A 144,179-nucleotide genomic window follows, 5' to 3' on the forward strand; every position below is an offset into this window, starting at 1 on the left:
TGTTCCCTGCATTGACAGGCAGATTCCTATCCAGTGTACCACCAGGAAAGTCCGGTGGCTTTTACAAAACATGCATTTATTTATTTGGCTGTTCGGGTCTTAGTTGCAGCATGGAGGATCTTTGGTTGTGGCATTCAAACTCTTAACTGTGGCATGTGGGATCTAGTTCCCCAAGCAGGGGTCAAACCCGAGCCTTCTGCATTGGGAGCATGGAGTCCTAGCCACTGGACCGCTAAGTAAGTCCCCTTGATGGCTTCAAATCCACTTTTTAATGGTCTATCTGTAGTTAATCGGGTACTAAAAATTGCAAGGTCAACATGAGACCATCTAAAGAAATGTAGAAAGTGAGATTAATACTTGTTTCCCAATTACCTCCTGCTAATAAAGCTACATATACCCAACTCTCTGCAGAGTATCCTCTTTTTGACTAACGCTGTGTACGGTGTTCATCCCTGAGCCATGAAGCTGTAAAATATAATAAATAGGCTTGTGATTGGAAAATAGTCTGGGACTGGATTTGCAACAATCAATGAAAACACAGGAGTAAAACAGAGAAAGGGTCAGCTACTTGGGCTTCTCAGAGAAATTGTCCCACATAAAGACTGATTTCAATCTCACTCTACTGTACTCCAAAAATCCCACTTTCTAAAATGGTGGTTTCCCACTGCAAGATTGGCTCAGAGCCCAGGCTCTGTGTCTCTAGAGCTTTCCACCGAGTTCCAAGTAATGCACTCTTTGCTTGACTGGAAGTGGAAGGCTGGAAATAAATTGTCCCATTAAGTGTTCAATGGAAAAGAGTCTGTTGTATTGCAATAATAACAATTTAGCTGTTTGTTATGGCTCACTGTCACATGAAATGCTGACTACATAAAGAGATGTGCAGGTGCCGTATTTAGAAACTGACTTACCTGCCATAGATCCTGAGCAAATTTGACACCTGTTCTATGTCTCAGAGGTGCAGTATGTAGTTGCCGAAAAAGACAAGAACCAGAATGGAATTTTCTTTCTGATTATGGCAAATAACTCTTGAAAGTTTTGGCTTTTATTACATATTATTTTTTAAAATGAAGTTTCTGTTTTTGAGTGAAACACATATATTCTGCGGAGTAGAAGTGAATTCCCCCTGACCCTCCATCGCCCAGCATAGAAGATCTTACTTCTTCGATTAGAGACTGAACCCACATCCCCTGTATTGGAAGGTGGAGTTGTATCCACTGGACCAGGGAAGTCACTAGAGGTGAATGTTTTTTAAAAAATATTCCTTTTCCTTTTGATTAATTCCTCTCCCAAATAGTTTCTCCTTTTCAGTAGCATGATTTTATCTTCTGTAAAGAAAATTGCTTTTATTTTGGGGCCATGAATACAGGGACAAAGATCAGTATAACGATATTAATTGTTTTGCATTATTATCGCTCAGTTTGGGGTGTCACTGCCCCTTCACTTTATTGCACAAGCTGTTTTTTTTTTTTTTTTAAAGGGCGAACTCTCTCTCCTCAATTTAGGTTGAGGTTTCCAGGAATGTTTTCCAAATTATCCCACTCCCCTGTGACTTTCCCTACCCTTCGAGGGGCCCATAGTTAAGCCTGGAGGAAAAGGTTAGTTCACAGCACACTAGAGGCTGTTTAAATGGAAAGGAGCTGTTTCGAAACCCTCATTTCTCAACTGTCAGCATTTACAATATATGAGGCAGTCACAAATGGACATAAATGGATATAATCTTTTGGAAAGTAACGTGATAATCAGCTTTAATAGCCAGAGAGTTTATTGTGCAACGTTACAACACTCACTCCAGTGGTGGCAAACTGTAAAGAATTTATATGACCCACAACAAGGAAATGTTAAACGTCGCACATCCATACAATGGACCATTCTATTGCCATTAAAAACGGGTTTTTAAGGAATATTTAGTCAATGGGCAAATGTTCATCTTTATGGCATAATCATCTCTGTGGCTGGTGAGACAGGAAGGGTTTGGTTTTCTCTTGTGTGTGTACTTGAGTTTCTCTATTTTACATGTGTCTAGAATGGCGTGCATTGTTTTCGAAATAAGAAAAAATAAATTCCAAGAATTCAGGAAGGCTGAGTTTGGACCCTCACCCTGAGCATGAAGTCTGGCTGTCAGTGGGTCAGTGGATCAGGCAGCAGTATTTATCCAGCACCTACTTTGTGCCAGGCACAGGGACGAACACTGGGGACACAAAAATGACAAAAATAAAACAATGCCAATCAGCAGGGGTGGCTGGGCTGAGGCACTTAGAGTTCACGGGTTTTTTTTTTTAAGATTTTTTTAAAATTTATTTTTTAAATTTACATAATCTTTAAAATTGATTTATATCTCTTTTTTTGGCCTCTCCATGCAGTATGTGGGAACTTAGTTCCCTGACCAGGGACTGAACCCATGCCCACCGCATTGGGAGTGTGAAATCTTAACCACTGGACCGCCAGGGAAGTCCTCACAAGTCTTGACTGTGTGAACAAATGTGGATACTGGGTGTCCTGTTGCTGCTGCTGCTGCTGCTAAGTCGCTTCAGTCGTGTCCGACTCTTTGCGACCCTATAGACGGCAGCCCACCAGGCTCCACCGTCCCTAGGATTCTCTAGGCAAGAACACTGGAGTGGGTTGCCATTTCCTTCTCCAGTGCATGAAAGGGAAAAGTAAAAGTGAAGTCGCTCAGTCGTGTCTGACTCTTAGCGACCCCATGGACTGTAGCCTACCAGGCTCCTCCATCCATGGGATTTTCCAGGCAAGAGTACTGGAGTGGGGTGCCATTGCCTTCTCCGTGTGTCCTGTTAGTCAGTTCTAATTGCTGGTACCCTAAGGAAAAGAACCTGGTGTAATAGCAGCTATATTAGTAGCTTTTTAAAATCCAAAATCCAATCAACAGGAAGTCCACTTTATCAAAAATTTCTTTCTCCTATGTGCTATTTTTAGGAGAAAAAAATAAATGGTTAAGAAAACAAGGTACCATAGAAGGTGATTAGCTCATCTCCCACTGTTCAATGAGAGTCGCTTTTCATACTTATGTAAGATAGTGTCTGATTTTTTTCCAGCCAAATCTCATTCTCTTTTTATTTATAGCGACTTGACTAATCTTGCACATCTAAGGAATGGCCTAAAATGTTTATTCGATTTTAAAGAAAACTTTTCCTTCCTCTTTGTATTTGGATTCTTTGAAGATTGGGGGTCCTGCTACATATAGAAAAGTTTAATTAACTAGAACCTCTTAACCATTCTGGATAAATAGAATTCTGTATTTAGAATGCCAGGTCACCCTGAAGAATTTAGCTTGAGATAAAAATAACTTTTGTAAATTATATCTGCAAGAAACTTCTGTTTAAATAACTACTATTGTTGTTGCTTGTGAAAAGAAGACTGGATTATTATGGATGAAAATGTACATAATAATTAGCCAAAAGAGGGACTTCCCAGGTAGTCCAGTGGCTAAGACCCTACCAATGCAGGGGGCCCCTGGTTCTAGTCAGCAAACTATTCATAGATCCAGCATGTGGCAAGAAGATCGAGAGTACTGCTTAAGACCCAACACAACCAAATAAATCAATAAATAGTTAATACATTTAAGAAAACACCTGTGGGTTTCACTTTTCTCATCTGTAGAATGGAAGTGGCAATGGCTACTTTCTGATTACAGTGATGACTTAAGGATAAATCATATATTAAAAAGTGCCCGTAATTCCTTGGCAGAACAAACTATAATTGGCTGAAACTCAGAAAAGCGGCAGTCAATGCAGGTATGAAGATGCCTCACCAACTCCAAGCCTTTGTCTGTGCACCTCCACCTTTAATAATCCTCACGTGTTTGGATTACAGGAACAACAGAATGCGCAGAGGATAAACATTCTCTTGCTTTTTTTTTTTTTAAGGATAATCTAGGGCTGTATAGGTAAGGAAAATCTATAAAAACTGTCCGAGATAAGTCACACCTAACATTCATAGTAAGAGTAATGAACACAGAAAATCACCATCTGGAAAAAAAACCACAAACATTGCTTAAGGGATGAATCATAACTGAAAGCTAAAATTAGTTAGTGAAAGTATGATAAGAAACAAGATTTCTGTTTAATACATAGTCTCAAAGTAGAGCCCTACACTACTTACTAACGAAAAAGCAATAACTTTAGAGTGGAGGAACCTAACAGATACCACCTTAACCATGTTGATTACATTTATCATCTCTTATAATGAGATGGATCAACGTAACATGCCATGCCTCCACACATAGATGCTCTGAGAAGGACCCAACCTCATTCTGGTGGTACAAAAACTTCATGAGGAAATACAAGATGACCCAAGTTGAGGGTCCCTCTATTAAATAATTGGTCAGTACTTTTCAAACATGTCAAAAGTTGTGGAAAACAAAGGACTGAGAAAGTGTTCTAGATTAAAGGAGACAAGGGAAATGTAGGCACCTACTGCAACCTCTGATTCCTCATTGGATCTGGGACCAGAAATCAATGGTGATATTTGAATCAGGTCTGGGGTTTGATAAGAGTGACGCGTCGGAGATGTTTCAGTTTTGATCATAGCGCTATGTAAAATGTTAACTTTGGGTGAATCTGGGTGAAAAGTATATAGGAATTCTTGTTTCTAACTGTGCATTTTTTCTTTGTTTTTTTTTTGGTACATATGAGAAAAAAAAAACTGTCCAAGATAGGCAACTAGATTTTTGTTGTTGTTCAGTCACCAAGTCATGTTCAACTCTTTGTGACCTCATGGACTGCAGCATGCTGGGCTTCCTTGTTCCAGATAGAAATTTCTTAAAATCATTTTTGTGAAAGTGATCCTCAGAGGAAATAAACAGAAATATGACTTGATGTACCATGTCAAGGTGTCTCAAAAGGCTTCTCTTCAGAATTTGAGACAGAGCATTTGAGAAGTGGTTTTCTTTTCCTTTTGGCCAAACATAGAATCATGGGATCTCAGTACTGAAGGGAAACTTGGGGGAGAATATTGATAAGGAAGAAACTAGCCACAACTTCAATAACCAGCAATAGGGAAATCATTCATTATGCTTCACACACTCCCTGGACTTACATAGCCAGTAAAAATTGTTCTTATGAGAAATCATACAGCAAAATGGGAACATGTCTGCAGTATAATTTTATTCCTTTAAAAGTCAGCATGCAAATTACATATACACTTTCTAAATCCGAGTACCTAAACTATACATCCATGAAGAAAGGCGAAAGAAATATGTGGTGAATTTGGATAAGATGATGGGATTGTGGGGACATTTTTTCTTTCCCTATTTTGCAAATTTCCTATGATATTTTAAATGTCAAAATATTTTTAGAAAGAAAAAAATGAAAAATCTCTTAACTTTGAGCCAAAATTTATCCTCCTCTATGACAAACTCTAAACCTTCTTTCACATGACTGCCTTGCCCACAGTCCCTCAGCCATAGGTACTAGAGACTTTCATATACACACCAACCTGATCCAGACCCTGGGCCACTCCCGGAGGAGGCAACTTACAAAGAATTTCCTAGGCTCTTCCTGACCTGAATTTGATGTCGGCTTTTTTGTGTTTGGGAGAAGAGACCTGAGAAAGCCCGGGAGTGTAGTTTTAACTTCCCTGATTACGCCCCCAAATTCACTGGCTTTGTCTCAGTTCCCTTTTCACTTTCATTCCTCCATGGGGCTGAAGTTTCACTCCCTCACTTGGTTGGTCCTTGCTGGTCCCCTGCCCCCCTGCTCTGGGAGCCGAGCTCTGTTCCCGTATATTTGTTATATTTGTTCGCTAGCACTGCTGTAACAAAGCACCACAGGCTGAGTGGCTTAAACCACAGAAACCCGTGTGAGGACAGAGGTCCAAGATCAAGGTGTCTGCAGGGCTGGTTCTTCCTGAGGGCCGAGAGGGAGAGCTCTGGTCCAGGCCTCTCTCCTTGGCACCAAATGTCCACCTTTTCGTCTTGTCCTTCACATTGTCTTCCCTCTACATGTTTCTCTATGTCCAAATTCCCCTCTCCTTAAAAAGGCACGGAAGAGTCAGACATGACTGAGCAACTAAGCACAACACAGTCATTGGATTAGGGCCCACCCTAATCCAGTATGACCTCCATGTAACTTGATTACATCAGCAAAGACCTTATTTCCAAATAAGGTCACATCCGGAGGTTCAGGAGTAGTAGGCTTTTCTACATATGAACTAACTTGAGGAAGGGTGGGGGCAGGACAGGATTTAACCCATAATATCCCGAGGCACTGGTGGATGGTGACTCCAAATGAGATGAGAAGGCCTGAGAGTATCAACAAGCCTCTGGCCTGACACTTTCTAGAGCTCTCAGAGAGTGATTTTATTTACTTATTTATTTATTTTTCTCTTTTTACCTCACAGCTGAGAGGTTTGTGGGATCTTAGTTTCCCTACCAGGGGCCAAACCTGCACCCTTGGCAGTGAAAGCGCAGAGTCCTAACCACTGGACTGCCAGAGAATTCCCCACTGATAATGGATTTTTTATCAGACTCCCTTTTAACAGACTCGTGCTGCTTGGCTACAGGGGGTTATTCACCTGCCTGCTGGGGGGTTATCCCCATTGGATGAGTGACAAGTGTATCTGCCCATCATAAAGAATCTGCTTGCCTTGTCACACGAATTTCAGCATCTTATTTATCAATGAAAAAAAAAAAGGAATTACTCTTTGATATTCTATAGTCTCAATTGTACATTTTTTTAATCTTTATGAAAATATTTTAATTGTTTTCACCCACATAGACGAAGAAATTTTTTTCTCTTGATGGAGATGATTAGAATTTCAAGAGGACATTTTTAAAAAGTCTTTTTATGGAACTGTATGTACCTATTTCAAACATAGACATGGGCATAGGAAAAGTTATGTTCGCAAAATCAGGGTGAGATTTTCCATTAACGTTTTTGAAACAATTTTATCAGAATATTTAATTCAAATTTGGTATTTAATATTTTCCCACTCACCTTCTAGGCAAATGGTGTGTAGTAACTGCTTTTATGTTCTAATCCTCTCCTCCTAAATATTCATCATTATGCTCTTCCACTTAGTTCCTCTGCAACATCCAGGTAAATACACCCGAATAAATATGCTTCTCTGCCTCATAAATATGGGCATAGATTTCATTTCATCACTGTATGTCAGTCTTTTTTGAAAAAAATAGTACTAGTTCTTTATTCTACTAAAATTGGATCTTATACTATGTACATCTATTTGTAACTTACTTTGTTTATTGAAAATGTTTTCACATTTTTCTGTGTAAATGTATAAGAAGTTGCCTCATTTCTCTATTTTTCTAACTTTTTAAAAATTTATTTGTTTATGGAAGTATGCTTGACTTACAATGTTGTGTTAATTTCAGCTATACCCCAAAGTGTGTCTATCGGTCTTGAGCCCTGTCTACAAGGTTTCAATTAGGTCATCTTGTCTATGCCTGGTATTAAAATCTCAAGTTTGCTTTTCTTGTTACCTGTGCCCTGTGTTTGTACTTAGACATCTGAGGCCTTAAGTATTGTTTCTGGCTTCCTTCCCAACTGGTTTCTCACATGAATCACCAGGCACCTCTCACTCCCTTATTCTTTCTATATTGTACTTATTAGTCTTCAGAGTAACTAGATTCACAGGTTTACCTGGCTGCTTTCCTCCCTTCCCTCACTTATTCTCTTTTCAACCTCCAAGGATAAATTACTATGTATCTAGTAAACTCCTGGGTTAATTATTATTCCTAATCTTGGGAGATGTCCTCCATCTCAAATCAAAAGTGCATCACTTCCATCACATAACTACCCAGGATCAAGATCTATAAATCCAAATACAGTAAAATGAGACCCTCTTCAGGGCCTGCCACTCAAGTCTTCGACCTTCAAACTCACAAATGTCACTGTACGCTCAGTTGATCAGTCATGTCTGACTCTTTACGACCCCATGGACTGTAGGCCACCAGGCTCCTCTGTCCATGGGATTTTCCAAGCAAGAATATTGGAGTGGGTTGCCATTTCCTTCTCCAAGGGGTCTTCCCAACCTAGGGATTGAACCCAAGTCTTCTGGATTGGCAGGTGGGTTTTTTACCACTGAACAACCAGGGAAGTCCACTAAACAACCAATTGGGCTACCAACTCCTAACCTTTATAGTCTCTTTAAAATGCTTCCTTTCTTTGCTGATGAAGTCATTCATTCCCACAGGAGGTAGAGTGATCATTTTTCAGAGTCCTAGGTATTATCTTCAAGCAACCAATCTCCTCCACTCACTTCAACCAATCCATTGTCCTGTTAATTCTTCCTCATAAATGCTTCTTGGGTCTGTGATATTTCTATCTCTACTCTATTGCCTTAATTGAAGCCCTCATTGCATCCTGTTTCGTACATTCCTCTGTTCTCTTTTGGGGCTTCCCAGGTGGCAGCAGTGGTAAAGAATCCACCTGCCAATGCAGGAGACACAGGAGTCAATCCCTGGGTCAGGAAGATCCCCTGGAGAAAGAAATGGCAGCCCACTCCAGTATTCTTGCCTGGAGAATCCATGGACAGAGGAGTCTGACAGGCTACAGTCCATGGGGTCGCATGGAGGCAGACACGGCTGAGCATGCACGCAGCACAATGCTCTCTGCTCTCTCTTACAGTGTAGTCTCCACACTGCCATCAGTTTTTGCTCGATGCTTCTCAAAAACTGTTAGTAGCTCACATTACTAACCAGTGAAATTCATCACCTTTGATAATATGGCCCCAACTCTCTGTTCTGGCCTCAATCTACATTTGGTGCCAATAATCTTGTAAAAAGTGAGCAATCTTCAATTCACAGAATGTATCACATGCTTCCATGCTTTGGGGCCTTCCCTCTTGTTCCTTAATTATTGTTCCATCTTTCAAAGATCATGCAAGGAAGCTACTCTGAGTCTCCTTCCCCACACCTTGCCAGAGCTCATCTCTTCTTCCTCTAGTTCCTCTTTTAGCGCCCCACTGTATTTCTGTCGTCTGGCAGAGGAGGATTGCATCATAATCTTCTCTCCATCTCTCCCCAGCACTTGACTCGAGCTTGGCACATAACAATTGCTTGAATTGTTACATTTCCAAGAATTTGTGAGCTAGTTGCCTTGACTTTGGTTGCTTGAAATTAGCCATGAAAGTGAAAATGTTAGTTGCTCACTCATGTCCGACTCTTTGCGACTCCACAGACTGTAGCTGGCCGGGCTCATCTGGCCATGGAATTCTCCAGGCAGGAATACTGGAGTGGATTGCCATTTCCTTCTCCAGAGGATCTTCCTAACCCAGGGATCGAACCCAGATTTTCTGCATTGCAAGCAGATTCTTTACCGTTTGAGCCACTTGGGAAGCCTTAGTGGAAGTATTTACACCATGGAAAACACTGCGATAAAACAACACCACAGTATAACCTTTTTTTTTTTTTTTGGAGAAAATTGCTTCTTAAACGTTTTTTTAAAAATCACAGTATAGTTGCTTCACAATGTTGTGTTAGTTTCTGCTGTACAAGGAGGCGAATCAGCCGTATGCAAACATATTATCTCCTCCCTCCTTCTTGGGCCTCCCTCCCACCCCCACCCTCAACCCCACGCCCCTAGATCATCACAGAGCAACAAGCTGAGCTCCCTGCACTGTGTAGCAGGTTTCCGATAGCCATCTATCTTAGACTTGGTAGTGTATATCTGTCATTCCCAATCTCCCAGTTCAGCCTCACCCTCCATGTCCACATGTCTATTCTCTGGGTCTGCATCTCTTTTCCTGCCCTTCAAACAGGTTCATCTGTACCGTTTTTCTAGATTCCACATGTATGTGTTAACACAGCGCACTACTGAGTATACAAGTACTACTAGTCATTTTTTATTGGATGCAATCAGAATCTACTGTCCCCTTTAATACCTCCCATACTCAACCCAATAAACAGTTTGGTGTGTTTCTTCCAGACCCTTTTTCATACATTTATATATTGTGACATTTGCTGAGTTTAAATCTACTGGCTTACTGCCTCTCAGCTGGGAAGCTTTCTCAGACTGCTCCTTCTGTCACTATTATGTCCCTCTGATCTCCTTCTACACCCACTACACCTTTTCTAATTTCTGTGTGCTTTGTTTTTTCTTAAGATTTCAAGTTGTTTGGAGAAAGGTATCCTTAAATGCCTGTATTTTCTACTGAACGGGCAACCCTCATTAAAATGAGTAAGTTCTAAGGATCCAATGTACAGCATGGTGACCACAGTTAACAATACTCTATTGTACACTTGAAAGTGGCTAAGAGAGCAGATCTTAAGCGTTCTCACCACAAAAAAAAAAAAAAAAAGGCAGTTATATGAGATGATGGTGTTAACTAACCTTATCACAGTAATCATTTTGCAATGCATATATTTCTCACGTTGAACACCTTAAACTTATACACTGTTAGACATCAAATTATATCTCAATAAAGCTGGGGAAAAAATTAAAGTGGAATAAAAAGAACAGACCCTCCAAAATGTCAGTTGTTTAATTCTTTGATCTAAAACCAGCTAGGAATCATCCAGTGCTGGCTGAATATAGCATTAGATAGAAAGTATCCAAGCAATAAGCCCTTTCGAGGTGTTTTCTTTATTTTTTTCTCTCTTTCTTCCTTTGGCTGCCTGAGTCTTAGTTGCATCATGCAGAATCTATCATTGTGATGCACAAATTCTCTAGTTGCATCATGTGGGCTCAGTAGTTGCATGCAGGCTTAGCTGCTCCACAGCATGCAGGATTTAGTTCCCCAACCAGGGATTGAACTCAAGTCCCCTGCATTGCAAGGCAGATTCTTAATCACTGGACCACCAGGTAAGTTCCTCTTTAATTTCTCATATAAAGGGCAGACTGTTTCCTCCGGGTACTGCAGTGCCTCCGTCATGAAGTAAAAGACAAGAGAACGGTACCGTGTTTTGATCTGTTATCATATCCTCAGTTAGGCAAGGCTTCTATCTCTTCCCAGGTCACCCTGTGGACCTGGAGCCACACAGAGTAAGAGCGAACCTTCCGGCTCTCAGCAGAGATTCTCACAGTAAGTAGACCTTCCCTGTGGGTGTGGAGTTGCCATCTGCCCAGTAAATCTATCCTTCTGTGCCCAGGAAAACACTGTGATGCAGCCTGAGGGCTGAAGTGGGATCCCACTTGGATGGCAGACGCCAATTTCAGATGCAGAGAAGAGGTCTTTTTGTCTTACACTTGCTCTTGCCCCATGAGGACTTTGAACTCAGGCAGCAGAGCTCATTAATATTTGTTTATTCAAAGGCTTCCAGAGTGCCAGGCATATAGTTGGATGCTCAATAAGTGTCAACAGAATGAACCCATGAGTTTATGCGAAGGATATCATGATGTTCCTTGTACTGTTCTTTCAACTTTTATGTAGGCTTGAAAGTTTTCAAGCAAAAAGGGTGAGGAAAAAAATCCTCCCAACCCAGGGATCAAACCCTGGTCTCCAGCATTGCAGACAGATTCTTTACTATCTGAGCCACCAGGGAAGCCCAAATTGAAAGGTGGGAGGGTCACTAAATTTCTGAGTGATGGTGCCTAGGATGTTAGGTTTGATAAATTCAGTTCTTCCTAAACAGCAGCAGTCCTTACAGGATCTAAAAGCCTCTGAAATGTTTAAAGGTGGTTCTGTCTGGTGGTGAGTGTGCCCTGGAGGGGGTGGGAGAGGGAGGGGCAGGAGCTGCCAGGCAGAGGCATGATTATGGAGTAAAATATCCCAGCTTCCGCCAGGGGAGGGGGTCCCTCCCCAGCCTGGGGTCTGTCCAAGGAAGGCTTGAATAAGGACATTGTAAGTGGAGTGAAAATCTGAGATGTGGAACTCCACCCACTCCATCCCAAGGAGCAACCGCTCTACACACTGCCGCAGGTGCAGCAAGACCTGCCCCTGGGAAGTGGCCACCTTACCCAACTCCACGGGTCTCCACCTCAGGGCTCACCTTCTCAAGTTCAGAGCCCTCTGCTTAGCAGGCTGCACTTGCTAATCTCAGTAAGTCAAGATCACCTACAGCTTTGATTTGGCTGTCCCTCTACCATTCTAAACCTTCATTTCAGATTGCAGGAGCACTTGAATTGTTTGCCTCTTGAGAAATTAAAAACTCACCATTTATCTTTGCTCACATTGTAGAAATCTCCAGCTCCAGGACTCAACCTCCTCTTCTCTTTTTCTTAATGTCAAATGGTGATGTTGTCCGGGTGACCTGGTCTTCAGCATATCCCCAAGCCCTCCCTAATATAGTTCCCTCTTCTAAATTGTAAGCTGTGGTTCATTAATATCAGTAGTAGCCACGGAAGAACACATGAGAAATCAAGACACTTTTCACTGAGAACTATTACTTAGTGATACAATTAGTCATCATCTGTTGAACTCTAATGGGGCTTCCCTGGTGGCTCAGTGGTAAAGAATCCACTTGCCAGTGCTGGAGACACAGGTTCAGTCCCTGAGTCAGGAAGGTCTCCTGGAAAAGGAAATGGCGACCCACTCCAATATTCCTGCCTGGGAAATCCCATGGACAGAGGAGCCTGGTGAGCCACAGTCCATGAAGTTGTAGAGTCAGATATGACCGAGCACAAGAGCACACACGTGCGCACACACACACACACACATGCACACATTGAACTCTAAAACCTCACATCTGCTAAACACTAATAATAACAGTGTTAGACATGTATTGAGCATTTACTATGTGCCAAGGACTGTGGTTAGTGTTACCTTAATTTTCTCATTGAATTCTAACATAGGTCCTTTCCAGTGAGTGTTATTTCTATACTACACATAAGAAAACTGAGACATAGAGAAGTCAAGGAGCGGTAGAACCACAGTTTGAACCTGGTCACTGTTTCTAAAATCTGTGCTCTTCATGCATTATGCTAAAGTGTCTTTTCCCAAGTAACTTATTTCGAAGTGAAATGAGTAACTTTAGTTCTAAAAGTGTTGAGGAAATTCTCTGGCAGTCCAGTGGTTAGGACTTGGCACTTTCTCACTTTCACTGCTGGGGCCTGGGTTTAATCCCTGGCTGGGGAACTAAGATCCCCATCAAAACAGTATGGTACTCACATAAAACAAATGGAACAGAATTAGGAGCCCAGAAACAAACCCAAGCGTACACAGTTAACTAACATTTGACAAGGGAGTCAAGAATATTCAATGGAGAAAACGCAGTTTTTTTTTTCAATACATTGTGTTGAGATAATTGGATAGTCACATGAAAAATAATAAAACTGAACCCAAATCTTACACCATTCATAAAAATTAACTCATTTAAACATAAGACTTAAATATAAGACTTTAAATCATGAAGTTCTTAGAAGAAAACCAAGGAATAAAGCTCCTTTACATGGGGGTTGATAATCGGTTTTTAATATGACAGCTAAAGCACAATTAGCAAAACAAACAGCAAACAAGTGGTCCTCCATCAAACTAAAAATCTACTGCACAGAAAAAAATAAGTTATCAACAAAGTGAAAAGAAAACCTGTGGAAGGGGAAAAAAAACAAATGTGCAAACCATATATATATTGAGAAGCTAACATCCAAAATCTCATACAACTCAGTGGCAAAAAAAAGACAAATGACCCAGTTTAAAAATTGGACAAAGGACCTAAATAGACATTTCTCCAAAGAAGATATACAAAAGGCCACTAGGTACATGAGAAGATGCTCAACATCACTAGTCATTAGGAAAATGCAAGTTAAACCACAATGAGAGGTTAAATCACCTCTCACCTGTTAGAATGGCCATCATCAAAAGCACAAAAAATAATAAATCCTCCTGTGAATGTAGAGAAAAGTAAATCCTTGTGCACTGTTGTGAGATTATAAATTAGTGTAGTCACTATGGAAAAGAATGTGGAGGACCCTCAAAAAATTAAAAATAGGCCAACCATATCATTCAGCAGTTCCACATCTGGGAATATACCAAGAGGAAACAAAAATATCAACTTAAAAATGTATCTTTACCCCCATGTTCTTTGTAGCGTTATTTACAATAGTCAAGATGTGGAAGCAACCTCTGTGCTCATCAGTGGATGAATGGATAAAGAAGTTGAATACATAATAGGAGATCCAATCATTTACAAAGAACTGTGCCAAATGACACTCTCAGGAGACTTATATTAGAGTTCTACATCCTCAGCAACACTTGATATTATCAGTCACTTTAACTTTTATCATTCTTTTAGGTGTGTAGCAGTATGTTATTGTGATTTTAATTTGTGTAACCCTTGCGATTAAAATGCGGAGAAGGCAATGGCACCCCACTCCAGTACTCTTGCCTGGAAAATCCCATGGATGGAGGAGCCTGGTAGGCTGCAGTCCATGGGGTTGCTAAGAGTCAGACACGACTGAGCGACTTCACTTTCACTTTCATGCATTGGAGAAGGAAATGGCAACTCACTCCAGTGTTCTTGCCTGGAGAATTTCAGGGACGGTGGAGCCTGCTGGGCTGCCATCTATGGGGTCGCACAGAGTCGGACATGACTGAGGTGACTTAGCAGTAGCAGTTAGCAGTATGATTAAAATGAAGTTGGGTACTTTTTCACGTGTTCACTGACCATTTAATATCTTTTTTAAGACATGGACCCATTCAAGTCTTTTGCCCATTTTTTGGTTGTCTTTTTCTTATTAATCCCTAGGAACTTTTTAATATTCTAGATATGAATCCTTTCTCAGACATTTCTATTGCAAATATCTTTTGCCAAGAATGTTTCTCTTTTACCTTCTTACTCTCTATATAGTTTGCCTATGTTGAATTTTTAGAAAATCATTATGTGAAAAAAAAAAAAACTGCACAAATAACCTCAAAATATCACTTTAGATCCTTTGATTGGTGGAAATACATGTGACATTTTCCTTTATTTTCACTTAATATTTTCCTAACTTTTATTTCTCATTACAAATAATAAAATTTCTATTTTAAAACTAATTACATGAAACTCTGACGATGAAACCATGAAATGCTAATGATGAAATCATGAAATGCTAATGATAAAGTAGAAAGAAAAAAAATCCAGGAAACAAATTTGATTTTATCATTTGAAGTGAAGAAGGAGTTTCTATTCTTATTATTAGAAAACAAAAGCTTAAATAGAGGATTCCTAAAGTTCCCCTGGATAACACTATGAATGGAAGAGAGTGTCCCCAAAGTGATACTTGTCTAAGGCGGATTTTTGCTTTGCTTTCCTTGGATCATCACTCACCTGCCATAACATCTAGCTGCTTCAGAAAGCCCAGGAGTCACTGTTTCCTTTGTGGGACCAGAAGGACTAAAGCAAGTAGCAGATAGAGGGGCAGGCTAGTGGGTGGGAGCCCTCCTGGTCAAACTTGAAACATCCAGTCAGGACAATATATGAACTTGTTACTTATCTCGACATTTTGGAGCTTTTGGTTGAACATAAGACCATGAGTTTAAAACAATTTTAAACACAATGTCTAACTTAAAATTTTCTTTCCTAAAATGAATTAGAAGATACAATTTTTGAGGAGGAAACCAGTGGAAATGAGAACTATTTGGATGTATGGTGACACACTGTTCCATTAGAAATGGTTTTTAATCATGCAAATCTCACCCATTTGTGCTCAGACACAAGACACAAGGCATAGCTTCCTTCCTTTGCCATTTTAGAAAAGGTATTTTTCTTTCTTCTTTTGAATGGAGTTGTTTTATGGGGACACAGTTACTTTCCTACATTATTACATGACGATGGAAATATCCTTGACCTGGAAAGTCTTTTCTTTTATTTTAATATGACTTGGAAGAATTTTAGAAATTGCTACTGTCTGCTAAGAAACATAGTAATTCTATTTTGTTCTAGTCCCTGTCCACCTCTGTGCCTTAAATGCTCAAAGAAGCTTATGGATTTCTTGATTTAATATTTTCCAACCATCTAAATCTACAGTTTCCAACTGTAAAATAGGGATCAAGAGACAACATGAGACGATGAATGAGATTCTTAAGCCCTACCTTCCTTGTGCATCTGTGATCATGGTGATAGCTTTCTTTTATTATTATTATTAGTAGTAGTAGTAGTATGGCTGTGCTGGGTATTTGGCTGTGAGGGTTTTCTCTAGTTGTGGCTAGCAGGGGCTACTCTCTAGCAGTGTATGGAGTTTTCAATACAGTGGCTTCTCTTGTTACAGAGCTTGGGCTCTAGGGTGCACAGGCTCAGTAGTTGCGGCCCCCCTGGGCTCTTAGAGCATGGATGGACTCCGTAGCTGTGGTGCACGGGCTTAGTTGCCTGGTGGGCATGTGAAATCTTCCCAGACCAGGGATTGAACTCATGTCCCTGACATTTTCAGGTAGATTCTTAACCACTGGACAACAAATAAAGTCCAGTGATACCCTTCTTTCAAATTTCATGTTCAAAAGCTTAAAGCAAAGTTTGATTTTTGTCCCTCAGATGTGTGTGAACTCTCTTTGAAAATATTCATTTTTGAATCTGGAAAGTGTTGGGGAAAGAGGCAGGATCCTGGGCAGTTTGAAGGGGCCCCATACACCCCCAAGCATCCTGCCTGGGTCAGTTAACAGGATGAACCTCCTCCCCGGAATGCCATACAGGTGCTTCCACAGCCTGCACCTGGACCTTGTCTCAAGTCTTCTAGCCCAACCTAGGAGGTGCTAGACCTGTCCATTCTCACAGTTCCCAGAGCACCAAGCAGTTCCCCCACCCCTTTCCTCTGCTGTCCCCTCCAGCCTGACCAAACCCTTCCTTCCTACATGAATATTCACAAAGCACCAGCACAGACCTCAAAGCTGCAAAGTCACATGACCACCACGCCTTGGCCATCCTTTTATATTCCTTACTCAAGTCCATGCTGAAGTTTAGTTTTTTGTTTGTTTGTTTTGAATTAGTTTGGTTTTTGCACTATCTCTAACTGTGACTATATCAAATCTTGTCAATGATCCAGCTCAGCCAGGGTGTGTAACCTTCTTGGTTGTGACTTCAACTAGATTTTCCTAAATGTCCTACACTTTCAAAGAGATGTGAATGCTATCAGCAATCAAACTAAGCAGTCTGTTTCTCAAGGCTTTCCTTTACAACATCACCATGAAGACATTCATCAAATGACAGTTACCTAGAGGAACAACAACAGTGTGTTTTGGAATGATAAAAACCACGTTGGATTCCCAAAGCCACCTGAAAGAGTGTTTCCCCATACAGTCCATCTGCTCTACCTTCCCAGGCTTTGGCTAAAGCTCCATTCAAACTAGGATGGTCGAAAGGCAGTGGCATCAGGGTTTATATTCCCCTTATAACTCTCTTCTGTTATGGACTAACTGTAGCATCAATGGGCTTCCCTGGTGGCTCAGATGGTAAAAAATCTGCCTGCAATGCAGGAGAACTGGGTTCAATCACTTGGTGGGGAAGATTCCCTGGAGAAGAGAATAGTTACCCACTCCATTATTCTTGCCTGGAGAATTCCAAGGACAGAGGAGCCTGGTGGGCTACAGTCCATGGTGTCACAGAGAGTCTGACATTACTGAGCGATTAACACTTTCACTTTTCATTGTACCATCAACAACAACAAAATTCCTTGAGTCTCTAGTTCTCTCGAGACCTAGTTTTCCCTCCCCTTCTTTTTTACTTATGTTTTATTCTGCAGAAACGAAAGTCAGAGCACACTTTAAAATCAATTGTCAAGAAGAACAAGTAAGCCCGCAGCTCTCCCTACTTCTGATTCTCCAGCCATCCGTCCCCTGGAGATTCCTTCCCAGCTAAGATGTGGTGTGACCATCACCTCTGAGCGAAAGTTAATCCTCTTCTCTGGAACACACCAGGGCTCTTTTCTCTTTTGTGGCAAAACACAGAGTGACATTTAGACAATCCCACTTCTGTCCCTGAGTTGGCTTGTGCAAGAGAAAGGGCTGTTTTCTTGTTCTTGACCTTCCTCCCCATTGAAGTGACTACAAGCAGGTGTACAGATCAGGAGAACACTGGGTTAGAAATGCCAGCACTTCAGACCCTGCAGGAGGAATCTCCAGCTGAGGGAAGAGCCACTTCTGATTGGTGAGAGCATCTCACATTGACTTGTGTGTCATCAGGCAGGCATGTGCCTAGTTCTGTTTCCTAACACTGCCAGTGGGTGGCAGGTAGGGGAGGTGAATGAGATGAGATAGGCTTTTATTTGGGTCAACTCCAGGACAATTATTTAAGGACAAGTGAGGCACTGGAGGGTGGTTTCAGAAAGAAAAAGCCTGCTAGGATCACCATTTTCTCTGATTTCAATTTATCAAAGGAGCCAAAAAATCCTTAAGATTTTGAGCTCTCCAGATGATTCTATTAGGCAGCCAGAGTTGAGAACCACTGGTCAACATATACCATTGTATTTATTAATAAGGCTTTTAAAGATAGAGCAGAAAGCAAGTCCATATGTTTTTGAATGTATTCAAATAGGTAATTTCTGGAAGCTCACTCCCAGTTCTGAAACCAGTGTGCTAGAGAAGCAGCCATCCCTGGCCAGGTGCAGGGCACCTACCACCTCTCCCCTTCCCGTGAATATGTTCTTACAGATGACTTTGCTGCAAGTGAACTCAGAGCCCAGGGGGAGGAAAGATGCCTCAGAACAACAACACCAAGCCAGAGGGGTGTGGAGGAGTGCAAGGCATTTGCCTCCTGGACTGGGATGCCGATTATTATGGGATAGTTCTGACCTACAAGGGCTTCCCTGGTGGCTCAAACAGTGAAAAATCCACCTGCAATGCAGGAGACCTGGGTTCAATCCCTAGATTGGGAAGATCCCCTGGAGAAGGGAACAGCAACTCACTCCAGTATTCTGACCTGGAGAATACCATGGACTGTATAGTCCATAGAGTCGCAAAGAGTCAGATACAACTGAGCTACTTTCACTTCACTTCTGACCTACAACCTATATACACAGCAACCATCCCATAATAATCAGATGCCCCATCATTTATTAAATAAAATATTGGAGCCCTGTAATTTTTCCTATGTGAAAGCCTTTGACTGTGTGGATCATGACAAACTGTGGAAAATTCTTAAAGAGATGGAGATACCAGACCACCTTACCTGTCTCCTGAGAAACCTGTTTGTGGGTCAAGAAGCAACAGTTAGAACCAGACATGGAACAATGGACTGGTTCCAAATTGAGAAAGAAATACATCAAGGCTGTATATTGTCACCCTGATTATTTAACTTATATGCAGAGCATATCATGCGAAATGCCAGTCTGGATGAAGCACAAGCTGGAATCAAGATTGCTGGGAGAAATATCAACATCCTCAGATATGCAGATGATATCTAATGGCAGAAAGTAAAGAGGAACTAAACAGCTTCTTGGTGAGGGTGAAAGAGGAGAGTGGGAAAAACTGGCTTAAATTTCAACATTCAAAAAGCTAAGATCATGGCATCCAGTTCCATCACTTCATGACAGATGGGGGAAAAGTGGGAACTGTGGCATATTTTATTTTCTTGGGCTCCAAAATCACTGTAGATGGTGACTGCAGCCATGAAATTAAAAGACACTTGCTCCTTGGAAAGAAGGCTATGACAAACTTATACAGAAAATTAAAAAGCAGAGATATCACTTGCTGACAAAGGTCCATATAGCCAAAGCTGTTTGTCCAGTAGTCATGTATGGATGTGAGAGTTAAGCCATAAAGAAAGCTGAGTGCCAAAGAATTTATGCTTTCAAACTGCAGTGCAGGAGAAAACTCTTGAGAGTCCCTTGGACAGCAAGATCAAACCAGTCAATCCTAAAGGAAATCAACTCTGAATATACATTGGAAGGAATGATGCTGAAGCTCAAGTTCCAATAATTTGACCACCTAGTGCGATGAACTGACTCATTGGAAAAGACTCTCATGCTGGGAAAGATGGAGGGCAGGAGGAGAAGGGAATGACAGAGGAAAAGATGATGGCCTTGCCCATTCAATGGACATGAGTTTGAGCAAACTCCAGGAGATAGTGAAGGTCAGGGAATTCTGGCTGTGCTGCAGTCCATGGGGTCGCAAAGATTCGGACATTTTCCATTTTCAAAGACTGCGTTCTTGCTGGTTTGCACTTTCTTGCAGTGACCTGTGAGGGAGGCCACCGTGTACAGTAGACTAGGCACTTCCTGGGAATATGGCCCTCCCCAAAAGTTACATGGGTGGGCTTGTTCATTCTTTGGGGCCCCCCACCTCCAAACTCCAACCTAGACCTTCGTGAAGCTCCAAATGGACTGAGCAACTGAACAACAACAAAGGAGAAGGCAGCAACCAAGGCTGGTACTCACCAATGGGCCAAAATCAGTTGGACAGCCCAGTGGTCAGTCATCCCAGGGACGGAGCAGAAACCTCCACTGATCCAGAGTCAATGGCTAGAAGAAGCCTTTAGAACTTTACGATGGTCTGGGGTGGGGTTTGGAGGTGGGGGGCCCCAAAGGAGGAGCAAGCCCACCCATTTAACCTTCGGGGGTGGGGGTGAGGTGGCCATGTTCCCAGGAAGTGCCTAGTTTACTGTACACAGTGGCCTCCCTCACAGGTCACTGAAAGAAGGTGCAAACCAGCAAGAACTCAGTCTTTGAAAATGGAAAGTGTCCGATTCTGTGACCCCACGGACTGTAGCCGGCCAGGCTCCTCTGTCCATGGGATTCTCCAGGCTAGAACTCTGGAGTGGATTGCCATGCCATCTCCAGGGGATCTTCCCTACTCAGAGATGGAACCCAAGTCTTCTGTGTCTCCTGCATTGCAGGCAGATTCTTTACCGTTGGAGCCATTGGGGAAGCCCTTGAAAGTGGAAGGAAAGCTAAAAGCCTGGCATGGCAAGCCAGGACTGAGCCAGCCTGGTCCAGGGTGACGAAGTTGTTTACCCAGGGACCAGCCCCAGCAGCACCATCTGTTGGTGAGCTCCCTTCCTTAAGGACATTTCACATGGGATCAATCAGGTGTTGTTTAAAAAACAAAGAAGAAAAAAAGCTGTTCAAGGACATTTTCTGTGCAGGCGTGGTCACGTGAGGCAGCCGCAGGGGACTGATGGGGGCGGGAGCCCGGGGCCCTGCCTGAGGCTACAGGGCCGGGAACACAGGGAGGACTCAGCCAGGACTCTGTTGGGGCAGGAATTGGGCAGGTCAAGTCAAGGGAAGCCTTTGGAAACTTTGGGCTCGGTGAAAGTTTCTGGATTATCTTTCTACCATACCCTACAATATTCTTCTCCTATTTGTTTTTAAAATATACAAATACCTACGCACAGAATACACACCATTCGTAGCATGTGTCTGAAGATTTCACTTGGTTTCGGGTGAGTGGGGCTGGACTGGAATGGTTGGTCCCTTCAAAGATCTTTCTGAAATACAGCATATTTCCTCTCAATTTTATCCAAAGACTCAATTTTGTCCAAAGAAGCAATAAGCCTTGGCATGGAAGAAGCTTAATTTTGCTAACATCCAGGGATAATAATCATAACTCATTTATATTTATATTAGAATCACTTTCAGTGTTGATATAACTTTAGAGTTCAGGCCATCTTCATGATCTCCTCCTGCTCCCAGACCTCCAAAGTGATCATCAGAAAACACCAGGGTAATTCACACACACACACAAAACCCTCCATGGCTCCCCATTGCCTACAGGAAAAAAGATCACACCCTTTGGCTTGACACATAGTTCTGCCCCTGTTTCACCTCCTCTTTCCACCGCAACTAAAATAGATGCCTTCTTTCCTCCATGACCTTGAACTCGCCGTTCCTTATTCCTAGAATTGCCTATTCTCCTTGGTCTGACCTTTAAACTCTCCAGGATTGTCTTCAAATATTGCCTGGTTCTAGATAATTTCTCGTTCCCCAAAATGATCATTATTCTCCTGTCTGTGCTCCCACTTTGTAACTTAGTAAATTCATTTAATGGTCTGTTTGCCTGTCTCTGCTGCTATGTTTCGACCTTAACAAACAGGAACTGGGTGTTCACTAATGGATGCCACTAGAACCTAGCACAGGCTCACAAGTGCTGACTAAGCATCACTGTGATGCTACTTCTCAAGATTTCCATGAGATTGATATCATATGAGTAAGAGATCTAGCTGCCTAGAATACAGATCTAGCTACTAGTATTATGCTGCTGCTAAGTCGCTTCAGTCGTGTCCGACTCTGTGCGACCCCGTAGACGGTAGCCCACCAGGCTCCCCCGTCCCTGGGATTCTCCAGGCAAGAACACTGGAGTGGGTTGCCATTTCCTTCTCCAATGCATGAAAGTGAAAAGTGAAAGTGAAGTCGCTCAGTCGTGTCTGACTCTTCGCGCATTTGTTAAATGAATGCTCAAATCTCACTTTATCAAATCTTACTCACGTGGTCATGCAGAAAGTTCACGTTTAAATTCGTGCAAAGTGGACTCGATCAGAGCGGGCAGAGCCTTCAATGAGCCTGGAATGCTCACTCACTTGGCCCCTCTACGGCTCAGCTTTCTCACTCTACAGATTCACCAAAAGTATTAGTCACACCCGCCCCACAAGACAAGCAGGTCCAGGAGTGCCTGCCGATAACATTCCTGGAGTTCTATCACCAGCACTGAAGACTTACTGTGAGACAAGGACCATGTTGCACACAAAAAGAAATGGGCATATTCCTGTCTCTCAAAGAGAGCAGGCAGCAAAGACAGACATGAGGACAATAATAACAAGCTAGAATTTGGTGACCGTTGTCAGACAGGTACAAGCAAAGTCCATTTACAGCATGAGGGAGGGAGAAGGTGGGAGATGGGAGCGGCATGGGGAGCGATGCTCAGGTGTATTCTTTGCTTGTCCTGGCCTGTGGGGGTCACGTGTTGCCTTATTTAGTCCTCATAATATGGTGAGGTGAAGAGTGTTAGCCCATCTTAGAGATGACCGTGGAGACTCTGAGAGGCTAAGTCACTTGACGAAACCATGCTGATGATACAGGAGGCTTCCAGTTGTGATGCCAGCCTGGTCCCCAAGTGGGATGGGAAGGCCTCCTGAAGGTAGTGGGACCACACAGGAAGAAGGGGTGTCTCGGGTAGAAGGGACCAAGAGGACAAAGATTCAGAGGATAAATATAGTTTGACAAAAGGGATAGCCTGTGTGTATGTGTGATGTGGGAGTGGGAACAGGGAGTCGTGGCTGAAAAAAAGGCTGTGGACTAGTAGACTAGGGCCAGATTGTGGAATGCTTTGAGTTTCAGGCCTAGGATAAATTTTTTCACTAACGATAATGATAAGGAGACATATATGTATATATACATATATATACATACATGTGTATACAGGTTACACCACATGGCTTGTGGGATCTTTCCCAGCCAGGGAATGAACCCATCTCCCCTGCATCTATGCACTGGGAGCTCATAGTCTTAACCACCTGAACTACCAGGCAAGTTCAATAATGATCATTTTTAAATTAATAGTAATAATACTTTGTGATTATCGAGGTGCCTTTCTTATGACCAACTTAAAGTTCTTTCCAATCTGTGAAGTCAAATTCCCACTATCGTTCACTCCATTTTATTAATCTGGAAACTGAGACAAAGAACATTTCAGGAACCTGTACAAAGTCATGACTCAGTCTTGACCAGTCATGACTAGTCTTGAACACCTAGTCCCTGGCAATCTGGAATACTCTATGCAAAACTTAACAACATCTGAGCCCTGAGCCTCACTTTTCTCATCTGTAAAATGGACATAATAACATCTACGAAGTGGCCTTAAAGAGCTTTTCCAGCTTTGTAAGATAGCACACGCAGAGGTAGGATGTACAGATAGGGAGATAAGCAAAGTATTTCCTGTCACCCTGGAAATGTCATTAGGGCCCTTTGGAATAAGGGTCTAATGTTCAGAGAGATTTATCTGGAAGACAGAAATCTGCAGCTCAAGGAGGCTGTGCTGGTGGGCCCTGGGGGAGGAAACCACCACCTTTGCACATTGAACCACTAACAATTGCTGAGTGTGCTACTTTGCTCCCGCTAGTAAAATCTTGTCAAACAGGAAACAGGTTTTTAAGGCAATGGGGTCCCCGTGAGTTCAAACTTCTGCTTTCAAATGTTCTTCCAAGATGCACAATTGGCACAGACTTACAGGAAATATTTAATTGGAATCGGAAGGCGCTGGCTCCACGGGCCTTGTTTTATATTGTCTGCGGGCTTCTGCTGAAATGACTTCGGTGTGGAAGCAGTGGTCACTCGTTTTTATATTTGCCGATGGGGAGTGAACCCAAAGCAGACTCTGCGGGGGCGGCTGGGGCCCCAGTGCCGTCTCCCCGGCGGTCAGGAAAAGAAAGGAGGAGGAAAACTGTCGCAGGAGAATTACGCTCGGAGAAGAGACGGGCTGAGACGATCTCCAAGTGACATATTTATGAGCTCAGTATCAGTTGCTTGCGCTGATAAGCGTTGGTCATTCGAGGAAGGAAAAGTCACCTTTGTGTATATAAAATATACAAGATTCATAGCCTGAAAGGACTGAACAGGAAAGCATTAGGTAAATAGAGGATTTCCCTTCAACTATAATGTGAAAATTAAATGACTTCAAGAAGGAAGAAGGGAGGTGTTTCTGAGTCAAATGTTGAGAAAACCAGTGATTCCTTAATTTGAAATCAAGCTTAACTGGCTTTCAACCTTTTTTGGCCCACTTCCGAGAACACAGAGAAAAGACATTCCTTCTTCCCAAAAGCCCTTTGGTCTAGTCTCCCTTTTGCATGTCGCCTGCTTAGCCTCAAAATGAATACACAGGTTTTAGAGTCTAATGGATGAAGTTTAGACTCCCAGATCTGCCTTTAACTGCCTCAAAGGGATTGGCAAATATTCATTGGAAGGATTGATGCTGAAGCTGAACCTCCAGTACTTTGGTCACCTGATGGGAAGAGTCAACTCATTGAAAAAGACCCTGATGCTGGGAAAGATTGAAAGCAAAAGGAGAAGGGGGTGGCAGAGGATAAGATGGTTAGATAGCATCACTGACTCAATGGACATAAATTTGAGCAAACTTTGGGAAACAATGGAGAACAGAAGAGCCTGGCATGCTATACTCCATGGGGTTACAAAGAGTCTGACACAACTTAGTGACTGAAAAACAACAACAGCCACCAAGTATCCCTCCTGTATTTGCAAATGATGGTTCATCATTCAGATTTTTGTGAGGATTAGATGAGAAAATGCACTTTCCTTGCCTTCTGAGTGCCTGGCATCTAGGAAGTGTTCTGTCAAGGTAACCTACAATTCTCCTGGTACCACAGACTACTGATTTTTCCCAAAGTTTCCAATTGTGGGACACTCCAGAGTTTGGCAGTTATTCCCTCTGAGTGTTAAGAACTTCTCCCAGGGTCCTCCAAAACTAGACTTCATTTAAAAATCTATGTTGGATGGGACTCCCATGGCGATCCAACTGCTAAGACTTCACCTTCCATGCATGGGGTGTAGGCTGGATCCCCTGGAACTCACATGCCTCGAAACCAAAAAACCGAAACATTAAACAGAAGTAATATTGTAGCAAGTTCAATAAAGACTTTAAAAATAGTCCACATTAAATAAATAAATAAATAAAAATCCATGCTGGAGTCTAGAGCACTTTGATAGAGGAGGATGGTGGGGGAGGGGATAGAGGAAGAGCTTTTCCTGGAAATTCTCTTCTGATTTAGTTCCCAATCCCCAAACTATCTTGATCCCTGGAAATGACCTCCTTACCCTGGCTTTTAGAGTGTTCAATGACTCCTGGATTAACCCTCCCAAGGTAGATAAAAGTCTTTCTGCCCCATTCCAGCGACCCCCTAAACCTTCCCCTTTCCTTGTTCCCAACTTCCTCCTGGAACCGGTGAGATTCTGGTCTGATAAGCCTATCTCCATTCGAGGTCAGGCTTTGCATATCTCAGAACCCACCTTACTGGCAGAATATTTTCCTCTGTGAGCCACTAGCTGTAGGTTAGTGGCACCCCTGTAGGTTCCTTCCTGATGAGGGTTTGTGACAAATGTTCTTCCCTCAGGCTGGGTTAGACAAGATAGTCCGTCCAAGAAAAAAAGACAAGAAAAGACCTTATCTTTACAGAATCTTCTATCTCAGGCGATAACCTCCTGTCCATTTGCACCCACCAAGTATATTCTCAGAAGCCCCTTTTCAGTGACTCCTGGGTGTCAATGAGCTGACTGCATGGAGTAAACATTACTCACAGAAACCCTTTTTATTTTATTTTTTGACTGTGCCACACAGCTTTCAGGATCTTAGTTCCCCTACTAGGGATTGAACCCAGGCTCAAGGCAGTGGAAGTCCACAGTCCTGATCACTGGACCCCCAGGGAATTCCCTGAAGCCCATGTTTTGTTTCTTTTCTAGTTTATTCAAATTTTATTTATGATTCAGTGTTTGTAGGTTGTACATTTCAAGGAATTAATCCGTTTTCTTTAATTTGTTCGATTTGTTGGCATGTGATTGTCTCTTAGATTCTTTCCATATCTGTGGTATCAGTGGTAACATCTTTTTTGTTTCTTATTTATTCAAGTCCTATCTCTTTTCTCTTTTTAAATTTTTTATTAATTTATTTTTTATTGAAGCATAGTTGATTTGCAATATCATGCTAGTTTCAAGTAGACAATATGGTGATTCAGATACTCTTTCCTTATAGGTTACTATAAAATATTGAGTATAATTCTCTGTGCTATAGAGTAGGTCCTTATTAGTTATCTGGGGCTTCCCTGGTGGCTCAGATGGTAAAGAGTCTGCCTGCAATGAGGGAGACCCGAGTTTGATCCATGGGTTGGGAAGATTCCCCTGGCAACCAGGGGTGGCAACCCACTCCAGTATTCTTGCCTGGGAAATCCCATGGATAGAGGAGCCTGGCGGGCTACAGTCCATGGGGTCGCAAAGAATCGGACACAACTGAGCACCTAACACTTTCACTTTGTTGGTTACCTATTTTTTTAATTGGAGAATAATTAATTTGCAATATTGTGCTGATCTCTGCCATACATGAATATGACTCAGCCATAGGTATACATATGCCCCTTCCTTCTTGAACCTCCAACCCGTCTCCTACCCCATCCCACCCCCTCTAGGTTGTCACAGAGCACTGGATTTATAAATCGCCTTTTCCCTCCTCAAGCCTCTCCATGACCTCTGCCACAATAAAATATATCTCTAGCTTTTAATTTTAAGTCACTGTCTCAGAACTCCTTACATGGGACTTGTCCCAAATGAACGCCTCCAGGGCATCCTAATGTTTATTTTTATTTCATACCCCACAGTCCATCAGCAAATTCCAATTCATCTCTATTTATGTTTAGAACACTGCTCATGCTCTCCTTTGTTCCTAACCTGGGACAAGACACCATCATCTTTTATCCAGTTTACTGCCAAAGTCTCCTAGCTGGACTCCCCACCTCTACCCTGCCCATCTCGAGTCCATCTCATGCAGCAGCCAGAGGGGCCCTTTTAAATGTTAAGTCATCACTTCTCTGCTCAAAACACTCCTGAGTCCCCATCACATTCTGAGTAAATGATGAAGTCCCCTCTGAGGCCCCCTCATCCGCCACTTCATTTTCCATGGCTTCAGTTACCCTTTAGTCAGAAAATATTAAACATTAAATTCCAGAAATAAGCAATTCATAAGTGGGTATGTTTGTTTTGTGTTTTGTTTTTGCTACAGTGGTTGGCGGGAAGTTAAATGTTAGCTCCTGACCAGGGACTGAAGCCAGGCCCTCGCAGTGAAAGCACTGAGTCCTAACGACTGGACGGCCAGGGAATTCCCTTATCAGTTTTAAGTTGCCCGCTGTTTTGAGTCATGTGATGAAATCCACTCTGCCTCACCCAGACATGAATCATCCAGGGTGTCCTACCTATGAGTCACTTAGTTATCAGATGACTATCTTGGTTGGGGTTTCCCTGATTGCTCAGACAGTAAAGAATCTACCTGCCAATGCAGAAGACTCCAGTTCAGTCCCTGGGTGGGGAAGATCCCCTGGAGAAGGAAATGGCAACCCACTTCAGTATTCTTGCCTGGGAAATCCTATGGACAGAGGAGCCTGGCACAAAAAAGAGTCAGACACAATTTATCAACTAAACAACAACAACAACTATCATGGTAGCATAGGGCTTGTGTTCAAGTGACTTACTTTACTTAATAATGGCCCCAAAGCACAAAAGCAGTGATGCTGGCAGTTTAGATGCTCTCTTATAGTGGTTAGGTTATAAATTAAACTTTATCACAGGTGTGTGTGTGAAGAAAAAACATAACATATATAGGGTTCAGTACTATCTGATGCTTCAGATATCCGCTGAGGGTCTTGGAATATACCCCTCGAAGATAAGGAAGTACAACTGTATGGCCCACTCAGTCCAACACCACCCAGGCTCCATGTACTCCTCTCATCTCATCTACCATCCTCCCCCTCAATCAGCTACTTTTGCAGTCACACTAGCCTTTTTTGGGTTCTGTGAATGTGCCAAGCACAGCCCTACCTCAGGGTCTTTGCACATTCCATCTGCCTAGATAGTCCTTCTCCAGACAGCCACATGGCTCACTTCCTCACCTCCTTCAGCTCTTTCTTAAAATCTCACCATATCAACTAAGCTTTTCCTGACTATTCCATTTAAAACTGCAACCCCTGCTCTCATATCCTGTATATTCGTGTCCTGACTTATTTTTCTCCATATCATAGGTCACCACTTAACTAGTATGTAGCCAATCATTTATTTTGTTGATTTTACATCTCATATCACTGACCTCACTAGAATATAAGCTCCAGAAAGGCAGGGGTTTCTGTCTGCACTGTTCCCATATCTCCAGTGTCTGAGACAAAGTCTGGTACCCAGGAAAAGCTTTAATCATATTCAATAATTGGATGAATAGGGTGAATGCCCTTCCTTCAATGCCTCAGTTCTATGGGAGGCAGACATAATCTTTCAAGTCAGAACAGGAGTTAGAACTGGTCTTAAACTCCTTTGATTGCCCTTTACTACCTGTTTGACCTTGAGCAAGACACCTAACCTCAAAACTTTAGGTTCTCAACAGTAAAATGGGAAAAATAGCATTACCCATCTCACAGGACTGTGTGGCTAAATAATTTCTAGAGAGTTCTTTGTCCAGAACTTGAATAATTGATAGATACAGTTATTGTCATTGCTATTATTATTCTGAGGGGCCATAAACACCCAGAGTAAAACTCTCCAGCCACGGGATGGAAGAAAAAGAACACGGAACACTTTTTAAATGCATTACCAAATATAACAAGTGTGACTCAGGAATGTGTTGGATTTCTCACTGGAAATTGCTGCATTTTCATTATTGTAAAGCATACCACTAATAACTTCCTTAGAGAAGCAAAAAAGGGCATAGCAGGAAGTAGAAAAATATTTTCCAACCGCTGCAGACTCCCCGCATCAATCAAGTGTTTTCTTCTTGCAGCGGGGTAATCTCAAGTACATGACACAAGATAAACACAGAGCCATGCTCCACTGAATTTATGAAAGGATGTTGTTTATTTTTATCACATTTATTAGACTTGAAAGATATCCTTTAGCTCTCAGATCAACATCAGCGTCCATGTTTATTTCTGGATTGCTGAGTGCTTTCACAAATAATAGGAGGCTGATCTTTCACCTTGCGCAGCCTAGTCAAGTGCTCGAGCGCCAGGGTTGAAGATGGCTCTGGGGGGTGATGCACTGATATGTTGGGAGTTTCTTTTTTTATGTTTTGGCTGTGCTGCACAGTTCGTGGGATTTTAGTTCCTCAGCCAAGGATTGAACCCAGGCCCTCAGCAGTTAGAGTGCAGAGTCCTAACCACTAGACTACCAGGAAATTCCCTGTTGTTATTGTTTTTTACATTTATATATTATGTATTTATGTATTTGGCAGCACCGGGTCTTAGTTGCGGCACATGGAATCTAGTTCCCTGATCAGGGATGGAACCCGGGCCCTTGCATTGGAAGCTTGGAGTCTTAGCCACCGGACCACCAGGAAAGTGTCCCTGGTGGGATTTTAAAACAACATTTTTTTTCTGGTAATTTAAGGCAACCTGGAATTCTGTGAGATTCAAAAAAATAGGAATGGTTCTACTTGCCGGGAGAATCATTCAACTCTGTTAGGCTGTTGGAGCCTACTGGGCATTTTACGAATGGTGAACATGCTGTTCAAGACAGAGCAGTTTGGCAGTCTGCCACTGCCTATGGGGCCAAGAAATGGTTCTCAGAATCCTTCCCCAGCTACCCCCTGCTCTCCTTTGCCCTCTCAGCACTACTGTCTTCCCTTCTGGAGAAGTCCAACGATGCAGAGGTCATGGCTAGGGCGGTGGAAATGGGATCACACACGCGTCCTCTCCAGCCCCACAATTCTTTCCGGCGGGGCTACTACACTCTCATTGGTTCCTTTATCTTGGGGTCCCTCTGCTCTTCTTCTGCACTAAAAAAAGGGGATGAGGGAGTTGTTAGGGAGTGAAGATTTCTCCATCTTTTATCCTTTACTATATCCTCTTAATATGTGTGCTCAGTTGCTTCTGTTGTGTCTGACTCTTTCTGACCCCATGGACCTTAGCCCGCTGGGCTCTTCTGTCCATGGAATTCTCCAGGCCAGAATACTGGAGTGGGTAGCCATTCCCTTTTCAGGGGATCTTCCTGATCTAGAGATCGAACCCAGGTCTCCCGCATAGCAGGCAGATTCTTTACCATCTCTGGAGACAGAGGACACTGAATATGGATATTCTTCTTTCATGTCTGAAAAGGCTCTTGTCCTCCCTGAGAGACGCTTTATGATTAAAATAACTTTTAAGGCTGATTATAAAAGGAGACTTGAAATTTCCTGACTGTGCTGAGGATGCAGTGACTTGGGGAACTGAGTTAAGCGAGGTCTCCAATCTTCCCTGTTGCTGTCTAACAGCTCCTGCCTCCTGCAACTTTTGGCCACAGCCCGGTGGGCTGCAAAGCACCCAGGACTCAGTCAGCACCCTGTAGTTACAGCTTGGGAAAGCCACTCAGTCAGCCCAGTTCTCAGTGTCTCCATTATAAAACCGAGACCCTGGGCTCAGGTGCTTTGCAAAGTTCTTCAAAGTTCTCAAAGTCCCTCCACTCTTCAAAGTTCTGGGGTTCTGTGCAAGCAATGACAACCCCTGTGATGCTTTCGGTCCTGGAGTGACATCATCGGTGGTCATCAGTAGTAAAGTGGCCCCTGAATCTAAAACATTTCTCCTCCAGGTTGTGTGTCCTTGAAGAGTCAGTTCTGCAGAGCCTACCAGGAAGCACCTGGCCTGACTCCCATCAAAAAGGAGTCTCTCTGAGGGCTCAGATCACTGTGGTGTCAGCTCTGGGTTAGAGATCAGAGTCCCTGAGATGGATCCTGTCTCATCTAACAGCTCCGTCATTTAATCACACTTTTTTCTTTCCCCCGAAACCAAAGGTGGGGAGTAGCTGTGGGTCAGAGGCACAAGAACAAAGGACGCCCTCCCCCACAGAGGAAATACAGTGAGGATTATCTGTTTTCAAAGGTACAATAATGAAATACTTTCCTTCTCCTGGACAGGCAATTTTATCAGGGTTCACTGCAGGGGAAACAAGATGCTATTGTCTCGATTTAATTGGCATAATGTCTCCCCCTCCTCCAAATGATCGTTCAGACGGCTGCTAAAGGCTTTCTGCTGGAAGATGAAATCTCTTTCAACTTGGCACCTTTCATCCTGGCCAGGTCCCTCACACTGCCTTCTCCTCCCAGTGACTGCCTCCTCTGGGTGCCAGGATCTGGAACATTCTCCAGGTTATCTTTACCCCTCACCTCCACACAGCCTGGGTATTAAACCAGCCAACAAGGGAGCCGCTCCACAGTCCCCACAAAAGTCACAGAATTCTTAAAATCTTTTCTGGATCTGTTCTGAGACTCGGTAGCTGCGGTGAGGGGAGTCCAGAGTGAGGACTTCTAGAGAATTCAATCATGAAGACCTGAACTTTTTTTCTTTTTCTTTTTAATTTAAAAGACTTTTTTTTTAAACTTTTTATTTTGCGTTGGAGTATGTGTGTGTGTGTGCTCAGCTGCTCAGTCATGTCCAACTCTTTGGGACCCCGTGAACTGTAGCCTGCCAGGCTCCTCTGTCCATGGAATTCTCCAGGCAAGAATACTGGAGTGGGTTGCCATTTCCTTGTTAATCAGAGTATAGCCAATTAACAATGTTGTGATAGTTCAGATGGACAGTGAAGGGACTCAGCCATATGTATACATGTATCCATTCTCCCCCAAACTCCTCTCCCGTCCAGGCTGCCATAACATGGAGCAGAGTTCCCTGTGCTCCACAGTAAGGACCTGACCTTTTGGTCCCTTGGAATGGAAGAAAGGGAAACGTTGAGTAATCAGCAAAGTATCCTGCTGGCCAGAGCTTTACCCAACCCAGGCAATCCATCTCTGTGGCCCCTCTGTCCTATGGCTGGACATCTCAGCCAACAAAGTCAGGTGGGCCCCACCTGGGCAGGGCTGAGCGGCCACTTCTGGCATCCCACCACTTTCTGGCTAAGAAAACACAGAAGCCAGCTGTCTGGGCATGGCAGCTGCCTGCCTGCCACCTCCAGGTCCTTCTTTCCAGAGGGATTTGAGAATAGAAACTCAAAAGGGGATCAGGTGGTGGGTTGGAAGGTGTAATCTCCAAGGAGAACAATGTGAAGTCCCAATATCAAGCAGACAGATAGCGGAACACTCGCATACAGAGCTCCCACTGCCCAGATGCTGAGCTCCCTTGATAAGCAAACCCATGACTATGGACCTCCCACCCCGCCCACTGCTACATCATGCATATTACTGAAGAAGACTCAGATCTCCCGTTAGAACTTCAACCCAACAGCAGGTTAATAAATTCTTACAACTTAAATTAGACTTACTCATTAGACTGCCGTTCAATCCCCCCACCATTTTCCTCTTCCCCACCCACCCCACCCACCCTATTCTGCAACTAGTTACAGAGGATTGAAATTTCTAGGATTTTTTTTTTTTTAATCAGGACTTTCTGCTCAAGATAACTTGTCTCTAACTCAACTTGTCCTGACAGCACTTTGGCACAAGTATCTCAAGAACCCTGTTTCTGGTGAGTTGTGGGATCTCTGAGAAGACCTGGTCCCTGAATCAGACTTTTAAACCCAACGTGAATTACCCCAGAAAGACAACAGATTTAAAGTCAAGAAACAAGAGTTTGTAGGTGATTTTCATCTTGTGGTGTTTCATTTTGGGGGGAAGCCTTGAAAGCTCAGAAAGACTTGGCTGAAGTGGGGGAATTTCTAACATTATCTTCCACCAGGATTACATTTCACACAAGACACTTCTGACCTCCAGACCAAAAAGGGTGGGGGGAGGAAAGGATACAAGAAAATAAAAACTAACTCATGAAATGAAGCCTGTTTCTTCCATTTGGTTGGAAGAACATATAATGAACTTTCATTTTTAAATTTTATTTCTGGAACATAAGATTACATCATCAGTTGCTCAGGATAAAATCAGTGGCATCTACCCATGTACCAGACCACCGTGATGCAGGTGTTTGGTCTAAAGGGGCTTCTTCAAAACTCTGTGAGTTAAAGAAAGGTTGTAGAGGTGCATGTCTACCAAAGCTCTCAGACTTATGATTGGAAAGGATTCTTTCCTTTGAAGTCTCCCCAGCTTGTGTGAGCAGCTGAGAAAGCAGAGTGACGGTCACCTCATTACACGAAGACCCCTGAGCCAAGAATGACTCAAGCCTGAAGAGGCTTCCATCTTCGGTCACAGTGATGGCTATCCCATGTTCACATTCCAACACACACACACACACAGAGGCAACAACATCAGTCATTAGTTGCTCTAAGAAGGGATATTGGACTAGAATGGAAAGAGTAGTAAAATAAGAACTTGGACTTCCAGTATAAGATGATAAGTCCTGGGGATGTAACATACAGCACGGTGACTGTAGTTAACAATATAGCCATTAGATCTGAGATCCAAATCTTATCATAGAGTGGCAATTATAATGTTACCTGAAAATAAAATGGTAAACAATGAAGTCCCCATGACCACATAACTGCTGCTTCCCCCTTGGCACAATGTCATCCGTTTTCTCCAAGGGTGGATGCTAGGCAAATGGACAACCCCACCATTCTAGACAATGGCTTGTCCATTATCTACCAGAGATGTGGATGTCCCCTGGCTTTTTCCCCAAATCCTGGGTCACTCATGTGTGTGTATTTTTCTATTGCCTCTTGCATTCATACATCAATAGTAGTATCACTTACAAACTTCATTTTAGGGAAAAAAAAAAAAACTCAGGCATCAAATTCTCGTTCTTTCCTTCTCCCAGGCCCCCCGTGCACTTTTCCACGGTGACTAGTCGATCGTGTTTACTTTTCTATTTTATGAGCCTTGGCCTTTCTGCCGCCCTCCAGAGCGTGGCCACAGTGTGGTTCTCCTTCTGCATTTCCTTGTGACAAGGATGTATTAGTTCCCCTTTTGTAGACACCTGGAACCACCAATGACCTCTTTCATCATGAGGGCTAACACTTTTATTTCCTCAAACTATCTTCTTGGGTTTGTTTTTTAATACTTTTTAAATCACAGCAAATTGAGTCACTAATCCTAGACATACTGTTCCTGGTGTCTATGTGTCATTTACCAAAAAAAGTACAGGAAAAGTGGAGAGGGAGAAGATAGTAAGAGAAGTTTAATACCTAAGCACGAATTGGGTGTCAGCTCTTCTCATGAAGGGTTTAACATCTTGTTTCCAAAAATGCATTCTCAAAAAAAAAAAAAAAATGTGTTCTCAAGGGAGGTTAGCGGTAAATTGTCAAATACTTTTGATGCTCCTCTTTGTTAGCAAGTTCCATAATTAACCAGTCGTATAAGGAGGGTTTATAGCCCACATTTGTTGTTTTAACTGTAATTTGGTTATTTCACACAAGTCAATGGCTCCAGTCTGCAAAGCCAACGGAGAAGAAGCAGGCAGCCATCAGTATCCCCGGCACCATCTCAATTTGCTATGTCACTCTGAGTAATTCACTTAGCTCGCTGAGTCTCCATTTCTTCGTGCAAAATGGGCTTTCTTCCTGCCTACCCACAACTTAGGGCCATTTCAGGATTAACCAAAGAGTGCTGACAAAGGAGTGCTGCTTGAAGAGAGAAAAGGGAATCACTCATTCACTCGTTCAACCAGTGTTTCATGTGGATGTAAGCTGTGTGTAGACACGTTGCCTGGCATAGGAATAAGGAGTTGTGTTGGGTCCTGGAGCCCTAGACAGTCTTGCTGAGTCTCAAATGGGCCTCACACGTGCAGGGGGACAGCCACGGGAGGAGCAAGGTCACCATCTGGCGTGAGCCCAGTGATGAAGACTTATGAACAACAGTCCTGGGTTTAAACCCTCTGACTTTGTCCCTATGAGCATGCTTGTCTTGTCAAATGATTATCAAATAAAAATCCTCATTATCAATCTTAGATTGGGAAAACTCAGGCCTGACAGCCTGAGAGGCGACTGTCGTGATTGTGGGGCCAGTCACCTTTGTAAGCCAAACGGAATTGATGACAGTCCATGTGGGATCAGGAGAAGGCAACGGCAACCCACTCCAGTACTCTTGCCTGGGAAATCCCATGGACGGAGGAGCCTGATAGGCTGCAGTCCATGGGGCTGCGAAGAGTCGGATACGACTGAGCGACTTCACTTTCACTTTTCACTTTCATGCAGTGGAGAAGGAAATGGCAACCCACTCCAGTGTTCTTGCCTGGAGAATCCCAGGGATGGAGGAGCCTGGTGGGCTGCCGTCTATGGGGTCGCACAGAGTCGGACACAACTGATGCGACTTAGCAGCAGCATGTGGGATCACCTGTCAGTTCCTTCTTACAGTCCCAACCTGTTCTGTGATGTGAAATAGCACACTTCTTGCTCCAGAGAAGAATTTGACTTGGAGAAGAAGCTGTAAAAGACCCTCTAAAGTTATGATAGAGACTCATGGAAAATGCTTTTTTCATAATCCAGTGGAATTCTTTGCTATTTTTTTAAGTGATAAACTCTTTAATCATCTCAACTGGTGCATTTAATAATAAATCTAATCCATTACCAGTTATGGCCTAGATTTTTAGTTATGTCTACAAAGACACTTTAAGATGCATTTAGACAAAACTTGGAAAAATTCCTTGGTGGTCCAGTTGTTAGGACTCAGTGATTTCACTACCATGGTCCTGGGTTCAATCTCTGGTTGGGGAAATAAGATTCCACATTTTAAAAAAAAATTAATTAATTAAAAAAAATAGATTTGGGACTTGCCTGGTGATATACGGAGAAGGCGATGGCACCGCACTCCAGTGCTCTTGCCTGGAGAATCCCATGGATGGAGAAGCCTGGTGGGCTGCCGTCCATGGGGTCGCTAAGAGTCAGACACGACTGAGCGACTTCACTTTCACTTTTCCCTTTCATGCACTGGAGAAGGAAATGGCAACCCACTCCAGTGTTCTTGCCTGGAGAATCCCAGGGATGGCGGAGCCTGGTGGGCTGCCGTCTATGGGGTCGCACAGAGTTGGACACGACTGAAGCGACTTAGCAGCAGGTGATATACAGTGGATAAGATTCTGTGCCCCCAGGGCAGGCAGCCCAGGTTCAATCCCTGGTCAGGGAACTAGATTCCACATGCTGCAACTAAGACCTGGTGCAGCCAAATAAATATATGTTTAGAAAAAAAAACTTAAAACATGGATACTAGGGATGTGCATGGGGGAACCCTTCTGTCTGCTCATGAGAGGATTACTCCTAGATGGTGTTGGGGCACGTGCACCATCTCTGACCTGTCACATTCAGATTGAACACACAGGCGTGTGGGGAGCCAGGGGGAAGTTTCTTTTGGTCAGATCAGGCGGTCTCAGTACCCCAAGACCAAGGCAAAGTTAGGAGGACTTTTAAAACATCAGGGGATTCCCTGGTGGCTCAGACAATAAAGAATCTGCCTGGAATGGAGGAGACTGGCGTTCAATCTCTGGGTCCGGAAGATCCCCTGAAGAAGGGAATGGTTACCCAAATCCAGTATTCTTGCCTGGAGCATCCTATGGACAGAGGAGCCTGGTGGGCTACAGTCCATGGGGTTGCAAAGAGTTGGACACGACTGAGTGACTAGCACTTAAAACATTCTAGCGTATTTATTCTGATATTATCTATCTACATATGCCTCCCCCCACCAGACTATCTCCTCGAGATAGTCCCCTCCTTCCTTCCTTCCTTCCTTCCTCCCCTCCTTCCTTTCTGCCTTCTTTTGCATTTACCTCTAATGTCTAGCTCCATTCCCAGGCATCCAGTAGCTGCTCAAAAACCACTGAGATGGACTGAGCCCAAATGGTCCCAGTAGATCTCCACGTCTGTCTCCCCTTTTGCCCCCTCACTGATGTTGTAAGGAAGGGGCTGTCACCTCCCTACAGAAATTTAACTCCAGGCCATCCTGTATCCCTCCCCCCACCTCCACCCCCAGCCTCTCTAATCACAAGGGTTAGGCTGAGCTCCTGGAGAAAGGACTCCTGGTTCTGTGAAGCCTACCTCCCCGGCTCTGTGCCCCTACTCGTCACTCTGAACGCATGAGAGCTGTGGCCTCTGAAAGTTCTCTCCTCCTTTTTCTTCTGAAACAGAGTCCAGTGGGCACAATGAGACGCCCCATAACCTAGGTGCCCCTGGCAGGGCCGGCTTCAGAGCTGACAAGGACCCCAGGCCTGGTTCAGGGCTCTGCTCTCACTCTCTTGAAACTTTTTTTTTTTAATTGTTTTTTAAGATTTCTTTTTTTTTTTTTTTTAATGTGGACCATTTTTAAAGTCTTTTCTGAATTTGTTACAATTTTGCTCCTGTTTTGGTTTTTTGGCCTCTCTGCATTTTCATTTGGCACTGGGTCCTGTGAATTAGGTAGCTGTCCTGTCTCTCAGGCACAGGGCACTTACAAGCAGAAAATGGAAGAGCAAATCAAACTGTGTTTATCAAATGTCTCCTGGTGGGGCGGGGGCGGGAAAAAAGGATCCTTGTTAACTTTCATCATTGGCCAGCTTGTAAACAGGAAGTACCTGTAAATGTAAATTTGGGGCAAATGAGTCTTCTTGTTGGAGGAAAGGTGTCGAGCACAGAAGTCACATTCTTTGCTTCCTGTGACCCTTTCTGGGTTTGACTCAAAGGTTGGTTGGCAGGAAGCATGAAGAAATTTAAGTCATGATGTTTGGGAAATGGGGTCAAGGGAAAAACCATTTTACCTTAATTTTTTTTTAATTTACCCTAAAATTTTTTAAACCCTGAATTTAACGGTAAACAGACATTTTGGTGGAAGAATCCTAGGCTTCACAGAGGTAGGGAATACCTTACATAAATGGACGTTATCATACAGTGAACCTGAGCCTACAGATTCTTCCTGTCATATTTTATCCTCTTCCAAGAAGAAAAATAAAAGATGGTTATAGAAATGAGGGTCTAGGAAACTTGGTTAGTTATATCTTTGCATATGTGAATGCTAACTCACTTCAGTTGTGTCCAACTCTTTGCAACTCCATGGACTGTAGCCCACCAGGCTCCTCTGTCCATTGGATTTCCCAGGCAAGAATACTGGAGTGGGTTGTCATATCCTCCTCCAAGGAATCTTCCCAACCCACATCTCCTGCGGCTCCTCCTTTGTAGGCAGATTCTTTACTGCTGAGCCACCAGGGAAGCCCAGTTTTATCTTTAACCATTATCAAAGGTATTTTAAAGTGTTACAAGGAAAAATCACTTGAAATTTCTAAATGGATTTTGTTAAGATGTTGTTGTGTCTATGTGTTTTTATTTTTTTGTTTTGTTTTTTTCTTTTCCAGATTAAATTTCTAGGCTACAGGAAAAAAACATAACTTTCAATATCAAATAAAGGGAGATGGCAGCCAAATTATTGGGTGTTCAGTGTAGGAATTCTTTCTAGTCAGCCTCTTACTTATAACTGTTCTTATGGAGTGCCTTCTGTCCAAGTCGCCATAGAAATTTTCATCACCTTCAATGGTGAATTTTGCAGCATGTACTCATGTTTTTAAAGTGAAAGTGGCTTAGTCGTGCCTGACTCTTTGCGATTATATAGTCTATGGTATTCTCCAGGCCAGAATACTAGAGTGGGTAGTCTTTCCCTTCTCTAGGGGATCTTCCCAACCCAGGGGTCGAACCCAGGTCTCCCGCATTGCAGGCGGATTCTTTACCAGCTGAGCCACCAGGGAAGCCCAGGAATACTGGAGTGGGTGGCCTACCCCGTCTCCAGTGGATCTTCCTGACCCAGGAATCAAACCGGGGTCTCCTGCATTGCAGGCAGATTCTTTAACATCTGAGCCACAAGGGAAGTCATCTTTTTAAACTTTTTTTGTAAAATAAACTTTTTAACATTAACATTTAAAAAAAGTTTTTAATCTGTATTTTTAAAAATTTAATTAATTAATTTCTCTGAGCTGGCTCTTCATTGCTGCACATGGGCTTTCTGTAGTTGTGGTGAGCAGGGGCTACTCTCTAGTTGTGCATCAGCTCCTCATTGCAGTAGCTTCTTCTGTTGCACAGCACAGGCTCTAAGGCACTAGGGCTTCAGTAGTTGCTATGCACAGGCTCCGTTGCCTCTCTACATGTAGAATCCTTTCAGACTAGGGATGGAACCTGTGTTCCCTGCTTTGGCAAGTAGATTCACTGGACCACCAGGGAAGATCCTAAAATGGTTTTAGACTTACAAAATAGTTGCCGAGGTAGTACAGAATGTTCCCATGTACTTGGCACCCAGTTCCCCTATTGTTAACATCCTCTGTCACCAAGTACTTTTGTCATAACTAAGAAACCAACTTGTTTTCCCCCACATTTTGTATGATTCTATTTATATGAAATGTCCAGAATAGACAAATCCTTAGAAAGCAGATTAATGGTTGCTGGGAGCTGAGGGCAGGAGGGAATGGGCAGCAACTGCTTAATGGGTACTAAATTTCTTTGGGGGCACAAGGAAAAGGCTCAGAACTTATAATGTGAATGTACTGGAATCTCCTGGTTTGTGTGTTTTAACATGGTTCACTATATACTGTGTAAATTTTATCTCAATTTTAAAAGAATGTCCAGACAGCAGCCTAGAAATTCTGATTTCACAGTTCTAGGATAAGGCTTTTTGAAAGCTTTCCAGATGTTTCCAAAGTGTAGCCAGGATTGACTGAAAACCACTGACTAACTGGGAATTCAAATAACAGTAACAGATAGGTATTCCTGAACACTCCAGGTTTGGTTCACACAAAGGGGATGGAACTTTGGAAGATGAAGGACCAACCCCAAACTCTGTCACTTTGCTGCTCAGCATTTGTGTTTCAGCAGCATCAGCTTCACCTGGAAGCCTGTCAGAGACATGGACTTTTCAGCCCCACCCCAGAGCTCCTGAATTATAAAGCTGCCTTTTAACAAGATCCCCATGGCTAAGGGGGCTTCTCAGGTGGCAATAGTGGTAAAGAACCCACCTGCCAATGCAGGAGACATAAGAGACGCTGGTTCGATCCCTGGGTCTGGAAGATCCCTTGATGGAGGAAATGGCAACCCACTCCAGTATTCTTGCCTAGAAAATTCCATGGACAGAGGAGCCTGGTGGGCTCCATGGGGTCGCAAAGAGTCAGACAAGACTGAGTGACAGAGCACACGCACATGGCTAAGAAACCAACGTTGGTGAATTTCTGTCAACTAAACTTCAAGCTTTTATTCTGATTCCTTTAGCTCTGTAACAGGGTACCACGTTGCATTTCACTGTCACATCTCTTTAGTCTCTTCTGGTCTGTGACAGGTTATCAGACTTTTCTAGTTTGCCAATGACCTGGACAGTTTTGAGGAGTACTGGTCAGGTATTTTGCTCAAAGTCCCTCCATTTGGGTCTATCTGATAATTGTCTTATGGTTATATGGGTTGTGGGTAAGACCACCATGGAAGTCAAACATCCTTCTCACCACATCACATCAAAGGTACAAGCTATCAGCATGACTTATCGCTACTGATATTGACCTTGATCACCCAGCCAAGGTTGTGTTTGCCAGATTCCTCCATGGTGAAGTTACTCTCCTCCCTTCTACCCTTTGGAAGTCAGAGACAAGCCACTCTGCACAGCCTGCACTGTAGGTGGAGTGTGGAAAGGAGCTTAGCTCCATCTCCCAGTGGAAGCATCTATATAAATTATTTGGAATTCTTCTACAAAGATTTGCCCCTTCTCTCCTCATTTATTTATATCAGTATGGATTCAGGGATATTTATTTTATGCTTTGGGTTATAATCCCATTTGTGGTTTGTTGTTTTTCAGTTGCTCAGTCGTATCCGACTCTTTGCAACCCCATGGACTACAGCACTCCAGGCTTCCCTGTCCTTTACTATCTCCCAGAGTTTTCTCAAACTCGTATCCGTTGAGTCAATGATGCCATCCAACCATTTCATCCTCTGCCGCCTTCTTCTCCTTTTGCTTTCAATCTTTCCCAGCATTAAGGTCTTTTCCAATGTGTCAGCTCTTTGGATCAGGTGGCCAAAGTATTGGAGCTTCAGCTTCAGCACCAGTCCTCCCAATGAATGGTGGTGATTTAGTCACTAAGTCGTGTTGACCCTTGCAATTCCATGGACTGTAGCCTGCCAGGCTCCTCTGTCCATGGGATTCTCCAGGCGAGAATACTGGAGTAGGTTGCCATTTCCTTCTCCAGAGTATCTTCCTGACCCAGGAATCGAATCCGGGTGTCCTGCATTGCAGGCAGATTCTTTACTGACTGAGCTATGAGGGAATCCCCTTCCAATGAATATTTCAATCCAATACTACATTGTTTTATTGCTCAAATTGTTCCAGCTTTGGCCACTGGGAGCTCTCTCAGATTGGGTCTTGTGTTCCTTTGAGGTGCCTCATCGTTTTGTTTCATTTTGTTTTACTTCCTTATTTTCTGGCACTGCAAAATACTTCAGGCTTCTCCTGTATTTCTCTGCTCCAGCTTTCAGTTCAGTTCAGTTCAGTCACTCAGTCATATCAAACTCTGTGACTCCATGGACTGCAGCATGCCTGGCTTCCCTGTCCATCACCACTCCCAGAGCTTGCTCAAACTCATGTCCATTGAGTTGGTGATGCTATCCAACCATCTTATCTTCTGTTATCCCCTTCTCCTCCTGCTTTCAATCTTTCCCAGCATCAGGGTCATTTCCAATGAGTCAGTTCTTTGCAACAGGTGGCCAAATATTGGAGCTTCAGCTTCAGCATCAGTTCCTCCAGTGAATATTCAGGGTTGATTTCCTTTATATTTGACTAGTTTGATCTTCTTGCAGTCCAATGGACTCTCAAGAGTCTTCTCCAGCACCACAGTTCGAAAGCATAAATTGTGTGAGGGTGGCAAAGTTATTAGGAAGCATCTATAACTCCATTTGCCAAAGAGAGAGGACCGAGGTCCAGAGCAGCAGACCATCTTTCCCAAGGTGGCCCAGCAATATAAACTCTGCAACCCTGCCTTTCCAAACAGTTGCTTAGCCACCATGCCCACCCCCTCTACCCACCACGTCTCAATAACTCTATTCTCACACATCACACGCAGGATGCATCTAGATAAGCAGGCAGTTCCTATAGGGCTGCATAGGAGTGACCACATAAAAGATGGGGACTAGACTGCAGATTCCCAGAATCAAAGGTGTCCTCATGTCCCAAATGTCACCACAACCCAGAGTTTACCATAAGAAGCCAAACAGCCATGCTTCTCAGTTATCAAAGCATGCACAAGTCACATTTCTCAGTGACCCCCTGGGGGAATTCATAACCTGCTAATCCCAGCCAGAACATTCTTGGAAATGTCACCTGCCAAAGCCTCTGTTGTGAGAACAGAGGGGTGGGTCGCAGTCCTCGGTGAGGGAACTGGAGAAGTTATTTAGGGAAGAGTGTTTCTGCAAGAACACTGGTGCCTGCTGAGCAACACCCTCCCCACCACCACCACGGGAGTGTTGCTCTGTCTGCACTTAGCACAGGCTTGGCAGGATCTTGTATCCTGCTCTTTCCAGGACCTTGGCCTTCTCCCCTTGTCCTGTGGCTCTCTGGTTTTCCGAGAAGGAGGAAGTCCCAAAGCAGGCTTCTGACCCCTGGGAACCAGAGTGCCTTCGCTGTCTCCCTTGCTCTGCTCTGACTCTTCGGGGTGTGGACAGTGGTTGGCCCTGCTGGCTGTGGTTCCCAGGATCTGAGTCAACTGGCTCCTGTCAGACAAAACTGGGTCATTGGTAGTGAGGTGGATGTACCTAGAGTGTGTCGTACAGAGTGAAGTAAGTCAGGAAGAGAAAACAAATATTGCATATTAGCACATACGTGTGGAATCTAGAAAAATGGTACAGATGGACTTATTTGCAGGCCAGGAATAGAGACGCAGACATAGAGAATGGACATGTGGGCCCAGGGGAAGGGGAGGGTGGGATGAACTGGGAAAGTAGCACTGAGATATATACACCACCAGCTGTGAAATAGTAGGCTAGTGGGAAGCTGCTGGATAGCACAGGGAGCTCAACCCGATGTTCTGTGATGACCTAGAGGGGTGGGATGGGGGTGAGTGGTTGGGAGGGAGGCCCCAGAGGAGGGGATATGGGTATACTTACAGCTGATTCACATGGTTGTACAGCAGAAACTCACACGACATTGTAAAGCAATTAGATTCCAAAAATAAATACATAAATAAAAATTAAAAATAAAACATTGGCTTCTGTCTGGGTTCAGCGAGGGCCCATGAGAGCTTCCAGTTGGAAATGGGAAGGAGGACGAGCGTTTCTCCCCACTTCCCTCTTTGCCAGTAAAGGAGGCAACTCCTCCTACTCCACCTCCTATAAGATGGACTCACTGTGGTCCCAGCTTCTGCCAGATGACCCAGCCCTGCACTCAAGTAATGCCAGCTCCTTCTTTGGTCCCTCCAGCCTGGGTAGTGGGGGCTTCCTGCTCCAGCTAAACCCTTGGCTGCCTCACTGTCCCGTTAGGCGTCTCAGCCATTCCTTCACCCACACAACCGATTCCTGGCACTGAAGTCTATCAGCTGCAAATGCTCAGGGTGGCTCCTGTTCTCACTCGCTGGACATTCTCCTGACAGGAATGGCAGATACCATCTCAGTGTCCTGTTTTCTTTGCAAAGGTCCGAAAGTGGGAAGAAATTGGTCTGAACTGAAAGAAACCATGTTGTGGACAAGGAGACCTTCCAGTGAAAATCTTCCTCATAGCTTCTGGCCACGGCTTCCCCAGGACAGGGGCACTGAGAACCATCCCGGGCTTGTGAGCACCTCTATTGTGCTCACCGCACACATGGTGTCGTTTTATAATCTACCTGTAAGAACACGTGGCAAAACATGTTCCATAAATTCTGTCCAGAAAGTCTAGGAAACCTGGGCATGATCAGTCCTGGGGATGATTTTCTAAACAGTGTTAGTGTTAGTCACTCAGTCGTGTCCGACTCTTTGTGACTCCGCAGACCATAGCCCACCAGGCTCCTCTGTCCATGGGATTCTCCAGGCAGGAATACTGGAGTGGGCTGCCATTTCCTTCTCCAAGTCTAGGGAGACTTTCCCCCAAATTTAGTTCCTTCAGTATCCACCCCTGAGGAATTTCCCACTGGGGAATCATCTTCCCAAGGGATGGGTCAGACAGGGTTTGGCAAATGTTCAGGGTGACCTCATGGAAGAGGAAGGGAGAGAGAGGACTCAGGGAGTCATTCACGACAGCAAGAACACTCCAGAGCCTCTGGAGGAGGGAGTAGGGCCACCACGGCGTCTGCACTTTGCAGCCTTGAGAGCTGGACCCGAAGGAGGCAAGTGGCCCCGAGGCCACACTGGCTCCAGGCGGCATTCAGGGAGACGGGCAGAGGCCTACCCGGTGGCCGGTGGCCGAGGATCCCCTGGCCTGGGAGGAACAGGATCAAATGAGTTCACCTCCTCCAAAGTGCTCTGCTGACTGAAGATGTTTGAAGCCAAGGCCCCAAGGGCACATTTGTCAAGCTCTCAAAAAATGGAAACTAGGATCAAAGCAGAAGCACTTTCCAAATATAAACATTTGTCACCTACATTCACTTTTGATGTGCTCCATTTTGAATACGTTTCTCCTTTATAAGAAGGACAGCTTAATCTTTCCGTACACACACTTGGGTCCTTCAAACGAAGCCCAGGGACAATTTGAGGTGAGTGGGGGGAGGTGAGAAAGGAAGTTGCAGCCAGGCAAAATAAAAGACAGGAGGAAGGAGAGCCCACCAGAAGAGGGAAACAGGAAGGAGAACAGGAAACCATGATTTATGGAGCCCCCGACATTCTGCGTGTTACTTCATATTTTCCTGCAGTTTAACTCTGGGAAGAGGACATCATTACGCCCACTTTATAAAGGACTTCTCTGGTAGCTCAGATGGTAAAGAAGCTGCCGACAATGCAGGAGACCTGGGTTCAATCCCTCGGTTGGGAAGATCTCCTGGAGAAGGAAATGGCAACCCACTCCAGTATTCTTGCCTGGAGAATTCCATGGACAGAGGAGCCTGGCAGGCTACAGTTCATGGGGTTGCAAAGAGTCAGACACAACTGAGCAACTACCACATAGAGTGTAAGTCATGCATCCAAGCTCATAAGCGTGGGCTTAGAATCTCTTCCCAGCCGTGTCTGACCTCGCGGGCCTTGCTGTCACCTGTAATGAGTGACCTCAGCTAAAGAAAGGTAAGTGACCTCAGGTTGCTGTACCGTCCATTGGACATTCAGGGCCCACTCACAGCTAGCTGTGCATCTGGAAGGGATCACGTTTTAGAGTTGAAAAGCACCCTCGTATTTCTCCAATCCAGCTCTCACCCAAGATCTGCTTACTGCCCAATTTCAAAAGCACACCTTTTCTCTTTTTATTTTTTTGTTCTTCCCGCACAGCATTGAGATCTTGGGTCTGCCCTGGTATCTCAGTGGCACCAGGTAAAGAACCCATCTGCCAAGCAGGAGACTTAGGTTTGATCCCTGGGTCAGCAAGAATACTGGAGTGGATTGCCATTTCCTCCTCTAGGGGATCTTCCTGATCCAGGGATTAAAGCTGCATTTCCCGTGTCTCCTGCATTGCGGGTGGATTCTTTACCTGCTGAGCCACCAGAGAAGCCCCTACATCTTACATTTGTTCTCTAATAATTCTCATGGGTTAGCCCTTATTATCTAATGGGATTGTACATGCTGTAAAGCAAGTGCAGCAAAAGGAACACTATTCAGCAAGGCACATGGGCCATTTTCTTCTCAGCATCAGGCTGTATGATTAGAAGCCGCTGGAGTCGCCACTAAAGGGACAGAACAATCAAGAGGATGAGTGGGACCTCCCTGGTCGTCCAGTGGTTAAGATTCCACATTCCCAATGCAGAGGCACAGGTTCAATCCCTAGTCAGGGAATGAGGTCCCACACACCGCACAACTGGCTGAAAATAAATAAATATTTTTAAAAACAGTGACTGGTGAGGAGTCTGGCCTTCCTGTGAGTTCAACGGCATCACAGCCAGTGACTGGCTTCTCCTAGTGGCCTAGGCAAAGGAAAAAGAGAAACTAGTGGTCTCTATCATAAACCACGGACTTGGAAAGCCTCACTTTCCAAAAGCCACAGAGACAAGGAATTAGGATCCAGAAGGAGAAAGGTAGGGCAGAGGTCGGGAGGAAGATTCTTCCAACCTTCTTAACTGACCCGGCAGTAGTTTGGGTTTCCATCTTCCCAAACAAAAAACCTTCCCCGAAACTAGGAATCGGCCTGTAGGCTCATTTTAAAGCAAACCTAGAGAGAGATTTACACTCCCTGAGTTGATCTAGTCCTTGAGATGAAACTGTGAGATATATAATGATATTAATAGTAAGAGATCAAGTTCAATTTAGAAAATTTGGTCATTGTTGAGCATGGTAAATCATCTTTCAAGCAAACACACTTACAGTCTCAAAGATAAAGTTCATTCCCCTGTGATGAGGTCGCTTGATGGAATGTTAGTAGGTCCCGGGCAGGGTTTCAAAGCCGTTAAGTGAGCCTAGGTGAGATAGAGCTGCTGGGATTTATGGGAATGTTGGCACCCAGGGGACACGCTGGATAATCTTTAACAGAGGAAGTCTGGCTGGTGCCTGCTCTTTGTTCCAGCTCCGCTTTCATATTTGAGAACCCTTGTGATATACTTGCTATTCACGGCACATTTCGGTCAGTCACGAGCGTGGTCTGGCGTTGGATGCTGAGCAAATAAAGCCCTTCCCCTCCCCTGGCCTGAGTCTCCCTCCCAAAAGCCAGAGGGCAAGGGCAGAATTTGCTCTCCACTCAGTAATATTTTGCAGGGGGTTGTGGGGTGCATTTTCCAAAACATATTTTGTATCCACTGCTTATTTTCTTAGATAAAATAAGCATTTGGGGCTCTGAACGCATTTTGTGGGTTTGGCTGCTGGTGTAACGTGACATACCTATGGTACAGAGTAGTTTTTCCAGGGGCTTCCCTGGAGGTCCAGTGGTTAAGATTCCACACTTCAACTCCAAGGGACATGGGTTCGATCCCTGGTCTAGGAACTAAGATTCCACATGTCGCACAGCCAAAAATAAATAAATTATATTAAATATATATATACATATATATACATTTAATTGACAGCCAAGTGCTGTCAGCAGCCTAGGGGCTTCTCTGGTGGCTCAGACAGTAAAGAATCCACTTATAATGCAGGAGACCCGAGTTTGATCCCTGAGTGGGGAAAATCTCCTGGAGAAAGGAATGACTACCCACTCTAGTATTCTTGCCTGGAGAATCCCATGGACAGAGGAGCCTGGTGGGCTACAATCCATGGGGTCACAAAGAGACAGACATGACTGAGCAACTAACACACATCACTCACTCTCTCTACACACACACACACACACACACACACACATATTTTAACTCTTTAATTAGTTTATTTTCTATTTTTTAACTTTACAATATTATATCTGTTTTGCCATATATTTTTTAAGAGTAGTTTCTCTTGGAGAATGTAAGCTTTTGTCCAGACAATCTTTTGAAGATTGTTAATAGAGAAGGAAGCAGGAAATGAGTCAGTGTTTTCATAATCAATAAAAGACTTTGGAAAAGAGTGTCTAAGAAATCAAGAGATTTGACTAGAAAGTGTTGAGTCTTTCTCTCCCCTGCAAGGAGAAGCTCTTTGAGATACACAGAGAGTACACACAGGAGAGGGTGGTTAAACCAAGAATGACTAAACCAACCATTGCGTTTCACCTATGCATTACCTAATGCCAGCTGGACATTACCAACTGCAACAACAATATCCAAGATGACTCTGAGGTCATTGACCTTCTCCTAACGCCTGCTGGAGAAGAGGAGTGTCTAGTCTCCATCATGGGGCCACTGGCAAGCACATTGGGGTTGAGTGACTCCCTTCCGTTTGTCATATTATTAATAATTAACTGGAAGCTGCGATTCCAGCACTCCTTGGCATTGGAGTAGGACAGGTTCATTTCCATTTACTAATAAGTGATCAAAACGAAAGGCATGGTTTGGCTTGGTTTTATTTTCCAGACTCAAATGACCAGTTAACATCACTTCTTGCAACAAACATCTATTAAGTACTCACCCGGGGTTAAACACCAGGATTCAGAGATAAATGAGACACAGTAACTGTCATCCAAGAGCTCCATGGGGGCAGGCAGATTGGGAAGCAGCTCTGAAAGAATTGCTAATCGGAAATCCAGGTAAGGAGTTTGGAGGATGGCTGGACCCCTCTGCCCACTGGGAGAACATGGAGAAACTCACCACTGTGTTCCGGGGCTGAGGGGGGCTCACCCGTCTCACAGAGGAGCCTCCGAGCCCCCATCCCTCGACAGACAGCGTTAACAGAGACTGAGGTTGGCTGCAGGCGCCAGTGAACAGGGCCAAGTGCTGTCAGCAGCCCCAGAGCCAACTGGAGCAGAAGTCTACCCATCACACTGAGTGTGCGAGCCCACAGCCTCGTGCCCTGAGCCCCTGGAAGCCAGCAGCATCAGTAGCACCCCCATGAGGCTCACCAAACGCTCTGTCATGGGGTGAGACTCCGGGCAATGAGGGGGCAGGGACAAAACCTAAGAATAGAATACCTCCAATGGATTAACTGGACTTCCCAGCTGGCTCTGCGCTTGCCAATGCAGGAGACGTGGGTTCAATTCCTGGGCTGGGAAGATCCCCTGGAGGAGGAAATGGCAACCCTCTTTAGTATTCTTGCCTGGGAAATCCCATGGACAGAGAAGGCTGGAAGGCTGCAGTCCATGGGGTCGCAAAAGAGTCAGACACAACTGAGCATGCACGCACGAGGGATTAACCACACTGTGAGACTCAGCATAGCCCAAGTTCACTAGATGTTAAACTGGACGCCTGGGGGGGGATAACAACCTTCCCCTAACGAGGAACTTTCCATCAGTGACTGACTTTGCTACCAAAGGCAATGCAGACAGTAAAGGTCATTACAGAGGTGACTGAAGGATTTCTTTCCTAAGGGCATTTTCATTACAGCACCACGTTGCTGAAAAAATAAGTGTATTCCTTAATGTCTCCTGACACAGGTGAATCCTGAAATGGCATGAGATGAGGCTTTAGCCTCAGTGCCTTATGTGCAAAATGAAGGATTGAACTGGGTGATCTCTGAGGTCTCACATTTAATCTATTAGCTTCTCTGCCCGAACAAATCATTTCCCCAAACTCTCGATCAGCAAAGCCCGACACTGACTTTTCATTCAACCACTATTTGTCTTCATCACGAAAGGCCTTTCTCAAAGACAAAGAAAACTTATAGGAAAGAAAAAGGAAGGAAAAAGGGGAAAAGATGTAATAATCTCACCCAGGTATTTATCCATCACGGTGCTTTATGTAGAGAGTGATTTTCCTGTTATATTTAGATTACAATCAAACTGTAAAAGAACTCTTATCTCCCTGGGCCTGCTTTTTACTTTAAACTCCAAGACCTTTGTCCCCCGACATTAGAGAAGCTGTAAATACTACAAGAGAATGTTTACATTTTAAAAATCCATTTTCCTTGATCATTTGTAGAAGGAAGAAAAAAATCTTTGTACTAACATGCCAATTCATCTTGACTCTGTAAAAACTGTTGCTCACAGAAATTAGGTTTTGTACAAACTCACCTGAAGGCCACCCTTCCACACAGCAACCTTCATTCCTCCCAGCTTTTGTCATAGTTTTGCTATGTGCTTCTCTCTTTCTTCTCTTGTCCTTGACAAGTCCCTGAGAGCTGAAAGCACTCTCTGAATTGGGAAGGAGAAAGGCAAAACCTGACCTTGTAAACTTGGGCCAGACCTTGTAAGGGACGTGGGGCTTGGGTTTGTTGTATTCTAAATCTCCAGTTAATGTGAAAAGTGTTAGTTGCTCAGTTGTGTCCAACTCTTTGCAACCCCATGGGCTGCAGCCTGCCAGGTTCCTCTGTCAATGGAATTCTCCAGGCAAGAATACTGGAGTGGGTTGCCATTTCCTCCTCCAGGGCATCTTCCCAATCCAGGGATCGAACCTGGGTCTCCTGCACTGTAGGCAGATTCTTTACCCACTGAGCTATCAAGGAAGTCTAAAAATAAATATATAAGATAAAAAATTAAAATCACTTCCTAACCTTCCATAGATGTTGTGGCTTACAGAGCCTTGATCGATCAAAATAGATTAATCTAGATTTTTATCCAGAAGAAAATTCATGCTCAGTTCACATTATTGGGAATGTTAACAAGATCCAGTTCGGTCAACTGGAATCTTATTGCACATGACCTTATGAAGAGTCCTCTTCTTAGAATGAACAATAGAGGAGAGAGGAAAAGGAACAAGATTCAGCTGTTTTCCTCAAGAAGAGAAAACAAAAATATAATATAGAATAAGATAAGTGAGCTGGCACATATTTGGTGTTTAATAAATATTTACAGAATGAATGAGTGATTAAATAGTAAGAAAGTATTTTAGAAGCACAGATGAGAAGGAGATTATTTCTGGTGGGGAACCTCCAGGAGCTGACATTTGAATTTGACATTCGTTGGTAGATAGGATCATCTCACTGAGCTTGAAATCCATTCCAGGTTAGGGAAGAGTGTGAGGAAAGAGTCAGCACTAAAAGATGTGCATGAAGGACTTCCCTAGTGGACCAGTGGTTAGCATTTGGCACTTTCACTGCTAGAGCCGGGATTGGATCCCGGGTCAGGGAACTAAGATCCCGAAAGCCACATGGCACAGTCAAAATAGAAAAAAGTGCTTGGTCATAGCAAAGTGGCTAGAAGTCTGTTGAGATGGGATATTTAAAGTGGAAAATGGTGAGGGTTATGACAGCTGGTTCTCTGTTTGAACAAGGAAGCTTCAGATGCCAAAGCAACTGGGACTCCAGGAAACCTTTTTTTAAGGATAAAGTCTATGAGGTTCATCAGTTGATTGATCTTTTTGCCAGAAGTGTTCATTTCACCACTTTAGCATCTTTGTATTTGTTGGCCTGGACCATTTCAAGTGCATTCTAAGACCCTCAGAACAATCCTACAATTCATGTTTGTGTCCAACTGGACTTCCTGCAGTCAGTGTGGATGAGGAAAGGAGTCTAACTCTCTGATAACCCATCAGAATCTGAAAGCAGCTGAGGTTTCCAATGCATTCAGTCTAATTAATAGTAATTAAACTCCCACAGTACTCTGGCATTCTGATCCATGCTACCAAGGTAGTCTAGAAGCTGATGGCCTGGAGAAGACATTCACCCCAAATAACCATAATGAGCTGTCATGAGAGTGGTCCAAATGGAGCATCACCCAGGATCACACGAAAGGACCATTTGGATTTGGGTCCCTCAGGAGAGAAGTTATGAAGTAAGTGGCACCTTTTAGGGTGGAGCTTGGATCCAGCAGAGAGGACTTTCTGTCAGGAGGAGCAGCAGAGGACTCAGTGATAGTTCTCTACAGTGGCTGTGCATTAGAAGTAGCTGGGACACTCTGAAAATTACTCAAACCCAAACCCAATACATGTACAGATGTGAGAGTTGGACCATGAAGAAGACTGAATGCCAAAGAATGGATGCTTTCGAATTGTAGTGCTGAAGAAGACTCTTCAGAGTCCCTCGGACAGCAAGAAGATCAAATCAGTCAATCCTAGAAGAAATCGACCCTGAATATTCATTGGAAGGACTGATGCTGAAGCTGAAGCTCCAATACTATGGCCACCTGATGCAAAGAGCCAACTCACTGGAAAAGACCCTGATGTTGGGAAAGATTGAGGGCAAAAGGAGAAGAAGACGGCAGAGGATGAGATGGTTGGATGGCATCACTGACTCAACGGACATGAGTTTAACCAAACTCTGGGAGATAGTGAAGGACAGGGAAGCCTGGCATGCTGCAGTTCATAGGGTCACAAAGAGTAGAACATGACTTAGGGACTGAACAACAACAAGCCCAGCCCAGAAATTCTTGTCCAAATGACACCCAGGGCACCTGTATTTCTTAACCTCCTGGTGATTCTACATCACAGTCTGGGAGGAGAATGACTTCTATAGAGCAGGGGCATGCTGATGACTTTGAGGGAGGCTAAACTGAAGCTGAGTTTAGGAGGCGAGTTGGGCAGGGCAAAACCTGCAGAGTTCAGGTCACATTGGCACCAAGGCCCTGTGATCCAGTCCCCAAGTGTTGAAAGTGTTCTTCTCCTTGGATATGTCTCTTCCCTGTTGTCTAGGACAGAAAACAACAGCAGCTGTTTTATACATCTTCCACCCAGGACTCACAGTTAGGAGAGCAGTGAGAGAATGCAGAGGATATTTCATTTTATCTTAGCAAAAAGAGAAATAGCGTGCATTGAAAGGAGAGCTAGAGATGGAACTTCTCTGGTGATACAGAGGCTCAGGCTCCCTGCTTTCAATGCAGGGGCCACAGTTCTGATTCCTGGTCAGGGAACTAAGATCCCACATCCTCTGTGGCATGTCCAAATAAAAAATAAAATAAAATGATAGAGGAGAGAGACGAGCATCCTGAAAAGTACTTTCCTCTCTCACTCACCCCCCGCCCCCAACACCAACACCACCAAATAATGTATAATAGAGCACGTGTCCTCTCTTTCAAGTGGCTTGCGAACCACAGACCATAGAAGTCACGGATGTCTTCACTCAGCAAACATTACTGAGCATCTGCTGTGTGTGCCAGGCTGTGTTTTAGAGGCTTGAGGACACTGTGCTTGAGCAAGTCCTGGCCCTGCCTGCAAGAAGCTTGCCACTCAGCAGAGGAGACAGACGTGTCCCAGACACTGAGCTTCTCCTAGGGCTGGGGAGCACAGGACTTCCCTCGGGCACGCAGGTGACAAACCCCAGCCAGGCGAAGGTGACGAAGAATTCGGACAAATGGGTGAGTGAGTGGGTGGGGATGTCTTCATTCTCAGCAGCGAGAGCTAAAACATGTGAAACTGGCCAGAGGGGAGAAGCAGTTACAGGCACTAGGAGTTCAGTTAAAGGCAACAGAACTTAGAATTCCAAGGATGCACTTATTTTTAAAAACTGCGCCTGGAGAGAGAAGCACAGTGGACTCTCAACTTTATCTGGGGCAGTAGGAGGCCAGGGGAGGTTTTTTTAAGTAGGGAGATGATACGATCGAGGTTTGTGTTGGGAAAGATAAGTCTGAGGTTTGGAGGATGGATGGAGACATGAGTGAGAGAGGGAGCAGTCAGTCAGCTGGGGAAGGGAAGGAGGCACAGAGCTGAGAGGCAGGGCTTGAACCGAGTGAGCACTTACAGGTACCGGGCATAGCGGGGATGCACCGGACCCATGGGGACTACTTTCAATGAGTCTACACTTTGGGGGGAATTATTTGAAAATGTTAAATAAATGATTACACAAGTAATTACTACAGTTATGATAAATGCTAGGAAGGAGAGGTACAGGGTGTGGAGAAAAACAACCAGGTGGACCCAGCCTGGTGTGGGGTATCAGAAAAGGCTTCCTGAGTGGGACTTCCCTGGTGGTCCAGTGGCTAAGACTCCTCACTCTCAATGCAGGGCAGCCTGGGTTCAATCCCTGGTCAGGGAAGTAGATCCTACATGCTGCAACTAAAGATCCTACAAGCTGCAACTAAGATACATGCCTGTGTGCTAAGACCCTTCAGTCGTGTCCGACTCTTTGCGATCCCATGGGCTGTAGCCCACCAGGCTCCTCTGTCCATGGGATTCTCCAGGCAAGAATACTGGAGTGGGTTGCCATGCCTTTCTCCAGGGGATCTTCCCAATCCAGGGATTGAACCCACGTCTCTTTACATCTCCTCCATTGACAGGCAGGTTCTTTACCACTAGCGCCATCTGGGAAGCCCAACTAAGACCCAGCATAGCCAAATAAATAAATACGTACAAGAAGAAAAAAAAAGAGAAAGAGATCTTTTAACTAAGTTTGGAAATTGATTTGGGGCAAGATGAGGCATGCAAAGCAGTTAAGAGCCTGGTGGCAGAACCTGGTTGCCAGGTTGAGTGAAGACTGTGGTCTGTATTCTAAGAGCCAAAGATCTGTTTAATGGAGGGATGGCCCAGTCAGATCTGGAGGTGACTCCTGCTGCTGGGTGAAGAGAGATCGGTGGGTCCTGGAGCTAGTTACTAAGGAACTTGGAGTTATCAGGGTAGGATCTGGGACAGACCCAAGAAACAATCATACGGAAGGGACAGTGGGGAAGAGAAGTGCATGAAGGAGACAGAGAGGCAGGAAGAAAACCAGGCCAGAGGGAGAAAGTGTTAGTTGCTCAGTCATGTCCGACTCTTTGTGACCCCATGGACTGTAGCCCACCAGGTTCCTCTGTCCATGGAATTCTCCAGGCAAGAATACTGGAGTGGGTTGCCATGTCCTCCTCCAGGGGACCTTCCAGACCCAGGGACTGAACCTGAGTCTCCAGCATCGCAGGCAGATTCTTTTCCATCTGAGCCACCAGGGAATAGCCAGAGGGAGAGCCAGCCCCTAAAGGAAGAATGTCACTGTGGAGTCAGGTATGACAGGGACAGAAAAGCATCTATTTGATGTTGCCCCAAGCGGGTCTTAGGTGATCTTGACCAGGGCAGTTCAATACCAAGCTGTGGGTCCAAACCAGATTCCAGAGGCCTGAGGTGTAAATGGCAGTGAGGAAGAAAAGATTTGAGTGTAAACAACTCTTGCCTGAAGCAGGGAGATTAAAGGGAGGAGGAGGTAGCATCCTGGCTCCTTGAGAAGGTCGAATGAAATACACTGCCTGTGAAAGGGCCCAGAGAGCTCTGCTCCTCATTACAGGCTAGCTTGTTAGCCTTGGAGCAGGAAGCAGGCTCCAGATCCACATGGCCAATCACTGACTTCCTACGAGTTGGGTAGAACTGAGTGCCCTGAGTAGGCCAGCCCCATGAGATAGGGGCTGTTGTTCCACTTTACCAATGACTACACTGAGGCTCAGAGAGGCATGGGCCCACATGTTATCAGTTCAGTTCAGTCACTCAGTCGTATCCGACTCTTTGTGACCCCATGGACTGCAGCACACCAGGCTTCCCTGTCCATCACCAACTCCCAGAGTTTACTCAAACTCATGTCCGTCAAGTCGGTGATGCCATCGAACCATCTCATCCTCTGTTGTCCCCTTCTCCTCCTGCCTTCAATCTTTCCCAGCATCAGGGTCTTTTCAAATGAGTCAGTTCTTTGCATCAGGTGGCCAAAGTATTGGAGTTTGAGCTTGAGCATCAGTCCTTCCAGTGAACATTCAGGACTGATTACCTTCAGGATTGAGTGGTTAGATCTCCTTGCTGTCCAAGGGACCCTCAAGAGTCTTCTCCAACACTACAGTTCAAAAGCATCAATTCTTTGGCGCTCAGCTTTCTTTATAGTCCAACTCTCACACCCATACATGACTACTGGAAAAACCATAGCCATGACTAGATGGACCTTTGTTGACAAAGTAATGTCTCTGCTTTTTATTTATTTATTTATTTTTTTGTCTCTGCTTTTTAGTATGGTATCTAGGTTGGTCATAACTTTCCTTCCAAGGAGTAAGCGTCTTTTAATTTCATGGCTGCAATCACCATCTGCAGTAATTTTGGAGCCCAAAAACATAAAGTCAGCCACTGTTTCCACTGTTTCTCTATCTCTTTGCTGTGAAGGGATGGGACAGATGCCATGATCTTAGTTTTCTGAATGTTGAGCTTTAAGTCAACTTTTTCACTCCCCTCTTTCACTTTCATCAAGAGGCTCTTTAGTTCTTCTTCACTTTCTGCCGTAAGGGTAGTGTCATCTGCATATCTGAGGTTATTGATATTTCTCCCAGCAATCTTGATTCCAGCTTGTGCTTCTTCCAACCAGCATTTCTCATGATGTACTCTGCATATAAGTTAAATAAGCAGGGTGAAAATATACAGCCTTGACGTACTCCTTTTCCTATTTGGAACCAGTCTGTTGTTCCATGTCCAGTTCTAACTGTTGCTTCCTGACCTGCATACAGGTTTCTCAAGAGACAGGTCAGGTGGTCTGGTATTCCCGTCTCTTTCAGAATTTTCCACAGTTTATTGTGATCCACACAGTCAAAGGCTTTCGCATAGTCAATAAAGCAGAAATAGATGTTTTTCTGGAACTCTCTTGCTTTTTCGATGATCCAGCGGATGTTGGCAATTTGATCTCTGGTTCCTCTGCCTTTTCTAAAACCAGCTTGAACATCTGGAATTTCAAGGTTCATGTATTGCTGAAGCCTGGCTTGGAGAATTTTGAGCATTACTTTGCTAGCATGTGAGATGAGTGCAATTGTGCGGTAGTTTGAGCATTCTTTGGCATTGCCTTTTTTGGGGTTGGAATGAAAACTGATCTTTTCCAGTCCTGTAGCCACTGCTGAGTTTTCCAAATTTGCTGACATATTGAGTGCAGCACTTTCACAGCATCATCTTTTAGAATTTGAAATATCTCAACTGGAATTCCATCACCTCCACTAGCTTTGTTCATAGTGATGCTTCCTAAGGCCCACTTGACTTCACATTCCGGGATGTCTGGCTCTAGGTGAGTGATCACACCATCGTGATTATCTGGGTCATGAAGATCTTTTTTATACAGTTCTTCTGTGTATTCTTGCCACCTCTTCTTAATATCTTCTGCTTCTGTTATCAAGTCAGAGGCAAGATTCAAACCAGGTCTGTCAGCCCATGAGGCCTCTGCTCTTTCCATCACACTGCACTGCCTCTGTGTGTTATAGCATCTTCACACCGACATTTCCCCTAAACCCCTAAATTCCCATGCGATTGTGGCTACAGTGACTAGCTCTGTTCTTTTGCGGTCTACCCTCCACGATTTGTGAACTTAGGCCATGGAGTGGTTAGTGTTCAGTTGCTAAGTCATGTCCAACTCTTTGCAACCCCCATGGACTACAGCAAGCCAGGCTTCCCTCTCCCTCAGTATTCCTGGAGTTTGCTCAGACTCGTGTCTATTGAGTCGGTGATGCCATCCATGGAGTGGTAATACACATGAAGTTTGGATACAAACAGACCTGCTTTGGGGCTTCCCTGGCGGCTCAGCAGTAATGAATCCTCCTGCCAAGGCAGGAGATATAGTTTGGTCCTTGGGTTGGGAAGATCCCCTGGAGGAGGAAATGGCAACCCACTCAAGTATTCTTCCCTAGGAAATCTCATGAACAGAGGAGCCTGGGAGAGTACAGTCCAGGGAGTCAGGAAGAGTTGGACATGACGTAGCAACTGAACAACAACAGCAACAGGTCTGCTTAATTTTTGTGTCATGGGGAAGGAAAAGAGAGATTTTATTTTAATCTATAGTCTTCATGGATGAGAATTAATCTTGGCTTAGATGGGGGCATGTATAGAGAGTGCCCTGTCTAAGGCAGACACGTGAGCGCTTGTGAATGGCAGTGATTGGTATCTCTGTTTCTTCCTCCAGCATATACCTGCACATGAGCTCTTTCTCCCCAATAGCGCGACTGCCGAGAACAATGTGCTGTTATAGACCCTGACACTCCTCAAACACGAGCCGCTGAGCCTCAGACCCACACCAGCCATCTCAAGGTCACATCAGGGAAGACCCTGACCACGGGGGTCTCCTTCGCCAACACCTTATCCACTGCTGGGCTGTGACTTTGCTTCTTAGAAAACCTTCCCCATCTTCCAGAATCCCATATTTAAACACAATATAGGACCTCTCTGGTGGTCCAGTGGTTAAGAATCTGCCTGCCACGTGCAGGGGACATGAGTTCGATCCCTGGTTCAGGAGGATTCCACATGCCACGGAACAACTAAGCCAGGTGCAACTAAGCCAGGAGCTCTGCAAACAGAGAAGCCACTGTGACGAGAATCCCCGCACCGAAACTAGAGAGAAGGCCTCGCTCACTGTGACTAGAGAAAGCCCATGTGCTGCAATGAAGATCCAGGGCAGCCATAAGTAAATACATAAATTAATTAAAAAAGCAAACACGATACAGGCAGGATGGTGACCTCAGACAGCCAAGGCAGAGAAGAGGCAGAGAAAAATCAATCATGTCAGTACTAATAATGTTAGAGCTTTAAGGTCACTAACCCTATAGCGCCCTCAGTGGGCAGGGGTAATTCAGCACTCAAACCTCTCCAAAACACAGCAAGTAAAAATGACAATTCCTTCCACTCTTTTCTGTATCCCATTCCCAAGAATGAACCTGGTCTTCCATTTGATGTGTATCTTTCCAGATCTCTTCTTATAGACGTTAAAAAACTACATGCAAATTTTTGAGAATTATCTCGTTCAGACTTTTCTCCAAATCACTTTTTTCTCATCCAATACCATGGACATCCCACCATTGTAGATATACAAATCTAAAGGCTTCTTATAAATAGTTACATCGTTTTCTGTGCTGTCAATTTCCCTGGATCTTTTGACCATGCATCTGCTCCAATACATTGTTTCCCAGAACTGCACTTTAGAATCCTAGAGTAGAATTCTTCACTCAAACTCCTTTAAAGCTGTTAATACAAGAATGCCCTCTGAAAATCTTTTCTTTTCCAGGTCTGGAATACAAGGACTTCAGGCCCCATGCCTTCTCCACAACACCCTTTTTAGAAAAATAATTGAGCAGTTCAAAGATAGTACATGTTGTGAAAACACCTTGTTTAAGAAGGTACATCTAATGCATACTGAAAGATTTCTATTTAAAATAATTGAGAAGACAATTATTGAGCACCTATATTTTGCCACCTTTGGAAGGTGCTGGAATATAAAGACACATAAAATAATAATTTTTTTTTTTTTTTAAAAAAGAAACATAAGACAGCATGCCTGTCTTCATTCACTCAAACTGGAAGAAAAGGAAGATCTGGTCTCGGTAGAACAGCCATTCCGAGCTGTAGGATTGCGTAAGACAGCCAGAAACATGGAGCAGAGATGACCTGAAGAAACTGGACACGCAAGTGGCACGGGATAAGGAAAGGAGAGGGGGCTGCCAGATCCTCAAAGACTCTGAATGTCATGTGACGGCTTTTTTCAAAAACTACAGGAAATTATCGAATCCTTCTCAGCTAGAGAATGACGTGCACCTTTTCATTTCAGAAACTCACTCTGGCTGTGGGGTGGAGCCTGGCTGAAGGGACCCCTGACCAGAGATGAGGTGGTAGGCTGAGACCCCAGAGCTCTGCATAGAGGGACCCAGTGAGGGACCCCCGGCCAAACTGGAGAGCTTGCAATGTCTAAGCAGGGTGCTGAGCCTTGCTGGGCTGGGAGGTAGGCGCTGAGGGAGAAAGATGTGAATGTTTGAAAGGATACTTTTTAGGTCACTGAGGAAGACGCTGACTTCGCCAATGCTGTGCATCACCGTTGATGAAGAGGATCAGGAAAGAGCTGTATCAGACTCCTGGGTTTGCTGAAAGAAAGTCCTGTAAGAATGTAGCAGTGAGCGCCTCTTAGGACAGAGCCTCAGGGTGAGCCCAGTTCCTGGAAGAAAGTGGGAGGTGATTTAAGAGTGACTCAGCTACTGAGCCCTTCGAGGGCACTGGCCTGGGGTCCTCTCTGACCTGTGGCTCTACCTCTGATCTAGCTTCTCTTTACTCAGTTTATAAGCCCTTTAGCCAGGTCAAAGGGCCTGAAATGCCCACAGCGTTTCTGGAGGGGGAAAACTAAAACTTCAGCAAAACAACTGCTGGAGTTTTCCAGCATGAGACAACATTGCTATGATTAAAGTGACTTTGGAGAAAGGTGGGTTTCAGACTCATAGATCTCGCTCTCAGAGACATTTTGAAGGAACTCCTGAACCGCCCACCCCTCCCCATTTCCCAGGGACTTGGCTCTGAGAAACTCTGCTCATCACAACTCATCACAAGAAAACCATAGGCTTCTCAATGAATCTGATGACTGAAGTTTTCCCTCTGCCCCCCAGACCTAGTCAGAAACTTGTTTCCAGAGGCCCAGGAATGAGCTCATCCACCAGGGATGTAAGTCGGTATCACCCCAACCAAGGAGATTCACAGAACACCCTCAAGCCTCTCGGCTCGGCACTCCTCACACACCCCAGAGACTAACAGAGGCCAGCATTGTCACACCCTCCCCCAGGAGGATCAGCGGGAGCCAGTGGCGTAAACAGAACCTCCTCTGCTCCACTCGAGCCACACAGGAGCATCTAAAGGAACGTGAACAAGGATGCTTTGTGAGCCTGCTGGCCGGGCGCCACCCAGCTTCTCACTCCCCAGAGGCGGTGCTCAGTGTGACTGCAGATCCGAGCGAGAACCTCACCACCCCTTGGGGAGGAGGTGTTCACGAGTTATTTGAGCCGTTAGTTTGGGGCAGCAGGTTCACCCCAGGCCAAGGCCAGAGCCCCATACTGTAGCCTGAGTGTCCTCTCTCCCCCTTACAGGGTCTCCCTTTTTTTTGTTTTCTATTTTCATACGCTGTCCTTTAGTAATACTGTGCTTCTTGAGTGCGTGCGTGCTCAGTCGTGTCTGACTCTTTGCAACCCTTTGGACTGTAGCCCACCAGGCTCCTCAGTCCATGGGATTTCCCAGGCAAGAATACTGGAGTGGGTTGCCATTTCCTCCTCCAAGGGTCTACTTTTTAATGCCAGTGAACTTGTGTCTGATCTGATGTGAATTGAAAGGAAGCAAAAATGTTAGAGTGCAGGCAGGAAGCCTAAGGGGGCGGCCTCCCGTGTCCCTTTCCACCCTACCAGCCTTGAGCCTGACACAAAGCCCCTCCTGTAGGCAGCCGGTCTGTGCCAAGTGGGCTCTATTTTCACACCTCTCTCTAGAGATAAGAGGTAGTGCTTGGGAATCACATAACCAAGTTGCGAAATGAAGCTGATCAGCTAAAACTGACCATTTTAGGTGCCAAAGCGGGAGCTGGCTTGGTAGGTCCTCAATGGGGCCACTGTTTTCTCTCCTCCTCACCCTCAAGGAAGCCTCCGGTTGGCCGGCCCCGCTGGCTGTGGCTGAGAGCAGACAGGGACTTGCTCTCGGTCAAGTGCACTGATGCTCACGCACTGCCCTGCAGGAAGTGCTGGGGGCAGCTGACACACCAGGAAGCCCGCTCTCAGCCTCCCAGCAGCACAGGCAAGTGCTCTGTTGGCAGGCGACACCTGTCAGAAGCTTGATCGCCTAGACTTGGGGGATTTTAGGGGACAAAGGCAGATGGTGAAGGTCCCTGGGATCTCTAGCCTCTGGAGTGCTGTCCACTAGGATGCCCACAATACAGAAAAGCATTATGTGTAAGAATTTTGTGCTCAAGACCCACTCCCAAACCCTTACTTGGTCCACTTCTTGAAATAGGATGGGTGGGAGCCCAAATCCGGGTATATAAGCAGAAGCTGTGGGGAGCTACACCTCTGGGAGAGACCACTGTCTCAGGCTGACTCTGCCCATGACTCTTTAAACCTAATGATCTAGCCATCCCTCAGCAGCATAGTTGTCTGCCCGCCCCAGTCAGGCCCCTCTCCTCTCAGCCAGTCAGGGTTAGGAAGCTCTCGGTGGCTCAGATGGTAAAGCATCTGCCTACAATGTGGGAGATCTGGGTTTGATCTCTGGGTTGGGAGGATCCCCTGGAGAAGGAAATGGCAACCCACTCCAGTACCCTTGCCTGGAAAATCCCATGGATGGAGGAGCCTGGTAGGCTACAGTCCATGGGGTCACAGAGTCGGACACGACTGAGGGACTTCACTTTTTCACTTTCAACCACCGGGACAAACACTGGTTAATTGCAGTTTGTCACTGCGGTTGCTCTGGTACCAAGTTTCCTCATCCTGTCACTGCCACTGAGCTGGTAGTGCAATGCTTAGGGCATCTTCCACGTCACAGACCTTGGGCTCAGAGATGGAGGGCCCCAGGCTGCACAATACCTTCACAAAGACATTTGTCGAATGACTGGATAAAATGGGTGGATGAAGTCTTATCATCAAAATTCAAAACTGAATGAGAGAGACTTCCCTGGTGGTCCAGTGGTTAAGAATCCGCCTTCCAATGCAGGGGGCGTGAGTTGATCCCTGGTCAGAGAACTAAGATCCCATGTGCCTTGGGGTAACTAAGACCACGCACCACAACTAGAAAAGACTGGGCGCTGCAACAAAGAACCAATACAGCCAAAAAAGAAGAGAGTAACTATCAAATCTTGAACAGAGATAACCTGAACGTAGCTGCTCTGGTCTGAGAGTGCTGTGGGAGCGGGATGGGGAGGGGGGTTCCAGGCTGAGGAGTTTGTACTTGCAAACATGTACATTGAGTGGGCAGGTTCCAACTGACACCAAATATAGAAGTGGAAGCCTGATGGAGACTCAGCACTCTTCCTAAGGTTGGTTACACATGGTGACCACCACTCAAAGACAATCAGAAGTGTGGCGGGACACCTCTGCCTTGCCTTCTTCTCTCCCAGATGCAGCGGTCTTGACTGTGACTCTTCCTTGGAGAGAAGGCGCTCTGCCCGGCTTCTGCCTCTCTCCAGTGTCTTTACCTGCCATTGCTTAGCAGGACTGCACTCTCTTTCAATTAGTCAACAAACTTTTTATTTTTTAATATGTATGTCTTACTAATGGCCAAAGGATGGATCCCTTTAAATTGGAGAAACAAATTGTGAATCTAGAGCATTCTCATTATAAACAGCTTTTTTTTTTAATTTTTTAATTTTATTTTTTGTCTGCAGTGTGTGGGATCTTAACTCTCTAGGGATTGAACCCATGCTCCCTGCACTAGAATCACAGAGTCTTTACCACTGAACCACCAGAGAATTCCCTCAACAAACTTTTTAAAATAAGAGATCCCAATCTTTGTTCAGCCACTACATTTTACTATTATTATTATTCCATGGACTCCATGTACTGAAGATCCTGCCTACCAAACAAACTGCGTTTACTAAGAAATACTTCTTTGCAATCAGCATAGATGGCCAGTGCCACGACACTGGGTAGATACATTCCCTTCTCCAGGGTATCTTCCCAACCCAGGGATCGAACCTAGGTCTCCATCTAGCCCAAAGCAAGAAAGACTTGAGCTTCTTTATAATAAGCATCTTATCCCGCCTCAGAGCGTTCATTTTTATGCAAATTTTGTTGCAACAAAATTTTGAGAACTTTCTATTTTTATATTCTGCCATTTGTAATATTGAAATGATTTGGGGAATCCCCTCTCACCCCATACCCACCCACCCAGGATGGTAAGTTAAAACTGAAGACACTCCTTCTCTTTAAGGAGCGAAGGTTGTAGAGCTTACAAAATGGGAAGAATTCTTTTCTTCCAGTTTTCTGGAATCAGAAAAGCTAGTGGGCTGAGACAGATCTTGTCTCAACAAGCTTCTCAAGTCCCCAGCCTCGGGGTTGACCAAACCAAATTCTTTCATCTATCTGACTCCCTCCTGCCCATCCAACAAGGGCTGAGAGCTGAAAGGGGTCCCTCAAAGGTAGGCTCCTTCCACTCCCGTGTGCCCTTAAAGGGCCCTCTTTGCCCACTTCCTGTAGAAATAATCTGTGCCTGGGGTGGGGGTTGTTACAGTAGCAGAGATGTTAGCAACATCTAAGGCCCTCTTATCTGGCCCTAACCTATCTTCCTGGGGAGCTTATCTCTCCCCCACCAACACTACTTATTTTGCAATCAATGGTCTAGGGTTAGACAGTGGTAGGGAGGGAGGGATTCCGAATTTCCGGGGAAGGGTGGGTGAAACTTGAAAAGCATAGTTTGTATGATAATTTTATGTAGGGGTGGGGTCAGGAGGAATGAAAACAAATGCCTCCACCCTTGTCCCAATAATAATTACGGAAAGAAAAACCGATAACGTTTGGGTGAATGGAGAGCCACAGAAGATAGCTAGGAGCCAGCCCCAATTCAGAGAGGTAAATGAACGTCTTCAGGACTGGTGTGTGGGGGTGGGGAGGCTATGAAAGTCTTCTGTTTATCCAAAGGGGGCAGGGTTGAACAAGATCACTTTCTCTAGCCTTGGGGTCTCCTCTCAGTCCCTGGTCAGATCTTATGTTCTCATCCCTCCAATGTTTATTCTGTTTATTTAATCCATACTTCCCTCCAGCCCTCCAACCCTCCTACCAGCCTCAGTTCAGTTCAGTTCAGTTAATTCGCTCAGTCATCTCTGACTCTTTGCAACATCATGGACTGCAGCACGCCAGGCTTCCCTGTCCATCACTAACTCCCAGAGCTTGCTCAAACTCATGTCCATCGAGTCAATGATCCTACCAGCCTACAGGCTACTTTCTGAGGCCCCTACCCTCCTCTGACCCCTGTATTGGTGCTCCGGCTGGACCTCAACATTCACTAGCCTACTGGTGTCATTACTTCCACAAGCCATGAGAAGATTGGACACTGTTACCTAGGTGTTCATGGCTGTTCTCCTCAATTTGCCATCTGAGTTTTTCAATATCTTCATCATCTCCGAAGTCCTATCAGTGAGACACCATGATAAGTCCTGAATATTTCAAACGATCTGGTAGCACTTTTGATACCTTTGTTGCACTAATTTTGATAATTCAACTTTTTGGTACACTGATGTATCTAAAGTTATCTCTTCCATCAGACTGCAGGGACTTTGTTTCAATCACCAATATAGCAGAGTTAAGAGTTACTGTTTACTATTAGTTAGCGTCAGTCACTCAGTCATGTCCAACTCTTTGTAACTCCATGGACTATAGCCCGCCAGGCTCCTCTGTCCACGGGATTCTTCGGTCAAGAATACTAGAGTGGGTAGACATTCCCTTCTCCAGGACATCTTCCCCATCTGGAGATCAAACCCAGGTCTCCTGTATTGCAGGCAGATTCTTCACCATCTAAGCCACCAGGGAAGCCCCACTGTTTAACCATGGGCTTTCTATATAGGCTCTGGATCAAGAAATGCATGCGAGGAGCTTTGCATACATTCTTCACACACAATTCTATTAAATTAATTAAATGTCATTTCCAATTTGTAAATTAGGAAATTTAGTCCTTAGAGGGTTAACCAAGGCCCCCCCAGCAAATCATTGTGGAAGCAGGACCAGTCTCCTGGCACCAAAGTCTTTGCACTCCCCGCCCTACCCCACCCCCGCCACTGTCTCTCATCCCCTTGGCTGTGTATAGTAGGTTAGGTGACTGAGTGAATGAATGAAAGAATAAGTGCTATGACATTTAACAACTTACCATCCACATTCCCAGTGTGGACCATGTCACTTTCAAATAGTTTCTCTTCTCTTTTTATTATTATTATTGTTTTAAGAATCTGGTTCCAAATCCTTTCCTCTTCTTAAACCTCTGAGGATATATGTCTTCGAAAAATACATTGTGGTGTTTTGTATACATATTTTCTTCCTAATTGTTTTTATTTTTTTGGCTGCACCATTGGCTTGTGAGATCTTGGTTATCCGACCAGGGATCAAACCCATGCCCCCACCAGTGGAAGCACATGCTTAACCACTGGGCCCCCAGGGAAATCCCCATATTTTTCATCTATTTTAATTAATGATGGAGGTCTTAGAGACTTTGTTCTACATCTTACTGTTTCAATTGACAGTATGCCTTTTAAATACATGTTGGTGTATCTATATCAAATTTCTCACTTCCGAAAGCCAGACAGAATTCCATAGTTTATATCCACCAGAGTTGACTTACCTTGGGCTTCCCTGGTGGCTCAGATGGTAAAGAATCCACCTTCTATGCAGGGAACCCAGGTTCGATTCCTGGGTGGGGAAGATCCCCTGGAGAAGGGAATGACAACCTACTCCAGTATTCTTGCTTGGAGAATCCCATGGATAGAGGAGCCTGCCAGGCTATAGTCCATGAGGTCACAAAGTGTCAGACATGACTGAGCAACTAACACTCTCTAACTTACCTTGTCCCCTAGCGTTTGACACCTTGGTTGCCTCCGCTCCCCACCACCACACATAATACACCAGCACACTTTCAACCCCATAGGAGACAGGCTCTGTTTTTCTGTGAGTGTGTCTAGTGGGTTGCATAAGGGGTGTGAGGCTGGGGACCAGGCTGCCCTCTGCCCTCTGACATCTTGGACTGTGACAGGCAACATAAGAAGTGGCCTATCAGGGAGGGAGGTGGGAGGGGGGTTCAGGATGGGGAACACATGTACACCCATGGCTGATTTATGTCAATGTACGGCAAAAACCACTACAATATTGTAAAGTTATTAGCCTCCAATTAAAATTAATTAATTAATTAAAAAGAAAAGAGAAGTGGCCTATCAATTCCTTTTGGCTTTGAACTCAGAATCCGAGTCTCCAAGGACACCTTCATGAAGAATTTTCCATTACATGGTTTGATTTTTTTTTACCTGTCTTATGAATACAAACCTGGCCTATATACTACTAAAAAGCACTATAACTTAGTAGTTATGTCAGCAGATTCTGGAAACACATGACCTGGGTTCAAATTCCAATTTTACTACTTACCAACTGTACTCCATTTCTTTCTTTCTTTCTTTATTTTCCTTTTGGCCACGCTGCCCAGGAGATGGGATCTTATTTCTCTGAATAGGGGTCAAACTCTCGCCCCCTACATTGGCGGCGAGGAGTCTTAACCACAGGACGGGTGTGGAACTCAACTGTACCCAACTCCTGTGTCTCATTTTTCTCATCTATAAAATGGACACAGCAATAATAATGGTACCCACCACCCAGGTTATTGCATTTAGAATAGTCTTGGCAGGAGTAATTGCTTAATAAATATTGGCCCTCACTATTTAAAATACACACAGGATCTGAACCTATAAATCTGTCTATATAATTTCTTATGGTATCAGCATAGAAAATCTGGGATTTTAAAAAAACAAAGAAAATAAAGAGAAACAGAGGATGTATCTGGCTACACCAAAGTGATTCTCCTTGTAATCTCTAAGAGCCAGAGCTTTACAGGCTCATTTTGGTCTTTTAAGACCAAACAGCCGTAAACAACAGAATCCATCCCCCACCCCACCCCCAGAAATCTGTTTCTTTCTCTCGGTCTAGCTCTGAAGGGTTTACAACCAACAAGTTCTGGCTCCAGGGGGACCCTGTTCCCCCCAGTGTATAAGACCTTCTTGGTCATCATCAATTTTCTACTTCTCTGTCACTTTCCAATGCTGGAACCCTTAAGCATCGAAGCTAGAGATGGAAGAGACAGGCTCAGCCGCCGGGAGCTTGAGAGCTGACACTGGCTGTAGAGAAGAGCTTCCCTTTCATGTCGTTTGACTGCAGAGTGACTCAGTCCTGACAGCCTTGATTTGGGCCATATTTAGCAGCCAGCTCTGGTGGGGCTCAAGCCTGAAATTTATGGCTTGTTTGTCCTGGACCCATGCAATATTTTTTCCTGCCTTGAAGATGAAAGGGTTACTATTCTCCACACTTCCCCATCTCCTGCCTTTTGTGGGACGTGGGCTTCTATAGTGTCTCTCTTATTTATCTGCAGAATTAACTTCTAAAGGATATGCTCATCTCCCTCACCAGCCAGAGCTGAGGGCCTTGATGTATACGACCCTAAATAGACCATTAGGCTTCCCAGGTGGCTCAGTGGTAAAGAATCCACAGATAATGCAGGAGCCGTAGGAGACAAGGGTTCGATCCCTGGGTCTAGAAGATCCCCTGGAGGAGGAAATGGCACCCGCTCCAGTATTCTTGCCTGAAGAATTCTGTGGACGGAGGAGCCTAGCGGGCTGTAGTTCTTGGGGTAACAAAGAGTTGGACATGACTGAGCAGCTGAGCATGCACACAAATAAGTTATTTAGAAAAGAAGTGTGCTCACAGGACCTATCTTGGAGAAGTGAAACCAGGATGGTCATGCCTGTGAGGGTGCTCCGACACTTGAAGAGCTACACAAATATCTGCACTATTTTAAATCAGTTAACTTCCTATCTTCTCCAAAAGCCAAAAGCAAAAAACTGGACATCATCCCCTTCAAAGTGCCTTATTTTTGTACAGGGCAATGTGATCCAGAGTTTGGCTAAATGTCAGGGCAAATGTTAGTCACTCAGTCATTTTCTACTCTTCGCGACTCTATGGACGGTAGTCTGCCAGGCTCCTCTGTCCATGGAATTCTCCAGACAAGAATACTGGAGTGGGTAGCCAGGGAGGTGATTTTGACGAGATGGACATCGGATACATCAACAGCAGCCCTGGTTCATATATTTAGTCTCCATAGTCTATGATGACAAAAGTCATGTGAATCATAATGGAAGGGATGAGCATCTTAAAAGTAGGTCAGATACTAGCCAGCCAGGAATAGAGAAAATTAAATACAGGCGCAGAAGTCAGTGAATTGTTTGTGCTCTCCACCCTATTCAGTTAAAAAATAGTAAAGGAGGAAAGGAAGTGGAATCAAATGGACTTGCTAACATGCCCCCCGTCTTCTCCATTTCCTAATCCTTTTATAAATTCCACTGAGATGGGATTTGCTTTTAGACTGATTATGTGGCTTAAAAATCAGCATAATTACAAGATATTTGTTGAAAGGAAATTCCTCATCTTGGCTGTTTGGTTTCCTTTCCACGTCTGAGAAGTGGATGACCTGGTTAGGACTAGTTTCATCTGGGACTTCCTCAAGCATCTCGGAGGTAGAGAGGACCTTCATGATAACCTCGCAGCTTTTAAATGAGGAAACCAGGGCTCAAAAGAAGGCAGATGGTTTTCCCAGCCACTCAGTGGCAAAGCCAAGAATGGGGCTTTTTTTCATTTGGTGGCTTAGTCACTCAGCGGCATCTGACTCTTCTGAGACCCCATTGACTGTAGCCCGCCAGGCTCCTCTGTCCATGGGATTCTCCAGGCAAGAATACTGGAGTGGATTGCCATTTCTTTCTCCAGGGGTCTTGCCAACCCAGGGATAGAACCCGGATCTCCTGCATTGCAGGCAGATTCTTTACTGTCTGAGTCACTCGGGAAGCCCTTAACATTAATTACTGTTCATGTAAAGGTAGAAAATAACATCTTGAAGAAACTAGGTTTAAATATAACATCACAGAGCCCATATTTCAACAGTAACATGAGTCAGGTAATAAATCAACCCTTTTGATCAAGAATGGGGCTGTTGACCAAAGAATTGTTTTGGAAATGAAAAGCGCACAGGCTTCCTTCGTATCTCCACTTTCCTTTTGGCCTCAGAATGAATCTTCTGGGATGTTTCAGGCCAGAATTTTTTTGTTCTGCCTTTGGCCCTCCAAAAAAGTTCCAGAATTTCTGGTATCAATCATCATTATATTATCAACAACCACCACTTGCTGATTATCATAAGTGACCCTTGTAGGAATGAGATAAAGTAAGCACTTTCATAGAGCTTGAGTCTGGAAAGAATGATCTGAGATTAGGGGAAACATTTATAATAACTATAATAATAGATTTTATTAAGCCGACTATTAAAACACTTACTTGTTTGTTTCTTCTAATGTTTTCATTAAACATTCATCCATTTTACAGATGAGCAAACTGAGGCCAGTTCAAAAGTTAACAGAGTGTGAGTGACACACGTATATCTCACTCCAAAGCTCTCATCCACTTACAGGTTAATGATTAGGACTTCCCTGGGAGTCCAGGGGCTGGGACTCTTAGCTTCTCCTGCAGGGGATGTGGGTTCAACCCCTGGTGGGAGAACTAAGAATCCCACATGCTGTACCATGTGGCCAAAAAAAGAAAGAAAAAACAAAAACAAAAAACAAAACATTAATGATCATCCACAGGAGAGTGGAATGCCTAAGGAAATGGAATAATATATCCTTTTTCCTCAAGGAGAGTCTTAAAGTATTATATATTATACATACTATTTTATAGTCATTATAATAATTATACCATCTCGCCAGAAAACAATTTTTCTCAGCAAGGACACTTACTAGAAGCAAAGCCTCTCTTCACAACACCCCTTCAGGTTGACCAGGTATTTTAATGTATTCATGTTCCCTTTGGATGCATAGATACACCAAAGAGATGTTTAAAATTTCCTCTCATTCTGAACTAATTTATTGAATACATATAACATTTCTGAGTACCAGGCAAGCTTCTAATCACATCATCCTCACAATCACAATCAGGGAGGTACTATTCTTACTGCCATTGTACAGATGAAGAAACTGAGACGCGGAGAGGTGGGACAACTTATCCAAAGTTACCCAGCTTCGCCGTGATCCCAGATTCAAAGCCAGGCAGTCAGGCTCCGCAGTCCAGATTTGAACTATGACACCCTGTCGCCTCATCCATATGGTACAACTGCCTGAGAAAGATTAAGAAGCTAATTCAAGTTGATGGGGAATAAGTCTCAGGTTTTACAGAGCTGTGTAGAGTTGTGAGAGATGCTTGTAGTAGTGCACAAGGGGTGGACTTCCCTGGTGGTCCAGTGGCGGTAGTTGTCGTTCAGTTGCTGAGTCTTGTCCGACTCTTTGCAACCCCACCGCCTGGAGCACATCAGGCTTCCATGTCCTTCACTGTTTCCTGTGGCTCGCTCAAATGTATGTCCATTGAGTCGGTGATGTCATCCAACCATCTTGTCCTCTGTTGTCCCCTTCTCTTACTGTCCACAGTCTTTCTCAGAATCAGGGTCTTTTCCAGTGAGCTGGCTCTTCACATCAGGTGGCCAAAGTATTGGAGTTTCAACTTCAGCATCGGTCCCTCCAATGAATATTCGGGTTGATTTCCTTTAGGATTGACTGGTTTGATTCCCCTTGCTGTCCAGGGGACTCTCAGAGTCTTCTCCAGCACCACAATTCAAAAGCATCAGTTCTTCAGTGCTCAGCCTTCTTTATGGCCCAACACTCACATCCATACATGACTATTGGAAAAACCACAGATTTGACTGTCCAGACCTTTGTCGGCAAGGTGATGTCTCTGCTTTTAATATGCTGTCTAGGTTTGTCATAAGCTTTTCTTCCAAGGATGAAGTCATCATCCACAGTGATTTTGGAACCCAAGAAAACTGTCACTGTTCCCACTTTTTCCCCAACTATTTGCCATGAAGTGATGGAACTAGATGCCATGATCTTATTTTTTTGAATGCTGAGCTTCAAGTCAGCTTTTTCACTCTCTTCTTTCACACTCATCAAGAGGCTGTTTAGATCCTCTTTGCTTTTTGCAATGAGAGTGGTCCAGTAATGAAGACCCTGCTTCCACTCCACAGGGCATGTGTTCATCTGAGGTCCCTCATGCCACACAGTGAGGCCAAAAAAATTTTTTTTGTAATTTTTTAATAAAATATAGTTTTTAAAGTGCACAAGGGCTATTATTCTCACTCCCGTGGCCTCCCCCAAACCCCTTTAGAGTTTGGGTGTCTGGTTGGTTCTTAAGTAGCTGAGCTGAATGAGCCAAAATGTTGTGAAGGTCAATGTTGAAAGAGGCGTCCTTGAGTGTTTCCTTTTACATGTTTCTTCTGGAAGTAAACAGATATTTGGGTCACAAGAATCAGCTGGGAATGTGGACCAAGGACAGTCAGGGTGCAGAGAAAAACTCAGCATTGTTGAGGCTGTTTTGGGTGGAAAGCCTTTGGGGGTTTTCTTCCTTTTTTTGAAGGAAAATTGCAAAATAACTTAATATACAAATGGGCCTTTTTCATTTTTCCCTTGTAATGCTCCACATTTCCCACTTGATTTCTGGTCACTTCTAAAGGTTTGAAATCATTTCATCTTTATGGAAGAGGACTTTCTTATATATATATTTAATACATTTAAGGTGTATTTTTACATCTGAAGAAAACAACTTCACAGCTTCTAACAATTGGTAGACTGAAAAACTTTAAGATGACCAGAATATCCATGAACTGTTGAAGCAACATTTGAATACAATATTTTATGCATATTCTAACTCAAGTAGGAAAGGCCATGGGGACTTGGGAATGGCTAGTTTTCTTTCCATCTAAGCCAGAGACTGGGCAGAATGTGAGAGATAGTCATTTTCACCTAGCCCCCCAACTTAATTTTCAGGACTCTGGAAGTGACTAAGACATCAGAAAGTAAAATATAATACCTGGGAAGTTAAACAGTGACTTGTGTGTGTGGACTCTTATGAAAAATAGATAGGAGCACCCAAGAGGGAATTTGCTACAGCCCGGCCTCACCTTTTTATTGGCTTTTCATGAGAAAGGTGTGGAATAGGGAGCGACGCAGAGGAGTTCCAGCTTTAAGTGGATGCCTGACCATTTTCTCCCAGGGGAGAGTTGAATGGTGGAAGCAGCTCAGGACATGATGCACAGGTTAACAAATACAGGGAGGAATTATTTTTTTTACATGATATATAGAATCGGGAGGGGAAAGAGAAACATTATGTCGAAGATTAAGGTTGGGATAGGTTTTGGCAAAAATGGCTGAGATAATTCCTCCATCACCATTTTATACCCCTTTGCTTGGTTTGTATTTTTGTTGTTTGTTTTGACTGCACTGGGTATTCATTACAGCTCGAAGTCTTCTCTAGTTGTGACTCTCCGGCTTAGTTGCCCCAGGCATATGGGGTCTTGGTTCCCTGACCAGGGATCAAACCCATGTCCCCTGCATTGGAAGGCGGATTCTTAGCCACTGGACCATCAGGGAAGTCCCAAGAAGTGTTTTCTCTGGAGGAGGGATGTACTTGACTATGGCCAGAGTTGGACTTTGGTATATAAATCATAGGCCAAAAGTGGCCACAATAATTTCTCCCCCTCCTGCATGCACATCCCTTCTCAGAGGGGCTTGGCTGTGTTTCACCATCAAGAGTTAAAGCCTGTTTACCTAGAGTCTGAATCTGATTCAGCTGGTTGTGGCAGAAGGGCAATGTTCCCGTCTAGGCTTCAAAACTTCTTGCAGCTTCTGCTACTGCCTTCTGATAATGCTGCCTCCTTGGGGAGAGCCCAGGCTTGCCTTCTGGAGGATGACAGACCGCAAGAAGAGACCCCTCACCCCACTGACCCACCAGCAGACCCAGACAAGACCAAGAGAACTGTCCCGCTGAGCCCAACCCAAATTACTGACCCACAGAGTCACGCGTAAATAAAAATGGTTATTGTTTGAGGCCATTTGGAGTTGACTTGTTACACAGTAATAGATTACTGACAAAAGAGGAAACATCTATCTCAACACTAAAAGAAAACATTTTTTGGTAATCGAATTTTTAAAACTAATTCTCTATTTTTTAGCTATACCACCCATCATGCAGGACCTCACCACACCAACCAGGAATTGAGCCCATACCCCCTGGAGTGGACGTGTGAAGTTTTAACCACTGGACCACCAGGGAAGTCCCAAAAGACTCTTTTTTTTTAAGTCTTCCCTCAACATAGTTTTTGGCTCACTATGAAGAGGGCAAAACCAGCCTGGGCTCCAGCCTGGGGTGGAGCTTGGATTCCTCTGACTCTCCCTGAAGGAGGGAGGAAGAGTAAGTCCTCTTGAGACCCAGGACTTCCTCAATAGTGGGTAATAATAATGATTACAATCTGAGCACCTATTATGGTCAGACACAGCACCCAGCATTTTCCTCAGATCATCTACTTAAACAACAAGCCCTATTGTACCTATTTGTGGTCGAGGTAAGTGAGCCTTGGAGAGGTTATCTTGCTGGAATTCAGACCTAGTCTCACCCTTGAGCCCTGACTACTGTGCTGAAGCCCAGACTTTGCTGGCAGGAACATGAATGTAGAGACAAATAGGAAATAGCGACTGGGGGTTCGGAGTTGCTGAACACTGAAAATGGAAAATGCTTTCAGACAGTCCTTAGCTTAGGTCATCTCTGTTCTCCAGACTCCCATACCCCCAGCCTGATTATTTTACCAGTTTTATGGAACTGTGACATCTTACTTTGCACAAATTACTTTTAAAGCTTCCCTTCACATTCATAAAACTCTGGGGATCCCCACTGTAACCATCAGGTAAAGAGAATGCAAATCAGCCTGAACTGGCTCCAACACAACTTTCTCACCAAATCCTTATCACCCACTTGGCACTTCTGCTCCTGTCCAGCTCACCACCTGCTAGAAAGATTGGCCATCATGCAAGCCTGCTAAGTCGCTTCAGTCGTATCCGACTCTGTGCAACCCCATTGACTGTAGCCCACAAGGCTCCTCTGTCCACAGGATTCTCCAGGTAAGAATACTGAGGCAGGTTGCCACTCTACTCCAGGGGATCTTCCTGACCCAAGAATCAAACCCACCTCTCTACCTCTCCTGCATTGGCCAGCAAGCTCTTTACCACTAGCGCCACCTGGGAAGCCCAGATAGAAAGATAGAAAAAGATAGCCACCTCCATTTAATGAGCAGCTCTTAAAATCACGAGGTCAGTTCAGAATTGAGAACAAAAGTGGAGCCTGGGCACAGGTACTACAATAAACTCCACCAATCTCTCGTGCCGACAGTCTTTATTTCAAAGAGACATGATATCAGTATAACTGATGCTTCCGGCTCTGCTCTAGGTAAAGTTCAAGTTCTTCAACTTCCAGCTCCCAGGGAGAGTAGCAAGAGAGAAAAAAATAAGAGGGAGCGAGAAAGTGTAGTAGTAGGATGAGGAGAAATAGGGGGGAAATAAAAAAGTAAAAAATAGAGAAAAAGGAGATGATGATAAGAAAATTACAGAAGATGGAAGCAGAAAGGAGCCATTTAAAGAAAGTAGTGAAATGAAGACATGAGAGAAAACGTGGCACACTGGAAGGTGCGGGAAGGGAGCAGAAAGAAAACTTGTGTTTAGGTAATATGATAACTTTAAAATAAAAATTGTAAAGAGTCATGGAGATGTAATGTACACTATGGTTGTTATAATCAATAATACTCAGTAGTATATTTGACAGATGCTATAAAGGCAGTTCTTAAAAGTTCTCATAACAAGCAAAAAAGATTTGTAGCTATGTGTGGCGATGGACATAGTGATCATTTCCCAATACACACAAATATCAAATCATTATGTTGTACACCTCAAACTAATATAATGTTATATGTCAATTATATCTCAATAAAAATATTTTTATTCTATTTATTTATTTTTTGGCCACACCATGCAGCATACAGGATCTTAGTTTCCCAACCTGGGATTGAACCTGTGCCTCCTGCATTAGGAGGGCAGAGTCTTAACCACTGGATTGCCAGGGAAGTTTCCAAATAATATTTTTTAAAATTCTGTTGTCCACATTTCTCCCGTCCCACCACAGGGCACAAGGCTCAATGAAAATATCAATCTCTACAGAATCAGCATCTTCCACTATCAACGCCCACACACACTACAAACACTCTCCACCACCCACCCACCCACACACACAGTGGTGCAGCGAAAGGAAGGGGTCAGGGAGCCAGATTCTACAGGCATGTTTTGTGGTCTGTCCTTCCCTGAGTCCTCTCCAAGAGACCTGTCGCCTTCCAGATCTGCTTAGCAAAGGGCAGACACACTGGCCTCTGCTGAGTCTCTTTCCCAAACATCTTTATAAGATAGCAAGTGAGGGACTAGTGTGTTCAAAGGGAGGGTTTAGTTTATTTACAGATTCGTATCAATGGGTGGCCAACTGAGTTTGAATCTTGTAAGGGGACAGGAAAACAAGAAAGCCGGCTTGCCTAATCAAAGGTTTCCAAATATCCATTTGGAAAATATGTAGAGTTTTGAGGAAAATCCCCAACCTATTTTCAAACGAGTCTGCCCCTCCATGGTAAGTTCCACGTGACCCGCAATCCACCCCATGTCTCCTTCAGATTTGACTTTTCTGAGGCTTAGAACAAGTGAGAGAAGATTCTGCAACAGTTATGAAGGACATTTTAACAATTAATTTTTGGTAATTTAAGAAATTATTTTTGCCCTTTGTCCTTAAAAAAAAAAAAAATTTTCCAAAAAAGAAATATAAGGACTTCCCTGGTGGTCCAGTGGTTAAGACGCCTCACTTCCACTGAAGGGTGTGTGGGCTCAATCTTTGTTGGGAGAACAAAGATCCCACCTGCCTCAAGGTGTGGCCAAAAAATAAAACAATCAAAAAAAAAAAGAAATACAAAGATTTACATACTAAATTAGAGCGCTAAATACCAGTACCATCTTCTGACTTTTACCGTTGGCTAAGTTTAGATACTTTTCATCCAAGAACAAGCTGTCAGATACTCCACTTACATTTTTTTTTTTTTAACTTTCCAAAAGTCTGGAGGGATTTCTTAGGTGGCGCTAGTGGTAAAGAATCTGCCTGCCAATGTAGGAGATGTAAGAGGCTTGGGTTCGATCCCTGGGTTGGGAAGATCTCCCAGAGGAGGAAATGGCAACCCACTCCAGTATTCTTGCCTGAAAAAAATCCCATGGACAGAGGAGCCTGGCGGGCTACAGTCCATGGGGTTGCTAAGAGTCAGACACAAATGAGCATACACACATAGGTCCGGGAAACACAGCAAACAAAATAAGAAACACTAACAAAAGAGCAATAAACGGTCTAGATGTCTTTATTCCACTGCCGCTTCCTCCCCCTGCCTCCATCCCCATCCAGGCTTCCCAGTAACAGGCAGAGCAGGTCTGGTGCTGAGTGAGATGTTGCCTTCATAATGGAGCCAATAGGGAAGTGCTTCCACCAACTGGTTCTACCCAGAGTGGTAACTCTGCTGCTTGCGTGATGTCTGGGTTCCCACTGGCCTTCAGCAAACCCCCTCGCTCATTCGAGCAAAGGCAGCAGAACTAGGTCTTCCTTTGCACAGGTGGAAAAACAAAACCTTGGAGTCGTCAGCATGAGTGTTAAAGGTCACGCACGCAGTTAGAGCCCAAATTAGTGGCAGTGGCACAGAGAGCTCTGGGGCCGGAACCCCAGGGTCCCTGGTACGGAAATGACCACTTTCTAGCAGCACTGAGCTCTCCTGCTACCTTGCAAGTCCGCACCCTGTGCCTCACTGCCCGCTCCGTTTCCACAGTCACAGGGCAGTGCAACTTCAGAGCGCCCGGTGACTGAAAAGTACGAGAAGAAAGTGAGGGAGGGAAGGAGGCGCTGGCATCCCTCTGCAAGGCTGTTACATTTTCCCATGCCATATGAAACAAACGTTTTGTGTAATTTTCCAGTGGCCTTGATTAAAGAGGTTATGTAACTCAATATAACTAAAGCTTGAAGAAACGAAAGGCCATGCCAGGCTTATCATTTGTTTGGACCCGGCCAGAGATCCAGATACATTAAGCCCTCCAAATGTGGCCAGCTTATTTCTGTGGAGTCTCGTCCTTCCGGAACTAGCCTCCTTTGCCTGGTACTCAAGGCCTTTTATAATCTATCCCAGATCTCCCTTCTGCCCTGTCCCAGCCCCTGCCGACCCACACATGCCCTTCCCTCCAGCCAGGAGGCTGCCAACAAGGGTGCCAACACCCAACAAGGGTCCTATACCACCTTCCCACTGCATTTCCTCCTCTTTCTCATGCTCCCCACTGATCTGAATCTGGTTCCTTCTGGAGAATCCATCCACTCTTTCTGGGAGAAGACTTCCTTCACCACCCCATCCTCTGAACTCTAAACGCTTGCCCTGATCCAGGTCAGTCCCTTGGTGAGTGCATGCATGCTAAGTAAGTCACTTTAGTCATTTCTGAATCTTTGAGACCCCATGGACTGTAGCCCCACCAGGCTCCTCGGTCCATGGGATTCTCCAGGCAAGAATACTGGAGTGGGTTGCCTTGCCCTCCTCCAGGGGATCCTCCCAACCCAGGGATCAAACTCGAATCTATAAGGTCTCCTGCATTGGCAGGTGGGTTCTTTACCACTAGTGCCATCTGGGAAGTCCCCAGTCCCTTGGTTAGGGAGTAGATTCAGGTAGTGCCCCCTACCAACCCATAACTTGGGCGTGACCTTGACCTCTCTGACCCACTTGTTCCTTAACATGAGCAACATGAGATTCTCCTGCAGGAAGTATTGTGTGAAAATGACGTGAGACTGTTCACTTAAAGGGCCTAGCACAGCGCCTAGAATGTTGGGGGGCCCCATGAACATGTCTTCCTGTGCTAGACACAGCACCAGGCACAGGAAGACAGCAGCTGTCTGTGTCTGACGTTACAAAAGCAAGTTTTCCATCTCCCTGTGCCTCACTTTCCTTACAATCTTAAAAACAGGGCTATTGGGACTTGCCTGGCTGTCAGTGGTTAGGACTCCATGCTTCCACTGCCAGCGACACAGATTCCATCTCTGGTCCAGGAACTATTACTAAGATCCTGCAAGCTTCATGGTGCAGCCGAAAAAAAAAAAAAAAAGGCAGGGGGCAGCCGGGGCAGCTGTTGACGTATCTCCATTATAGTCTGTATTATAAGCTTAGAGGAGTTAATACCTAGAAAGGGCAAAGGTGCCTGGATGACAGTAAATGCTCAGTAAGTCTTAGCGATAATGCAGACATGGGCAGAGGGGACCTCGTGGTGAACAAGACAGATGTGGTTTCTGTTTTCATGAAGTGAGTGGAAGATAAGACACAAGTTCGTTTGTCTACGATACAACTCTTCTGGCATTTGACATATGTTATCTTGAGTTGTTGGCTATCTATTTACATGTATGTCTTGTCCCCTATCAAGATGGTAAATTTATTGAGGGAGGAGGGCCTGGATCAATTCTGCCACGTCCCCTGCACTGCCCAGCATGTCATGTATATAGCAGACATTCAATAATATTTATTGCTAATCACTGAAAAGATGGTTCATTCCTCTGCCATAAAAATTTTATTATGAAGCTCCTATTCATCAGTGAGGCTCTATAGCTCTTTCTCAGTGGTTCAAAGCAATGCATGAAAAATTAATATATAAACACCATTCCCTGAGTACAAGTGCCCTCTAGTTTCTTCCACCTGGAAATTCAGCATCATTTTGGTTCACACACCTTGAGCACAGCCACTATCACTCTACACCTAAGTTGACCATTCATGCCCCAAACAAATCTTCCATTTTTCCAAGGAGTAGCAACCCCATGTGATCTCATTTCTCCCTGGCAACTATGAGGCAGGGACAGATACCATTCACATTTTATAGGTGGGGAAACTGAGGCTTAGGGAGCTGAAGTTACCTGCTCAAGACCACAAGTGAATGTTGGAGTTGAGACTTGAACCCAGATTGCCTGGCATGAGGCGGGGAGCAGGCAACCCTAAGACAGGCTGCGTGGTGCCTAGCTGGACCACCTCTAACCGGAAGGTGATGGCACAGAAGAGCCGGCAACAGGGCACAGCCCTCTCCGCAAGCCCCTGAAGGAAGATCTTTATGGCAGAGACGTCTTTGCTCAGAGCCACGTGAGAAAGACAGCCCGTGGGGCAGGTGGCCATTTTCTCATGGGGCCCGTGACCACTGGGCTGAGTCTGCTCACCTGCAGAACACCGTTCAGCCTCTCGCCCTGGGCATTCCAAGGGACACCACCCCAACTGTTCACCAAGGGGCTACCCACAACCCCCAGTAGCCCCCATCCATGGCCCCCCTCCACAGGCCTCCTACTAAAGCTGCCTACCCAAGACCCTCACCCAGGGCCCCACCACGGCCCCCCTCTACAGCCACCTATTCAAAGTCCCCCTGGCCAGGGCCCTCACGAGCAAAGACACTGACCCACTTCTTCCCTCCTTCCTCTTACACTGCCTCTTGTTGGTGATTTTTTTTTAATTTATGATTTTCAGGCCAGCCGGTTGTTAGCCTGCTGTGTTTGGAAATGGTAGATGATTAAACCTCCTGGCCAGGTGTAAATGCAACCTTTGTCATCTGCAGGCTGGGAGAATCACCTCGCTGGGCCGAAGACAGCCTCTGGCTCCGAACTTTTTTCTCCAAGCGGACCCTCTTCCAGGCCAAGGTCGGCAGGCCTCAGCCCTCCCCACTGATTTCCCTGCTCGGAGCCCAGCCCAGAAGCCAGAGATTTCAGAGGGACAAAGACTGCCACAAAAGCGCTGGACAGAGCCTTAAATTCAGGGGAAGCATCAAACCTCCTGTCCCTCTCTCTCTCTTTTTTTTTTTAAGGGAATTTTTACCAGGTAAATAATAAAAATATGTAATCATTGACTAGGTCTTTCAATGTGAACAGAAGATATGTGTACATTTCTGTTGCCAGGGCTTCCTCGGTGGCTCAATGGTAAAGAATCTGCCTGCCAATGCAGGAGACATGGATTCGATCCCTGGATCAGGAAGATCCCCTGAAGGAGGAAATGGTAACCCACTCCAGTATTTTTGCCTGGGAAATCCCATGGACAGAGGAGCCTGGGGAAGCTACAGTCCATGGGGTCACAAAGAGTCAGACACAACTGAGCACTTTTGCCAGTAAATTCTCCCACGACCCTTCCTTTGCCTCAGTACCACCCTCTGGCCCTCAGCATCCACTGTCCACATATCAACTCAAATGTGGCTTCTGGCTTGAGCATCCAGGGAGCTTCAGCCAGGTGGGGAGGGGTAGCAGTTGGAGGAGCCACTTCTAGAAACAGGTTCCCAAGCCGCCTCCCTCAAGGAAACCCCAACCACAGGCCCATGAGAAGGGGAGGCTGAGCCAGGATTCCCTTTGCAATTGCTAAACGGAGGACAGGAAGTCCCAGATGTGCGTTATGGGCATCAGTAGCCCGACGCTCCTGGGGAAGCAGCCAGAAGCTGTCTGTTGACTTTTTCAGGCCGAGTTCTCACCAACAGACATGTGCTTCAGAAGGGTTATTGCTGAGCAAACAGCACGTGGCAAGTGCACTTTCCGTACCACACGTCCCAGCCCTTGCAGCCGGGAGCAGCTCGAGGGGAGCTGGAGGCAGCCAGACCTGCTCTCCATCCAGCTGCTTCTGTTTGCCCAAGTTCCCTTTCAGGCAGGCACTGGAGAGCTTTAGCAGCATTTCAGTGCAGTTTGGGCAGAGAAGTAAGAGTCTACTTGGGAGTTCTCTGCAGGCAGTAAATAAATGTTTGTTGAAGGCAGAATGAAGAAATCAACAAATCAATTAAGGTGTGTTTAGTGAGCGGTCCCCTAGGCCCCAAGTCACACTCTGTGGGAGACCTGACGCCCCTCCGGCAGCTGCAGACAGATGGGGAGGACAAAACTAACAACAACTGTGGGATCACTTGAAACAATCTGACACTAAACTACCATCCCTGCCGTTAAAAATCTGCCTTAAGTTCGCTCCATTTGGGTCTTTACAATTGATGTTACAGATCACAAGGCTCTGTGAATTTTGCAAAGGCTTTTGGTTGAAAGTGATCTAGCTCTAACCAGTAACAGGACGGTCACAGTCCACAGCCGGGGCAGGCATGTTCCATGTGCAAGCAAAGCAGGAGATCAGAGGATGTGCTGGAGAGTATGGTTCATGAATGGTAGGTAAGATGCAGGCATAAGGACAGGAGAAAGGACCATCTCAGGTAGTGGAGAGGGTGGCTGCATGCGACGGGAACCCTTTGGAAGCTGCAATGAAGGGTTTCTTTCAGGGGGAGTAAGAAGCCAGTGTGCAGAGTGGGAAGGAAACACATCCCTGCCCCCTCTCCCCTGTCCCTCATTGTCGGGGGCTGACATTTCTTTAACCCAGGATGGGGCACCATTAGAGGGGTGTATTTGAAGGACTGATGGTGACTAGAGGCAGAACCAATGCAGAGGAGCAAGATCAGCCTCAGTGATGCAATGAGATGGGGTGGAAAAGAAACGGCTGATCTTAGAGACTTTTTTTTTTTTTTCAACAGGTGAGGCAGAGGTTAATGATTCCAGCACTGTGGGTGGCCCCATGTTCTCTCTGCCTTCCCCCTTTTTTTCTGGCCTTCCGCATATGGGATCTTACTTCCCAGACTGAGGATCCAACCCACACCCTCCTGCAGTGGCAGACCAGAGTCTCAACCACTGAACCACCAGGGAAGTCCCTTAGAGACATTTTGAAGAATAAGACAGACTGGTGACAGACGGGTGACAGGCAGGATGTGGAAGGTAGTGGCAAAGGGGAAGGGGGTGGCGCTGACCCTGTCCTGAGAGATGGGCTGGGGGTGAACAGGATCAGGAGGGAAGCGAAGGTCACCAGCGATCTGCTGAAATCTCCGACCCCTGGGTTCCTCTGAGAGACTCCCGTTCCTGTCTCCTCAGGATTTCTTTTTCTCCAGGTCCTCAAATTAGCCTCTTTTTGCCCCAGATTTCCCACCTACTCAGTCTTTCTCTCTCCTCAAATGACTGGTTGTTCATTTTTGAGGAAGACATGAAACTGTTGGGGGAAAAAAAAAAGAGGTGCCATTCTCCACACGGAAACCTGAGCACTGGACATGGCGGGGAGGTTTGTCTGTGGAAGTTTCAGTGGTCTGTTTCCGGAAGGCCAGACTTCAGAGCACATCGGGATTTTATACAGGGGAATTCCTAGTTAAAGGAGAGAGAGGGTATTCTTTCTTAAAAAGACATTTCATTTATTTATGGCTATGCTGGGCCTCCATTGGTGCTCGAGGGCTTTCTCTCGTTTGGGAGAGCAGGGGCTACTCTTTGTCGCGGACCCTATAGAGCACGTAGATGTCAGTAGTTGTCAGACACAGGCTTAGTTGCTCCACAGCGTGTGGAATCTTCCCAGACCAGGGATTGAACCCATGTCCTCTGCACTGGCGGAGAAGGCAATGGCACCCCACTCCAGTACTCTTGCCTGGAAAATCCCATGGACGGAGGAGCCTGGTAGGCTACAGTCCATGGGGTCGCACAGAGTCGGACACGACTGAAGCTACTTAGCAGCAGCAGCAGCAGCCTCTGCACTGGCAGGCAGATTCTTACCCACTGCGCCACCTGGGAAGTCCGAGAGAGGTTATTCTAAAGAAGGAAGGAAGAGGAAGGAAACAATCCAAGGAGGTGTTCAGGAAAGAAGTCAGGGCATTGATGGCAAGCAAGGGAGTGGGCTAAGACTTTACACTTGGCCCAGCCCCCAGGGATGGCTTCTGTCTGCAAAGTCCCTATACTGGGTGGGAGACATGAGGAAAACCAGATACCAGCCTTGTAGCAAATAAATGAATGGGGGAGGGAGGGGGCAGCTTTACCACTAACTGTGCTGTGTGGGAGCATCTACCCAGAAAAAGAAGACAAAGAGTCTTCCCTGATGGTCCAGTGGTTGAGAATCCACCTCCCAATGCAGAGCACAAAGGTTCAATCCCCAGTCCAGGAACTAAGATCCCACATGCCAAGGAGCAGCTAAGCTAGTGTACCACATACTGGGCCCGACTGCCACAACTAGAGAAGACCGAGCACTGCAACAAAGACTTGTGCATGCATGTGCGATAAGTCACTTCAGTCGTGTCTGACTCTGTGTGATCCTATGGACTGTAGACCGCCAGGCTCCTCTATTCATGGGATTTTTCAGGCAAGAATACTGGAGTAGATCGCCTATTCCTTCTCCAGGGGATCTTTCTGACTCAAGGATCAAACCTACATCTCCTGCATTGCAGGTGGATTCTTTGCCACTGAGCTGCCGTGGTAAGCCTATGGGGTGGAGAGATAGTGGCAAAATAATGAATTCTGTTTGGAACAGACTTATCTTTCATCGCTAGCTCTTCATCCTCCTCCCGAAGCAGCCTGAAAGATCCCCAAAGCCTTGTCACTTGATTTATCATATTTTCCAGACAGCAAAATGGTCAACTAAGCACAAAACAGGATTATTCTCACTGATGGCATTTTCATTGACAACTGTTCTTCACTGCAGAAAATAACTCCAAGGTAGTCAGGATTCAGGACTATCCTAAAACTCAGCCCTCCTGATCTTCAGTTTAAAATTATTAAGAGGCAAAGGGACAACAGGACATCCTAATATTGCTATAAATCTGACACGTGATGACGGACATTAAACAAATGTTTATCGAGTGAGTGACCGGACCACAGTGAGCTCATGCCAGGTCCTGGGCAATGTGCTTCTACAGGCAAAATACAGGCCCTGCCCTCAAGCATGTCGCAGCCTAGTAGTAAGGAAGACAGGTGTGTAAACATGCTGTTACAGTGCGATTGTGGTCAGACGGGAGGAGAAGCAGACGTACAGTAAATGCCTTTTATTGCTAAAGTACAAGGGGCGATGGGGTGTGTAGCCCAAGCCTGTGTCAGAACTGAGTGCCAAGCTGGAGTTGTTGCTGTGTTACTCACTCAGTCGTGTCCGACTCTTTGCAACCCTGTGGACTCTAGCCCACCAGGCACCTCTGTCCATGGAATTCTCCAGGCAAGAATACTGGAGTGGGTAGCCATTCCTTTCTCCAGGGGGTCTTCCAGACCCAGGGACTGAACCAGGGTCTTCTTCATTGCAGACAGATGCTTTATTTTCTGAGCCTGCTAAGCTAGAGAGTCTGATCTTTATCAAGGAGGCAACACAGAGCCACAAGAGTTTGAAGCTGAGAAGGGATGTTATCAAGATTGCATGCTGGAAAGATCACTTGGCAATGGTACAGGTGATAAATGGAAGATTAGGGAGAAAGGGAGCCACCTGGAAGGACATGTCCAATGTCCAGATGCTAGATGATGTCTTTCTGAAGCAAGGTAGTACCGGGAGGGGGTGAAAAGGAAGACATACCATTAAGAGGGGCTGGGAAGGAGGATGCAGTTCAGCTTTGTGCTGAGCTGGTGTGGGAGGAAAGGGAGGGCATATCTAGGGGCTTCCTAGTTTCTTGTTTGGGGAGTTGGGTGGTTGGTTGGTATTCAGTCGCTAAGTTGTGTCCAACTCTTTGTGACCCCGTAAACTGCAACATACCAGGCTTCCCTGTCCTTCTGCAAACTATCTCCTGAAGTTTGCTCAACTTCATGTCCAGTGAGTCGTGATTCTATCTAACCATCTCATCCTCTTCCACCCTCTTCTCCTTTTGCCTTCAATCTTTCCCAGCTCTTCACTGGGTGGTTGGTAAAGCATTACTAACAGAAGATTTGAGATGGAGAGCAGCTGGGGACTTCCCTGGCAGTCTGGTTGTTAAAACTCCATTTTCCAATGCAGGGGTGCAGGTTTGATCCTTGTCTAGGGAACAGAGGTCCCACATGCCGTGGGGTGTGGCCAAAAATTAAAACAAAACCAAAGAGCTAGAAGGAGTGGGGGGAAGTGAAGGGTGGGAGGGAGAAGAAGGAATCCCGACTTGGACGCAGTGACTTTGAGAAGCTAAGAGTCCTGTCAGTGGCCAATCTGGGAGGCAACTAGATATTCAATCAGCAGAACACAGAATCAGGGTCTGTGGGACTCACTTGCCACATGATTGTGAAGAAGTGCCTTGACCTCTCTCAGTCTTGGAATCTCCATCTGATCAAGGAAGGAGCAGATTCGTCTGTGATTCTGGGGGCACAGAAATGCATCTATGGGGTGCCGAGAGTGGCTGCAAACAGGCTTTCCTCACCTCCCACACGGGCCTCCAGAATGCCCTCAATCTCAGGTCATCTTTCTTGTTGTTTTTCAATCTTTTAAACTTATTTTTCTTTTTTTTTTAATTTTGGAGCCATGCTGCATGGCATGTGGGCTCTTAGTTACCTGACCAGGGATCAAACCCACACCCCTGTATTGGGAGCTCAGAATCTTAACCACTGAACCACCAGGGAAGCCTCTCAGGTGCCACATTTACTGAGCCCCTAAAAGGTGCTCCAGGTGGGAGTCCTCCCTGTCAGCATCCTTCACTTCACATCTGAAGGGTGAGCAGGAGGAAGGATGCTAGGCTCAGCATGACTTCCACAGAACTAGAGACTTTCAGCAGCTGCCTCCAGGTCTCATCCCCATTGCTCTCCAGCAGAAATAATTCACATTCCTTATTGATTTATTAAGTATCAGAAATCATAAGACGCCCTCATGCTTCAACAAATAGAGCTGAAACAGCTGAATATTCATAAGCCAAAAAAAAAAAAAAAAAGAATTTCAACCCATCCCTTGTATCATATACAAAAATTAACTCTAAACAGACCACAACCCTAAAGCTAAAGCTATAAAATTTCTAAAAGGAAAAGGAGAAAATATTTATGGCCTTGGGTTAGGCAAACTTTTTTAGGTAGGACACAAAAGCACAAACTGTTTTTTTTTTAAGTTCATAAACTGTACTTTATCAAAGTTTTAACGTCTTCTCTTCTAAAGATGTAGTTGAGAAAATTAAAAAACAAGTCACAGACTGAGAGAAAAAGACACAGCCGATAAAGGATTGGTATCCAAAATGTGTAAAGAACCCTCACAACTCAATAATAAGAAAACAAACAACCTAATTTAAAAATGGGCAAAATATCTGAACATATACTTCACCAAAGAAGACATGTGAATGACAAACGAATACCTTGAAAGATATTCACTGCTGGTGGGAATGTAAATTAGTGCTGCCTGTGTGGAAAATAGTATGGAGGTTCCTTTTAAGGAAATAAAAATAAGAACTACCATATGATCCAGCAATCCCACTCCTAGTCATATACAGAGAAAACTGCAATTTGAAAAGATGCATCGCAGCACTATTTACAATAGCTGCTTCCAGGTACATGGAAGCAACTGAAATGCCCATCAACAGAGGACTGGATAAAGTATATGTGGTACATATATACAATGGAATATTACTCAGACATAAAAAAGAAAGAATGCCATTTGCAGCAGACCTAGAGATTATCATACTAAGTGAAGTAAGTTAAAAAGAGAATGACAAATATCATATGCTATCACTTAGATGTATAATCTAAAAATAATGGTACAGATGAACTTGTTTCCAAACCAGAAATATCTATTCAAATGGCTAAATGAAAAAGAAAGGGGTAGGGGAGGGAGAGAAAGAAAGGAAAGGAAATTTGCCCATGTCAGCTGCTGATGAGAAAGCAAAGAAACGGGAATTCTCACACATGGGTGATGGAAATGCAAAATGACACAGTCACTTCAGAAAAGAGTTTGGCAGTTTCTTATAAATTAAGCATACTCTTACCACATGACTTAGCAACTCTACTTCTAGGTATATACCCAAGATTAATGAAAACATGTTCGCACAAAAACATGTGCAGGAATGTTTATACCGGCTTTTATTCACAATAGTAAAAAGCTGGAAAGAATCTGCTCAGCCGGTGGATGGATCAAATAAAATAACCTGTGGTATATGCAGGCTTACTGTCATGCAACTCCATCCACACTGCCCAGTGGTAAGAGGAGGCACACAGCAAGGCGGTGAATCTCAGATGCTTTGTGTGAAGTGAAAAAATATGCTCAGTCATGTCTGACTCTTTGAGACCCTATAGACTGTAGCCCACCAGGCTCCCCTGTCCATGGAATTCTCCAGGCAAGAATACTGAAGTGGGTTGTCATTTCCTCCTCCATGGGATCTTCCTGACCCAGGAATCAAATCTGGGTCTCCTGTGTCTCCTGCATTGGCAGGCAGGTTCTTTACCACTAGAGCTACTTGGGAAGTCCAGGAGAAGTGAAAGAAACCAGACTCCAAAGGCCACACAATATAAGATCCTCTTATGAAACATCCCAGAAAAGGCAAATCCGTGAGACAGAGCACAGATCAGTAGTTGCCAGGGGTTGGGGGTGGAGCTTGATGACAGAAGAGCACAAAGGAACTTTTTTTTTGGCTGTGCCACAGAGCCCTAAGGGCATGGAACCCTTAGTTCCCCAACCAGGGATCAAACCCATGTCCCCTGCCCTGGAACCGCAGTGTCTTAACATCCGGACCGCCAAGGAAGCCCCCACAAAGAAACTTTTGATAGAAAGGTCCTATGTCTTGATTGTGGCGGTGGTTACATGACTGCTTGTGTGTATCAGAATTCAGAGAACCATATCTAAAACCAGTGCCTTGGCCTCTCACCTTCTGAGATGGCCGACGCTCTGCGGAGTGTGTTTCCCTCTAAATAAATCCACTTCTCATCTATCACTTTATCTCTCACTGTATTGTTTCTGCAACGAGACATCAAGAACCTGAGTGTCACCTGAAATGGTCAGAACATTTTTCGTTAATCAACTATACTCCAACACAATTTAAAAAAAAAAGAAATTTAAAAAATAAATAAAACAGGTGAATTTTACTGTCTGTAAAGTGTATCTCAATAAACCCAACTTAAGGAGAAAAAATACACCAAAAAGCATTTATATGGGATTTCTCCTTTCACTTCCAAGATAAAATTTATCTTGCGCATCGTTCATCAAACTGCCCACTTCATTTGTAACTGTTTTGTATTCTTCTTTGCACAACAGGATGGACAAACTAAGAATGAAGGTCTAAGAGACAAACTTCACAGAGCCTGATCATAGCTCGTTGTTCCTAGGTCCGCGCCTCTCTTCCGTTTTATGAAGGCTCAGATGTGAGTGTGCACAGACACACGATACCGCACCAGTGATTTGGACCCAACCACCAAGAGTTATCTTGCAGCTGCTCTCATATACTGCCGTTGGAAATGTAAATGCAACAAGTGTTGCGGAAGGCAATTTTGTGTTTAAAGTGCTAATGTGCTAGGGACCTCCCTGATAGCCCAGTGTCTAAGAGTCTGCACTTCTAATGCAAGGGGCCCAGGTTAGATCCCTGGTCAGGGAACTAGATCCCTCATGCCGCAACTAAGAATTCACATGCCACAGCTAAAAGAGCCTGCATGCTGCAACTAATATTTATTGGAGCAGCCAATAAATAAATGAAATATATATATTTTTAAATGCTTAAAATACTTATGCACGTTCACCCTGAAATATTATCCTAAGGAATCAATTAAATATAGAGGAAATAATAGTAATGTTGTAACTTACAAGGTTAATTACAAGGGTATCAAAATGCCTAAAAGCACAGACTCAAGCTGAACTGCCTGGTTTGAATGCAACTCCAATGCTTATTACCTGTGTGAACTTGAGGTTAGTTACTGAACTTCTCTGTGCCACTTCTCTGTGACACTGTGGGGTTAGTAATAGTACCTATATCTTAGGATTATTAAGGGATTAAACGACATGACTTATGTGAAGTGCTCAGCACAGTTCCTGGCCCATGGGAAGCCTTCTAAAAATGGGCTGGAGGCTGTCCCTCACAATTTACATATTGAAATCATAACCTTCAGTATCTCAGAATGTGACTGTATTTGGAGATAGGGTGTTTTCTTTTTTTTTAACTTTTTATTTTGTATTGGAGTATAGCCAATTGACAATGTTGTGGTAGTTTCAGGTGAACAGGGAAGGGACTCAGTCATACATATACATGTATCAATTCTCCCTCAAACACCCCTCCCATCCAGGCTGCCACATAACATTGAGCAGGTTCTCTGTGCAATATTGATCCTTGTTGGTTATCCATGTTAAATACAGCAGTGTGTACATGACCATCCCAAACTCCCTAACTACCCCTTGCCCTGTCAGCCATAAGTTCATTTTCTAAGTCTGTGAGTGTCTTTGTGTTTTATAAGTTCATTTGTGTCATTTCTTTTTAGATTTTACATATAAAGGATGTCATACGATATCTCTCCTTCTCTGTCTTACTTCACTCAGTATGACACTCTCTAGGGCCATCCATGTTGCTGCCAATGGCATTATTTCATTCTTTTTAATGGCTGAGTAATATTCCATTGTATGTATGCACCACATCTACTTGATCCATTCCTCTGTTGATGGACATTTAGGTTGCCTCCATGTATTGGCTATTGCAAACAGTGCTGCAATGAATACTGGGGTGCATATATCCTTTTGAATTATGATTTCCTCCAGATATATGCCCAGACTGGGAATGCAGAGTCATGCGGTAGCTCTATTTTTAGGTTTTTTAGGAACCTCCATTCTGTTCTCCATAGTGGCTGTACCAACAGCATAGGAGTCCTCCATTCTGGAGACGGGTTTTTAAGGAAGTAGTTAAGTTACAGCAAGGTCATTAGGGTGGGCCCTGATCCAGTATGATTGGTGTCCCTATAAGAAGAGGAGATTAGGACACAGACAGGACAGAGGGAAGACCGTGGGAGGACACAAGTTAAAGGCAGCTATCCACAGGCTGAGAACAGCAGCCTCAGAACAAACCAGGTCTTCTGACACTTTCATCTGGGACTCCCAGCCTCCAGCACTCAGAGGAAACAAATTCCTGTTGTTAAGCCACCCAGTCTATGGTACCATGTTACAGCAGCCCTAGCAAATGACTGTAGCCATTAAATCACCAAATAGACGAACTGGTTAAATGTATTTTGATACAGCCATTCAGGTGGCGCTAGTGGTAAAGAATCCGCCTGCCAGTGCAAGCAATGCAGGTTCGATCGCTGGGTTGGAAAGATTCCCTGGAGAAGGAAATTGCGACCCATGCCAGTATTCTTGCCTGGGAAATTCCATGGGCAGAGGAGGCTGGCAAGCTACAGTCCATGGGGCTGCAAACAGTCAGACACGACTGAGCACACATTCAGTGATAATCTATACAGCCTTTATATATTTATTTATTTATTGGCAGTGCCAGGCAACTTGCGAGATCTTAGTTCCCCAACCAGGGATGGAACCCAGGCCCGTGGCAGTGAAACCAGGGAGTCCTAACCATTGGACTGCCAGGGAATTCCCCTTAAAACCAGTGGTCTTGGTATATATTTACTGGTCTATAATAAAACACTGTTAAAGTGAGGGAAACAGGCTATAAAATAATATGCACAGAATCATACATGTCTCTGTGTATGCATAAATAAGTAGAATGTAGCTGCTGCTGCTGCTGCTAAGTCGCTTCAGTCGTGTCCGACTCTGTGCGACCCCATAGACGGCAGCCCACCAGGCTCTGCCGTCCCTGGGATTCTCCAGGCAAGAACACTGGGGTGGGTTGCCATTTCCTTCTCCAGTGCATGAAAGGAAAAAGTGAAAGTGAAGTTGCTCAGTCGTGTCCGACTCTTAGCGACCCCATGGACTGCAGCCTACCAGGCTCCTCCGTCCATGGGATTTTCCAGGCAAGAGTACTGGAGTGGGGTGCCCCTGCCTTCTCCGAGTAGAATGTAGCAAGCATGATTATCTTTGAAAGAACTATGCAAGATTTCTTTTTTCTTTTTTTTTTGCTTGTTTGCAGTTTCTAACTTTTCTGTCATGAACAAAGATTGCTTGAACATTACAAAAAACAAAGTAAGTGCTTTTGAAGTCAGTTCTGGTAGCTCAGTTGGTAAAGAATCTGCCTACAGTGCAGGAGACCCAGGTTCAATCCCTGGGTTGGGAAGATGCCCTGAGGAAGAAAATGGCAACCCACTCCAGTAAACTTGCCTGGAAAAATCCCATGGACAGAGGAGCCTGATGGTCTACAGTCAATGGGGTCACAAAGAATTGGACACAACTGAGCAACTAAACATCCACCACCACCCTGATGTGGGCCAGAGCTGACGTCAGTCACCAGGGATCTCCAGACTGAGCCAGAGGCAGACAGATGGGGTGAGTCAAGGGGTCAGTGCCTGTCTTCTGGGCAAAGCTGTGGGTAGGTCATCAGCATTTGAAAAAAGCAAATCCATCCATCCATCCCAGAGAATTCATTTCTGACCAGAGATTCCAGCAGAGACTCAAACCAGATCTACTCCTTATTGTCTTTTCTGCTGCCACCAGCCCCTCCCTACCCACGTCTCTTTCTGGGAAGCTCATAGGTTATAAACACACAGTGTGCCAGGCTCCAGGGACCAGGAGCAACCCCAAAGACATTTAGATTTGCCCCTGGGATTAATGACTTCGAGAAGCATTTGCCAGGAACTCTTCAAAGCTGGAAACAGAAGCCCTGGAGCATTAAATATAAACAAATATTTAGTCGATTGGTTTCTCCTTTGCTTTTCAAAGAGCAGTTTACTTCCTGGATTATCATTACAGTAGCCTGCTCTCCGGAAGCCAGAATTATTCAAGTGCATAGCTCAGGGTTGGGGCAAAATGGAAAAAAAAAAAAAAGTAAAGATCTCCTTGTCATAGATCCGCTCTCTGTTTCCCGGTTGTTCATCTGCCTCTGGAAGCACAGAAGGAGAAACATTATTATGCTACGCACCCCTGCCTAAGGCCTGTCGCTTTCTTTCTTTTTTAAAAAAATTTATTTATGTACTTATTTATTAATTTTTTGGCTTCGTTGCTGCACAAGGGCTTTCTCTAGTGCGGGCTCCTCACTGCAGTGTCTTCTCTTGCCAAGGAGCATGGACACTAGAGTGCAGGCTCAGTAGTTGTGGTACACAGGCTTAGTTGCTTCACACCATGTAGGATCTTAGCTCCCAGGCCAGGGATCAAACCTGTGTCCCCTGCATAGGCAGCTGACCTATCCAGGCAGGTCCTGCACTGGACCACTAGGGGAGTCCAGGCCTGTTGTTTTCTACTGCAAACCTTTTCTCCCTTTGAGGTACATAAATTCCATTTGAGAGGAAAAAAAGTCCAGTATCTCTGTTAACAAGAAAGCAGTTGTCGGGATTTCCCCAGTGCTCAAGTGCTGCACTAAAGTTGAAAAATATAATCCTAAGTGGAACAGAATAAAGATTATTTGGAATAATAGCTATTTCTGAAAAACAACTACCCTAGGGTTTCTTTCTTTTTTTTTTTTTCCAAACTTTAAGCTTTTTATTCTGTATTGGGGTATAGCTGCGGTGATGCTGTGATTAGTTTCAGGTGAACAGCGAAGGGACTCAGCCATACATATACATGTATCCATTCTCTCCCAAACCTCCCTCCCATCCAGGCTTCCACATAACATTGAGCAGAGTTCCATGTGCTGTGCACTAGGTCCTTGTTGGTGATCCATTTTGAATACAGCCGTAGGTATGCAACCTTCCCAAACTCCCTAACTATCCCTTCCCCTCAACCTTCCCCACTCAACTCCCGAAACCATAAGTTTGTTTTCTAAGTCTGTGAACCCCTTCCCAAGGGTTTTTGATGACAGTAAATTCATCTGTGACAACAGTATGATGTCACCATCAGCAAGAATACAACCATCCTGTCCTGCCCTGTGGATGACCCATCTTAAATGGAATGTTGGCATCTTGGCATTTTCCCAGCAGAGGGTGGCTAGGCTAGTGAGAGTCTGCAGACCTGGCCAGTTAGGGAATTTTCATTCATTTGAATTCCATTCAATCCATTTGAAATGTCTTTGACCATCATGTGCCACGCTTTAAATCACAAAAATATATCATGAAACAAGCATCAGGGTCACACTTGGACTCTAGAATCCCTCATCCCCCTTCTATCTTTTCCCCATTTTCCATGGCACTTATTTCCTTTTGACACACTATATAATTTCCTTATTTGTTATGTTTATTAGTGTCAGTCTCCCCTTGCTAGCTTATCACCTCCATGAAGGCAGGGACCTTGGTTGATTTCATTTACTGATGGAACCCGAGTACCTGTGACAGCATCTGGCATATTGTAAGGTACTCAATATATAAAGGGTAGAGATAACGTGTAAACACATATGTCATATCTTTATCATTTATATACATATATACAACTATATGGGCTCCACAGGTGGCGCTAGTGGTAAAGAATCTGCCTGCCAATGCAGGAAACACAACAGACAAGGGTTCGATCTCTGGGTCGGCAAGATCCCCTGACGGAGGGATTGGCAACCCACCCCGGTGTTCTTGCCTGAAGAATCCCATGGACAGAGGAGCCTGGCTACAGTCTACAAGGCTGCAAAGAGTCGGACACAGCTGAGCACGCACATACCTAACTCAAACACTATGCCTAGAGTGAAGAAAAGAATGGTCAAGTCCATTAATACAGTGCCCACCAATTATACTATCTCCCCGTTTCACAAAATTGAAAAGTGTGCCCTTCTATATTTTTACCCAAGTTGCTAGTTACGCTCTTGGAAAGTGTAGCACTAGAGGTATACTGATGCACGTGCTCCAAGAAAGATGTTCAAGGCTCTTCATGGTCACAAGGAAGGATGTAGCAAAAGATTTATATGCACTTGTCAATGGATAGAGGTTCCTATAATAGGTTCATGAGTCTCATGTAGTCGTGTTTTACAAAGAATGAGACAGATCTATAGTTACTGATTTCACCTCATCTCCAAGATATATCATTAGATTAAATAATGAGTTTTCTTCTTTTTACGCCTGATTAAATCCTGCCTTTTGCAGCAAAATGGGTGGACCCCAAGGGCATTAGGCTAAGTGAAGTTAAGTCAGACAGAGAAAGGCAAATACTGAGTGATCTCCCTTATATGTGGAATCAAAAAGCCAAACACATAGAAACAGAGAGTAGAGAGGTGGTTACCAGGGGCTGGGATGGCGGAAATGGGGAGACACTGGCCAAAGGGTACAAACTTCCAGTTGAGTAAGTTTTGGAAATCTAATCATGGCATGGTGACTACAGTTTATGACGCTGTGCTACATACGTTAAACTTGCTAAGAGAGTAGCTCTTAAATATTCTCACCACACACACACATATACATGTATGCACACACATACATATATGCACACATACATGTATGCACACACATACATGTACGCACACACACAAAAGTGATTCTATGAGGTGATGGAGGCGTTAACGGTATTGTGATCGTTATTTCACAACGTATACGTCTATCAGATCATCACGTCGTACACCTCCAATTTACACAATGTTGTATGTCAATTATATCTCAGTAAAGCTGGAGGGAGAAGGCAATGGCACCCCACTCCAGTACTCTTGCCTGGAAAATCCCATGGACGGAGGAGCCTGGTAGGCTACAGTTCATGGGGTCGCTAAGAGTCGGACACGACTGAGCGACTTCATTTTCACTTTTCCCTTTCATGCACTGGAGAAAGAAATGGCAACCCACTCCAGTATTCTTGCCTGGAGAATCCTAGGGATGGCGGAGCCTGGTGAGCTGCCGTCTATGGGGTCGCACAGAGTCGGACACGACTGAAGCGACTTAGCAGCAGCAAAGATGGAGGGAAATGGAAAGCGCATAATAGCATTCATCATGGTTCCATGTGTTTTTAAAATCTGAAGGAAATTCTACATCAGCCTCACCCCTGCTTTAACTTTGCTTTGGTTTTGGTAGTTGCATTAATATTTATCTAACAGATTTGTTTAGCAATCATTGAACCACCAAACATTACTTGAGCACCACAATATTCCAAGCAGATGCTAGAACCTTCAAATACACTTAAATCTTAGGACATAGTGGTCACTGTTCCTATTTCACCACTGGAGAAATTAAGGCCCGATGACTTGCCCAGGGTCACACAACTCCTAGATGAACTTGCCCTCCCGTCCCAGCTCCTCTATCAAGGGCAGAGTTTGCCCACACATTTCTCCATGTCTCTTCTGGGTACACAGATCACAGCCTTCAAGGCGCTCTGGCTTCCTGGCTTCAAGGAGCCTGGCCCGCTCACCCCCTGTCCCCTGCAGAGGTGTGGAATGGCGAGGTATTGTCCCAGGCCTGTCAGAAAGCAGGAGTTCTGTCTCTCACCTGCCCAGGAAACAGAACCTTGCAGACAGGCTTGTCTGACTGCCCAGGCGGGAAAACTGTCACCAGCCCGGCGACTGGTGCAGGAGGGAGCCTGTCCCTGTGCAGTTCCCCCCACCCCAACCTCCCCGCCCTCAGCTGGGTTTCCTCTCTGCCTTCAGGGCTTCAGGGAGAAGAGGAACCACATGCCCATCAGGAGGGCAGCCTCCGTATCAAGACAAGCTCTGTTATGTCTAAGGCAGAAGGCCGGAATTTAGTTCATTTTATCATTGAGGTGATTCAACTGTTTTAATGAAGGGACCTTGGGGCTGGTGGCGTCACAGATAAGGAGTGTGGACCGCGTCCGCAGATGGGTGACCTTGTTCCGCTTGTAACTGCTTTCCTTCACCTCCCTCCTTCCCACCCCCTCCCTTGATTTCATTTTCTAGCCCAAGGTTTTAGCACCAGGAGGAGAAGGAATCATTAGCACAGCCAAGCGTTGGGGGAAAATGCAGCTTCGGGCAATCCACAAGAGAACAGCTGGCTCCTGTGGCCGTCATTGGCCAGGCCCTGCATCCCCAGGAGAAGAAGGCAGCAGCCTGGCTCCCCCAGGGAGGCAGGACAAGGACGTCTGCAGGGAGGTACTAGCCCAGGTGGCTCAGGAGGAGGTGCGGCAAATTCTCAGAACTGCTAATTCAATCCCATTCGACACGTTTACTGAGAGCCTGTCAGAGACCAAATTCTCTGTTAGAGGCTGAGATTTGAAGAGACTGAGGTGCTTCCCTGCCAGCCACAAAAGAGCCCAACAGGGGCCCTGACTGGGGTCAGAGGGAATTTTTTTTCCTCTTTATTTTTAAAAATTGAATTGTAGTTGATTTACAGTGTTGTGTTAGTTTCAGGTATACAGCAAAGAGATTCAGTTATATGTGTGTACATGGGTCTTCCCAGATGGCACAATGGTTAAAGAATCCACCTACCAATGCAGGAGACACAAGAAACGCAGTTTCAATCCCTGGGTTGGGAAGATCCCCTGAAGGATGAAATGGCAACCCACTGCAGTATTCTTGCCTGGAAAATCCCATGGACAGAGGAGCCCGCCAGGTTGCCAAGAGTCGGACACAACTGAATATATATATTACCTATTCTTTTTCAGATTTTTTTCCATTATAGGTTATTAAATGATATTGAGTATAATTCTCAGAACGGAATTGATGGAATAGATGAAGAGCAATAAATGAGCCCAAGAGCCCAAGTTGGAGAGACCAGGTGGCCCTTGGAAGCCCAAGTTTTGTCCAGATAATGGGAAAAACCCACATCAGGCAAGGACGTGATTCAGGAAGTTCTATAGTGTAAATATCCTATTCCACTGCCCCCTTCAGGATATCTATACTTCTCATCTGATAGATCCTAATTTGTGGTTTGATAATAATGTATTCCTGAGATAAGTGTCATGTGACAGTGTGTGTGTGCATGTGTGTGAGAGCATGTGTGTGTGTGGTGTGTTGTCAATATATTTGAAAACCTGATGTCTCTAACCGGTTCTGTCTTTGACTTACACCCTGAGAAGTTCATTCACCACCCACTGCAATTAATTCTATCCATCCCATGGGAAACTGTGTAAAGTTTTAAGGTTCTGTACCCAACACGTTTAAAACATGAGACCACTTCATTGTCTTATATGTAAGGAGATTGTGATGTACCCTAAACATATTTTTCCAAAAACAATCATATCCTATGTGTAAATAATTTTTTAAGTCATCATTGGGGTAAACCCCTGGAACTTTTCAAATAAGGGAGTTTCATTTATCTGGTATTATTGGTTTATAATGTGTTTCATACAAGTACCTGCACAAAAACTTTGCTTCAGCTAAAATACAACTTTTAACACAGTGTGCTGCCTTGCCCCTGCCTGAATATTACCTCAATGACTCGGGGTATTATTAATTATATAATGATTGTTCAACATAATGCCTCCAAGTGCTATGGAAGTGCACTTATCTATTTTCCTTTACACCAACATGATTTTATTATTTTTAAATTTTATGCTTTTTTAAAAAATAATTTTTCCCTCTTTCTCTCAATGTTAGGCTGTAACTTTTAAAATTTGCTTTCAGCAGGGTGAGGGGGACATAAATCAGGAGATTAGGATTAACATATATGCACTACTATATATAAAATGGGCTTCCCAGGTGGTGCTGTGGTAAAGAACCCACCCACCAATGCAGGACACCTAAGAGGCACAGGTTCGATTCCTGGGTCAAAAAGATCCCCTGGAGAAGATGGCAATCCACTCCAGTATTCTCAGCTGGAGAATCCCATGGATAGAGGAACCTGGCAGGCTACAGTTCATAGGGTTGCAAAGAGTCAGACACAACTGAAGTGACTTAGCAGACACACATATATAAAATAGATACCTAATAAGAACCTGCTATATAGCACAGGAAACTCTACTGAATAGTCTGTAATGACCAATATGGGAAAAGAATCTTAAAAAAAGTAGATATATGCATATGTGTAACTGATTCGCTTTGCTGTACACCTGAAACTAATACAATATTCTAAATCAACTATGCTCTAATAAAAATTAATTTTAAAAATAAATAAATATTGCTTCTAGCATTCCAATTTATAGGATTAATTTGTTGCTGATATTATAATAATGACAATTAATGCTAATATCAATAGTTCTTTATTAGGCAGGTATCACACACCTGGCACTGTAACAAGCACTTCAGGATTAAATGAAGAAATTATTCCCCTATGAAGCAGGTATTGTCATTATCCTCCATTTACAGATGTGGACACAGAGTCTTAGAGAGAAACTGACTTGCCCTTCTTCACGCAGCTGGAGGTAAGAGGGGAAGTGATACTGGTGAATGCAGAGCTCATGCTATTCACCACTCTGCTTTACCGACTCCTGCTGTGGCCTGGTTACCAAACAATTAAGCCAGTTACCAATGTTTCTAGACTAAGAGTTCCTAGGCTCCTAATGAGGACCTCTGAAGCTCTTCAATTTGGAAAATCCCTAAGTGTCATTGAATATGCTTTCTTTGCTGACTTCTTTGTCCTTGACATTGTTGAAATAGCTAAGATTGCTGAGAAAGTAAATCTGACTAACTAAGGTGGTTGGTTTTCCCCTGAAATAGCACCTTGTTTTTATACAGCATCAACCCTAAAATTTGTTCAGATATATACATGCTTATAAGTGAGGTTTCTCTAGTGGCTCAGCAGTAAAGAAACGCCTGAAAATGTAGGATCAAAGTGTTTGATCCTTAGGTTGGGAAGATCCCCTGGAGAAGGGCATGGCAACCCACTCCAGTATTCTTGCCTCGAGAATCCCATGGACAGAGGAGCCTGGTGGGCTACAGTCCGTGGGGTCACAAAGAGTCAGACACGACTGAGCAACTAATACACACACACACACACATGTGAGCACCTTATTTATCTTTAAAACATCTCCGTGATAAGTTCTTGTTAGTGGACATTATTCTAACAGCTTCACAATTTTTTAATGAGTTAAAGACAGCAAACACCAAAACAAGAATCCATAAGGATTCTGTATGCTCATACTAGCCTCAACATTTCCTTGACCAATCGTCCCAAACTCTAGGGCCCTCAGCCCTCAGAAGCCCAAGACCTGCTCACATACCATTAAGCAAATATTTGCTCTCCTTTTCTGCTCTTTTTCACCTTTTTCCATTGCTTCCACAGTGCTTGCTGACCACGCTTGAGGCCCCATGCCAGGCATCAAAGATGCTTTCTTCCCTCCATCGCTTTGTGACTGTAGCTGCTGTGGAGTCAGAAGAGGATGCAGACATGGCCCAGGAGATGGTTTTGTATCTTTGCGTTCTCAGCACGTGGCTACTCTATCCAGCTAAATGTTCAGGCCGAGCTCTTGAAGTCATTCCTGACTCCTCTCTCTCTCCTACACCACCTCCAATCCATGGGATAGCCCTGCCAGCCCCACTCCTCCAAATAGATCCAGAATCTGATCCTGTCTTACCACTCCATGGTCACCCCTGGTCCAAGCTGTCACCAACCTCCTATGTTTTGGCAATGGCCTCCCAGGTGGCTCCCCTCCCCCATCAGGACCCCTTAGTCCATCCTCCAACAACAGCCAGAGCAGTTCTTTTAAAACATAAGTTAGACGGTGTCACGCCTCTGCTTAAAACCATGGCCCCCAGCTCATGCAGAACAAGAGCCAAAGACCTTTCGCAAGGCCTCCATCACCCTTACGCTTGGCTCTCCCACCCAGTCTGGCTCCAGCCACACAGGCCTCCTCTAGGACACTCACTGATGACAGTTGTATATGTATCCCTCTGGAGTCCAGGGTTTTGGTTTTTTGGATTTTTTTAAAATCTCAACCTTCTGGCCTAAAAACAAACAGGCCTTGGCAAGTGCTTGGCCTTCCTCATGGACCCAGCAGGGTGCCTGGCCTGGGTGCCCATCCTTGGCACTGGGGAGTCCCCTCCATCAAGCAGGTGAGCCCGCCCCTCCCCTGCAGGCCACAGCAAGCATGGATGACAACAGAAAAGACATACTTTCTTTTTCAATTCGCAGGAGGTGGCAGAATGCCCAAGACTGGCCCAGCCCCGGAATTTTGGGGAGAAATTGCAGACTGCAGAGGCACCTAGAGAAAAAGGAGGCATAGAAACCCCTGCAGGTGTCAACACCTGCTGGTTGAAAGAGGCTGGGAACAGGGGAGGTTAACAGGAAGCTTGAGAGCTGGCACAGACCAAAACAAAACCAATCAGAAACAAGGAGCTGGGCATTCTTCACAGGCCCCCACCGGGGGTCAATGTCTGGATAGTTTTTCGCCTGACAAGGCCAAGCTCCTCCTCAGTGTCCAGAGTAGCAAAGGGACAGTCAGCAGCAGACCAGGGCGCCTCTGGTCTCCTGTCTTTCACACATCACATAGCAGGGGCACATAGTAGGTCCTGGGCACACAGTAGGTGCTCCATGCCTGCCTGCTTCTGGGAGACATGAGTTAAAGCTGGTTCTGCTTCCTGCCTCCCCATCCAATCCCTTTCGCATGATTGGGAATCCCGAGGCCCCACCTCTTCTGTGTTCTCCAGGCCCACTCCTTCAGTTATGCAAACAACCACTTCCCCTTCTCGCCTTTTGGGGGACACACAGGGGCTCTGCTCCCAGAAACCATGTCTCTTGGAGTCAGGAGAATTCTCGGAATGGGCAGGGACCTTGCTGGAAACAGAGAAAGGAGAACTCTAGGTGAAGGCGGAGGCAAACAAAGGTAGTTCAAAGAGGGCCTGGATGGGGTCAGAGTAGGAGTGCTGGCAGGGAGACAAATGAGGCTGCCGGAGGGGTCAGCCGGGGGCCAGGCTGCCCAAGCACAGAGGCAGCGACAGACAGCGCAGGAGCCCCTTGTAGGAGACTGGTCAATGCAGAGACAATAGATGGAAAAGATAACGGAAGGTGTAAATTAATGGAGAAAAGGACTGGCCAGAGATAAGGGGATCTCCCTGTAATTAAAAACGTACAGGCTTGCCATCGCCAAGGTTTGCGGGGGATGGGAGGAAGACCCAGTCTGTCCTGTGTCTGAGCTGGGGTGGGAGCTAAGGCCCGGGAGGCGCCAAAGTCAGGCCAGTTAATGATTAGCTCCCAGCTGAAGGTTTCAAAGCTGACTCACCCTCATTGCCAGGCAGGGGGAGAGTGGGAGCCCAAGATGAGGGGAGTGACCAGCTTGGCAAGAGCCAGTGGGAACCCTGGGCTTTGACAGCGATCTACTTCTGAGGCCAGGATAGACCCCTTTCCAATTTTTTTGGCTTTTGCTGTCTGATTGTTGGTGGAGTTGATTATTTTTAATTTTGGCTCTAAAATTATCAGTTCTGTCTCAAATACTGATGGAATTTGAACTTGATTTTACCAGTTCCACTCCCATATGGGGTGCTGGATGGCAGTTTCAGTGAAAATCCATCTACCTATAGTCACAGAGCTAATCAAATAGTAGAATGGGAGAGACAATGAACTCTAGAGCCAGGCTGTCTGGGTCACATCATACCTAATCCATCTGCTACCTCGAAACTTAAGACAACATCCTTCCCTTCTCGTAGGGTGTGGCGTGTTCCTGGCATGTAGTAAGCACTCAACCAGTGCTAGCCATTATCATCATTATTGCCATTGTCATCATTTTATTTTATTTTTTTTTATTTTTTTTTCTTTTTGTCATCATTTTAATTACTACCATCCTTCCCACAACCTGGGAGCAATGCTCTGAAGTAAACGTGGACCTTTTTTCAAACCACCTCCCCATTTCCTGTTTAAGTGTTACAGAGCCTCTCAGTCCCTCAGCAGAGATGCACATGGACAGATCCTAGGACGGCCAACACAAGGAAATCAACATGCAATCAGATGCAAGTCACGGGGGTTAGGGGAGGTGAGTACAGCCCCCCACCCCTGTGGGTCTTGTATCCTTCTCCTTCACCCCCTCACACCCAGTCTAGCACAAACCCTGTCTAGTCTACCTCCCAAATAAATGCTAACTCCATCTACTTCTTTCCAGCTCCACTACTGCTCCCTCCAGTCAAAGCCACCCACATCAGGCTTCCCTGGTGGCTCAGTGATAAAGAATTGTCCTGCCAATGCAGGAGACACAGGTTCGATCCCTGGTCTAGGAAAATCCCACGTGCCTTGGAGCAACTAAGCCCTTGTGCCATAACTACTGAGTCCACATGCTGCAACTACTAAAGCTTGTGCCCTACAGCCCATGCTCTGCAACAAGAGAAACCACATCAATGAGAATCCTGTGTTCAGCTGTGTAATGAGGCCTCCAGCTTCTCCTGCAGGACACCAGCTATTTTAAATCCTACAAAGAATAGCCTTTCACATGCATGAATGTCCTTGTAATTAATGTTCATTGTCCATCGGCTATGTGTGCTCAGTTTCTTTAGTCGTGTCCAACCCTGCAACCCCATGGACTGTAGCCCGCCAGGCTCCTCTGTCCATTGGATTCTCCAGGTAAGAATACTGGAGTGGGTTGCCATGCCCTCCTCCAGAGGATCTTCCCAACCCAGGGATCGAACCTGTGTCTCCTGCATCTCTTGCATGGCAGGCAGGTTCTTTACCGCTGAGCCACCTGGGGAGCCTGTCAATCTGCTGTAGTATCAGCTAAAACTGAGGCCAGAACTGGAGACTAACAGTGCCAACCAGTGCACATGGGATGCAGTTGCAGTGCAATTTCTTTCAGATACTCAACCCATTTTAATATCCACCATTTGTAAAGTCATTTTACATCTGTTGTGCATCTTTGCCTTTTTCTGTCCCTGTCCTAGGTCATGGGCTGCATCTGGGACTGTTCTGTGAAGTTTCAATAAAGTAAGCTAACCAGTAATTTAATATTTATGGGATAACCCTCTAAAATGCTCATCTGTAAATGCTCATGTTCTTAATAATATAGATGCAGCTTTCAAAAGCAGAATAATGTGAAAATTCACTGACAGATAAAACAAGTGGTTGACAAAGCTGAAAAGCCATTCACTGTTAGGCCATTTGAATGTTACATTTTCCAATAGCAGACCTTGCAAATATCAGAGACAAGACAAGCTGTTTGAGCAAAGAAATTTGAGACCTACAAAGAAAGACAGATTGGCCAGTTTCTTTTCCTAAGGACATTTTCATTGATTTTTCCATTATTGAGTGTTTGCTTAAAGGCCCTTTCGCCCTTCATTCCAAAGAGTTTTATAAATATCACCTTCACTTCATTCATGCTTTAAAGATTTAGCCCTCTCTAGAGAGGAAATAGTTTTGTTTCAGGAGTAATTTGTTTCAAAATATAAGCATAGAATGTCTTGACTCATAGCACAATAGGGGTGAAGTGAATAAGACGCATAACAAAAGAAGAAAACACAGAGTCACTTGAATGGGTGCCTGTGTGCTGAGTCGCTTCAGCCGCTCTGACTCTGTGCGACCCTATGGACTGTAGCATGCCAGTCTCTGTCCATGGGATTCTCCAGGCAAGAATACTGGAGTGGGTTGCCATGCCCTCCTCCAGGGGACCTTTCAGACTCAGGGATCAAACCCTTAACGTCTCCTGCATTGGCAGATGGGCTCTTTATCACTAGCGCCACGTTAGCACACACCAAAGTAACTTGCTGTGTTGTCTGAAGAAAAACTCTCAAAGAGCAGCAAGAGACCTGAGGAGGGTAACCTCACTGTCCCAGAACATTCCATCCTGTCTCCTTGAAGCTTCTCTGATCCTCCAGGTTCCTTCTGTCTCCAACAGCCTGTGATTCTGGCAAGCATTTACTGGAGAGTTTGCCCAGATTCCAGAGAGTCAAGATTTTGAGCCAGAAAGAAGAGCAGTGTTAAGCAATGGAGCAGTGGCACTATTTACAAGAACCAAGACATGGAAGCAACCTAAATGGCCATCAACCGAAGAATGGATAAAGATGTGGTGCATATATACAGTGGAATATTACTCAGCCTTAAAAAAAGAACAAAGTAATGCCACTTGCAGCAACATGGATGGACTTAGAGATTGTCATACTGAATGAAGTAAGTCAGAGGAAGGCAAATATCATATGATATTTCTTGTATGTGGAATCTTAAAAAAAGAGGGGGGATACAAATGAACTTATTTTAAAAACAGAAGCAGAGTCATGGATGTAGAAAACAAACTTATGGTTGCTAGGGAAAAAAAAGTGGGAAGGCTAAATTGGGAGATTGGTATTGACATATACACACTACTATATATAAAATAGATAACTAATAAGAACCTACAGTATAGCACAAGGAACTCTACTCAATACTCTGTAATGGCCTATATGGGAAAAGAATCTTAAAAAAAAAAAGAGAGAGAGCATATATATGTACATAAGTGATTCACTTTGCTGTACACCTGAAACTAACACAACATTGTAAATTCTTTTTAAAGACACACACACACACACAAAGAAATAGAGTGAAGTTCCTTTAAGACAGAACAAAATATGGAAGCATGAAAATAGGAAGAATTAGGTTGGAGTCAGGTGGGAGAGACCTTGAAATGCCAGATTTATAAGAAGAAAGTGAAGTTATTCCACACAAGCATAGTCCCCAAAGAGTGGCTGGATAGGAAAATACCTGATTAGGGACTTTGGGAAGGGACTCATTTTCATAACTGTTTTATAAATGGATACACTCACATCTGAATGAGGAATATTAGAATCAGAACTTGAGAGTGGCTGATTTCCAGCTCTATGCTTAAGCTATCTAGTAAGCTGGGCTACTTACAGAGCTCAAAAGATTTACAAACACATTAGGAAGGCTCAGCAGAGCCAAAAGCCAGCCATGCTCCCCAGCCCCAGCCTCGGGCTCCTTCACAGAAAGGCTGCAGCAAAACTGAACCATTGAACCCTGGCCACGCCATGAATCAACTCAAGTGAGAACGCTTCATGAGTCAAGTCCAAACAAGCTCCCATTGGGACCCCCAGACCAGCTCCTAATTAATAGGTTCTTGGCCTACAAGTACAAGAAAAAATGTTTGCAACAATAAAGGGAAGACAGTGATCACAATGGGGGAGGGGTTAACGAAGCAAGCAGAAGGGAAAATTATGATGGGAAGATGGATCCAGGGCTAAAGTTAGCTGGCAAAGCAATAAATCAGACCCTTATTTATTTATTCAAGTCAGATGTGAGCAACTACATAAATTTGATTCCTGGTTTTGAAATGCAGTCTACATGGCAGGATATGAGAAAATGACAATGTTAAGAGGATTCAGAAATATAGACAAATCTCCATCTTTTAATATTTTGTGAGTGTCCAAATATTAATTGCTGTACTATTGGTGCAGTGACTGGAAGAATTCACACAATGGCCATAGATCTTAAGTATTATTTTTTACTTTTATTTATTTTTTATTTTTGGCTGTGCTGGGTGCTGCACAAGCTTTTCTCTACTTGCGGTGAGCAGGGGCTACTCTGGAGGTGCAGTGCTTGGGCTTCTCATTGCAGCAGCTTCTCATGTTGTGGAGAACGGGCTCTAGGGCATAGGGGCTCAGTAACGGCGGCTTCTGGGCTCTAGAGCACAGGCTCAATAGTTGTAGCATATGGGCTTAGCTGCTCTGAGGAACGTGGGATCTTTCTGGGCCAGAATCAAACCCGTGTCTCCTGCCTTGGCAGGCAGATTCTTTACCCCTTAGCCACCAGGGAAACCCTATAGTTATTATTTTTTAATCAAAGTTATATAAATGTAGGCCAATCATCTTTAAAGTCTCAACAAACCAAATATAAACAAAGCACAGGAAATAAATTCAATTGCTAAAAGCTCTGACATAACTCTTTTACTTGTTATATGGAATCCTAGGAAGAATTATTGCAATAGTTAAAGTAATATTAGTAACAAAGTAATATCAAAGGTAACAAAACAGATGTTTGGTCTTAAATGTAAATTCAAATGTAGAGTGTCTAAGATAACAGATCAAAAGGAAGTACATTTGCAATTTCTAACAGCAAAATATAGTTTTTAAATACTGTGTTCTTCAGTGAACTAAGGAAGAAGATCAAAAGTAAAGTGTTGGATAGTCTTATCAACCAGATCACCTTTAAAGATAATTTCTTAGGATAGCAAAAATGAGCAACAATTAAGCTCTCCACATACAACTAAACCGTTCATTGTTATACTAGAGCTAGTTCTTTTATTTGTAGGGTTTACGAATCAAAATGTAACAAGCATCAGTATCATAGGAATCAGTTCAGTTCAGTTCAGTCACTCAGTCGTGTCCAACTCTTTGCGACCCCATGAATCGCAGCATGCCGGGCCTCCCGGTCATCACCAACTACCGGAGTTTACCCAAACTCATGTCCATTGAGTCGGTGATGCCATCCAGCCATCTCACCCTCTGTTGTCCCCTTCTCCTCCTGGCCCCAATCCTTCCCAGCATCAGGGTCTTTTCCAATGAGTCAACTCTTCGCATGAGGTGGCCAAAGTATTGGAGTTTCAGCTTCAACATCAGTCCTTTCAATGAACACCCAGGACTGATCTCCTTTAGGATGGACTAGTTGGATCTCCTTGCAGTCCAAGGGACTCTCAAGAGTCTTCTCCAACACCACAGTTCAAAACCATCAATTCTTTGGCACTCAGCTTTCTTCACAGTCCAACTCTCACATCCATACATGACCACTGGAAAAACCATAGCCTTGACTAGACAGACCTTTGTTGACAAAGTAATCTCTGCTTTTCAACATGCTATCTAGGTTGGTCATAACTTTCCTTCCAAGGAGTAAGTGTCTTTTAATTTCATGGCTGCAATCACCATCAGCAGTGATTTTGGAGCCCCCCAAAAATAAAGTCTGACACTGTTTCCACTGTTTCCCCATCTATTTCCCATGAAGTGATGGGACCAGATGCCATGATCTTAGTTTTCTGAATGTTGAGCTTTAAGCCAACTTTTTCACTCACCTCTTTCACTTTCATCAAGAGGCTTTTTAGTTCCTCTTCACTTTCTGCCATAAGGGTAGTGTCATCTGCATATCTGAGGTTATTGATATTTCTCCCAGCAATCTTGATTCCAGCTTATGCTTCTTCCAGCCCAGTGTTTCTCATGATGTACTCTGCATAGAAGTTAAATAAGCAGGGTGACAATATACAGCCTTGATGTATGCCTTTTCCTATTTGGAACCAGTCCGTTGTTCCATCTCCAGTTCTAACTGTTGCTTCCTGTCCTGCATACAGGTTTCTCAAGAGACAGGTTAGGTAGTCTGGTATTCCCATCTCTTTCAGAATTTTCCAGTTTATTGTGATCCACGCAGTCAATCATAGGAATACCAAACGTTATTTAACAACTACCACTCTTTATTTCTTCTTCTCTGATAGACTAGGCTCACCAGATAGATGGAGAAATGAGTAGTCATGCCTGACAACAGGGTTTCGAGCCCCTGATACTCTACAACTTCTACACAAGGCTTCTCAGAAGTCTTTTCTTCTTCTCTTCACTTTTAGAGAATGCAGGACCACAGAGGAGCTTGGGGTTGGTGTCTAAAAAACTGTAAAATTATAAGAGAGAATGCCAAGACCACAGAAGATGACAGATTAATTGAGAAAAATCAGGAACAAGACTTCAGAGAGTTTGGGATCTACCATCTGTTTTTACATTTGATGTGTTTTCCTGTTGCTTACCTTTTAGCATAAATGATAGCACACTCCAGCCTGATAATGCCCTTGGGTACCAGAGAAATTTACAATAAGGAAAGTCAGTCTTCAGAAATAGCAGTTGAGTCAGTATAGACAGATACATAGACTTCTAGAGGCAACCTGTCAGTGCTCTTAAAATGTGCAAGCTGGCTTTTTGGAAACTATAACACCTCTAGTAACAGAAATAGTGTTACAAATGGACTTTAAGTCCAGGTACTAGCTCACAAAGCCTATTTAATAACAAGTTCCCAAATATCCTTCGTGAATCTGCGAGAAAAAATATGTAATACTGGAAATGACTTCTTGGCAAATCATGATGTTTTCACTATGGGTTACAGTTGAAATAAAATTACAAAGGCTACCCTGGGAAATTAACTTGTTAAAGTGTTTTCAAGGCCAAAGGTGTTCTGAATTCCATCTTAGAACTTGGAACTTGGGAGAAAGTTACACACACACACACCATGTGCTGCGGCAGAACTTGCTCACTCAGGGAATACTTTTTGTTCTGGGGGATTCCAGGGGGAAAAAAGGCTGGTGTTTCTCACGTGTAGGATGTTTCCACATCAGGGATTTTTAATTTAGAAAAGAGCCTATTTCATTTCATAAGTGAAAAAGGACATTTTCTGAACTGATAATGGAAATGTTTTTAATTGATTTATTTTTGGCTGTGCTGGACCTTCGTGGTTGTGTGCAGGCTTTCTCTACTTGTGGCGAGCAGGGGCTACTCTTCATTGCAGCGCACAGGTTTCTCGTTGATGTGGCTTCTCCCATTGCAGATCTCAGGCTCTAGGGCGCACAGGCTTCTGTAGTTGTGGCATGCGGGCTCAGTAGTTGCAGCTCGTGGGCTTAGTTGCTCCTCAGCATGTGGGATCTTTACAGACCAGGGATCAAACCTGTCTCCTGCATTGGCAGGCAGATTCCTAACCACTGGTCCACCAGAGAAGTCCTCAAGTGATAAAGGAAATTTTAAGTCAAATTCCTATCTTCCCCACATAGCCTCCTAAATTTGATATTACTGCTGTAGCAGCCAGGCTGACCTCAGGTCAGAGAGCTGGGTCCTACTCCCAGCTCAGTTTCTTGCCTGCTGTGTGACTTTGATGGGCACCCTCACCTCTCTGGGCCTTAATTTACACAAATTAAAAATGAAGATGGTAACAGCCAACATAGAACCTCACAGAGCTGTGGTCAGCACAAAATGAAATAATAAGACAGCCTTCTTTTTGTGTAACCCTTTGGCTTTTTTAATGTGTTCACACATTTTACTCACTTGCCAACTCTGGAGGAAATCTCTTTAAAACTAACATACTCCAAGAGGCCAAACCAGAAAAAAAAAAAAAAAATGTAAGATTCCCAGGGCACTTGGCAAGTTACACAGCCAACCCCACACCTCTGCCAGCTCCCACCCTTTGTGGCTCTAACACCAGATGGTACCAGAAAACACCCTCTTTTTTTGCTTCTTCTTCACTCCTAATGAAAGTTCACAAAGGAGCCTAAAGTTTTGATAGTGAAGACAGTTAAGGGGAATATTAACTTCATTCAAACAGTCTTCAAATAAGTTTCTCTACATTTCCAGCGACACGGGTAGTATCTAACCCAGTTAGACTCATTCAGGTGTATGTGTGTGAATGTGTGTGTGTATGTGTGTGAATGTGTGTGTGTGTGTGTGTTTAGTCGCTCAGTCGTGTCCAACTCTTTGTGACCTCACAGACTGTAGCCCACCAGGCTCCTGTGTCCACGGGATTTCCCAGTCGAGTATACTGGAGCGGGTTGCCATTTCCTTCTCCAGGGGATCCTCCCAACCCAGGAATCAAATCTGCCTCTCTTTCGTCTCCTGCATTGCAGGTAGAAGACCCATTCAGGGAGTACCTGTTGAATGGGTCCCTCTCCCTTCACTCGGAGACAACATGCAGGACTGCCCTAATGCCCATCACTCATTAATTTCTTGCCTGACTTTGTCTTTGGTCACTTTTGACTCACACCTCAATGGAGACATACCAACCCCACAAAGGAGGCATGACTCAAACAGCGGTCAGTGAGACCAGACTCAACAGTGTGGCCCTTTAGTTAATCATAAATCATCTGTATTCTCTCCGACTCCTTCAGACCAGAGTTTGCCCTTCCCAAAGCACGTCCACGTCCTCTCTTTGAGTAATGGGTTTGACAGTCCCAACTCAAACACAAGCCTGCCCCGTGCACAGACTTATCAGAGCTGCTTGGAATGAAGGAGGCAAGGAGCAGAGGAGAAGAACAATGGCGCCCTGACTGGAGGGGCAGTGTTATCGGCCTGCCATCGGAACAGGGCCGGCACCTGTTTTTCTTTCCGTGGAGCGAGCGAGCTGGTTCCAGTGTACAGTACCAGGTGGTGTCAAAGGCTGCTGCCGGGCCCCTCGGTTTGTGAGGGCTGTTGACACAAGGTGGTGTCCATGTGATGTAGGCTGGTTCCCGCCCTATTTTTCTGATAGCTGTAAATGAGAGAAGCACTGTGGGTGGACCCCTTTGCCCAAAGCTTAGGAGTTGCATCTTTTTGGAGATGAGGCTTTGTGCATTGTGGGAAGAGCTGTACTTGACCCTCTGGTGAAATGACATATTCGGTCAGTGGAGAAAACACATTACAAAGAAAAGATATTTTAGAGAAACATCACATACAACTGGTACCAAAGAAGAAAGGAAGGAAGAACTTATGGACTGCTATACAACTTGAAGGCCTCCCTGGTAGCTCAGTTGGTAGAGAACCCGCCTGCCACGCAGGAGACCCCGATTAGATTCTTGGGTTGAGAAGATCCTCTGGAGGAGGGCATGACAACCCACTCCAGTATTCTTGTCTGGAGAATCCCCCCCAGACAGAGGAGCCTGGTGGGCTATGGTCCATGGGGTTGCAAAGAGTTGGACACAACTGAGCGCTGGCAACTAAGCACTCCACGGCACACATCTTGAGGCTTATGGCTCTTCAGCCAAACCCTCGTCTCATCCTGAGACCTACCAGACAAGGAAAAGGCCCGAAACCCGCCCTTGTGCCTTGAAATAGCCCCCATTTCCTATAGTAATTCACATGATCCATGGATTTGTGAGGGATCCCCCTGGAAGCTACTTGGATTTTTCTGCTTTTAGTCCCTCTGGGAGTAATAAATATTCCATTTAAATTAAAGATGCCTCAGACCATCTCACCAGATTCAGGACCCTTTCTTAGCCTAAACTTCTTTTTCCTACCTTAGTTTCCAATTGTCTTATAGTTCAGCTGATTCTATGTAAGCTACTTGAAATTCTTATTAGAAAGGGAGGAAACACAAGTCAAGAATAAACTATTTCTAGAAAGGAGTTTTTTGTGGGTACCCTTCCAGGATAAGATTTCAGACAATTCTAGGGGAAGTTTCTTCAAATTATTTATAGATTTTTTTTTTAAGTTTGTTGGGTTTATTTTAATTTCATTTATTTATTTTTGGCTGCACTGGGTCTTTGTTGCTTTGCACGGGCTTTCTCTAGCTGTTGTGAGCAGGGACTACTGTTTGTTGCGGTACAAGGGCTTCTCACTGCGGTGGCTTCTCTTGTTGCAGAGCACAGGCTCTAGGGCACGCAGGCTTCAGTAGTTGTGGCTCGCAGCCTCAGTAATTGTTGCTCACAGGCTCTGGAGCACAGGCTTGTAGTTGTGGGGCACAGGCTTAATTGCTACACGGCATGTGGAATCTTCCCAGACCAGGGACTGAACGCACGTACTCTGCATTGGCAGGCAGATTCTTATCCACTGTGCCACCAAGGAAGTCCCTATTCGTAGATTTTATGATGGGGGATTTGGGGAGTGGAACCAGGGCTTAGGGACTTTAGGAAATTGGGAGGGGTCTAATTTTCCTTTAGGAACAAATACAAGTCATGAATCTAGGCCTTTTCTGAGCTTGCTTAGGCTTTGGTCTCAGGTTGAAATCCCAGCTCCTTCACTTAGTAACCTATAAAGTTGAACAAGTGGCTGAACCCCTCCGTATCTTAGTTGCACACCCACTCCCCCCCACCCCCCTGCCGTGAACACACTGGTCATATCCATGGAGGACCATGAACATTAATGAGATCATGTACGTGACTGCACCAGGTCCAGCACACAGAGGGTTAACAAACCCCCTTTTCCTCTCCGACTTAAAGCAACTCTCTCCTCTTTATCTGCACCAGGGCTTTTTCTTTGAAAACTAGAGAATCAGGCCAGAAAACAAACAGCACGTACATATGTTGCCACCCAATGGAAAGAACATTCTGTTCGTTGGTTGTTAAGCATGGAGCTAATGCAAAGTTTAAGAGAACAGTTTACAGAGCACTTGGTCTGGATTCAAATTCCAACTCCATTTATAATCTCTGGTCTGCGGGCCAATTACTAAGTTCTCTAGGCCTCAGTTTCTTCATCTATAAAGTGGGGGTAGTACTAGCAACAATATATACGGTTGTAGAATCAAATGAAATAATCCAAGTAAAGTGCTTTATTTAGTGCTTGGCATATAGTAAACTCTCAATATTGGCTGTGTTATTTATGACATCATATTATTGTTATGATTATTGTTGATTTGTTACAATAATCACCACCATTACCCAGATTGATAGCAACAAGAAATTTATTCAATTCCTAAAATCTTAAACTTGGTCTTTTTCTTTTTAAAATGTTATTGAAGTGTAGTTGCTTTACAGTGTTGTGTTAGTTTCTGCTATACAAGAAAGTGAATCAACTACACATATACATATAGACCCTCTTTTTTGGATTTTTTTCCCATTTTTTCCCATGTCATCACAGAACATTTAAACTTACTGTCTTAATATTTATTAATACTACTAGTAGTATTGATGATGATTTCCCCCTCTTTACCTCCTGTAGGTCATTGGCTGTGATAAAACTATGTGCTATTTAATTGGAAGCAGGCCTGTGCTAGGTACCATCCAAACATTGAATCTGCATAACAGCTTACAAATTCATGGATTTTTATTTTCTCATTTCTACAGCCCAGAGAAAAGGTTTAATGATCACACTGCATGTTGCAGATGTGAAAAGTCCTAAAACTATCGGGCTTCAGGGGCCAAAAGCCTCAGACCAACAATGATCCCTAAAATTCCTTTCCAGTTCCAACACCTGTGATTCTCAACTGATCATAGTTTTGCTTTATTACCATCTCATGTATATGCGAAAATGTCACACTGGATTGAGTTTAATGTATAAGCTATTGTGACTTTCATAAGCATTTTGCTCTAGTAAATTCTGTGTAAGTAGGCTCATTTCTGTCTGTGTGCCTCCTCCCTTTGCTCCCAAAGCTTCCAGAAAACTCTTTCTTGAGCTCACATACCTCCCCTTTCTCATACCCTTCCTGCCTTTCCAACCTCTCCTTCCACCAACAGTCCACACAACCTCCATACCTACTCCCAGATCTGTCTGAGAATCTATCTGCCACCAAGGCTAAGTCTCTGAACCTTGAAAACTGAAGTGAAAGTGTTAGTCTCTCAGTCGTGTCCGAATCTTTGTGATGCATGTGCTGTAGCCTGCCAGGCTCCTCTGTCCATGGCATTCTCTAGGGAGGAATACTGGAGAATTCCCTTCTCCAGGGGATCTTCCCAACCCAGGGATCGAACCTGAGTCTCCTGCATTGCAGGCAGATTCTTTACCATCTGAGCCACCAGGGAAGCCCTCTCTGAGCCTCAAGACCCAAGTCCAACCAACACCGCTCTGAATCCAAAGACACCTCAGAAGGGCTGAAAAGAGCTCTACGAATGCGCTTCTCCTCCCCACAGAGATCCATCCATACCCTGATTGTTACTTCCTTGAGAACAGGGATTCTTTTGAATTATCTGGGAATCTTGTTAAATGCAAATTCTATGAAATACAGATTCTGATTGCGGTTCTGGGGTTGGGCCTGAGAGTCTGCATTTCTACAAGCTTCCCGGAGATGCTGCTGGGCCCTGACCACACACCTTATGTTAATCATGCCTCTCAACATCCCTTCAAGGAAAGCATACTGTCCACATCTTACAGATGAGAATTGGGAGGTGAAGAGAAGGACCCACTGTCGCAGAGCAAGTGAGTAGCAGAGGAGGGATCTGAAACTAGCCAGACCTTTCTGACTTCACATAACAAAAAAAGAAAAAGGAAAGACAAGAAAAAATAGATAAATATATGTATGTGTGCATACATATGTGTGTACATTTGTGTGTATACATGTGTTTATGTACATATGTAATGATACTGAAGATATTTCATTTCAGTAACATGAACACCTGTAAACGGCAGAAGAAAACTTTTGAGCCCTGCATGTTGTCAGCACATAATAAACGTTATGCCTGTAGGTGTGAGCAGGATTATTTGAGGGCCTGTTACATGGGCGGTCTGTTGCTTCCATTAAGAGCAGACCCCAGAGAGGCCTTTCCAGAGTTGTTCCTTGGAGTTCTACACTTTACTTATGTCACTGATTAAACTTGCTGACTCTAACACCTTTTCTCCTCTGGCAACCCAGTCCCATAGAGAACCTCAGAAAAACAGGCATTTCAGAATTAATTTGAGTTATGAAAGTAGGGTTTCCCTGATGGCTAAGTGGGTAAAGAATTCGCTTGCAATCCAGGAGACACAGGTTCGATCCCTGGGTTGGGAAGATCCCCTGGTGAAGGAAATGGCTACCCACTCCAGCATTATTGCCTGAAGAATCCCATGGACAGAGGAGCCTGGCAGGCTACAGTCCATGGGGTCACAAAAGAGTCAGATGTGACTTAGCAACTGAGCGTGCAAGAAAGCAAGAGTATGAATGGGGATCGTGAATGGTGAGTTACCGACATCTCACAGAGTAGGAGCAGGATGTCGTAGAGTCAGCGAGAAAGGGACGCAGGCTTCACAGCTCCAAGGAGGAGAACATTTTAGCTGCCATAACATAGTCTGGTGCTGGAGGCCTTTGGGGACCCGATGACCTAGCTGGAATATGTGTGTAGGTTGGAAGGGAAGAACAGGAAGACACAATTAAACAGAATACTCAGAAGATAAAGCAGTGAATACAGCAAAAGATTACCAATGGGCAGCTGTCTAGAGGCCGCAAGAGCCCAAGGGAGCAGGAATAATGAGGTTTGGAGGGAATGGTATCCCAGACAAAGGCCCAGGGAATGGAGGAGTGAACACAGGGTGTTCTCAGTGGGGAAAGGAAAGGGCAAGGGGATCCCCTGCCCAGGAGACAGACCAGAGAAACGAGGTTGGTTGTCTTGCCAGGCAAAGGGCTGGTTACCTCGGGGTCTTTGCAAGCCAGGCCAAGAGTGTAGTCGCCATACAGTAGCGGGGAGGCTTAGGGAAGGCAGCAGGCAGGGTGATGAGTAGTAAACGGGGCATCTACAGTCAGGAAAAGTAGCTTTGGATCCTGGCTTCACCATTTGGGAGCTCAAATCTGATGCTCTGTGACAGCCTCGAGGGGTAGGATGGGGTAGGAGGTGGGAGGAAGTTTCAAGAGGGAGGGGACATATGTATACCTACAGCTGATTTATGCTGATATGTGGCAGAAACCAACATAATATTGTAAAGCAATTATCCTTCAAATAAAAATAAATATATATTTTTTTAAATGGAAAGAATCACACCTCTGTGAACCTTAGACACTTTTTTTTTGGCAACACTGTTCTTCTGTCTTTTGCATTGGCAGGCAGTTTCTTAATCACTAGCGCCACCTGGGAAGCCCATCTTTCTGTTGGTCTTGGTTAAAAATGTTGCTGTTGTTCAGTTGCCCAGGCATGTCCAACTCTTTGTGACCCCATGGACTGCAGCATGTCAGGCTTCCCTGTCCCTCCCTATCTCCTGAAGTTTGCCCAAGTTCATGTCCATTGCATCAGTGATACCATCCAGCCATCTCATCCTCTGATGCCCTCTTCTCCTTTTGCCCTCAATCTTTCCCAGCATCAGGGACTTTTCCAATGAGTCGGCTGTTTGCATCAAATGACCAAAATACTGGAGCTTTAGCTTCAGCTTCAGTCATTCCAACGAGTATTCAGGGTTGATTTTTCTTAAGATTGACTGGTTGATCTCTTTGCTATCCAGGGGACTTTTAGGAGTCTTCTCCAGCACCACAGATCAAGTTCAGTTCAGTTCAGTCGCTCAGTCGTGTCTGACTCTTTGCGACCCCATGAGCTGCAGCACACCAGGCCTCCCTGTCCAACATCAATTCCTGGAGCTCACCCAAACCCATGTCCATTGAGTTGGTGTTGCCATCCAACCATCTCGTCCTCTGTCGCCCCCTTCTCCTCCTGCCCTCAATCTTTCCCAGCATCAGGGTCTTTTCCAATGAGTCAGCTCTTCACATCAGGTGGCCAAAGTACTGGAGTTTCAGCTTCAACATCAGACCTTCCAATGAACACCCAGGACTGATCTCCTTTAGGATGTACTGGTTGGATCTCCTTGCAGTCCAAGGGATTCTCAAGAGTCTTCTCCAACACCACAGTTCAAAAGCATCAATTCTTTGGCGCTCAGCTTTCTTCACAGTCCAACTCTCACATCCATACATGACTACTGGAAAAACCATAGCCTTGACTAGATGGACTTTTGTCGGCAAACACACAGTTTTGTGTGTGTTATTAAAGGCATTATTAAAAATAATGATGGCCAAAAGAACTAAGTGAAGGGGATGCTAAAGGCGCAGAGGAAGGTGGGGTGACAGACAGCTGGCCTCCTGCCCACTAAGACCCACAGGTCATTTTCAATGTGGCGACTCACATCCTGCTCCTAGAGCTGAGCTGGAGACCCTCGGTTAGGGTCCCCAGGTCCAGTGTACTCCCAAGGGTGGGGAGAGGAGGCAGCAAGCTCTCCAGTGACAAGACGGGTCCAGGGCCTTCCTGGGTCCCATCTGCACCAGAGAGGAAGGAACCAAGTCCATAGAGGCCTGAAGAACTAGAGACATCAGACCCCTCTACCCAAACCCCTGCCCAGATCTTCCAGAGCGGCCAGAGAGGAGCAAGGCCAGGCAGAGCAAACGGCCACTGCAGGAAGGACACGTCTTTTCTTTGTGGGACCCGAGCCAGGGGTTCAAGTGAAGGATATCCAGCTGTCTTTTTTGCTAATGGATTAGATGAACAAATATCACAAGGCCTCTCAGAACAACGGGCCTAAGAAAGGGCCCGGCCAGCAGAGACGGGAGTTTGTGGTTCCTACTCCTAAAACACAAGGCCGAAAGGCCACCTGGATGCAAGTTCTGTGGCCAGGCTGGGAGTGACCTACTCCTTCCGGGTGGATTTCAAAGGCTGCTCTGGCCTCCAGGCTCAGAGCACTGTGAACCTTCAATGATTCATTATTCAGTACAAGGCAGATCCTATTTAGAAAACAAACATTTCCTGCATATCCATCCAAGCGGTTTGCATAATTACACTACCTACCATCACAATGACCCTGTCATTTAGATATTTTTAATCCCCATTTTCACAAATGATGACATTAGGGCTCAGGGAATCTGCTCCAAATTCCAAGATTCGTTCCCCAATCTCTCCCTAGCCCGGCCCACCATTTTCTTTCCTAAGACACCACAGTCAAAGCTTTCTTGCTTCCCGTTTTTTTCATTGCCACAGACAACCTTTGGGAACTGGTCCTCAGTGTTCTCTCCTGCCAGTTTGCCTGTCAGAACACACCTAACCTCTTTAGACTGTCCCCTGAGTTATTCCCAAGGAGAACTATTACTACCTTTACCGCAACGACTACTAAACAGGGCTTTTATTCACTGAGCATCTACTATGAGCTCAGCACATGAGTGTATATATATACATTATCTTATTTATTTCTACGTTGTTGTTATTTTGTTATTTAAACTAAGTCACGTCCGACCCCATTGCGACCTCACAGACCGTAGCCCACCGGGCTTCTCTGTCCATGGGATTTCCCAGGCAAGAATAATGGAGTGGGCTGCCATTTCTTTCTCCAGGGGATCTTCCCAACCCAAGGACTGAACCCACGTCTCCTGCTTGGCATGCAGATTCTTTACCACTGAGCCACCTGGGAAGCCCCATTTATTTCTATAATTACACTTATTTTATATGTTAGAATACTGAAGCACAGAAAGATAAATCCATTTGCTCAACATCACAGGGGTAGTAAGTAGTGAAATTGGCATTTGAACTTTGAATCTAGAGTACACAATTTTCAACACTGGACTTGATATATGCACATACACACCCCAATCTATTCTCCCTATTTCCTTAATCATTTTGCAAATACTCACTAATAACAGGAGCCTGACATTTTGGAAACAATCAAAACAGGGAGGAAACACATGACAAACTTTTCCCAGGACCCTTCTATGGGAAATGGTGTCACCATCTACCCAGTTGCTCCAGCTAGATACCCGAGTCCTCCGTATTCAGTGTATTTTCATATATCCATATATATTCTGATCATTAAGAAATAGTGTCTTATTTAAACTAACCAGCAATTATTCTGTACAACAAATTTGAGTCCATTAAAATAGTGATTATTCTTCCTGAGCTGTGAACTATAGACATTAGCCTCTATTCAGTTTTCAGCCATGAAACTCATTATATACGTCATGAGAAATCTTAATTGTCTGCTGACAAGGGCCATCCCTCCTCTGAACAAGTGAGCTACCCAGCCTAAAATAAATAGAAACTTTTATGACTAGCCACATTGTTTTCACTTCTAAACAAACCTCCAGGAAAGAACGCCCATTACCGACATGTTTGTCCATTGTAAATGGCCATCATTAAAACCAACAAAGTTTAAACCTTTCGAGTGTTTGGAGTTCAGAATTTGCGGAGCTGGGCTGGGGGTTGAAGGCGGAGGTGGCATACTTTAAGAGAGTAACTTTTAAGTTTAAAGGAGAAACTTTCCTGGTGGTCTAGTGGCTAAGACCCCGCACTCCCAATGCATGGGGCCTGAGTTCTATTCCTGTTTGGGGAAGACCACACATGCCATGGGACAACTAAGCCCATCCGCCGCAACTACTGAGCCCACACTCTAGAGCCCATGCTCCGAAACAAGAGAAGCCCCCATCAATGAGAAGCCCATGAGCTACAACTAAAGAGTAGCCCCCACTCGCCGCAACTCGAGAGAGCCCTCTCGCAGCAATGAAGATCCAGCTCAGCCAAATAAATAAACAAAAATGAATTTGCCAAAAAAAAAAATTAGAGAGTATGAAAGGAAACTCCATCAAATCTAAGAAAACTTTCCTAACCCTTTAAGGATCCATGTATGCCTTAGTGAGAACAGTAGAATGCAAAACAAACAAACAAACACTATTATCCTAAAATTTACCAGCACGACATTTTCACACAATGAAAACAGATGGAGAATCTAGCTCACCCCATCACAATTCAGATCCCCAGCTTGCCCAATGGGAAGTGCATTCCTGGGTCCATGTGGTCTCCGTGGTTCGGATGGAGGCCAGCAGTGTCCACCTAAGAGCAGCGCTCACTCCACAGCCCCTCTGAAATCCCCAAGACTCACCCTCCACATCCTTCACAAACTGCAGAGCTTGATAAAGAAGGACACTGTCTGACTCTCTAGTACCCTACTTCCAGCCCCATCGTGTTTACTTTTATCGATATTGTAAATATTCCCTTGACTTAGCCGAGTCCTTTCATTTTTAAGTGTTTGGAGCCAAGCAGCCTTCCGGTGTCAAAGACCTGAAGTGCTCGAAGAAGCTCCCAGCTTCCACTGAAACAAGCATGGTCACGGTCTGATTTTGAAAAGCTCTTTGGCTCATAGCTCGAGAAGCCCTCAGCGCTTAGGAGAATAGAGTTGCCAAATGGGATAAGAACAGTAGCTGTTCTGTGCTCTGCGACACCGCTGTTTGCTCTGTGGTTCGCTGTGCCCATGAAATGATCCTGGCCACCCAGAATAACAAGAGTGGCTGGCCTTCAGGTGTGCACAAACTGGGACTGCTCAGGAAGTATAGAAAGCCTTTTTCTCTGAAAGCAATGTCTTAAAGTATTCATCAAAAGACCACTATGAGTTCTTTAAACTTCGCAAAGCTGTTTTCACCTTAAGGAGATGTTCATGCTAATAGGGTAAGAGATGTTGTTCTAGTAAATCTATTACAAAATACTTGACTCTAACTTTTTTAAACAAGTAAGTATAAGGGGGCAATCTCAAAGACCCATGGCCAGGACTTCCCTGGTGGTCCAGTGGTTAAGACTTCACCTTCCAATGCAGGGAGTATGGGCTTGATTCCCCTCGTGGGGTTGCCATGATCCCACATGCCTCATGGCCAAAAGACCAAAACATAAAACAAAAGCAATATTGTAACAAATTCAATAAAGGCTTTAAAAATGGTCCACATTAAAAAAAAAAAACTGTTTAAAAAAATAAACAATAGCCATCTTCAAGAGGTGACAAGCACTCTAACCACAAATAATCAAAAGATCAGCAAGTTTTCCAGATATTAACATTTCTATCCTTTTCTTAATGCTTGTTTTTTTTAGCTCAAGGTCTCTGTGTGTGATGCTCTATTAGCATATCAAAACAGAGTCCTTTGTTTTCCAACTTGCAGTGATGAATTCTGCATTTTCTTTCTTTCTGTAAGGGAGATATTTTGAGGATGGTGCAGTGGAAAGAGGAAGGGTTTTCCAAACAGAAGGATGGTAACTCTCCTTCACGTTTGACCGTTTCATTCTTTGTTGCCTGGGCAAGTTAATTTCACCCCTCTGACTCATTGTTGTTGTTCAGTGGCTAAATCGTCCGACTCTTTGACACCCCCTGGCGTAGCCCGCCAGGCTCCTCTATCCTCCACAATCTTCCACTGTCTAGTTTTCTACAAACTGAAGTCCCAGGTTTGCACCGGTAGTAAAACAAAACAACATAACAAGGGCTGCCATGCAATAGGAGCCCCGACATTTTTCTAAACCTTTCCTGCGGTAAGCACCTCTAATAAGGAGTCACACCTAGTTTCCAGTCTCCCCCAAACGCACGTGCCTCTGACAGGCGAACCTGGTTCACGTGAGGCCGGATGACTCAGGGAGGTGCTGGCCAGGCCCCGCATTGCACACATGCCTTCTATTAGTCCCAAATTCTTCTCATTTTTTCACGACTTCTGTCCTTTCCCCCAGGTCAAAGGAAAGGGTATGATGGTTACAATAAAAAACAGACATTTTGATTGGCCGGCCGGTGGAATACTCCAGAATGGCCCCTCCGCATCCTGAGAAATGACGTAAGCACTGGTAAGAAATTCCTCCGCCAGCATTCTTACCTTTCCTGGCTGAGACCTGGGTTGGTCATTACAACTAATGACCCAACTTTTATGGGATTGTAAAATATAAGATCTGAAAACAAACTTCCCTGTGTTCGTGCTGTCCTCAAATTGTCATGATTAAAAAGAGATCATCGATTTTAAGTTACATCTTCCTTGTATCCTATCCAGCCCTCTAGGGTTAGCATTCATATTTTGTAGACTTTGAGGTCCGACCTATTGACCTAGGTCCTGCAGTGCCCACGTCAAGCCGGAAGGGCCACCCTTCCCCCTGGCTTTGCAATCAGGAGGCTGACAGCCACCCAGCCAGCTACCCGTCAAAGTCCCTGCTGGCGACTCTCTCTCCCAGCAAGCAACCTCCCTTCCCCCACTTTCCCAAACATCTTGGGCATCCCAAACAATCACAATTACACTCAGGTTGTTTAAACAAACAGCAGCCAACAGCGCAATTCCCCAGCCCAGAGCCCCAGCAGAGGGATTCCCTTGGGTCCACTCTCACCGCCTCCTCCCCAACCCCAAACCACTTTCAGGCAAGACAATGGCTGTGCGTTTACAGTGGGTAGTTTTGCGCATCTAAATGTTTGCAGACACTTGGTTAAGTGTCCCTGGGCCAAGCTTCCAAAGGACAACACGCCCACGTTGAGTTTGTTTAAGCAGCGCATAATCCCAGCTAAGAGGCGGTTGCCCTCCCTCTTCAAAAGCCAAGAATGCAAGACAGAGACTAGGAGGGATGCTGCGGAAGGTTTTGGGCAAATTCCACTGGAACAGGGAATATCTGAGTCCCTCTCTTTACTCCCATTTTCTCTTCAAAGCCTGGACCTATGCTACAGAGAACGTGAAATTGGGGAGTTGGTAGGATTTTTTAAGTATTTCCCAAATAAGACAATTGGCACTGGGAAGGGGGCATTTTTTTTTCCACACCACATGGCATGTGGGACCTTAGGTCCTCCGACCAGGGATCGAACTCACATCCCCCGCACTGAACTGCCAAGGAAGTCCAGGGAAGTGTGCAGTTTTCAATTCTGCAGCTGGGCTGGACCTAGGAGATCCACAGGTCCCTGTAGAAAGAATTACTATACCTCCCCACTGTGCAGTCCACATCTGGTGAAATCCCAGTCAATGTCCAATGCCTTGCGTTTCTTGTTGAAAGGTTGAAAAGAAAAAGAATCTATCATTCTAACCTCCAAGTCTCTCCAGCACATTTATACAAGGGCTGCCCCAAACCTGTAAGGACCAACTGACAGACAGCTTGATGAGTACCATTGATAATGCATTTACTTACTCTACAAATATTTCTAGATTGTCTACTTAGACCGAATCCAGAATAGTACAGGGTAGGCAATAAAGGTGAAGCCTAGACTTTCACATGTGATAAAAGTGATATCTTAAGAGAGGAGCAAACAAGGACACTGGGAGTTTATAGAAGAGATCACTTCTGGCTGAGTGGAGGTAAATGGATCAGAGAAACTTCTTCAGGAAAGAGCCCTTTGGGTCAGTCTTTGAAGGCTTTGATCTGCTAATAAGGACAGTTTTATTTTTATCTTTTTAATCTGTATGCTTTTTATTTCTTTCTCTTGCTTTATTGCATTGGGTAGATCTTCCAGCATGAATGACTAGTCACAGCAGACATCCTTACCTTGTTTCTGATTTTAGGGGGAAAATATTCATTCTTTCATTGTCAAGTACAGGCTTCCCTTGTGGCTCAGCTGGTAAAGAATCCACCTGCAATGTGGGATACCCGGGTTCTATCCCTGCATTGGGAAGATCCCCTGGAGAAGGGAAAGGCTACCCACTCCAGTATTCTGGCCTAGAGTATTCCATGAACTGTATAGTCCATGGGGTCGCAAAGAGTCGGACATGACTGAACGACTTTCACTTTCACTGTCAAATATAATGTCAGCTGGAGAGGTGTTTATAGATGTTCTTTATCAAGTTGAGGAGGTTCTCCTCTGTTGCTGGTTTGCTCAACAATTTTTATCAACAATGAATGCACAGGGACTTACCTGGTAGTCCAACGGCTAAAACTTGGTGCTCCCAAAGCAAGGGGCCCAGGTTCAACCCCTGGTCAGGGAACTAGATCCCACCTGCCACAACTGAGAGTTCACATGCTGCAACCAAGGCCCAGCACAGCCAAATAAATAAATAAATAATTTTGTTTAAAAAAAGAATGAACGTAGAACTTTGCCAAATATGTTCATTGATATAATTGATTGATGCAATTACATGATTTATCTTCTCTAGTCTATTAATATTGTGGATTCCACTGATCAATTATCTATTCTGTACCAGATGAGTTGTGGTGATCTGTATTTTTTGAGGAGTTGGCATTTCATCTAACTTGTCATAGATATAAATTTATGGGTGTAGAATTGTTTATAGTATTCCCTATCATCCTTTGGATAGGTTCTTTTTCCTTTCAGCCTGCCAACAGGATGTAATGGCAGTGCCTGTTTTACTCCTAGTATTGATCATTTGTATGTTATCTCTTTTTTGCCTCTCTTATTAGAGGTTTGTCGATTTTATTGACTTTTTAAAGAGTAAACTCTTTGACTTTCTCTACCGTTTTTCTATGTTCAATTTCATCACTTTCTGCTCACTTCCTTCCTCCCTTAGTTATGAGCTTGTTCTCTCTTCTTTTTTTTTTTAGTTTTTAGAAGTGGGAGCTTAGATTATTAAATCGAGACTTTTCCTCTTTTCTTTTTCTTTCATTTATTTTTGGCAGCACTGGGTCTTCATTGCTGCACTTGGGCTTTCTCTAGTTGCAGCAAGCGGGGGCTACTCTCTCGTTGTGGTGTGTGGTCTTCTCACCACAGTAGTATCTTGTTGTAGAGCACACAGTCTAGGGCTTGTGAGCTTCAGCAGTTGTGGCCTGCAGACTTAGTTTCCCACATCATGTGGTATCTTCCCAGAGCAGGGATTGAACCCATGCCCCCTGCATTGGCAGGCAATTCTTAACCACTGGCCACCAAGGAAGTCCTCTTTTCCTTTTCTTTTTTTGGCTGTTCCCCAAGGCTTGTGGGATCTTAGTTCTCCAACCAGGGATTGAACCCGTGGCCCTGCAGTGGAAGTTCAAATTTCTAACCACTGGAGCACCAGGGAATTCCCTGTTCTTTTCTAATGTAATCATCTGAGGCTGTAAATTCCCCTCTCAGAACTACTTTAGCTGTATGCTTCCTAGGTGGCACTAGTGGTAAAGAACCCACCTGCCAATGCAAGAGACAGAAGAGACATGGGTTCAATCCCTGGTTGGAGAAGATCCCTGGGAGGAGAGCACGGCAACCCACTCCAGTGTTCTTGCCTGGAGAATCCCATGAACAGAGGAGCCTGGTGGCTACAGTCCATGGGGTTGCAAAGAGTCAGACACGACTGAAGTGACTTAGCACAGCATAACACTCAGATCTTGATATAGTACATTTCCATTTTCATTCAGCTCAATATATTGGTCTTGTTTGTTTGTTTTTTGAGACTTCCAAAAAAAGGAATTTTCTTTCTTTCTTTTTCTTAAACCTTAAAAAGGATTTTTCTCTTTGTGTTTAGTTTCCAAACGTTTGGAGATTCTCCTGTCACCCTTCTGGTGTTCACTACTCTTTTGTTTCCATTATAGTCATAGATACTCCATACGACTTCAGTTCTTTTAATTGCATTTTGATATGTATCTCTACATGTATCTTTTAATGCATTTTTAATGTATTTATATTTTGTAAATTGAGCTTACTTAAATGTTGTCTACCAACATTCCCAAGAGTTTATTTGTGAGTACTTCCAGCATTCTGTTTACCTGAAAACACTGTCCCTTTAGACTTTTTTTATTAGATAAGGTTTGTTTCCAGAGAATGCACTGGCTCTTAGATTTAAAAAGTCTTTTTCATCCACAATCATGAATCCCACAAATGCCATCAGCTCTAAACATCCACCATTTGGTGTCACATCTTCTTCTGGTGCCAGACTGTCCTCCAAATGAAAGAGAATTGGGAGGTGACTAAACAGAGGGGCCTGCGGGAAGGTGAAGGGCTAAATATCAGCTAAGGAGGTCTTAATACGTACCCTCACTTTCGCCTCCTTCTTGGAGAGCCTTGTGCAGGAAATGAAAAGTTTAGGATCGTTCTTTATAAAGCCTCCCAGTCGGTAAGGAATGTAAAACTGAGGGAATATTTTCCTGGAAAATTGGTAAGATCAAGAAGAGGAATAGACAGGAACAGGAAAAGTTTCCCATCGCTTCATTTTTTCTAGTTTTGACTGCCACAATTTCGTAACAGTCAACTATTAACTCACTTTGAGCTCTGAAAATCCCTTGAAATTCTTACAGCTCAAGTGAGCCAGCCCCCAAATATCTGTAATCTGTATTTCCAAAAGAACTTGTTCCTTAATTCCAATAAAAAACAGAAGCCTGGATCCATACCCTTTACTGGATTACTCAGAGAGGGCTAGGTGCTGATTCGTTTCCAAAGGCTCTGATGAGCAGGCCAGGGATGTTTTCCCAGTACAGACCCATCCTTCGCCCACCCCCAGCCCCTCCTGTTTCCCCCCTCCCAGGATAAACACAAAGCAGAGACCAAGCTCCCAGCAGGATGACCTATAAGTGACCCTTGGACTGACCTAACACTCTGGTCACTCTCACCGACAGGTTTGTTTATCTTGGAACCTCGGAGCCTCTGCACCCAAAAGCTTCGTCGCTAGACTCCAAGTCCTCCCAAGCGAGCTGTCAGTCACAGCTTAAGTGCGTGAGGGACAGTTGCATGATAGCCTGAGTTTATTTACCAAAACCTGGTGTTTATGCTGTTCGGCTACAGGGAGAGGCCACGGGATGCTGAATCTAGTAATGGGGAGACAACTAAACGTCTCCATCAGGCATTAGCCCTCAGATTATAGAATTATCAGTGGACCTGATAGCATCTCTCCCTGGAAGATTAAACGTTTCGAATATAGCATCTCCAAAGGATAGGTGTGTGGTCAGGCCATGCCACTAGAGTTTATTTTATTTTATTTTATTTTTTTGCCCACGCTGCAACATGTGGGATCTTAGTTTCCCAACCGGGAATGGAACCCCCCTTCCCCCTGAACCTTGGAATTGAGGAGTCTTAGCCACTGGACCACTAAGGATGTCCCTCTTAGAGCATATTTTATGGAGCCCACAACTGAGGCAAGAGGGAAACTGCACAGCACAGTGTGGCTTGTTTGCTGGGACCAGGGGCAAGTTTACATTTGATAGTGGTTTCTTGATATTTACCTGAAGGAAACATAATGGTGTCCCTAATTTGGGCACTAGATGGAAGGATGACCAATAAATCCCCAAATAAGGATAGCTGTAAAGATTTTACTAAATTTTTTTTAATAGATTTTATTTTCCCAGATACAATTACTCGAGGAGTTTCGGCCTGACACGTAGACTTCTGTACTCCTGCCCACATTTCAGTGGTAATCCCCAGGGGATTAAGCCTATCCAGAGGACTGAATTCATTCTTTTTCTCATTATTATTATTTTTATTTGGCTTTGCCAGGTCTTAGTCGGAGCATGTGGGATCTAGTTCCCCAACCAGAGATCGAACCCCGGCCTTTTGCATTGGGAGCATGCAGTCTCAGCCACTGTACCACCAGGGAAGTCCCTGAATTCATTCTTGATCAGGTCCCATCCTACAGTTTCTTTTCCAATAGTTAAACACAGCAAATATGAACTTTTAATGTAAGTGAGGCCAAATCAAGAAAGATGACAAAGTTGACCATAGAAATGGGCTTTTTCCCCTCCCCCCTCCCTCCTGGTAGAAGATTTCAAATAGATCTGAATCTCCAAGGAATGCTTTTATTTGGTAGACCAGATGAGGAAAGCGAGACCGGTCCCTTCCAAGGGCGGTGCAGAAAGAAGACTCTCATCCCCTTTTATCCCATTAAATCCCTGCTGCTCCGTCGGAGAAGGCCCCTCTATTATCAGCCTTGGCTTAAATAAACCTTCTGCCCCCGCACCCAGCCACCTCCCTTGGTGCCGCAGGCCCCATCCATTACTGTCACCTTTGCAGAGTGGCTGCCATGACAGTTCATGATCATTAACCAGCCCTGGTGTGCTTTGTGTTAAAAGTTAAGACACATCAAACGCAGACACTCCGCAGTTCCTTAAAGTTACAGGAGCTGGGGGTGCTCTGGGGCCGATGGCAACCAGACTTGACAGACGGTGTTGACAAAAGGTGAAAATGAGCCCTGGGTCAGAATTGCCTCAGTGTCCCTTCTCGGCTCTCCCCAGCGCCACTCTCAGGGGCATAAACCAGGCGGAAAAGACACAGCTTGAGGACTGGGCTAAAGAGCCCAGATAAAGAGAATGTGAGAGAAGGACAGAGCAGCACTGCTCCTTAAACCGCCCCTGCCTACCGGGCTGGTGCCCCGCCCCCAGCTCCCCCTGCTCCCTGAAGCAACACCAGTAAAATCCCTCCCACTCTCCTTGGCACCCTGAAATGGCCTTCTGAACTGGTTCACAGACCTTCTTATTTATGGGCTCAAATCCCTGAACCAAATGCAAATTGACAAGTGTCTCTTTCCATTCCACAAATGTTTATAATCTATAAGTAACAGAGTGCACGAAAGGTATTTGTTTATTTGGGTGAGCCTGCTTACATTTCATGATTTTCTCTCTGGCCCCACTGTTGAACGAAGACATTTGCTTTTCTTATCAAGGGTTTTCTGCAACAAAGCCCAGCTTGGGGGAAATGACCTTGAGAGGAAGTTAGAGAAGGAAAAGGGAGCTGGCTCTGTCAACTAGTACATAAAAATTAAGTGACAAAAAAAGAAAAGAAACAAACAAGCAGCCCATAACACCCTGTCCTCAAAGCAAAGGAGTATGCATGCAACTCCTTCTTCATTAACGACCTTTATTCTGTCCCTCCCATGCACCCCAGGCCTATAAAGAACAAAAAGTGGGCCGTAATTCTTAAGGAGCTTAGATTCTGTGAAGATAAATAAATAAAGTATCTACAAATGAGATAGATGCTGGGGGAGCAGTGGGAGGAGAGATCAGGACAGGATGTCTCAAGAAGACCTTCCAGGGGATGTGGCCAATTCAGTTCAGTTCAGTCACTCAGACATTTCTGACTCTTTGAGACCCCATGGACCACAGCATGCCAGACCTCCCTGTCCATCACCGACTCCTGGAGTTTACTCAAACTTGTGTCCATTGAGTCAGTGATGCCATCCAACCACCTCATCCTCTGTCATACCCTGCTCCTCCCACCTTCAATCTTTCCCAGCATCAAGGTCTTTTCCAATGAGTCAGTTCTTCTCATCAGGTGGCCAAAATATTGGAGTTTCAGCTTCAACATCAGTCCTTCCAATGAATATTCAGGACTGATTTCCTTTATAATGGACTGGATGGATCTCCTTGCTGTCCAAGGGATTCTCAAGAGTCTTCTCCAACACCACAGTTCAAAAGCATCAATTCTTCGGTGCTCAGCTTTCTTTATAGCCCAACTCTCACAACCATACATGACTACTGGAAAAACCATAGCTTTGACTAGATGGACCTTTGTTGGCAAGGTAATGTCTCTGCTTTTTATAAGCTGTCTAGGTTGGTCATAGCTTTTCTTCCAAGGAGCAAGCATCTTTTAATTTCATGGCTGCAGTCACTATCTGCGGTGATTTTGGAGCCCCAAAAAGTAAAGTCTGTCACTGTTTCCACGGTTTCCCCATCTATTTGCCAGGAAGTGATGGGACCGGATGCCATTATCTTAGCCTTCTGAATGCTGAGCTTTAAGCCAACTTTTTCACTCCCCTCTTTCACTTTCATCAAGAGGCTCTTTAATTCTTCTTTGCTTTCTGCCATAAGGGTGGTGTCATCTGCATATCTGAGGTTATTGATATTTCTCCCAGCAACCTTGATTCTGGCTTGTACTTCATCCAGTCCAGAGTTTCTCATGATATACTCTGCATATAAGTTAAATAAGCAGGGTGACAATATACAGCCTTGACGTCCTCCTTTCTCGATTTGGAATCAGTCTGTTGTTCCATGTCCAGTTCTAACTGTTGCTTCTTGACCTGCATACAGATTTCTCAGGAGGCAGCTCAGGTGGTCTGGTATTCCCATCTTTTGAAGAATTTTCCACAGTCTGTTGTGATCCACATAGACAAAGGCTTTGGCATTGTCAATAAAGCAGAAGTAGATGTGGCCAGTCGGCAGGGTCTTAAGGTATAAGCAAGATACTTTCCTGGTGGGAAAGGCTACCCACTCCAGTATTCTGGCCTGGAGAATTCCATGGACTGTATAGTCCATAGGGTTGCAAAGAGACATGACTGAGTGACTTTCACTTTCACTTTAAGTATAAGCTAAAGTTCTCCTAGAAGAGGGAAGTGTAAGACATGCAAAAGTACCACATTGATGATAGCTAGCATTTTTTAAGCATGTACTAAAATCCAGACTATTGGATTTCCATCGTCTATAATCCAGACTATTGAGCACTTGTAAGGAGGCTGTTCTGAACTGAGATTGTTAAATTCCAGAGGGTTTCAACAACTCAGTGTAAAGAAAAGAATGTATGATATCTCAGTAATCACTTTTATATTGATAACATGTTGAAATGATCCTATGTTGGACACAGTAGGTTAAAGAACATCTATCATTATTAAAATTAATTTCACCCGTCTCTCTTTTTTTTAACAACACACAAATGCTTTTTTACTACATATACAGAAAATATTTTAAAAATTCTAACTCTTAATAAGTCATTTTTTTTCCACTTTCTTTTCTTTTTTAAATTGAAGCATAGTTGACAATGGTCCTCTTGGGTTTTTTTTAATTAATTTTTGTTGGAGTGTAATTGCCTTTGGAGTATATTGGACTGTTGTGTTAGTTTCATGGATCAACCTTACATATACATATATGAGCATATCTGGTGCTTCAGATGGTAAAGAATCTGCCTGCCGTGCAGAAGACCTGGATTCAGTCCCTGGGTTGGGAAAATACCCTGGAGACCCTATGGACTATAACCCACCAGGCTCCTCTGTCCATGGGGTTCTCCAGGCACAAATACTGGAGTGGGTTGCTATGCCCTCCTCCAGGGATCTTCCCGACCCTGGGATGGAACCCCTTTATTGCAGGCATATTCTTTACCACTAGCGCCACCTGGGAAGCCCCAAGAGAATGGCTACCCATTCCACTATTCTTGCCTGGAGAATTCCATGGACATAGGAGCCTGGCAGGCTACAGTCCATGGGGTCCCAAGGAGTCGGATATGACAGCGACTAACAGACACTATGAATATATACCCTCCCTGTTGGACTTCTTTCCCATTCAGGTCACCACAGTGCATTAGGCAGAGTCCCCTATACTATATGGTATGTTCTCATTAGCTATCTATTTAATACATAGTATCAATAGTGTATATGTGTCAACCAATCTCCCAGTTCCTTCCACCACCACCCCTCCCTCTTGGTATCTATTCATTTGTTCTCTACATCTGTGTCTCTGTTTCTGTTTTACAAATAAGATCATCTATACCATTTTTCTAGATTTCATATACATGCGTTAATAAGTGATCTTTGTTTTTCACTTTCTGACTTACATCACTTTGTGTGACACTTTTTAGTCCATCCACATCTCTACAAATGACCCAATTTCATTCCCTTTTATGGTTAAGTATATTCGACAATGGTCCTCTTGCTTTTTAAAGTGACTACTAAAAAAATGGAAAGTACCTCACCTTGTGGCTCTCCTTATATTTCTACTGTACACAGACTCTCTTTAATCTTCCCAGCAACCATATGAGCTTTGTATCTTCATTTTTCAGATGAGAAAGTGAGGACCTAGAGAAGTGAACTCCAGTGCCTACAGCCCACACCTGGTTACGTAGCAGGAAAGAGGAAGTTAGAAAAGAGTTCAGTGCCTGTTGACGGTTTCTAGGGCTGGAAAGAGAAGAAAGCAAGAAAGAACACAGAAAATCAACTTCACTTGATATGTTTATGTATGCTTGTTGTTTAAAAATCTGAACAATATAAAGGAATAAAGTGGCATGTAAGGGTTCCTCCAACCCATTTCATTTGCTGCCACCATTTGCTTGGTTTCCCTAAGAGGTACTCGAGACATAACAAGCATATGTGAAACTGTTACTAAATCTGATTCTTTGCAACTCCATGGACTGTAGCTCGCCAGGCTCCTCTGTCCACAGGATTTTCCAGGCAAGGATACTGGAGTGGGTAGCCATTCCCTTTTCCAAGAGATCTTCCCAATCAAGGATCGAACCAGGGCCTCCTGCATTGCAGGTGGATTCTTTACCGCCTGAGTCACATATATATATATATATATATATATATGACACTTTTTCACTCTCCTCTTTCACTTTCATCAAGAGGCTCTTTAGTTCTTCGCTTTCTGCCATAAAGGTGGTGTCATCTGCATATCTGAGGTTATTGATATTTCTCCCAGCAATCTTGATTCCAGCTTATACTTCATCCAGTCCAGCGTTTCTCATGATGTACTCTGCATATAAATTAAATAAGCACAGTGACAGTATACAACCTTGATGTACTCCTTTCCTGATTTGGAACCAGTCTGTTGTTCCATGTTCAGTTCTAACTGTTGCTTCCTGACCTGCATACAGATTTCTCAGGAGGCAGGTCAGGTGGTCTGGTATTCCCATCTCTTGAAGAATTTTCCACAGTTTGTTGTGATCCACATAGTCAAAGGCTTTGGCATAGTCAATAAAGCAGAAGTAGATGTTTTCTTGGAACTCTCTTGCTTTTTCGATGATCCAACAGATGTTAACAATTTGATCTCTGGTTCCTCTGCCTTTTCTAAATCCAGCTTGAACATCTGCAAGTTTATGTTTCACGTACTATTGAAGCCTGGCTTGGAGAATATTGAGGATTATTTTGCTAGCATGTGAGAGGAATGCAATTGTGAGGTAGTTTGAGCATTCTTTGACATTGTCTTTCTTTGGGATTGGAACGAAAACTGGCCTTTTCCAGTCCTGTGGCCCCTGCTCAGCTTTCCATATTTGCTGGCATATTGAGTGCAGCACTTTCACAGCATCATCTTTTAGGATTTGAAATAGCTCAACTGGAATTCCATCACCTCCACTAGCTTTCTTCATAGTGATGCTTCCTAAGGCCCACTTGACTTCGCTTTCCAGGATGTCTGACTCTAGGTGAGTGATCACACCATCATGGTTATGTGGGTCATGAAGATCTTTTTTGTATAATTCTTCTGTGTATTCTTGCCACCTCTTCTTAATATCTTCTGCTCGTGTTAGGTCCGTACCATTTCTGTCCTTTATTGTGCCCATCTTTGCATGAAATGTTCCTTTGGTATCTCTAATTCTCTTGAAGAGATCTCTAGTCTTTCCCATTCTATTGTTTTCCTCTATTTCTTTGCATTGATCACCAAGAAAGGCTTTCTTATCTCTCCTTGCTATTCTTTGGAATTCTGCATTCAAATGGGTGTATCTTTCCTTTTCTCCTTTGCTCTTCACTTCTCTTCTTTTCTCAGCTATTTGTAAGGCCTCCTCAGACAAGCATTTTGCCTTTTTGCATTTATTTTTCTTGGGAGTGGTCTTGATCACTGCCTCCTGTACAATGTCATGAACCTCTATCTATAGTTCTTCAGGCACTCTATCAGATTTAAGCCCTTAAATCTATTTCTCACTTCCACTATATAATTGTAAGGGATTTGATTTAGGTCATACCTGAATGGTCTAGTGGTTTTCCCTATTTTCTTCAATTTAAATTTATTCCCCACTTCATCCCCTACTTTCTTCAATTTATTGAATTTGACAATAAGAAGTTCATGATCTGAGCCACAGTCAGCTCCTGGCCTTGTTTTTGCTGACTGTATAGAGCTTCTCCATCTTTGGCTGCAAAGAATATAATCAATCTGATTTCAGTATTGACCATCTGGTGATGTCCATGTGTAGAGTCTTCTCTTGTGTTGTTGGAAGAGGGTGTTTGCTATGACCAGTGTGTTCTCTTGGCAAAACTCTGTTAGCCTTTGACCTGCTTGTTTTGTGCTTCAAGGTCAAATTTGCCTGTTACTCCAGGTGTTTCTTGACTTCCTACTTTTGCATTCCAGTCCCCTATAATGAAAAGGACATCTTTTTTGGGTGTTAGTTCTAGAAGGTCTTGTAGGTCTTCATATAAAGTATATATATATATACTTTATATATATATATATATAAATTTATATTATATATGTTTTAAGCATTTAACAAGTGTATGTATGTTTATGTGCATGTATATATAAAATCCGCCATCTTGTACAAATGGCCTGGCTCATTTTAATTTTTTTTTTTTTGCCACACCCCATGGCATGTGGGATCTTAGTTCCTCAACCAGGGATCAAACCCACACTCTGAAGTGGAAACACAGAGTCTTAACCACTGGACCTCCAGGGAAGTACTGGCCTGACTCACTTTTTAGCTGTTTTATTAATATATATGGGACCAATAAGATTTGCTGGAAAATGGGTTCTTCTGCTTAAAAACCACTCTTAAAGCTACTTATTATAGAGCCTCTGAGGCCACACTGAGCTCAAAACTCCTTTTGCTTTGGAATAGTATAATTTTATTGTTTGATTCTGTTCTTTCACCATATTATCGGTCATTGGTATGATTTATTTGATGTGAAATTCTCGGCCAAGAGCGAGGCTCTTCATTGCAACATTTCTCCTGTGGGAAACGTGATTTACTTTCCAACAGGTCACTTTAAGATAGAGAGCAGCTCCCTTGAGAATAAAGTGTTCACTTGTACTGTGTTTTTGCCTTATATATCTATGAATACAATGGAAATTGAAAGAAAATGATTTCTTTTTACCCAAAAGGACAAATTAAGTTTCCTGTTGCTTAACTGAAGGATGACTTTTGCTTTACCCCATGCATTAATGTTTCAAATCTCAGCTTCAGCCTTTAATAGTTCGGTGACCCTAGATAAGTTATTTGACTTCTTAGCTGAGAAGTTAAATAGAACACAGAGATAATAATATCTGTCTTATGGGATGAAAATGAAAGTGTTAGTCGTTCAGTTGAGTCCAACTCTTTGCAACCCCATGGACTCTAGCCCACCATGCTTCTCTCTCCATGGAATTCTCCAGGCAAGAATCCTGGAATGGGGACCCATTCCCTTCTCCAGGACATCTTCCCAACGCAGAGATCAAACCCTTGTCTTCTGCATTGCAGGCAGATTCTTTACCATCTGATCAGGGAAGCCCACCTCATGGGATAAGGAGAAATAAATGCAATAATGTGTGTACAGATGCTTAGTTTAGCTCCCTGAATATAATAAACACTAAATAAGTATAATTTACTTTATTATTACTAGACTTATATTTATTGACCTTTACTATGTGCACGACGTGTAAATTGGGTAAATTTTACTGCCTATCTCATAGGACTATTTTGTGGATTGAATGAAATAATACATATTAAGCCCTTCTAGTACCAAGGACATGCAAAAATTCAATATATTATATCTAACTTACATGGTGTAAACTATAACCTTTAAACTATAATGGCATGATGTTATAGCTGTACGCTTAGAGTATTAAATGTAAAAATTAATTACATCATCAAGCTTACTTTCTTAATGTTTTTCTGAATTATTTCCAATTCTACTGAGATTTTATGCTCATAAAGGTGATATTTAATACCAAAGAACATGCACTATTTCTCCATGCCCCTCAAGTTTTCATGCAGTGTACCTCCTTAATTAAAAGCCTTGTCATGGGACTTCCCTGGTGGTCCAGTGGCTAAGTCTCTGAGCTCCCAATGCAGGGAGCCCAGGTTTGATCCCTGGTCTGGGAACTAGATCCCATGCACCAGAATTTGCAGATCCTGCATGCCAAAATAAAGACTGAAGATCCTGAATGCTGCAACTAAGACTCAGTGCAGGCAAATAAATGAATACAAAAAATAAAATAAAATCTTTGTCATACCTAGGGCCAGATCAGTTCTAGACATTGTTTAACAAGCTAGAGAGACTAAGGGTCTGAGTCATCTCTGGACATATTTTAAATCTTCTTCAACAAGCCCTCACCCCAAACCTCCATCACCACAGGCCTCGAGGCTTGGAAAAATGATCCTCAAACTCTGGCCCTGGTGTCACTGATCTCTAAGACAGCCTGCTTGTGGCTCCTTGTAGAACAGAGAAGAAACTGCCATCATTCAGGAGGTGAGCCGTGGACCACACCAGGTCCAAGCTGGCCTGAGGAGCCACTGTTCAGCTCGGTGGCCTGTGTGTCAGCCTTGCCCAGAGCTGCTGTTGTTCAGTTGCTAAGTCGTGTCCGACTCTCGTGGCCCCATGAACTGTAGCACACCAGGCCTCCCTGTCCTCCACTATCTCCTGGAGTTTGCTCAAGTTCATGTCCATTGAATCAGTGATGCTATATAACCACTTCATCCTTTGCTGCCCCTTCTCCTTTCACCTTCAATTTTTCCCAGCACCAGGGTTGAAAAGAGTTGGCTCTTGCCCAGGGTTTTGTGGTGCACACAGTCACATCCTGACTTTGGACACTAGTATATTTTAACTTGGGGCTTCCCTGATGTCTTAGATGGTAAAGACTCTGCCTACATTCCAGGAGACCCAGCTTTGATTCCTGAGTTGGGAAGTTCCTCTGGAGAAGGGACTGGCAACACACTCCAGTATTCTTGCCGGGAGAATTCCATGGACAGAGAAGCCTGGCGAGTTACAGTCCATGGGGTCACAAAGAGTCGGACATGACTGAGCAACTAACACACACTTATTATTACTTACCAGCAGGAAAACAAACTGCTGTAATTTCTATTCACTCTATTTTGAAAGGACAAAACAAGATCAAAGAATCAACTGCCCCAAGTTAGAGCCCCTGGCGCCAGCAGGGCAATGGGTGGACACCAGCTCTGCTTTCAAGCCCACAGAGGCTGGTACCAGGAGACCGGGTCTTCGGGAAGTTAGGGCCTCTCTAAGGTCCAGGCAAGTCAGTCAGGTGGCGCCACTGGCCAGCACTGAGGATGTTTGCCTCTAAATCTTAACAGAATTTACCCTCAGAGAGGCAAAGCTCTCTGCAGGAGTGATGAACTGAACTTGATGAAGATGGTCAAGGTGGGACAGGGCAAAGAGTCTTCTTTTCTTTTTTCTTTTTTTTGGTCATGCCATGTGGCATGGGGGATCTTAGTTCCCTGACCAGGAATGGAACTTGTGCCCCCTGCATTGGGAGCTAGGAGTTTTAACCACTAGACCACCAGGGAAGTCCCAAGAGTCTTCTTTTCTGTCATCAAGCTGCAAACATGGCTGAAAGAATGAATGTGAGCTTGGGGAGGCAGGGCTGGATGGAGGGGGCGGTGGACACAAGTTGCAGTCGTTTTGAAACCAAACTCTGGGAAGTCTGAATCTGAAAGCAGAGATGTCAAACTTCTGAATGAGTGACGAAGCTTTTATTGACACTGTGACTCTATTCCGGCCTCTCCCTGGTGCTATTATTTATGGAGCTGTACTTGTGAGCATGAACTTCCGTATGTTTGCACCTTTCATCCCCAAAGGCATTTTCACAGATCTTAAGAACATCCACACAACTGGGGGGGAGAAGTACTCTCTCACGTTCCTAGCACTAAGGCCCTGCTGGTGGCTAGGGGCAGGGGGAAATGGTGACCTACTGTTTCCAAAAGGAGCACAGAGTCACCAACCAGGGCACAGAGGGGAGAGGTTAAAGGTTAGGAGTGAGCATTACTCTCCCTTGACCCCTGGTCACAGAACCATTTCTCCTATGGGACCAGCTCATGGAAACCGAAGAAAGCATAAAAAGCTGGCTTCCTGGAACTTCCCTGGTAGTGCAGTGGTTAAGACTTCACCTTCCAGTGCAGGGGGGTGCAGGTTCGATCCCTAGTCAGGGAGCTAAGATCCTACATGCCTCATAGCCAAAAAACATTAAGCAGTAGCAATAGTGTAGCAAATTCAATAAAGATTTTAAAAATGGTCTGCATTATTAAAAAAAAAAAAAGTCTTTAAAAAAAAAGAGCTGGCCTCCTGACATAGCTGATCATACCCACTATGACACATTTTGAGTGAGTCTGGAAACAGGCATGTTGTGTGAATGTCCTGCAGTCACACTTGGGCTTCCCTGGTGACTCAGGCGGTAAAGAATCTGCCTGCAATGCAGGAGACCCAGGTTTGATCCCTGGGTGGGAAAGATCCTCTGGAAACGGGAATGGCAACCCATTCCAATATTTTTGCCTGGAGAATCCCACAGACAGAGGAGCCTGGCAAGCTACAGTCCATAGGGTTGCAAAAAGTCAGACACCACTGAGCAACTAACACTTTGACTCAGCAGTTCTAGAAATTCGTTCTACTGGCATACTTATCCAAGTGTCTAAGAATATTCCCTATAGCATTTTTATTTACTGTAGCATCTGTTTTGTGAAAGCAAAAGCTAGAAACAGTCTAAATGCCTACTCCTAAAAGAATAAAGTTAAATAAACTATGCTGCAGATAAATCCATGCAGCTGTTACAAGGAATGAAATAAATCTATAGAGAGAAGCTTGGGAAGGCAGCTGAGATGGTTCTAAAAACACATTCAAGACCCATAAATCATAGCCTTTTGCTCCTGGGGTTACACTGTTTGCATGTTAATAGAAGGCGAGGAAGGGTGTATGAAGCAAAAAGTGGGTCTTGATGAGTGAAGTTTGCAAATATTCTCAGGCCAATATAACAAGCATCCTCAAACTCTCAAATTCACCATCTCCAATAAAAGCAACTCCATCTCCAAGCAACTGGACAATAACCCACATTTAACCAGATGATCCCCTTCCTGTTCAACACCCCCTCACTCTTCTTGTTGACTCTACAACAGTCCCCAACTCAACGGTGATTTAGGAAGATCATATATGTATATTTTAAAGTATACATTTTTATTTCTACTATTTTTAGTTATTTAAAAAGGGCATTATACTGTTTATAATCTTTTGGAATTTATTTCTTCACTTCATACATGTGAAGATTCATTCACATTGTTACATATGTTTTAGTTCACACAGGTGACGGTTGGGGAATATGTATTCATCCGCTTTCCTGATGTTTCCTGTTTTCTGCTATTGCCAGCAGGACTGTTGGATCATTCTTGTGCATGACTGTTACTGTTACTGTTGTTGTTATGCAAGGATCACTCTTTGGTACATGTCTTGGAGTGGAACTTGTTCACAAAGTTTGCCAACATTCCACTTTAGGAACCAACAAAAGTGGTTGCACAGTTTTACTCCCACTTGCCATGCATTACAGATCTCTCTTTAGATTTGCACCCTCTCCAACATTTAGTATGGGCTTCCCAGGTGGCTCAGAGATGAAGAATCCACCTGCAAATGCAGGAGATGTAGATGTGGGTTTGATTCCTGGGTAGGTAAGATCCCCTGGAGAAGAACATGGCATCCCACTCCAGTGTTCTTGCCTAGGAAAACCCCATGGACAGAGGAGCCTGGTGGGCTAGAGTCCATGGGGTGACTAAGCGCGCACACACACACACACACACACACACACACACAATATTTAGTAGTCAGACTGTTGGATTTTTGCCAATTGAAAGGATGTCTCAGTGAACTTGATTTGCATCTCACTGACCCCTGAGGATACTGGTTACTTCTTTATTAAAAAAAAAAAATTTTTTTTTGGCCACATCTTGTGGCATACAGGGTCTTAATTCCCCTAACGAGGGTCAAACCCGAGCCCCCTGCATTGGAAGTAGAGTCAACCACTGGACGGCCAGGGAATTCGCTGGTTATTTCTTTAAATGGATCTTGGCCACACATACTTTCTGTGAAAAGTCAGCTTGTATCTTTTGCAGATGCTTCTCCTGGGTTGTTTGTGGTCTGAGTAAGCCTTGCTGGTGCCTGAAATGGAAATTCCAAGGGAAATATTTTTAAATGAAACTCGTTTTCACCTGCCAGGAGATGGGGCTGGAAGGACCCTGGGACTCATAGGAGGCTGGTTTGCAGAGGGAGTGCAGCGAGAGTCAGCATGAATCTGAGGCAGCAGAGACCCCAGGAGGTGAAGGAGACTGGAAGCTGAGCCCAGCTGTCAATTTCTCCCCTTTCCTGCTGGCTACCTGCAGCAGCAGCAGATCCCCGGTGCCCTGGGCCAGGGGTTTCCCGCATTTTCCGTGGCGCCTGCCAGGAGCCCTCAGCACCTAGTGTTTGGTGTCTCTTCCGGTGAGAGCAGAGCAGGGGGCTCAGATGACCACCCCAGTCATCTGGCAGCCGACAAGATCACTGTAGATCTTCTCTCAGCCTTTAGGAAGCAAATTTCCAGAGGTTTCTGAGTAGGGAGGGAAGAACCTACACAGACACAAATTTTCCGATTTGTACATCAGCAACCGCAGGCCCAGGTCTTTTAAGAAAATAGATTGAATTTCAAGAGGGAATAAATACATGGGAAAGACAGAGAGCACAGTTTCCAGGAGCGGCTGCCTCCAGGTTTGCTCTAGACCAAACCATTTTCAGCGTCACAAATCACCCACAGACAGTCCACTCTGTGGTTGCAGTTTATCCACACTTTCAGGAGCCTCACAGAGCAACCCCCCCACCCCCGAACCCAAACTCCAGCTGCCCTTGTTCAGATGCAAAAGGGATCACTTCCTGTCCTTTGCAAGATCTCCTGTCCCAGTCATGTCTACCAGCTGCCATCTCTCTTTAATTATTGATTAATTTCTTTCTTATGACCTTGGAGGCCTTCCTCCCTGTCCTGGTTCCACAGACTCCTATGCTCATTCCTTCCCGCTTTGCCAACACCTGACATCAGCCTATCTCTCTGGCCACAGATGAGGTGAGGTCAGGCCGACCTGCCTTTGACTTAGTTCCTGTGCACTGGGTCAAAGACCGCCTGGGATGGACGTGAGCCATTGAGAAGCAAAGGGAAGGTGAGGCTCAAGTTGAAGAAGTCTTTGGTTCTTCTAACTTTAAATGGAAATGATTGAAGAAAATGCTTTGACTAGTGGTGTGTGTGTGTGTGTTCATTTTTTTATTGCAGTAAACTATGCATAATGTATTTGGAGGAGGAAATGGCCACCAATCCAATATTCTTGCCTGGAGAATCCCATGGACAGAGGAGCCTGGTGGGCTACAATCTGTGGGTTGGCAAAGAGTCCGACACGACTGAGTGACTAACACTTTCACTTTCATGCATAATATATAATTAATTTATAATTAATTTTTTTCTAATTTTTTTTTTTGTCTCTGCCTTCTGACTTGCAGGATCTTCATTCCCTGACCAAGGGTCAAATTCACACTCCCTGCAGTAGAAATGCAGAGTCCTAACCACTGGGTCACCAGGAAATTCTCCCCATTTTAACCAGTTTTAAGTGCACAGTTCAGTGGCATTAAGTATTCACAGCATTGTGCAACCACCACCATCATCCATCTCCAGAACTTTTTCATCATTCCACACTGAAACTCTGTCCCCATTAAACAGTAATTCCCTGTTCTCCTCTCCCTCCAGCCTCTTGGCAACCATCATCCCACCTTCTATCTTTATGAATATACCTCTTCTAAGTACATCATATAAGTGGAACCATATGATACCTGTCCTTTTGCGTCTGGCTTATTTTATGTTCCCACATTCATCTATGTTATGCATGTATTAGAATTTCATTCTTTTTTTTAAGACATTGATATTCAATTGTGCATATATACCATATCTTGTTTATATATTCATCTGTTGATGGATATCTGGGTTGTTCCTACCTTTTGGCAATTGTAAACAATGCTGCTATGAACATGGGTATACAAATATCTCTTTGATGAGTAGGACTTTTAAACATTTAAAACTGTATTTTTCTCCAAAGGCACAAACTACATTGTGCCTATCTAAAAAGCTAGTAAAACCTGACCAGCAGGCTAGGAAACCCCATCATAGTGAGATCAGTTTTAAGATAGGAGCCAGGGATTGTGAATTTTCTGGGTTCTGCACAGTTCTCATCATGCTCAGCACCTGGGGTCCATCCAGTCAGTATGGACTGTTGGCAACACAGGTAGTAGTTGTCACAGGGGTTCCTGCCAAGGCTAAACCTCACAAAGGGCCAGTGGGGCCCAGGTTATCAGTTTTTGCCGGGACTTGGCCTTATCAAAGGGTTATTTAGCCCTCATTTTGATTAGCCAAGTACTTTATAATCATTTACTAATATATATTTTCCATCATCATCAGCCATCACCCAGTATGTGGAAATATTTGGAGAGGGAGGGAGCCCATATCATTTTATTTATATGCAAATATGGGTGCAACCATAGAGACCAAATTTGCTTTGCTCTTGGGAAATAAGCAGAAATATTAAATTGGCTGTTCTGTTAGCCAAGCTGTAGTCCTGAGGCTGGCCTATGGGATCCAAAAGGATGCCATTAGGAGCTGTGAACCTTCACTGACTCCTCCCTATGCCCTTCCCAACCCTTAGAACATATAGTGGTAAGAGGACAGTGGGGTGAGTAGCACAGCCCATAATAGCTGATTCCCAAGAAGGTAAACTCAGGTGATGTAACTGCTAAGCAACCTGCCACTGTGGACTCATAATACCATCTATCATTCAATAATGCCAACAGATGGGACTTTTAATTTAATTAATTCATTTATTTTTGGCCATGCTGAGTCTTCTTTGCTGTGCGCCGGCTTTCTCTAGTTGCGGTATGCAGGCTTCCCATGGCAGTGGTTTCTCTATTCACAGAGCCCGAGCTCTAGGCATGCGGGCTCAGTAGCTGTGGCCCACAGGCTTAGCTGCTCCACGGCATATGGAATCTTCCCCACCAGGGATCGAATCCATGTGCTCTCCACTGGCAGACAGATTCTTAACCACTGGACCACCAGGGAAGTGCCCATATGGGACTTTCAAATTCCATTCTAAACTGAAATTTTCACAGTCTTTTACCGATCTTGACTTGTGGGATTAAACAGAGTTTTAAATTCCATTTTCTCAAGTGAACATATATTAAATGAAACAAATGTAATGCATTTTATTTTAATTATTTTTAACACATTAAAGTCACTGGCACTGGTGGCCATATTCATTTTTATGCCACGTATATTGCATCATACAATTTATATGTATAAGATATTTCACAAATTTAAGAGTTAATTTGCATGCATTAGCTGTACTTGTACTGTTATTTTTGATTTGGCGACCCACAATATTTCCATTATACATTTGCATTCCTATATTGAACTAGTGAATTTTCTGATGGGTTCTGTTTATTTTCTTATTCATTCTCTGGTTTAAGAAATAGATCACCAAAAGTAGCAAGCAGGTGCCAGAAAGTTCACTTACACAAAAATGATGACACATTCTTATTCACTATCTGAAACGGAAAACAAAAAGATAATAAAGGATAGTTACTTGGTATCAGAGAATCTGCACTTTGCAAATGATGAGTAGTCAAATCTTTTTTTTTTAAATAATTGTATTTATTTATTTATGGCTGTGCTCGATCTTCCTTGCTGTGTGGGCTTTTTCTCTAGTTGTGGCGAGTGGGGATTACTCTCTAGCTGCAGCGTGAGGGCCTCTCATCATGATGGCTTCTCTTGTGGAGCTTGGGCTCTAGAGCGCAGGCTCAATAGTTGTGGTACACAGGCTTAGATGCCCCTTGGCATGTGGGATCTTTTTGGACCAGGGACCAAACCTGTGTTTCCTGCATTGGCAGGTGGATTCTTTACCACGGAGCCACGAAGGAAGCCCATGAGTAGTCAAATCTTAATGACCTCATTCAATATATTAATTTTTTCATTAAGCATCTATCCAATGCCTTTTATGCATGAGATCATAGAAGTGCTAAGGTGAACTTTTGGCTTGTGTGATTAAACAGAGTTTTAAATTCCATTTTCTGGAAAATGGAACTCTGCCCAAGGAATCTCACTGTCAAGTGATTCTGTAAATTAGTGGTTGGCAAACACTGGTCCATGGAGTAAATTCAGCTTGAATTTTGCTTTCTGTAAACAAAGTTTTATTGGAACACAGCCTTGCTCATTAGTATTGTCTGTGATTGCTTTTATGCTGCAGTGGCAGGGTAGAGTAACTGTAACAAAGACCATATGACCCATAAGTCTGATATTTTCTATCTAGCCTTTGACAGAAAATATTTGCCAAAAACCTTGCTCTTTTTTTTACATATATTTATTTGGCTGTGACAGGTCTTAGTTGCAGCATGCAGAATCTTTAGTTCCAGCATGGAAACTCGTAGTTGCGGTATGTGGCATCTAGATCCCCAAACAAGGATTAAACCCAGGCTTCCTGCATTGAGAGCATGGAGTCTTAGCCACTGGACAATTAGGGAAGTCCCAACCCTTGCTCTTGAGGAAGGAAATAATCATGGACTCCTTACATTTTAGAAAGTTCTGAGAAGACCTAGCCTCACTCCCAAATGCTTTGAGAACTCAGGGAAGACACTGTCGCAACTCAAAATGTCATCAACAGACCCACAACATCAGCATCACCTGGGAACTTAGGAATGCAGAGTCTCAGGCCCCACCCCAGAACTACTGAAGCAGAAGCTGCAATTGAACAAAATCCCCAGGTGATTCACATAAACAGTGAAGTTTGAGAATCACTGTTAGAGTTGAGTAAGGGTTCCCCAGAAGAATAGAACCAATAGGATGTGTGTGCGTGTGTGTGTGTGTGTGTGTGTGTGTGTGTGTGTTTATAAATGGAGAGAAAGAGAGAGATTCATCTTAAAGCTTTGGCTCTTGTGACCTTGGGGGCTGGCAACTCTGAAATCTGCAGGGCAGGTGGAAAGACTGGAAATTTCAGTGAGAGCTGATGTTGGAATCTTGAGTTGAAGGCAGTCTTGAGACAGGATTCTTTCTTTTCTCAAGGGCCTCAATCTTTTCTCTTTAGTCCTTCAACTGACGGGATGAGGTCCACCCACATTATGAAGGAAGACCTGCTTTATGCCAAGTCTACAGGTTCCAGTGTTAGTCACATATAAAGAATATCTTCTAGGACTTCCCTGGCACTCCAGTGATTAGACTCTGCCTTCCAATGCAGGAGATAAAGGTTCGATCCCTGGTTGGGGATCTAAGATCCCACGTGCCTCATGGCCAAAAAAAACAGAACATAAACGACAGAAGCAATACTATAACAATTTCAACAAAAACTTTAAAAATGGTCCACATCAAGAAAATATTTCAAAAATAAATTTAAAATAAGGTGTATCTTCTCAGCAAGATCTAGACTGGCGTTTGACCAAACAACTGGGCATCATAGCCTAGCTGTGTTGACAGAAAAATTTAGTCATCACACCTTTCTAGATGGCAAAGTTAGATTACTTGAACCATCACACTGCTCTAGGTGGAAAACTCAGAGATCATGGAGGAACAGGGATAGACCCATGACCAATATGTGAGGTTGGTGAAAGTGGGTCTTCTCTAATGGTCAAATATTCTTTCTAGACTCTACCTCAGCCATGTATGTATCCTCTCAGGCCCCATACCAGGTACCTACACTGCCCAATGCCATGAACGCCAACTAAAAGTGGCTACTGAGTGCTGGACATGTGGCTAGGCCAAACTGAGAAGTGCTCTAGGTGTAAAATACACACCAGATTTCGAATATTTAGTATTTTTTTAAAAAAACTCAATAATGCTTATATTGATTATATGCAGAAATGAAAGTATTTTAGCATATAAAATTAAAAACACTATTAAAATTTATTTTGCCCATTTC

At 44.3% G+C, this 144,179-nt stretch overlaps 3 long non-coding RNA genes across 3 annotated transcripts; 2 read left to right on the top strand and 1 right to left on the bottom strand.

Moving 5' to 3' along the window:
* Positions 1-29,412: 29,412 nt before the first annotated feature.
* LOC145534686 (uncharacterized) lies at positions 29,413-65,963 on the bottom strand. The gene is made up of 2 exons (XR_014074870.1): positions 65,822-65,963; positions 29,413-30,282 (listed from the first exon to the last, which is right to left on the bottom strand). It is a non-coding gene; the product is annotated as an uncharacterized LOC145534686 (long non-coding RNA).
* LOC145534685 (uncharacterized) lies at positions 53,325-59,953 on the top strand. The gene is made up of 4 exons (XR_014074869.1): positions 53,325-53,545; positions 57,678-58,175; positions 58,773-58,884; positions 59,025-59,953. It is a non-coding gene; the product is annotated as an uncharacterized LOC145534685 (long non-coding RNA).
* Positions 65,964-91,006: 25,043 nt separating the features above from the next.
* On the top strand, positions 91,007-112,630 carry LOC145534246 (uncharacterized). Its single transcript, XR_014074377.1, has 8 exons — positions 91,007-91,294; positions 95,712-95,930; positions 98,058-98,113; positions 98,974-99,925; positions 101,546-101,656; positions 102,552-103,093; positions 103,202-103,773; positions 112,236-112,630. It is a non-coding gene; the product is annotated as an uncharacterized LOC145534246 (long non-coding RNA).
* The last annotated feature ends 31,549 nt before the right edge of the window (positions 112,631-144,179 follow it).

This window comes from Giraffa tippelskirchi, chromosome 14 (assembly GCF_054371585.1).
Source record: "Giraffa tippelskirchi isolate mGirTip1 chromosome 14, T2T-mGirTip1v1.2.pri, whole genome shotgun sequence".
Classification (NCBI taxonomy): Eukaryota; Metazoa; Chordata; class Mammalia; order Artiodactyla; family Giraffidae; genus Giraffa; species Giraffa tippelskirchi.